Source organism: Myxine glutinosa, chromosome 1, assembly GCF_964187855.1.
Source record: "Myxine glutinosa chromosome 1, kmMyxGlut1.1, whole genome shotgun sequence".
Classification (NCBI taxonomy): domain Eukaryota; kingdom Metazoa; phylum Chordata; class Myxini; order Myxiniformes; family Myxinidae; genus Myxine; species Myxine glutinosa.
This window is the reverse complement of record NC_136261.1, coordinates 2,303,541-2,425,751: the sequence shown is the minus strand read 5'-3', so window position 1 is coordinate 2,425,751 and position 122,211 is coordinate 2,303,541. Positions and strand designations below refer to the sequence as shown.

General features: G+C 46.9%; 1 protein-coding gene across 3 annotated transcripts; it reads right to left on the bottom strand.

Annotated features, from left to right (window-relative positions):
* Positions 1 to 988: 988 nt before the first annotated feature.
* On the bottom strand, positions 989 to 113,746 carry LOC137418516 (uncharacterized). 3 transcript variants are annotated; one of them, XM_068103993.2, is made up of 7 exons: positions 113,217 to 113,709; positions 46,008 to 46,417; positions 30,416 to 31,732; positions 25,863 to 25,967; positions 5,307 to 5,344; positions 2,070 to 2,169; positions 989 to 1,956 (listed from the first exon to the last, which is right to left on the bottom strand). In XM_068103993.2, exons 2-7 carry the CDS (start codon positions 46,389 to 46,391, stop codon positions 1,804 to 1,806), a joined length of 2,097 nt encoding a protein of 698 aa, XP_067960094.2. In that variant the 5' UTR covers positions 46,392 to 46,417; positions 113,217 to 113,709; the 3' UTR covers positions 989 to 1,803. The 3 variants fall into 3 exon arrangements, with proteins under 3 accessions (XP_067960094.2, XP_067960695.2, XP_067960696.2); XM_068104594.2 differs by lacking the exon at positions 5,307 to 5,344; XM_068104595.2 differs by lacking the exons at positions 5,307 to 5,344; positions 25,863 to 25,967 and having other exon boundaries at positions 113,217 to 113,746.
* Positions 113,747 to 122,211: the final 8,465 nt, after the last annotated feature.

The following is a 122,211-nucleotide window of genomic DNA, read 5'->3' as shown; positions in this document are numbered from 1 at the left end:
TGCCCTGATGTTCTTTCTGGACAGCAAAGGTTTCCTCCTGGCACACCTCCCATGTAGATCAAATTTGTGCAGCCTCTTTCTAATGGTAGACTCGTGCACTTTGACATCAACAGTGGCAAGAGCTACCTGTAGGTCCCGTGATGACATTTTGGGGTTCTTAGAGACTTCTTTGAGCATCTTGCGGTCTGATCTCGGGCTGAACTTGTTGGGGCGGCCTGGCCTGAACGAATGGGCGGCCTGGTCGAATGATTGATTTCAAATTGTTTGGAGATCTTTTTAAATCCCTTCCCAGACTCATAGGCATCTATAACCTTCTTTCTGAAGGCCTCAGAGAGCTCTTTTGATCTAGGCATGGTGACGCCGTACACTTCAACAACAAAGAGCAAACCAAACTAAATGTCTGAGGTTTAAATAAGACAGGTTCCTCCAAGATCCTCTCTAACGATGTTCTAATCACTTGCACCTGAGCTGGTGCACCTGATTCTAATTTTAGGTGTTTGAAGTAGTGATAAATGTAGGGGTGTACTTATTTTCCACATGCGAAATTTGCATTTATGTTTATTTAAATTATACAATGGACAACAAAATGTAAACGTTTCATGATATTTGTTATATTATATCATCTTTAAATATCAATATTGTTGAAATGAAGAGCAAATAGCTGTATGTTGAAATATGTTGAAAAAGTCAAAACTTTACATGGGGTGTACTTACTTTTTCACGTGACTATGTTGATACATACATGTATAACAGAGGATATATAACAAGTCAAAAAATAACAATGGTAACAGTCTTCATCATCCAACCAACATGTGAACACAAAGGGAAATAAAAGGCATTCGCTGGTACAAAGAGGCCAAATCACCCACGCTCTCCTCCCTCCTCCCCTCCCCCCTTCACTCGCAACGCCACAATTTCCACCAATTCTCTAACAGTTTGAGAAATTGTGGAATGCTCCATTGAAAATCATTTTTCAATCTTAAAAATAGACTGAGATTGTAAATTTATTACAGGACTTGCTGCCAAGAAGAAGGAAAGTGAATAAATACAGGACTCATCCAAGAAGAGCATCCAAGTCCATCCAGTCTTCTGGAGCTCCACTTGAACCGAGCGAGTCCATAAACTCCGCACCAGCATCAAGACCCCCAAGGTCAAACGTGGTATCCTGTCCCACAAATCCCTGTGGTTGTCCATTACCATGGTACACAGGAGTTGTTGTCGGCATACCACCTGCTACTCCACCACTCAATGCAGACTGAGAAAGTCCACAAGATTGCCCCACGGCTATCGATTGCTGCTGAGCCTGTGATACAGGTCTTAATGGGTGATTGGACAGCACCGTTCGTGTGGCTAATTGATTGGTCGAAGCAGCCATTCGCTGCTGCAATGAAGAATTTGAAGGTTCTTGTTGAAGAGGGAGACGTCCTGAAAAGGAGGATCCTCCACCCACAGGAAAACATCCAATCATACTTCCTCCCACTCGACCAGCCCAACCTTGGGGTTGGACGTTGTGGTTACCGACACCTTGAGTCCCTCCCTCACGCCCCATCACCAATCGCTGCAGGGGAAGTTGCCCCACCCCTGACAACCGCCCAACTCCGCTGCTCACTGTTGAAGGTCCCTGGCTCTGTCTGTAACTTACTGCAGAACCTCCTCCAATTGATGATAAACTTGGCCCCATTCCTTGTTGGCCAATTCCCAAACCCATGGTTCCACTTTGGGAATTCACCGGATGCTGGAGGTACATTGAACCCCCAGCCAAAACTGAACGGCCCGGATTTCCAGCACGAAACATTCTCCCTCCTACACCAGCAGCGGCGTACATCGTTCCGCCTGAAGTGGGGGGCTGTAAGGATGGATCTGGAGAAGGTTGAGGAATGAGACTTTGTGGCTGAGCAGGAGTTGAAATGAGTCTGGCAGTGGCAGAAGGGAGGCCTGGGAGTGGATGCCGAGCTCCTGTTTAAAAAATACAAGGGGGGGAGGGGGGGGGGGATCAAGACAAATGGTCAGGTTCCAATGACAAGCTGTTTCGTCGTGGTGATCAGGGATTGTATAAATGATAAGATTACCTGGGTATTGTGATAGGTACACAGGTCGCGAGCCATCCTGATACTCTGGAGGAGGACGTGTAAGGTGCCTCCTGAGCTGCTCCTGCTGCAGCCTTTTCTCCTGAATGACAATAACAAGCCACAACCGATTATTTTGGGATTTTCAGTCATACCGACACCCCTATCAGGGGCCATGCATATATTTTAATATGTACAGCGCCTTCAGAAAGTGTTCACACCCCTTGACTTTTTCACATTTTGTTGTGTTACAGCCTGAATTTAAAATGGAATAAATTGAGATTTTTTTTTGTCACTGATCCACACATAGTACCCCATAATGTCAAAGTGGAATTCTTTTGTTTTTTTAGAAATTTTGACAAAATAAAAAAAAATGAAAACCTGAAATGTCTTGAGTCAATAGGTATTCAACCCCTTTGCTGTGACACTCCAAATTGATCTCAGGTGCATTCAATTTCCTTTGATCATCCTTGAGATGTCTCCACAACTTGATTGTAATCCACCTGTGGCCAATTCAATTGATTGGACATGATTTAGAAAGAAACACATTTCTATATGAGGTCCCACACACAGTAGACAGTGCATTTCAGAGCAGAAACTCCACCATAAAGTCCACAGAACTGTCCCTAGAACTCCGAGATAGAATTGTGAGGAGGCATAGATCTGGGGAAAGGTATGAAACAATTTCTAGAGTGTTGAAAGATCCCAAGAGCACAGTGAGTTCCATCATTAGGAAATGGAAAGAACAAGGAACTATCCAGACACTTCGTGGAGCTGGCCGTCCAACCAAACGGAGCAACCGGGCAAGAAGGACCTTGGTCAGGGAGGTGACCAAGAACCCAATAACCACTCTGACAGAACTACAGAGTTCCTTGGCTGAGATGGGAGAACCTGCCGGAAGGATAACAGTCTCTGCAGCACATCACAAGTCCAGGCTTTATGAGAGAGTAGCCAGATAGAAGCCACTCCTTAGAAAAAGGCACATGAGAGCACGCCTGAAGTTTGCAAAAAGGAACGTGAAAGACTGAGAGCATGAGGTAAAGGTTTCACCCTATCTTTTGCTCAAGGTCATCTGCCAGCATCCTGGAAATCAGCAAACATTACCGCTTTACCCAAAAAGGTGCAAAAACAGATCCTTGCAACTACAGACCAATCAGCCTGCTCCCAATTATCAGCAAAGTCATGGAATCCATCATTGCTTCGGATATGAAATCTTTCCTCTTCTCCAATGGCTTGATCTCTGATCATCAATTTGGTTTCAGACCAGGTCACTCTACTCTGGACATGCTGCTTCTGCTGTCTCAACAATGGATGGAGGTCCTCAATGCCAAACAGGAAATCAGAGCTGTCTCCCTTGACATATCACGTGCCTTCGATACGGTCTGGCACCCAGCTCTGCTCACCAAACTCTCCTCCTATGGTATCCATGGAAATCTCCATGCATGGCTTGCGGACTTCCTCTCTGGTCGTAGTCAACGTGTGGCCCTGAATGGATTTCTCTCATCTCCCCTTCCCGTTCAGGCTGGAGTTCCCCCAAGGCAGTGTGCTGGGCCCTGTGCTTTTTCTGGTCTTTATCAATGATCTCTCCGACTCTCTGGAAAATCCTCTGTATCTCTTTGCTGATGACTCCACTCTCTGCCGCTCCATTCCTCTTCACTCAGATCGGCAGTCTGCAGCCTCCTCACTCTCTGAAGACCTGGACAAAATCACAGACTGGTCAAACATGTGGAACATGTCTTTCAATCCTGACAAATCTCACACTCTTACTATGTCTCTCCGTAAAGATCGACTGGACAACCCTCCCATCTACTTTCTCAACAATCCTCTCCAAGAAGTTCTGTCGCTCAAGCTTTTGGGTCTCACCATCTGCCATGATCTTTCTTGGGAAAACCACATTTCCAAGCTGGCCTCCAAAGCCAGTCGCCGACTGGGCATCCTCCGTCGTGCGAAGTCCTTCCTAGGCACACCTGAGCTCCTCACCACATACAAGGCTTTCATCCGCAGCTCAATGGAATACTGTTCTCCCCTATGGGCTGGTGCTCCTGCCTCACACCTGGCTCGGCTTCACGCTGTTGAATCCAAAGCTTTCAGAATCATTGGAATCTCCCGCGATGAAGCTATCTCTGAGGGCCTTTCACTCACTCACCGCAGGCAGGTAGGTAGGTGGTCTTTCTGTCTTCTACCGACTCCTCTCCGGCCTTGCTCCCCCAGCTCTCTCTGTGCTCTGTCCCCCAAATATTCCTACAGGTCGCACAAGATCTGCCAGCCACCCTCTGATGGTTAAACTGCGGAAATCTCGGCTCTCTGCTCACCTTCACTCTTTCATTCCTCTTTTCTCCCGCCTCTGGAACAAACTCCCACACTCACTTCAATCACACTCCTCCCTCCAGGTCTTCAAAACAGCTGTTCACCACCATCTCTTATCTTCCCCCATCCAAAACCTTGATCTTTTCTACCCCCACTAATTCACCCCAGATCCACCTTGTTTGAAATTCCAACTTCTTTCCTGGAAGTCTTGGCAGTGTCCATATGTTTTATACCTCTCCCACCCCCTCCCCCCTTTCCCATGCCTTCCCCCCAAAGCCCTCTCCCTCCCACAGTTCTCTCGATGTCTCCATGTCTCTCGGTCCCTGCTCTCAAATGTTGTGTTTGTGTCCTTCCCCCTCTCTCCCCATCTTGTCTACCGCTCCCGATGTTATTTGTTTTGTGTGTCTGTTTGTCTTTCTGTGTGATTAATGTTCGCTCTTTCACGAGCCTCGATCTTGGATACAAAAAAAAAAAAAAAAAAAAAAAAAAGGTTTATGTGGTCTGATGAGATGAAAACAGAACTCTTTGGCCTGAATGCAAAGCGTTATATCTGGCGGAAACTGAGCACAGATCACCCATCGAACACCATCCCTACCGTGAAGCATGGTTGTGGCAGCATCATGCTATGGGGATGCTTTTCAGTGATAGGGATTGGGAGATTTGTAAGGATAGAAGGAACAATGAATGGAGCCAAATACAGGCAAATCCTTGAGGAGAACCTGCTTCAGAGTGCAAAAGACCTTAGACTGCGGCAAAGATAAATAAAAGGACAATGAGATTACGTTCCACAGGACAATGACCCCAAGTATTCAGCCAAAGCAACACCGGAATATCTTCTGAACAAGAACGTGAAAGACCTTGAGTGGCCCAGCCAAAGCCCAGACTTGAATCCCATTGATAAATATGTGGAAAGACTTGAATATTTCTGCTCACCGACACTCCCCATCCAACTTGACAGAGCTTGAGCAAATCTGCAAGGAAGAATGGGAGTAACTACCGCAATCCATATGTGCTAAGCTGATACAGACAAACCCAAGAACACTCGAAGCTGTAATCGCTACCAAAGGCTCTTCTACAAAGTATTAAATTAGGGGGTTGAATATTTATGGAAATTAGATATTTCTGTATTTCATTTTTGATTTTGTTATTATTTAAAATAAAAAAATTCCACTTTGGCATTATGGGGTATCATGTGTACATCAGTGACAAAAAAAAATCTCAGTTTAATCCATTTTAAATTCAGGCTGTAACAAAACAAAATGTGAAAAAAGTCAAGGGGTGTGAATACTTTCCAAAGGCGCTGCATATGTGAGTGGGGTGGGGTGAGCTATTTAATTGAGAGATTAAAAATGAGAGAAGGAAGGGCAGTAGGGTGGATAGGCGAGAGGATGAAGGGTAGGAGAGTGAGGGAGATGTGGCCAAACAGGTTGGGGGTAGACCAAGCGTGAGCAAGTCTTGTGCAAACCAGAGCAGATGACAACAACAACAACATGCATTTTAAGGCCATTTTCCCTGCTGGAGCGGGGGTTAGCCTTGCGGTCCCCATGACGATCTTCTCCATTTTGCCCTATTTTCTGCATCTCTCCTTGTTAACCCCCTTGCCCGCATTTCTTCTTCCACCATCTTTAGCCAAGTCTTTCTCGGTCTTCCCCGTCCTCTACTTCCTTCTACATTAATTTCCATCACTCTTCTCAACCAGTCACTTTCATCCTTCCTCAACACAGATGTTGACAGGGTGGGATTTTTGCCCACGAGTGGTCTTTAGAAAAGCTAAACAAAAGAAAACCTCCACTTCCCATCTCTAAACTGATGTAAATACACATACAAAAACAAATGCTGAGATTCTAAAATATTCTTGTTAAAAAAACGAATGCGCAGAGCTTGAGAAAAGAGCTTTATACAGTACCCTCCATAAGTATTGGATCAGTGAAGTAAAATTTGTTATTGCTATATAGGCTAGAAATTTGGATTCGAGATCAAAAGATGAATATGAGCAAAAGTGCAGGTCAGCTATTATTTATTGGTATTTCTCGGTATATATTTTACCATTGAACATACAAAGTGCTATTGTTCTACAATCACCAATTTTAGGTAAGCATAAGTAATGGAACAGATTAACTTAAAGTAAATTAAAGTTGTATAATAGTGAGTATTTGGTTACATCCTCCTTTACATGTAATAAATGCATTGAGCCTGTAACCAATCAATATCACTAAACCCTTGGTTTCTTATTTTGGGATTCTTTACCAAGCCTTTACTGCAACCATTTTCAGTTGTTGTTTGTTTTGGGGGTTTCTGACTTTCGTCTCCTCTTCAGGAAGTGATGCTCCATTGGATTTAAATCAGGAGACCGACTTGGCCAGTCTAAAACCTTCCACTTTTTTTTTACGCTGATGACCTCCTTGGTTGTGGTGGCCGTGTGTTTTGGGTCGTTGTCTTGCTGCATGGTGAAGCGTAGCACAATTAATTTGGACACATTTTCTTGTACATAGGTAGTCAAAATGTTTCTGTACACTTCCAAATTCATTCTGCTGCTGCCATCATTAGTTACATCATCAATAAAGATGAGTGAGCCACATCAAGGGAAAGCCATGCAGGCCCAAAGCATGACACTATCTCCACACATAAGGTAGTACACTTTGGATCATATGCAGCTCCTTCCGTTCTCCACACATTCATCTTTCCATCGCTTTGGTGAAGGTTTATCTTTGTTTCATCTGACAATAAACTTTGTTCCAGGACTCACTGGCTCACCTCTGTACTTCTTGGCAAATTCGAATCTGACCATTCTAGTTTTGGTGCTGATGAGAGAGGTTTGCATCATGCGGTGTAGGCTTTGTAATTCTGCTGTCGAAATCTTCTGCGAAAGGTAGATTGTGATACTTTCACCCCTGCACTCTGGAGGTAGTTGGTGATGCCACTGACCATTGTTTTGGGGTTTTTATTCACAGCTCCGATGATTTTTAGCTCACCTGGAACAAAGTTCAGGTGAGCTTACGTGATGGCGTGTCATCCTTCATCCGTCATCCGTCAGTCCGTCCATCCGTCCACACTTGAAACTTCTCCGAAACCGCTGATGGGATTGCGAGTAAATTTGGCAAAAATGATATTTGTTGTGTTGTGACTAAAGATTGTTCACGGCATTTAAAAAATTGGGATCTAAGGGGATCTACTGGGGGTCAAAGTGGATCTAGGTTTGACGCCCCAAAATAAGTATTTGTTTTTTCCTCTTTAACTACACACACTAATTAAAATGAAATTTTACCACAACCTTCATCACCCGTGATGTACAAAAGTTTGTTCACGGCATAAAAAAAAAAATCTGCCCCTTTAGGGGTCTTCGGGGGGTCAAAGTGGGTCCAGGTTTGACCCCCCCAAAATAGATATTTGCTTTCTTCTCTGAAATTACACACACGATTTCGCTGAAACTTAACCACAACCTTCATCACCCGTGATGTGCCAGCGTTTGTTCACGGCATTTAAAAAAAATCTGCCCCTTTAGGGGTCTTCGGGGGGTCAAAGTGGGTCCAGGTTTGACCCCCCAAAATAGATATTTGCTTTCTTCTCTGAAATTACACACAGGATTTTGATGAAACTTCACCACAACCCTTATCACACATGATTTACCAACGTTTGTTCACGGCATTAAAAAAACCTTCCCCTTTGGGGATCTACGGAGGGATTGCCCCCAAAAATAGGTATTTGCTTTCTTCTCAGAAACTACACATGCCATTCTGATGAAACCTGACCACAAACTTAATCACCCGTGTTGTAACAAAGTTTGTTCCTGGAAAAAAAAAAATCGGGGTCTATGGGGGGGGGTGAGGGGGGGCTTGCCCCCAAAATAGGTATTTGCTTTTTCTGAGAACCTATACATACAATTTCGATGAAACTTCACCACAACCTTCATCATCTGTGATGTACCAATGTTTGTTCAAGGCATTGGAAAAATTTGAGTCTAAGGAGGTACACAGGGTTTGGGGGGAGCATGGAGGGTCGGGGAGGGGGGCAGGCAGGAGGGCCCAAAATAGGTATTTTTTTTCTTGTTTGCTTAAAGTCTTATGATTATGTTAGTATGATTCTATATCTTTCAGCAACCATTGAAAGTGGTTTAAAATACCTTTAGTCGGTACAGTATACTGCTTATTCTGCCAGGTGAGCGCCAGGGGTATTGCCACTATGTTTCTGTCATCAACTGCAGTTATCATCAACTGCAGTTGCTTGGAAGCTGATATTTGGACACGATAGTGACCAAGTGATGTGGCTATAAAGGATATTTTTGGTTTACTGATTAATCAATTAACCATTTATTGATTAATCAATTAATTAATTATTCAATTTTTTCGATTAATAACTTATTTAATTAATTTTGAAAAAGTTACAGCTTTGGATGAAGCACTGGTGGTTTAGGTATGCTATTGGCCAATTGATTAAGAAAATATTTTATGATTATTTATTGATTTTACACTGCATAATGTCATTGCCGAGCACCGAAGGGGGCCCGGTGATGACGCGCACTGAAAGGGAGTACTCAGGTTTCACTCTGGTTGTTACTAGTGGAAATCGAAGATTTTTCAAGTATATTGGTTGGTCCTGTGTGTTATTATTTGGCAAAAAAAAAATAAAAAATTTGCAAGTATGATGATCACTCTGGTTTGTGTGTTTGTTTTTGTGTGTGTGTGTGTGTGTGTGTGTGTGTGTGTGTGTGTTTGTGTGTTTGTGTGTGTGACCCATTCCCCCATGTTTGTGTGTGTGTGTGACCCACTCCCCTGTGTGTGTGACCCACTCCCCCGTGTGTGTGTGTGTGTGTGTGTGTGTGTGTGTGTGTGTGTGTGTGTTTATTTGTCTGTCCGCTCACTAAAACTGATCTTCACGAAACTTCACCAAATGGTAGAGTTCGTGGTCTGACAAAATACTTTATATATTTTTGAGGTCAAAAGGTCAAAAGGCCAAAGGTCAACCACTATTTTTCGAATTTCTAAAATCCTCAATTTTCATCCGATTGACTTGAAATTTGAATATGATTTGCATATGTGGTCACTGAATTCAACCCCCAACTATTTTTGAGGTCAAAATCGGCCAAAAGGTCAACTTGGGGAAACCACATTTCCAAGCTTGCCTCCAAAGCCAGTCGCCGACTGGGCATCCTCCGTCGTGCGAAGTCCTTCCTAGGCACACCTGAGCTCCTCACCACATACAAGGCTTTCATCCGCAGCTCAATGGAATACTGTTCTCCCCTATGGGCTGGTGCACCTGCCTCACACCTGGCTCACCTTCACGCTATTGAATCCAAAGCTTTCAGAATCATTGGAATCTCCCGCGATGAAGCTATCTCTGAGGGCCTTTCACTCACTCACCGCAGGCAGGTAGGTGGTCTTTCTGTCTTCTACCGACTCCTCTCCGGCCTTGCTCCCCCAGCTCTCTCTGTGCTCTGTCCCCCAAATATTCCTACAGGTCGCACAAGATCTGCCAGCCACCCTCTGATGGTTAAACTGCCGAAATCTCGGCAATCTGCTCACCTTCACACTTTCATTCCTCTTTTCTCCCGCCTCTGGAACAAACTCCCACACTCACTTCAATCACACTCCTCCCTCCAGGTCTTTAAAACAGCTGTTCACCACCATCTCTTATCTTCCCCCATCCAAAACCTTGATCTTTTCTACCCCCACTAATTCACCCCAGATCCACCTTGTTTGAAATTCCAACTTCTTTCCTGGAAGTCCTGGCAGTGTCCATATGTTTTATACCTCTCCCACACACCCCCCCCCCCTTCCCATGCCTCCCCCCAAAGCCCTCTCCCTCCCACAGTTCTCTCGATGTCTCCATGTCTCTCGGTCCCTGCTCTCAAATGTTGTGTTTGTGTCCTTCCCCCTCTCTCCCCATCTTGTCTACTGCTCCCGATGTTATTTGTTTTATGTGTCTGTTTGTCTTTCTGTGTGATTAATGTTCGCTCTGTCACGAGCCTCGATCTTGTATACAAAAAAAACAAAAAAACACAAGCCAGATTTCTAAAATCCTCAATTTTCATCTGATTAATAATAATAATAATAATACATTTATTTTATACGAGCCGAAACCCGTGGAACATCCACGGAAGGGAGGATGTGGTGTATGGATAGTGTACCATTATGGATGGCATAGGGGATTTGCTTGTCCGAGTAATTCAGATTTTTCGAGTATGGCTGTACGTGATAAACAAAGAGCGCGGTTGGAAGAAATTATGGTAAACCCACCTGATGCGGTTAGCGTACACCGCGATCGACGACACCGGCACAAATGCATGCTCGGGATTGTCCACTCAGTGGACGGCTTGCTGTCGCCTTCGACTGTCCAATCAGCGGACGGCTTGCTTCGCCTTCACCCAGCAGACGCCAATAAGATGGCGTCGTATCGGCAGTTAATCGGATGCTTTTGGGCCCCAACGTCGGCTAATTCAGATTTTTCGGGTATGGCTGTACGTGATAAATAAAGAGCACGGTTCGTAGATCGTAAATCCATTAGTGCCGTGGGCATCGGGTCACTGGGTGCGGCGTAAAAGGGATAACAAAGTCGAGTCCTTACGCTATTATTATATAGATAGCGCTTTTCAAGAAGCCCAAAGGCGCTTTGACAGAGTACAAAAAACAAGTGCAAAAAGACAAAAATCAATAGGTAAATAATCAAAGCAAAAGGAAGGAGAAGGAGAAGAGATAGTCAGGCGTTAAATGCTGTGGGTTAAATGTTGAATGCAGTGTTGAACAGGTGGGTCTTGAGTGATGTTTTGAATGTGGTGAGTGAGGAGGAGTCTCTGATGGTGAGAGGTAGTGAGTTCCAGAGGGTGGGAGCAGCAATGGAGAAGGCCCTGTCCACCCAGGATCTGAATTTGGTCCGGATGGGGGGGGGGGGGGGGGGGTCAGGAGGTTGGTACCAGCAGAGCGGAGGTTGCGGGTGGGAGTGTGTCTGGAGAAGAAGTCAGTCAGGTAGGATGGGGCCAGGTTATGGAGGGCTTTGTAGGTCAAGAGGAGGATTTTGTACTGGATTCTCTGGGGGATGGGGAGCCAGTGAAGCTTATAAAGGACGGGGGTGATGTGGTCACGGGTCCGGGAATGGGTGAGTAGACGGGCAGCGGAGTTCTGAATGTATTGGAGTTTATTTGTGATCATTGAGGGTGAACCATAGAGGAGGCTGTTGCAGTAGTCCAGACGGGAGGTGATGAAGGCGTGGATGAGGGTTTCTGCAGCCGTGGAGGAGAGGGATGGACGGAGACGGGGGATGTTTTTCAGGTGAAAGAAGGCTGTCTTTGTGATCTGTTTAGTGTATTTGTCGAAGGAGAGGGTTTATTTTATTTTATTTTTATTTTTTTTTGTATATAAGGTCGAGGCTCGTGAAAGAGCGAACATTAATCACACAGAAAGACAAACCGACACAAAAAACATATAACATAGGGAGCGGTAGACAAGATGGGGAGAGAGGGGGAAGGACACAAACACAACATTTGAGAGCAGGGACCGAGAGACATGGAGACATCGAGAGATCTGAGAGAGGGCGAGGGCTTTGGGGGGGGGGGGGGGCGTGGGAAGGGGGCGGTGGGAGAGGTATAAAACATATGGACACTGCCAGGACTTCCAGGAAAGAAGTTGGAATTTCAAACAAGGTGGATCTGGGGTGAATTAGCGGGGGTAGAAAAGATCAAGGTTTTGGATGGGGGAAGATAAGAGATGGTGGTGAACAGCTGTTTTAAAGACCTGGAGGGAGGAGTGGGATTGAAGGGAGTGAGGGAGTTTGTTCCAGAGGCGGGAGAAAAGAGGAATGAAAGAGTGAAGGTGAGCAGAGAGCCGAGATTTCGGCAGTTTAACCATCAGAGGGTTGCTGGCAGATCTTGTGCGACCTGTAGGAATATTTGGGGGACAGAGCACAGAGAGAGCTGGGGGTGCAAGGCCGGAGAGGAGTCGGTAGAAGACAGAAAGACCACCTACCTGCCTGCGGTGAGTGAGTGAAAGGCCCTCAGAGATAGCTTCATCGCGGGAGATTCCAATAATTCTGAAAGCTTTGGTTTCAACAGCATGAAGCCGAGCTAGGTGTGAGGCAGGAGCACCGGCCCATAGGGGAGAACAGTATTCCATTGAGCTGCGGATGAAAGCCTTGTATGTGGTGAGGAGCTCAGGTGTGCCGAGGAAGGACTTCGCACGACGGAGGATGCCCAGTCGGCGACTGGCTTTGGAGGCCAGCTTGGAAATGTGGTTTTCCCAAGAAAGATCATGGCAGATAGTGAGACCCAAAATCTTGAGCGACAGAACTTCTTGGAGAGGATTGTTGAGAAAGTAGATGGGAGGGTTGTCCAGTCGATCTTTTCGGAGAGACATAGTAAGAGTGTGAGATTTGTCAGGATTGAAAGACATGTTCCACTTGTTTGACCAGTCTGTGATTTTGTCCAGGTCTTCAGAGAGTGAGGAGGCAGCAGACTGCCGATCTGAGGGAAGAGGAATGGAGCGGCAGAGAGTGGAGTCATCAGCAAAGAGATAGAGAGGATTTTCGAGAGAGTCAGAGAGATCATTGATGAAGACCAGAAAAAGCACGGGGCCCAGAACACTGCCTTGGGGAACTCCAGCCTGAACAGGAAGAGGAGATGAGAGAAACCCATTCAGGGCCACACGTTGACGACGACTAGAGAGGAAGTCCGCCAGCCATGCGTGGAGATTTCCATGGATACCAAAGGAGGAGAGTTTGGTGAGCAGAGCGGGGTGCCAGACCGTGTCGAAGGCACGTGATATGTCGAGGGAGACAGCTCTAATTTCCTGTTTGGCATTGAGGACCTCCATCCATTGTTGAGACAGCAGAAGCAGCATGTCCAGAGTAGAGTGACCTGGTCTGAAACCAAATTGATGATCAGAGATCAAGCCATTGGAGAAGAGGAAAGATTTCATATCCGAAGCAATGATGGATTCCATGACTTTGCTGATAATTGGGAGAAGGCTGATTGGTCTGTAGTTGCTAGGATCTGTTTTTGCACCTTTTTTGTGCAAAGCGGTGATGTTGGCTGATTTCCAAGCAGATGGCAGTTGACCTTGAGCAAAAGAGAGGGTGAAGAGAACAGAGAGAGGGTGAGATAGAGCAGCAGAGCAGGATTTTAGGACCCGTGGGCTGATGCCGTCGGGTCCAGTTGCAGAATCAGAGTCGAGGGTTGACAGAAACTTTTCCACCTTGTCAGGAGGAAAGGACACGGAGTCCAGGAGCAGCAGGGTACGACTGGGTATGGTGGGTACAGAGAGGGATGGGTTTGATGTCATCGGTTTGGTCAAAGATGATGTCATCAAAGATGATGATGATGATGTCATGTCATCGGTTTGGTCAAAGATGATGCCAAGATTCCGGATGTGAGGGGAGGTGGATACTGGGATACCGTCGATGTTGAGGGCGAAGTTATGGGTGGATTTGGTGAGCGTTTTGGGCCAATGATGATTATTTCAGATTTATCACAGTTTAGTTTGAGGAAGTTGATTTGAAGCCAGGATTTTATTTCAGTGATGCAGTTTGTCAGGATAGAGTGGGTGGCGGTGGAGATTGACTTGGTGGAGATGAAAAGCTGGATGTCATCGGCGAAGCAGTGGAATTGGAGACCATGACGGCGGATTAAGTGACCAAGGGGGGACAGGTACAGGATGAAGAGGAGGGGGCCGAGAACTGAACCTTGGGGGACACCTTGTGGGAGGGGAGCAGTGGGGGATTTGCAGTTATTGATGGAGATGAACTGGCATCTGTCAGAGAGGTATGATTTGATCCAAGAGAGGGCAGTGCCTGTAATGTTAAAGGTGGTTTCAAGTCGGGTGAGGAGGATGGTGTGATTGATGGTGTCAAAGGTGGCGCTGAGGTCGAGGAGGATGAGAATGTTGAGGTTTCCGGCGTCAGAGGAGAGGAGAAGGTCGTTGGTGATTTTGAGGAGAGCAGTTTCAGTACTGTGGTTGGAGCGGAATCCAGATTGGAATGTTTCATACAGGTTATTGGCAGAGAGGTGACGTTTGAGTTGAGTGGCTACAGCACGTTCCAAAACTTTTGACAGAAAGGGTAGGTTGGAGATGGGTCTGAAGTTGTTTAGGGTGTCAGGGTTTAGTCCAGGTTTTTTCAGAATGGGGGTAACAGCAGCAATTTTGAGGGATGGTGGGACGATGCCTGTAGACAGGGAGGAGTTTATTGTTGCAATGATAAGTGGAAAAAGAGCAGGAAGGGAGGCCTTGACAAAGCTGGAGGGGATGGGGTCAAGAGTGCAGGTAGCAGCTTTCATTCCTATGAGGAGTTCAGAGAGGTCAGTAGGGGAGACTGGGGAGAACTGAGACAGGGGTTGGCAGGATAAGGGGGGGCAGGTGGTTTGAGGGGGAGCGGGTGCGGTGGTGGTTAAGCTGTTGTAGATGTTGTCAATTTTGCTTTGGAAGAAAGAGAGGACGGAGATGCAGTTGTCTACTGTGAATGACTGGGTGGTGGTGTTCAGGGGGCTGAGGAGTTTGTTTATTGTAGAGAAGAGTGCTTTTGGGTTTCCAGAGCCAGAGTGGATAATTTGAGAGTAGTAGGCGGAGCGGGCGCAGGAGAGGGCACCTTTGTAGTGCTGTAGGTGGTCCTTGTAGGCTTGGGAGTGAATTGTGAGACCTGTTTTATTGCGGAGTCTTTCAAGTTGGCGAGCACGAGTTTTCATCAGGCGGAGTTCAGGGGTAAACCAGGGAGCAGAATGGGTGAAAGAAACTGTTTTGGTTTTTATAGGCGCAAGCTGGTCAAGGCAGGAGGAGAGAGTGTTGTTGTAGTAGTCAGTGTGGTTGTCGTAGTCAGTGAGGTCAGAAGAGGTGTGGAGGTCAACAAAGTGGACATTTTTTCAGAGAGGGTGGATGAGAATGAGGTTGGTGAAAGAGCGTTTAGCTTACGGAAGTTGATCGTGTGATAATGCCTTGGTGCTGGGGTGGGGATGTTGATGGTCATAGTGATGGCTAAGTGGTCAGAGAGGGTGAGGTCGGAGCCAGAGAGATGGTGCAAAATTAATTCAGTAGAGCAGACAAGGTCCAGAATGTGCCCATGGTTATGGGTAGGAAAGTTGACATGTTGAGTGAGGTTAAAGCAGGTGAGTAAATCAGTGAAGTCTGTGGTTATTGTGGAGTCAGTGGAGTCCATGTGGATATTGAAATCACCGAGGAGGAGGATTGAGGGGGAGAGGGAACAGAGCTGGGTCAGAAAGACTGATTGACTTTAAATTTGAAGAGGATTTGCATACCAGGTCACTGAATTCAACCACAAATTATTTTTGAAGTCATCATAGGCCAACAACTTATTTTAAGGATTTCGCAAGTATCGTGTAACTCACGACATATTTCTTGTTTTTGTTTGTTTGTTTGTTTGTCAGGGCGATATCTCAGCCATCCTTTGAGCTAAGAAGCTGAAATTTCAGCACAAAAGTGAGCAAGTACTTTGGCAAAAACGATATTTTTTTGTTTTTTGATTAATCAATGAATTGATTCGTTACTTAATTATTTTCGATGAATTATTTATTGTACACCGCTCCTTTCCTATGCCATCTCCAGGCGCTGCATAACGTCATTGCCGGGCACCGAAGGGGGCTCGGCAGTGACGCACGCTGAAAGGGAGTACTCAGTTTTCACTCTGGTTGTTGGTTGCACACCGCACCTTTACTATGCCATCTCCAGGCATTGCAAATCGTCACTGCCGGGCACCGAAGGGGGCTCGGCAGTGACGCACGCTGAAAGGGAGTACTCAGTTTTCACTCTGGTTGTTTGTTTGTTTTCTTGCTTTCTTGTTTGTTTGTTTGTTTGTCTGGGCGATATCTCAGCCATCCTTTGAGATAGGAAGCTGAAATTTCGGCACAATAGTGAGCAAGTCCTTTGTCAAAAACGGTATTTTTTGTTTTTTGATTGATCAATTAATTGAGGAGTTATTTAATTATTAGCGATTAAATAAGTACTTATTTAATGAATCAAATTTCGTTTCTCTTCTGACCATTAACTCAGGCACCTTTTGAGTTAGGAAGCTGATATTTGGACATGCCAATGACCAGGTGATTTGGCTGCAAAGGCTATTTTTGATTTATTAATTAACCAATTAATCAATTAATCGATTAATTATTTAATTATTCGACGGCTGACTAAATTTATTTATTTATTTTTAAGTTGCAGATTCTGATGAAATGGTGGTGGTTTATGTGTTCTATGACCGAATTGATTAATAATTTAATTTTATAATGATTATTATTTATTTATTTTCATTATTAATCATTTATTTATTTTCTTTCTCATTTGGCCAATATCTCAGGCACCTTTTGAGCTCGGAAGCTAATATTTGGACATGAGTGACCAAGTGATGTGGCTATCAAGGATATTGTACACCGCACCTTTCCTATGCCATCTCCAGGCCTTGCAAATCGTCATTGCTGGGCACCGAAGGGGGCTCGGCAGTGATGCACGCTGAAAGGGAGTACTCAGTTTTCACTCTGTTTGTTTGTTGTACACCGCTCCTTTCCAATGCCATCTCCAGGCATTGCAAATCGTCATTGCTGGGCACCGGAGGGGGCTCGGCAGTGACGCACGCTGAAAGAGAGTACTCAGTTTTCACTCTGGTTGTTTTCTTGTTTGTTTTCTTGTTTGTTTTCTTTCTTGTTTGTTTTCTTTCTTGTTTGTTTGTCCGGACAATATCTCAGCCATCCTTTGAGCTAGGAAGCTGAAATTTCGGCACAGTAATGAGCAAGTCTTTTGTCAAAAACAGTATTTTTTGTTTTTTCATTAATCAATTAATTGAGGAGTTATTTAATTATTAGCGATTAAATAAGGACTTATTTAATTAATTAAATTTCCTTTCTCTTCTGACCATTAACTCAGGCACCTTTTGAGTTAGGAAGCTGATATTTGGACATGCCAATGACCAGGTGATTTGGCTGCAAAGGCTATTATTGATTTATTAATTAATCAATTAATCGATTAATTATTTAATTATTCGATTAATGCCGATTTATTTTATTTTATTTTTTTTAGTTACAGATTCTGATGAAATGGTGGTGGTTTATGTATTCTCTGACCGAATTGATTAATAATTTAATTTTTTAATGATTATTATTTCTTTATTTTAATTATTAATCATTTATTTAATTTCTTTCTCATTTGGCCAATAGCTCAGGCATCTTTTGAGCTCGGAAGCTAATATTTGGACATGAGTGACCAAGTGATGTGGCTATCAAGGATATTTTTGATTTATTGATTGATCAAGTTATCAATTAATCAATTAATTATTCGATTAATTACTTTAAAAAAAAAATCAGTTCGATTCTGATGAAATGGTGGTGGTTTATGTGTTCTGTGACCGAATTGATTATTAATTACATTTTTTAATGATTATTATTTATTTATTTTCATTATTAATCATTTATTTATTTTCTTTCTCATTTGGCCAATATCTCAGGCACCTTTTGAGCTGGGAAGCTAATATTTGAACATGACAGTGACCAAGTGATGTGGCTATCAAGGATATTTTTGATTTATTGATTAATCATTTAATCGATTAATTAATTTATTGATTAATTATTGAATAATCAATTGTTTATTTAATTTTTTATTGATGAATTATTTAATTAAATTTCTAAAAGATAAATCTTCGGATGAAGCACGAGTGGTTTAGTTATGCTATTAGCCAATTGATTAAGAAAATATTTTGTGATAATCTTTTATTGATTTTAATTATACAATTAATCAATCAATTAGTGTTCACCTCTTCCTCCCAATGCAGCCTAAATGAGCTGCACTGCGGTATTTCCGGGGGCCAGAGGCCAGAGGCGCCCCGGCAATGCCGCGCTGGAGGATATTTAATTATTTGGCATGGGGGCGGTGCACTTTGAAGGTATCTGTACTTGTTTTCTTGTTTGTTTGTCCGAACGATATCTCAGCCATCCTTTGAGCTAGGAGGCTGAAATTTCGGCACAGTAGTTGAGAAAGTCCTTTGTCAAAAACTGTATTTTTTGTTTTTTGAATAATCAATTAATTGAGGAGTTATTTAATTATTAGCAATTAATTAAGTACTTATTTAATTAATCAAATTTCCTTTCTCTTCTGACCATTAACTCAGGCACCTTTTGAGTTAGGAAGCTGATATTTGGACATGCCAATGGCCAGGTGATTTGGCTGCAAAGGCTATTTTTGATTTATTAATTAATCAATTCTTCAATTAATCGATTATTTAATTATTCGATAAATGACAAAAAAAAAATTTTTTTTAACTTTCAGATTCTGATGAAATGGTGATGGTTTATGTGTTCTCTGACCGTATTGATTAATAATTTTTTTTTAATGATTATTATTTATTTATTTTCATTATTAATCATTTAATTATTTTCTTTCTCATTTTGCCAATATCTCAGGCACCTTTTGAGCTCGGAAGCTAATATTTGGACATGAGTGACCAAGTGATGTGGCTATCAAGGATATTTTTGATTTATTGATTAATCAATTAATCGATTAATTATTTAATTATTCGATTAATTACTTTAAAAAAAAAAAAATTCAGTTACAGATTCTGATGAAATGGTGGTGGTTTATGTGTTCTGTGGCCGAATTGATTCATAATTTAATTTTTTCAGAGTTATTATTTATTTATTTTCATTATTAATCATTTATTTATTTTCTTTCTCATTTGGCCAATATCTCAGGCACCTTTTGAGCTGGGAAGCTAATATTTGGACATGAGTGACCAAGTGATATGGCTATCAAGGATATTTTTATTTATTGATTAATCATTTAATCGATTAATTATTTATTGATTAATTGATTAATTATCTATTGATGAATAAATTAATTACTTAATTTTTTATTGATGCCTTATTTAATTAAATTTCTAAAAGATACATCTTCGGATGAAGCACGAGTCGTTTAGTTATGCTGTTAGCCAATTGATTAAGAAAATATTTTGTGATAGTCTTTTATTGATTTTAATTATACAATTAATCAATCAATTAGTGTACACCTCTCCCTCCCAATGCAGCCTAAATGAGCTGCACTGCGGTATTGCCGGGCGCCAGAGGCGCCCCGGCAATGCCGCGCTGTAGGATATTTAATTATTTGGCATGTGGGCGGTGTACTTTGAATGTATCTTTACTTATTTTCTTTCTTGTTTGTTTTCTTGCTTTCTTGGTTGTCCGGACGATATCTCAGCCATCCTTTGAGCTAGGAAGCTGAAATTTCGGCACAATAGTGAGCAAGTCCTTTTTCAAAAACATTATTTTTGGTTTTTTGATTAATCAATAAATTGAGGAGTTATTTAATTATTAGCGATTAATTAAGTGCTTATTTAATTAATCAAATTTCCTTTCTCTTCTGACCATTAACTCAGGCACCTTTTGAGTTAGGAAGCTGATATTTGGACATGCCAATGACCAGGTGATTTGGCTGCAAAGGCTATTTTTGATTTATTAATTAACCAATTAATCAATTAATCGATTAATTATTTAATTATTCGACTGCTGACTAAATATATTTATTTATTTTTAAGTTGCAGATTCTGATGAAATGGTGGCGGTTTATGTGTTCTGTGACCGAATTGATTAACAATTTAATTTTTTAATGATTATTATTTATTTATTTTCATTATTAATCATTTATTTATTTTCTTTCTCATTTGGCCAATATCTCAGGCACCTTTTGAGGTCAGAAAATAATATTTGGACATGACAGTGACCAAGTGATGTGGCTATCAAGGATATTTTTGATTTATTGATAAATCATTTAATCGATTAATTAATTTATTGATTAATTGATTAATTATTGAATAATCAAATGTTTATTTAATTTTTTATTGATGAATTATTTAATTAAATTTCTATAAGATACATCTTCGGATGAAGCACTCGTGGTTTAGTTATGCTATTAGCCCATTGATTAAGAAAATATTTTGTGATAATCTTTTATTGATTTTAATTATACAATTAATCAATCAATTAGTGTTCACCTCTCCCTCCCAATGCAGCCTAAATGAGCTGCACTGCGGTATTGCCGGGCGCCAGAGGCCAGAGGCGCCCCGGCAATGCCGCGCTGGAGGATATTTAATTATTTGGCATGGGGGCGGTGCACTTTGAAGGTATCTGTACTTGTTGTCCACCGCTCCTTTCCGATGCCATCTCCAGGCATTGCAAATCGTCATTGCTGGGCACCGAAGGGGGCTCGGCAGTGACGCGCGCTGAAAGAGAGTACTCAGTTTTCACTCTGGTTGTTTGTTTGTTTGTTTTCTTGTTTTCTTGTTTGTTTGTCCGGGCGATACCTCAGCCATCCTTTGAGCTAGGAAGCTGAAATTTCGGCACAATAGTGAGCAAGTCCTTTGTCAAAAACCGTATTTTTTGTTTTTTGATTAATCAATAAATTGAGGAGTTATTTAATTATTAGCGATTAATTAAGTACTTATTTAATTAATCAAATTTCCTTTCTCTTCTGTCCATTAACTCAGGCACCTTTTGAGTTAGGAAGCTGATATTTGGACATGCCAATGACCAGGTGATTTGGCTGCAAAGGCTATTTTTGATTTATTAATTAATCAATTAATCGATTAATTATTTAATTATTCGATTAATGCTAAAAAAAAAAAATTTTTTAAAGTTACAGATTCTGATGAAATAGTGGTAGTTTATGTGTTCTCTGACCAAATTGATTAATAATTTAATTTTTTATGATTATTATTTATTTATTTTCATTATTAATCATTTATTTATTTTCTTTCTCATTTGGCCAATATCTCAGGCACCTTTTGAGCTGGGAAGCTAATATTTGGACATGACAGTGACCAAGTGATGTGGCTATCAAGGATATTTTTGATTAATTGATTAATCATTTAATCGTTTCATTATTTATTGATTAATCGATGAATTACTTATTGATACATCAATTAATTATTTCATTTTTTATTAATGACTTATTTGATTAAATTTCTAAAAGATACATCTTTGGATGAAGCACGAGTGGTTTTGTTATGGTATTAGCCAATTGATTAAGAAAATATTTTGTGCTAATCTTTTATTGATTTTAATTATACAATTATTCAATCAATTAGTGTACACTTCTCCCTCCCAATGCAGCCTCTATGAGCTGCACTGCGGTATTGGCGGGCACCCCGGCAATGCCGCGCTGTAGGATATTTAATTATTTGGCATGGGGGCGGTGTACTTTGAATGTATGTGTACTTGTTTTCTTGTTTGTTTGTCCGGACGATATCTCAGCCATCCTTTGAGCTAGGAGGCTGAAATTTCGGCACAGTAGTTGAGAAAGTCCTTTGTCAAAAACTATGTTTTTTGGTTTTTGAATAATCAATTAATTGAGGAGTTATTTAATTATTAGCGATTAATTAAGTACTTATTTAATTAATCAAATTTCCTTTCTCTTCTGACCATTAACTCAGGCACCTTTTGAGTTAGGAAGCTGATATTTGGACATGCCAATGACCAGGTGATTTGGCTGCAAAGGCTATTTTTGATTTATTAATTAATCAATTCATCAATTAATCGATTAATTATTTAATTATTCGATAAATGACTAAATTTTTTTTTTTTTTTAGTTACAGATTCTGATGAAATGGTGGTGGTTTATGTGTTCTCTGACCGAATTGATTAATTATTTTTTTTGTTATGATTATTATTTATTTATTTTCATTATTAATCATTTAATTATTTTCTTTCTCATTTGGCCAATATCTCAGGCACCTTTTGAGCTCGGAAGCTAATATTTGGACATGAGTGACCACTGACCAAGTGATGTGGCTTTCAAGGATATTTTTGATTTATTGATTAATCAATTAATCGATTAATTATTTAATTATTCGATTAATTACAAAAAATAAATAAATTCTGTTGCAGATTCTGATGAAATGGTGGTGGTTTATGTGTTCTCTGACCGAATTGATTCATAATTTAATTTTTTTATGATTATTATTTATTTATTTTCATTATTAATCATTTATTTATTTTCTTTCTCATTTGGCCAATGTCTCAGGCACCTTTTGAGCTGGGAAGCTAATATTTGGACATGAGTGACCAAGTGATGTGGCTATCAAGGATATTTTTATTTATTGATTAATCATTTAATCGATTAATTATTTATTGATTAATTGATTAATTATTTATTGATGAATAAATTAATTTTTTTTTTTTTTTGATGCCTTATTTAATTAAATTTCTAAAAGATACATCTTCGGATGAAGCACTAGTCGTTTAGTTATGCTGTTAGCCAATTGATTAAGAAAATATTTTGTGATCGTCTTTTATTGATTTTAATTATACAATTAATCAATCAATTTGTGTGCACCTCTCCCTCCCAATGCAGCCTCCATGAGCTGCACTGCGGTATTGCCGGGCGCCGGAGGCACCCCGGCAATGCCGCGCTGTAGGATATTTAATTATTTGGCATGGGGGCGGTGTACTTTGAATGTATCTTTACTTGTTTGTTTGTTTGTCCGGGTGATATCTCAGCCATTCTTTGAGCTAGGAAGCTGAAATTTTGGCACAATAGTGAGCAAGTACTTTGTCAAAAACAGTATTTTTTGTTTTTTGATTAATCAGTTAATTGACGAGTTATTTAATTATTAGCGATTAATTAAGTACTTCTACATTTCCTTTCTCTTCTGGCCATTATCTCAGGCACCTTTTGAGTTCGGAAGCTGATATTTGGACATGCCAATGACCAAGTGATTTGGCTGTAAAAGATATTTTTGCTTTATTGATTAATCAATTGATTAGTTCTTTAATTATTAGCGATTAATTAAGTACTTATACATTTCCTTTCTCTTCTCGGCATTATCTCAGGCACCTTTTGAGTTAGGAAGCTGATATTTGGACATGCCAATGACCAAGTGATTTGGCTGCAAAGGTTAATTTTGATTTATTGATTAATCAATTAATCAATTAATCGATTAATTATTTAATTATTCGATTAATGACAGAAATTTTATTTTTTTAAGTTACAGATTCTGATGAAATGGTGGTGGTTTATGTGTTATATTTGCGAATTGATTAATTATTTAATTTTTTTAATGATTGTTTGTTTATTTTCGTTATTAATTATTTATTTATTTTATTTCTCATCTGGACAATATCTCAGGCACCTTTTGAGCTCGGAACCTGATATTTGGGCGTCACAGTGACCAAGTGATGTGGCCATAAAGGATATTTTTGATTAATCAATTAATTATTTAATTTTTTTGATTAATGACTTATTTCATTCATTCCGAAAAAGTTACAGCTTTAGATGAAGCACTGGTGGTTTAGGTATGCTATTCGCCAAATGATTAAGAAAATATTTTATGATTATTTATTGATTTTAATTATGCAATTAATCAATCTATTATTGTGCACCTCTCCCTCCCAATTCAGTCTCTATGAGCTGCACGATGGTATTGCCGGGCACCAAAGGCTGGAGGATATTTATTTATTTGGCATGGGGGTCGGTGTCCTTTGAAGGTATCTGTACTTGTTTCTATTTTTTTTTTTATCGGGTGCACCATGGAGGCACTTCATTCAATACCTTTCCCGAGACCATCGTGATTCACAGCACGTGACTTTTACTGGGACCATCATGATTCTCAGCACGTACTTTTACTGGGACCATCATGATTCTCAGCACGTACTTTTACTGGGACAATCATGATTCCCAGCACGTGACTTTTACTGGGACCATCATGATTCTCAGCACATACTTTTACCAGGACCATCATGATTCCCAGCACGTGACTTTTACTGGGACCATCGTGATTCTCAGCACGTGACTTTTACCGGGAGCATCGTGATTCCCAGCACATGACTTTTACCGGGACCATCGTGATTCTCAGCACGTGACTTTTTTACCGGGAGCATCGTGATTCCCAGCACGTGATTTTTACCGGGACCATCATTTAGCAAGGCTAACCCCTGCTCTAGCGGGGAAAATGGCCTTAAAACGATCATTCATTCATTCATTTTCATTCATTCATCATGATTCGCAGCACATGACTTTTACCGAGACCATCATGATTCTCAGCACGTGCTTTTTACCAGGACCATCGTGATTCCCACCTCGTGATTTTGGCTGGGCTTTATCTTTTCACGCAAGGCATGGAGTTTGATCCCCTTACAGAGCAAAATCAAATTATGACAAAAAATACTTTAAATGTAAAATTTCTGTCCTTATTTTATTGCTGTATATTGATCTTAGAAACATTGATCTTGTGAAAGATTCTGCTATCGAAAATCCTGAGAAATCCCACCGTCACCGTTCCCAAGAACTGGCGATCTCAGCCTCATGTGTGTGGTGCATTCTCACCTCTGAACTTAAGCTATACCCTTACATCATATCTGTAAGGCATAAACCAACTCTGAATGACAAGGCAAGACGAGTGATGATGTGTGATTGGTTCAGTGACCACATGGAAGGGTACCAAAATTGGATCACCTCCTTGTGGTTCAGTGACGAAGTACACTTCCATTTGAATGGGGCTATCAACAATCACAACAACATCTTCTGGGGTGATGAGCCTCCTGAGGAGGTGTCTGAGATGTCTCTCAAGGGCCCCAAGTGCACTTGATTCTGTGCGTTGAATGCCAGATGAGGTATGTGAGGACCATATTGGTTCGAGGACGCCAATGGTAAGAACAGTGACGATCAACGGTGAGCGGCACCGCGAGGACTTGCACCAATTCCACGCTGATCTCGCTCAACTACCGTCTCCAAACCAACTCAGACTTGCATGGTTCATGCAGGACGGTGCCCCACCGCACACTGCAGGTGAAACCATCGACTTGCTCCACCAGCCGTTTGGAAACGGTGCCATCAGCCTGGGCAAGAGTGGGTGCCCCACAGCCCGGATTTGAATCCATTGGATTTTATATTTTGGGGTGCTGCCGAAGGTCAAGTTTGCACCAACAAACCTCGAACCCTGGCTGTCCTGAAGCAGGAGGTGGAGGCCTACCCTCGGGCTACCACTCCAGCCACTTGTAGGCGAGTTATGGAGAATTTAGGAGTCAGGATCAAATCCTGGGTGAACAGAAGCCAAGCGCACATTGAAAATGTCAATTACAAGTAGAATGATGAGCGATTTGAAAATGGCGTGGTGGACGCCTTCCATCAATGTATCACCGAACTTACTACCTTTTGTAATTTCTCTACAATAAAACGTTCAAATGGTCCACTTTGCTGAAACATCTTGTCTGTACCTATATCCTGCAAGTATTTTGTTCAATTTCGTTTCTTAGCAAAATAATTACAGAGGTTCAAAACCAGGAATAGATAAATGGCCCACCCTGTGTAAAACAACAAGATGGGTTTCACAATACGGGCACAGTTCGATTACCTCAATGAGGAATTCCTGCTTGAGAACATTGAACGTACGTTCTACCCTGGTGCACAGGTAATTAGTATTAAAGGTGCTGTATTAATCTTGTGAATGAAGCCAGGTGAAGGGGGATGGTGGGTAACACGAGCCAATGACATTGTGCATAGCCCACGTGATGTCTCGCACCACACCGACCTGCCACTGCATCCTGTCTTGCTCTATCTTCTGTTTCAACAGGGTCGGCTGATCACCTAGGTAACCAGCTGGACCAGAACCCTGCACTCCCATAATGCTTTGTTCCTGCAAGAAAACATAAGTTGTGAAAGTTTTTCCCTCCATGTTCGTCAACTCTACCCCAGGATGTACTATTCACAGAGCAATTCATGCACTCATCCCATACTTCCCGATTTAAAAACCGAACAAACTTTGTGGGTCACCATGCTCCAAGCAACGAAGCACAGAGTTCAGTTGGGAATAAAAAAGGGTTGTAATGGGTTTTTGTAAGTTTGTGAGGAGTCAAGGGGAATAATACAATGTCTCTGTTATATATGAACCACTTTACTGGAATTTCCCAGTTTAAGTAAGGAAAGCACGTCATGCTCATGTGTCGGAAATAATTTGTTAATAATCGGTGCTCTCGACGACTGAAAGAGTGAATGGGCACTCTCGGTACTTACAACGTGGACATAACAACAAAATGGGCCTAAAATGCAAGGTTCGTGCTACTACGGGGAATTCCAATATGGAAGGAAGTTCGCAAAGATCACTCTCAGAAAGAAGGCTATTTCAGTAAATAAACACACAGAGGTCTAGGCTCATGGAAGAGATAGACAACAGAGGGTAACAAGTTCACAGAATGGCGGAGGATGAGGGAATAAGCAGATAGAAAGAATGCAAGACATTTCTGTAACACACCTCCCACCTGACCCTTCTCTGCAACTCACCTGCACATCACAAGGCAGTCAAGTGGTGGGAAGGCAAGAGGGGAAGTGTGGCGGGATCAGAGTACAAGACATAGGAGTGGTTATGGGAGGAAGCACGAGGCGACGATGGGCCACACTCTTGAAAGAATGGAGCGAAGAGAGCGAGACAGACGGTGAGTCCGTTTCAAGACAAGAAATAAATAAATAAATAACTTGAGGGGTGAAGGAATGTCTAAGGTGAGCATCCACCTTAGACTGGAGGATGGTAATCGGATATGATTTTCTGAAAGAAATGTGTGACCTTTGGAAGAAGGAAGGGGAGGGGAAGGAGTGGACCGAGACCAGAAGTGATGCGTTAGAGATCTGAGAGTCCAAACACCTGCCATGGTGGGCACAAAGGAGACCTGGGACTTTGCCTTCTGCCAATAGATGGTTGGATTTATGGACAGATATTGTGGTACCGCTGATAACAGGACCTACATTGATCTCTAGAGTTGAACTGGGTCTCCACGATAAAACAAAACCAGAAAGGGGAGAAAGCTCTTTTGATCATTTCACTTCCGGCTCCGGGTTCGCAGCACATGGACATACTGATCGGCGCCCGATTCTTCCACTTCACATTATCTAAGTTCCCTGGACCAGACACATTGTGGTTTACCAGTTTTATTTTAATTCACCTTTTGTTTGTCGTGTTTTTCATCAGTTATTCTGTCCCATCCGTATCTTGCCGTGTTGAATTGTCCAGTTCGTGTCCCGGCTAAAGTCAGGCCTACCAGTGATAGTCGGATTATGCTTTCCCTCTGTTTTCATGCCTTTTATCACTTTCACTCCGTTTTCACTCTACCATGGCTCTCTGTACTGACGACCATCTCACCCCCGGACATTCAAACATTCACAGGCAAGCAGGAACGTACCGAGTATACATTCAGATCCAATCCAATGCTCATCTGCAAATCCACAAAGACCTACTGAATCCTCCAACACTTCGATTGAAGTCACGGAAGCCTTTCTGGATTAGGGGACCTGCAGCGGCCAATACGAATGATTTGGAGTTGTGGCGGAAGCAATGAGAAAAGGCATCAGTCCGAAATGGCCAGCTAATTCAAGATCCCACAAAGGAGCCCCCCAGGCTCTGACCTACAGAGACGCCAGTGGAGTGGTCCTCACCGACTGCGAACTCGACATGCAAGGACCGCCCATTGTATGAATAAGTGGAAGCAAACTAAGAGCAAAGTGTGTACCTGTGGCCTTCAAGATCAGATAGTCCCACATGTTATACAGGACTATGTGCAGAGGAGACTCGGTGGGTCCTTTGCAGAACAACACTGGGCCACTGATGCTACGATCACATGGCTCTCATTATGACATATTAATTTATAATTGTCTAGAAAATCATATGAAAGAAGAAGACTCCTTTTTATCGCACGTATTGTTACTTCTGATCCCTCAGCTCAATCCATTTCCCCTCCTTGCGTAAAAATACAAACAACATATCTCTCCTTCTCCACTCAGAAAACTTCCCCAAAAAACCCAACAACAACATCGGAAGAGAATCCAAACTCTTATGTAAGTGCAGTCTCTCATTTCGCTTTCCCTTCTTCTTTTCAATATCCCCAAACTGAATCTTCACTGAATGAAATGTTTCACTTCCTTTAAAAGCTCTTCACTTCACCCATGAAGTCTGTTGCAGGTTATCCAGTTTGGGAATCCTGAGGCATCCATTTTGCAGAGGCTGTTTGTGTACATGACAACAATTTCCGCTTCACGTCCATTCATCGTGTCAAACCCCTTCATGTTATCACCATCACCCCCACCCCATCTGCTCCCCCCTCTTCCCATCCCTTCTCAGCTTCCGCGTCTTCCTGCCCCCTCGCAGTTCCCCCTCACCCCCCCCCCCCCCCCCCGACACAACTCCCGACTTCGCCCCTTCCCTTCCCCCCCCCCCCAACCCCCAGCACAACTCCTTACTTTGCCCCTACACCCCTCCCTCCCAGCTTCCCCCTGACCCGCACCCTCCCACCTTCACCGCACCTTCTCCTTGCTCCTTTCCACATCCCTACATTCTATCAGCAGATTTTCCTCCGTTGTTCACTCCAGACCAATTAGGTTGCATCCAATCATCAGCAAGGTCATGGAATCTGTCATTGCAGTCGATATGAAATCCTTCGTTTTCTCCAACAATCTCATCTCAGATCATCAATTTGGTTTCAGACCAAAAACAATTTGGACTCTACCTTGGAAGTGCTGCTTCTACACTCCCAACAATTGAGGGAGGCCCTCAATATCAGACATGAGATCAGGGCCATCTCCCTGATCATATATCGTGCTTTTGATGTAGTCCAACATCCAGTCTTGCTCTCCAAACTGTCTGCCTATGGCATTCAAAGCCAACTCCAGGTCCAGGGTCCCTCCAGGTCTTCAAAACAGCTGTTCACCACCATCTCTTATCTTCCCCCATCCAAAACCTTGATCTTTTCTACCCCCACTAATTCACCCCAGATCCACCTTGTTTGAAATTCCAACTTCTTTCCTGGAAGTCTTGGCAGTGTCTATATGTTTTATACCTCTCCCACCCCCCCCCCCCCTTCCCATGCCTCCCCCCCCAAAGCCCTCTCCCTCCCACAGTTCTCTCGATGTCTCTATGTCTCTCGGTCCCTGCTCTCACATGTTGTGTTTGTGTCCTTCCCCCTCTCTCCCCATCTTGTCTACCGCTCCCGATGTTATTTGTTTTGTGTGTCTGTTTGTCTTTCTGTGTGATTAATGTTCGCTCTTTCACGAGCCTCGATCTTGTATACAAAAAAAAAACAAAAAAACAAAAAAAAACAAACTCCACACAAGGCTGACTTCCTTCCTCTACTCTCGTCGCCAACATATGGCATTCAACGAAATCCTTTCATCTCCTCTCCCTGTCAAGGCTAGAATACCCCAAGGCAGTGTTCTGGGCCCAGTACTATTCCTGATCTTCATCAATGATCTCTCTGAGGAAGATCAGAAATAGTCTGCTTTTACAAACACTTGGAACATGTTTTTCAATCCTGACAAATCTCACACTTCCATTCTCTCTCTCCAAAAGGACCGTCTGGCAAACCCTTGCATCCACCTCCTTAACGGTCTTCTTGAGGAGGTTCAGCCAGTCAAACTCCAATCTGTGGACAGTTCCTTGGACTTCCTGGTAGAGTTTCCGCTCTGACATGCACTGTCACCTGTGGGACCTTGTATAGAAATGTGTTTCTTTCTAAATCATGTACAATCAATTGAATTGGTCACAGGTGGACTCAATCAAGTTGTAGAAACATCAAGGAAGATCAAAGGAAATTGGACGCACCTGAGATCAATTTGGAGTGTCAAAGCAAAGGGTTGAATATTCATTGATTCAAGATATTTCCGATTTTCATCGTTAATTGATTTGTAAAAAATTCTAAAAATGTAAAATTCCACTTTGACATTATGGGGTATTATGTGTAGATCAGTGACAGAAAATCTCAGTTTAATCAATTTTCAATTCAGGCTGTAACGCAACAAAATGCGAAACAAGTCAAGGGGTTTGAATACTTTCTGAAGACGCTGTGGCTACAGAGAAACTAACAAATTTTACAGTAACTAGCATACAGGACACCGGTCCCAATCATAAAAGGAAACACATTCACCTTGTCACAAACGAAATGATGTGTGACAAAGAAAACAACATTTTATACTCCCTGTTGAATCATAGTGTAGGGAAGTTATGTCAACAGGAACAGAAATATTATGCAATCCTGCACGGAGTAAGGCACGATTATCAAGATGACCTAGCTTCACGTATAAGTGTATACATTTCACGCTCACCTGTTGAGAAGCAGGCGGCAGAGACCGATAGACGCCCGCTCGTGGAACGGTGCATGAATGTCCCTGTAGTTGTTTGGGGTTCACGCAATGGCTCCTGAGTAGTTCGGCCTGTGCTCCAGGGAACACTCGGCCGTCTCCCGTTCCGGAAGCCTTCGTCCCATATCCCACAATGCCATGGGACTGCGTCAAAAGCGCTTGATTGGATGTGAGTGCAGGATCAAAATGTGACAGAGGTTTTGTGTTGTCCAGGGTCAATGCCGTTGCGATGACACCCTCAACCTCACTTCCTCTGCCCCCAGACCCGAGTACCCCTGCTGCCACGGAGACGGCTGGAAAATGAACAAAACCCGGTCCCTTGGACTGAGGACGTGGCAAAATTGCAGTTGTCACTGCTGTTGGAAAAGTTGAAACCGAGCTATGGGGCACCATGGGTGTCCAATGAGCTGCCTGTGGTGTGGCTAAGGCAACGGGCACCTTCACAGCCCTCTGTGGTTGTTGTTGGGGTTGCTGCTGTTGCAATACTGTCATGGTCTGCCGGGCTGGGGAAGACCGATCTGGACCAGAGCCTGGAAAACCTTGACCGTGACTCGTCCGTGCCTGCACTGGCCCTGAAGAGGGAGAGCGTAAAGGTGAGGCAAGGTGTGGGTCAAACACCGGAGACATCTCCCTTTTTGTCACAGGGCTGCATCTTGTTGCTGCACCTACTGTGGCATCACCAGGAGTCGAAGAAGGGCCTTGTGGCAGAGGCAGGGCTTGGGCCTCAGTGGTTGCCGAACTGTGTGGAGGAGGCACGCCTCCTCCCCCTGCGCCCAACATGCTGTCAAAGTCAATGCCGTTATCATCCAACCCCTGAGCCAGTTCATTAAGAAGGTCCTGCAGCTCTTTATCAAAGGCAAAGTCTTGGCCTGGCAGCATGTCCTCATCACATTGGGGTTCCTGTTTCATCGAGACCATGGCACTACCAATTACTCCCAATGTTTGTGCAACGCCTGGAGCACCTGCTGCACCTACCCCAGAGATCACCCCAGGACTCAACAGGCCCCCAATTCTCACAGACTCCAATGCACCAGCTCCCTCCTTCGCACTACTGCTCTCACTCCCAGGTTCTCCAAGTAAGAGGTGAGGTTTGATGTCAGGTGGTGGGCCATGGCCATTTCCATGGACGATGGTTTCATCAGCATCTGCACCACGAGGAATCTTTGCAGCTTGGTTGAAAGGGCTTGAATGACCAGAAAGACCATTGGGCCTTTCCGACGCTCCACTTAAAACTCCTGATCCACCACCCTCTTCCAGTTTTCGCTTCAGCTGGCCTTGGAGCTGGTGGAAAATGACGAGAAATTGCATATTGTTTTAGGATTGCTGTGAAGGTTTCTAAACGTGTGATGGGTAACAAAGCCCGGAAATTGGTGGAAGGACCAAATAGAAGTTTGTGCAGTTCAAAATTGCTACCAAGAAGAAGAACCACACCATGGTAATTAGGATTTATCACTGATACAGATTGGGGTTGTTAAACAATGGCAGTGAAAAAACAATGTACTCGATTATGATTGATGAATTGAATTTTCAAAATAAACGTTGAAACAAAAATCTGATTGATGAAACAAACGTGAGCATCAGATTGATAGATATGTGAGGTGGACAAATATGAGTAAGGGCCATTAAGCAGCCAAGTGACTAACAAACAGTTAACCCATTTAACTCGTACTAGTGCTGACTTCTTGATGGTTGAGTGAATGAGACTTACTTCCCTCAATTAAACAATCACAAGAAGAGTTTATGTTTGTTTGTTTTTTGTATACAAGATGGAGGCTCGGGAAAGAGCTAACATTGATTGCAAAAAGACAAACTAACACACAAAACATATGATAAAGGGAGCGGGAGAACAAGATTGAGAGCAGGGACATCGGGAGATCTGTGGGAGAGAGAGGGCTTGGGAGGAGGAGGAGTGGGAAGGGAGGGGAGAGGGGAGGGGTGGGGTGGGAGAGGTAAAAAAAACAAAACAAAAAAAACACATGGACACTGCTAGGACTTCCAGGAAAGAAGTCGGTATTTCAAAAAAGGGGATCTGGGGTGAATTAAGGGGGCATTATACCATTGAAGGCAAAAAAAAAAACATTTTTTTACAAATACACAAATGCATCAATTAAAATGTTTGTTTCCTAGTATTGTATATATGTACCAAGTTTGAACGTAAATGGACTTGTCATAGAGAAGATATAAGCTCCCCATTACACTGAACACAGTAAAAACAACACTGAATCACAGTAATGCACTTTTTGATAAAATGTCTTGATTGAAAATATGCAAAACTATATATACTGAAACGCAAAATAAACTTACCACCTTTGAAACCTTTAAATATCAACAATAACACTGCGTGTGGTAAATGTGTGAACTTATTTGTGGACAATAGTGTCCTCGCTGTCAGACAAAACGGTCACGGATGGTCACTTGAACCTTCAATGGTCACTTCATAGCACAGCTGTTGAACAGCCGTTTTGACTGTCAGTGATTAGCCAAGGGGTACGGGATGATTTTAATGAGCTGCACGTGATGTCTTGATATTGGCTTTAAAAAGGCCAGTGCAAAATGGGCATTTTGACCGAAAGATTTGACCATTTTGACCAACTTCAAAAAGACCGAAAACACAAAAGAAACTTACCACCTTTGAAACCTTTAAATATCAACAATAACACTGCGTATAGTAAATGTGTGAACTTATTTGTGGACAATAGTGTCCTCGCTGTCAGACAAAACGGTCACGGATGGTCACTTGAACCTTCAATGGTCACTTCATAGCACAGCTGTTGAACAGCCGTTTTGACTGTCAGTGATTAGCCAAGGGGTACGGGATGATTTTAATGAGCTGCACGTGATGTCTTGATATTGGCTTTAAAAAGGCCAGTGCAAAATGGGCATTTTGGCTGAAAAATTTGACCATTTTGACCATTTTGACCAACTTCAAAAAGACCGAAAACGCAAAAGAAATTTACCACTTGTTTGAAATGTAATAAAATTGTAACAGTTCAAAATAAAACAAACCAACAATTGCTAATTGAAACATTGGCATTTTATTGATGACATGTCAAGTTTTTGACCAAGATACACCATCTCATCAGTTTGTTCTACAGTACAGAACAGCACAGGGTGCAATGTCAGTCCCCTTTCAATAGCATGTATGGCCACCATTGTTTTGGATACAGGCAGTGCATCGTCGGCGTATACTGCCTACCAGTCTTTGGATGGATTGCTGCTGGATTCTGTCCCACTCAGTCCTCAATGTCTGAAGCAGCTCTGCCCGTGTCCTGGCCCTGCCAACTACGCGTCTCCCAAGCTCATCCCACAGGTGCTCTATGGGATTCAGGTCAGGGGAGAGCGCAGGCCACTGCATGGTGTTGATGTTCTCGCCTTGGAGAAATGCAGTGGTAAAGCGAGCAGCATGGGGACGAGCGTTGTCATGCTGAAAGGTTCTCAGTTCTGGGTGGTCTAGCAGGAATGGCAGCAGATGAGGTCACAGGATGTTATCCACATACCGCTGGGCGTTAAGATTCCCATCCACAACCACCAGTGGCGTCCTGTACCGGCCTGATATGGCTGCCCACACCATCACACTTGGGCCACCCCACCTGTTGGCTTGACGCACGCAACAATCGGCATATCGCTCGCCAGTTCTTCTCCAGACACACTCACGCCCATCAGGACTGTCCACACAGAACCTTGACTCATCGCTGAAAGCGACCTCGTTCCACTGCGCCAAGGTCCACCGCTGATGCTGCTGGCACCATCTCTGACGGTTGCGGCGATGGGCAACCGTCATCACGGGGCCTCTGTATGGTCTTCTGGCAGTCAGACCATAGTCATGCAGTCGTCTTCGTGCAGTATCATTGGAGATCCGTGGGTTTGCACGCCCCGGAGTTTCTGCCGCAGTGCGGGATGCTGGACGGAATCGATCCCGCAGGTGACTTCAGACCATCTGCCTGTCCTGCCTTGCAGTGGTGACTCTTGGCCTCCCTGATCGAGGTCTGTCATCTGCAGAGTTGTGGAGGGTGTCTCTGTCCACCAGGGCCGATATCGTCTGGTGTGAACAGCCAAGGCGACGTGCCACCTCACGGTAGCTCAGTCCACCTTGCAGCATGCCCAGGGCACGCTGCCGTTGATCCCTTGACAATCGTGGCATGTTGATTGAAATGCCCATTTTGCACTGGCCTTTTTAAAGCCAATATCAAGACATCACGTGCAGCTCATTAAAATCACCCCGTACCCCTTGGCTAATCACTGACAGTCAAAACGGCTGTTCAACAGCTGTGCTATGAAGTGACCATTGAAGGTTCAAGTGACCATCCGTGACCGTTTTGTCTGACAGTGAGGACACTATTGTCCACAAATAAGTTCACACATTTACTATACGCAGTGTTATTGTTGATATTTAAAGGTTTCAAAGGTGGTAAGTTTCTTTTGTGTTTTCGGTCTTTTTGAAGTTGGTCAAAATGGTCAAATTTTTCGGTCAAAATGCCCATTTTGCACTGGCCTTTTTAAAGCCAATATCAAGACATCACGTGCAGCTCATTAAAATCATCCCGTACCTCTTGGCTAATCACTGACAGTCAAAACGGCTGTTCAACAGCTGTGCTATGAAGTGACCATTGAAGGTTCAAGTGACCATCCGTGACCATTTTGTCTGACAGTGAGGACACTATTGTCCACAAATAAGTTCACACATTTACTACATGCAGTGTTATTGTTGATATTTAAAGGTTTCAAAGGTGGTAAGTTTCTTTTGCGTTTCAGTATATGTACATGTTGCTTGATATATGAACATTACATTGGTATACATTACATAGCATTATATTATGCATGGTTACCATGGTAACCAGATGCATACAAATGATGAATTACCACTTTACAGCTTATATCTTCTCTATGACAAGTCCATTTACGTTCAAACTTGGTACATATATACAATACTAGGAAACAAACATTTTAATTGATGCATTTGTATATTTGTAAAAAAATGTTTTTTTTTTGCCTTCAATGGTATAATGCCCCCTTAACGGGGGTAGAAAAGATCAAGGTTTTGGATGGGGGAAATAAGAGATGGTGGTGAACAGCTGTTTTAAAGACCTGGAGGGAGGAGTGGGATCACACATATCATCACACATATCATGTTACTGATATGATCAAGTTGATGATGCCATAACATGGATATCATACATAACATGGTTGTTGCCTAATCACCAAAGTTTGAGAGGTCAGCTGAGGGAGGTCTGTTGTCTCACCTCACGGATTGATCGGTTACCTGCCGAGAAGTTTTTACTGCTTCTTCTCCGGTCTAGCTTCCTCCACTTTCTCAACCCTCCGTCCATCCCACAGTTCCTCCAGGACCCACGTGTTGTTCCGATAAGCCCCTCCATGTCAAACCCCCAAACACAGGCGTATTGCACACAGCAACTATTTTGCTCCTCTTTTCTCCAGTTTGTGGAACCGCCTTCTGGAGACTATACAATCTGGGCTTCGATCAAGCAGAGCTCCACCATCTCGTGTCATCCCCATCCCTACCTACGATTCTTTCTACCCCCAGTAATCCTTTTTAACCCGAGGATACAATTTCTCAAGATAACCCCTATAATGCAATCGGGGGTCTTTTATGGCCTCAGACTATGCCTCTATAACTTTGTTATAAAAACTTTTTAACCCAAAATCTTTCATATATACTTCAAAGAAAGGGTAATACATACTCCTGTATGTGTGTGTGTTTTTTCTTTTTCTTTCAGGAACAGGGGAATTTTTTTTTTTTTTACCCCACCCCATTGCCATTGATTGCATTGTCTTTTTACCCCATTGCATTGTCTTTTTGGACCGGATTGTTTGTTTCACTGTAACTTTGTTATAAAAACGATTTTACACATGATCTTTCATATACGCTTCGAATGAAGGGTAATACAGTCACGTGAAAAAGTAAGTACACCTCATGTAAAGTTTTGACTTTTTCAACATATTTCAACATTCAGCTATTTGATGTTCATTTCAACAATATTGAAAGATAAAGGTGATATAATATAACAAATATCATGAAACATTTACATTTTGTAGTCCATTGTATAATTTAAATAAACATAACTGCAAATTTCGCATGTGGAAAAAGTAAGTACACCCTTGGCTCTAATAGGTGGTATTGCCCCCTTTGGCAGAAACAACCTCAAGTAGGCGTTTCTTATAACTGTCTACCAGTCTCTGACATCGACTGGGAGAAATTTTTGCCCACTCCTCCATGCAGAATTCTTTCAGCTGTGCGATGTTTGAGGGGTTTCTTGCATGCACAGCTCGTTTCAAATCCCCCCACAACATCTCGATGGGATTTAGATCCGGGCTTTGACTTGGCCATTCCAGAACCCTCCATTTCTTTCTTTTCAGCCATTCCTTGGTGGACTTACTGGTATGTTTAGGGTCATTGTCATGTTGCAAGGTCCACCTTCGGTTGAGCTTCAATTTTCCGACAGATGGCCTCACATTATCCTCAAGCACCCTCCGGTACAATGAAGAATTCATAGTGGATTCTATGATGGTGAGCTGCCCAGGCCCTGATGCAGCAAAGCTGTCCCAAACAATAATATTTCCACCACCATGCTTTACAGTTGGTATCAGGTTCTTGTGGGGAAATGCTGTCTTTGGTTTTCGCCAAACATATCTTCTGGTACTGTGGCCAAATAGCTCTATCTTTGACTCATCTGTCCAGAGCACATTGTTCCAGAAGTGCTGGTCTTTGCCGAGGTGTTCATTGGCAAACTTTAGTCTTGCCCTGATGTTCTTTCTGGACAGCAAAGGTTTCCTCCTGGCACACCTCCCATGTAGATCAAATTTGTGCAGCCTCTTTCTAATGGTAGACTCGTGCACTTTGACATCAACAGCTTCCATCACTGCTGACATCACTTCCGCTTCCGGTCCAGTATGAAGGGGACGCAGGCGTCACATGCTCGCCGCTTCTTCGACCAGGCCACCGTCAGTTGCTTGCTTTTTTGGTGGTCGTGCGGATTTCTTTGGCCATTGAGTCTGCCCTCTGCATAGCCCCGGCTCTGCTCCCTGCTTCGCCTGCCCGGCTCCTTCGCCTGCTCGCTGTTTCCTCGGGCACGCTCTCGTGGGTTGTGACCATCGCAGCGGTTTGGTGGCGGCTTCCCGCCGTGATCTAGACTTGTAGCGGCGGCGGTCGATTGCCGCTGCATTTGCCGCTTTGCTGTGATCAACCTTGGCCTCGTGATCGTCTCTTTGCTCCTGCCTGCCCTCTGCTTGGTCCCGGCTCTGCTCCTGGCTTCACCTACCTGGCTCCTTCGTTTCCTCGGGCCCGCTCCCGTGGGTTGGGACCATCGTTTCACCTCCTCAACCTTGGCCTCGTCTCGTCTCTCCGCTCCTGCCTGGCATGGCTCTGCGGTACTCCGCCGCAAGGCTCCTTCTGCTCAATACCCGCTCCACCCCATCATGCATCTCTGCCATCAAATCAAATGGACTCCTCCGATGACCCAGGTACATTCACCGTGGCTCCGGTCGTAAGTTTGTATATTTGCAATCAGGTCACTCCATCCCCGTCCTCTGGTCGGCTCAGCGCACTCCCACTCATCGTCCCAGCGCACCTGGTCACAGCAACGCACACGATCACACCTCCTGCCTACGAACCCTGGCTAAATCACCTGAATTCATCCCTGCTGTTCGAAACAACATCAAGCTCACCCTGTTCAACACCCGGTCCCTCAACAACAAATGCCTCATCCTGAACGAATACATCCTGGATAACAAACTTGACTTTCTCTGTCTCACCGAAACCTGGCAACAACCTCTGGACTACTACACACTCAACCTCACCACACCCAATGGATATTCCTACGTCAATAAACCACGCTCGGGGGGCCGAGGTGGTGGAATTGCCGTTATCCACCGTCAAGACATCAGGACCAGCCTCATCCCCATCGCCTCATCCTCATCATTTGAACACCTGGCTTTTAAACTCTCTGGTCGCACGCAGTCAGTCATGGCTGTCGTCTACCGCCCTCCCAAACCACACCCATCATTCCTGTCTGACTTCTCCTACTTTCTGACCCAGCTATGTTCCCTCTCCCCCTCAATCCTCCTCTTTGGTGATTTCAATATCCACATGGACTCCACTGACTCCACACTAACCACTGACTTCACTGATTTACTCACCTGCTTTAACCTCACTCAACATGTCGACTTTCCTACCCATATCCGTGGTCACATTTTGGACCTTGTCTGCTCCACTGGATTAAATTTGCACCATCTCTCTGGCTCCGACCTCACCCTCTCTGACCACTTAGCTATCACTATGACCATCAACATCCCCACCCCAACACCAAGACATTATCGCACTATCACCTTCCGTCAGCTAAACGCTCTTTCACCCACCTCATTCTCATCCACCCTCTCTGAAAAAATGTCCACTTCTCCCTTCGTTGACCTCCACACCCCTTCCGACCTCACTGACTACTACAACCACACTCTCTCCTCCTGCCTTGACCAGCTTGCGCCTGTAAAAACCAAAACAGTTTCTTTCACCCATTCTGCTCCCTGGTTTACCCCCGAACTCCGCCTGATGAAAACTCGTGCTCGCCAACTTGAAAGACTCCGCAATAAAACAGGTCTCACAGTTCACTCCCAAGCCTACAAGGACCACCTACAGCACTACAAAGATGCCCTCTCCCGCGCCCGCTCCGCCTGCTACTCTCAAATTATCCACTCTGGCTCCGGAAACCCAAAAGCACTCTTCTCGACAATAAACAAACTCCTCCGCCCCCTGAACACCACCACCCAGTCATTCACAGTAGACAACTGCATCTCCTTCCTCTCTTTCTTCCAAAGTAAAATTGACAACATCTACAACAGCTTGACCACCACCGCACCCGCTCCCCCTCCAACCACCTGCCCCCTCTTGTCCTGCCATCCCCTGTCTCGGTTCTCCCCAATCTCCCCTACTGACCTCTCTGAACTCCTCATAGGAATGAAAACTGCCACCTGCACTCTTGACCCCATCCCCTCCAGCTTTGTCAAGGCCTCCCTCCCTGCTCTCTCTCCACTTATCATTGCAACAATAAACTCCTCCCTGTCTACAGGCATCGTCCCACCTTCCCTCAAAATTGCTGCTGTTACCCCCATTATAAAAAAACCTGGTCTAAACCCTGACACCCGAAACAACTTCAGACCCATCTCCAACCTACCCTTTCTGTCAAAAGTTTTGGAACGCGCTGTAGCCACTCAACTCAAACATCACCTCTCTGCCAATAACCTGTATGAAACATTCCAATCCGGATTCCGCTCCAACCACAGTACTGAAACTGCTCTCCTCAAAATCACCAACGACCTTCTCCTCTCCTCTGATGCTGGCAACCTCAACATTCTCGTCCTCCTCGACCTCAGCGCTGCCTTTGACACCATCGATCACACCATCCTCCTCACCCGACTTGAATCCACCTTTAACGTTACCGGCACTGCCCTCTCTTGGATTAAATCATACCTCTCTGACAGACGCCAGTTCATCTACATCAATAACTGCAAATCCCCCACTGCTCCCCTCCCCCAAAGTGTCCCCCAAGGTTCAGTTCTTGGCCCCCTCCTCTTCATCCTTTACCTGTCCCCCCTCGGTCACTTGATCCGCCGTCATGGTCTCCAATTCCACTGCTGTGCCGATGACATCCAGCTTTTCATCTCCACCAAGTCCGTCTCCACCGACACCCACTCTATCCTGACAAACTGCATCACTGAAATAAAATCCTGGCTTCAAATCAACTTCCTCAAGCTTAACTGTGATAAATCTGAAATAATCATCATTGGCCCAAAAACGCTCACAAAATCCACCCATAACTTTGCCCTCAACATCGACGGTATCCCAGTATCCACCTCCCCTCACATCCGGAATCTTGGCGTCATCTTTGACCAAACCCTCTCCTTCGACAAATACACTAAACAGATCACAAAGTCAGCCTTCTTTCACCTGAAAAACATTGCCCGTCTCCGCTCATCCCTCTCCTCCACGGCTGCAGAAACCCTCATCCACGCCTTCATCACCTCCCTTCTGGACTACTGCAATAGCCTCCTCTATGGTTCACCCTCAAAAATCACCAATAAACTCCAATACATTCAGAACTCCGCTGCCCGTCTACTCACCCATTCCCGGACCCGTGACCACATCACCCCCGTCCTTTACAAGCTTCACTGGCTCCCCATCCCCCAGAGAATCCAGTACAAAATCCTCCTCTTGACATACAAAGCCCTCCATAACCTGGCCCCATCCTACCTGGCTGACCTCCTCTCCAGACACACTCCCACCCGCAACCTCCGCTCTGCTGGTACCAACCTCCTGACCCCCTCCATCCAGACCAAATTCAGATCCTGGGGGGACAGGGCCTTCTCCATCGCTGCTCCCACCCTCTGGAACTCACTACCTCACACCATCAGAGACTCCTCCTCACTCACCACATTCAAAACATCACTAAAGATCCACCTGTTCAACACTGCATTCAACATTCAACCCACAGCATTTAACCCCTGACTATCTCCTCTCCTTCTCCCTCCTTTTGCTTTAAATATTTCCCTATTGATTCTTGTCTTTTTGCAATTGTTGTTTTCATCTATTGTTATGCATTATGTTTTCCACTCTGTCAAAGCGCCTTTGGGCTTCTGGAAAAGCGCTATACAAAATAAATGAATTATTATTATTATTATTAACAGTGGCAAGAGCTACCTGTAGGTCCCGTGATGACATTCTGGGGTTCTTAGAGACTTATTTCAGCATCTTGCGGTCTGCTCTCGGGCTGAACTTGCTGGGGCGGCCTGGTGTGAACAAGTTGGCAGTTGTTTGGAATCTTCTCCACTTGTAGATGATCTTCTGGACAGTCGAATGATTGATTTCAAATTGTTTGGAGATCTTTTTAAATCCCTTCCCAGACTCGTAGGCATCTATAACCTTCTTTCTGAAGGCCTCAGAGAGCTCTTTTGATCTAGGCATGGTGACACCGCACACTTCAACAACAAAGAGCAAACCAAAGTAAATGTCTGAGGTTTAAATAAGACAGGTTCCTCCAAGATCCTCTCTAACGATGTTCTATTCATTTGCACCTGAGCTGGTGCACCTGATTCTAATTTTAGGTATTTGAAGTAGTGATAAATGTAGGGGTGTACTTACTTTTTCCACATGCAAAATTTGCATTTATGTTTATTTAAATTATACAATGGACTACAAAATGTAAATGTTTCATGATATTTGTTATATTATATCACCTTTATCTATCAATATTGTTGAAATGAAGATCAAATAGCTGTATGTTGAAATATGTTGAAAAAGTCAAAACTTTACATGGGGTGTACTTACTTTTTCACATGACTGTACATATTCCTGTTTGTGTGTTTTAGGTTTTTTTCATTTCAGGATCGGGGGATTTATTTTTTTTAAATATACACATAACTGTCCAAACATTGCCTGTTTAGGCCTTCGTCAACTTGCTCTTCCATGAGCATCGTGTGTACAAAAATAAAATGTCACCGCCAATTAGCCTTTGAACTTCCTCCAAACGACTATCATTATTAACCACTTTGCAACAAATATGGTCATTCATTACCTCCACCACCGGAAAAGGATGGAGGTCATGTTGTCACTACTGTTTGTCTGTTTGTTTGTCTGTGGTATCTCAAAGTTATGGATGGATTCGCATGAAACTTGGTGGACAGGTTGTATGCGTGACAAGGATGATTTGATTAGATTTTGGTGAAGATCCAGCCAGGGATACAATTTTTTTTTTTACAGTTTTTCTAAACTACGGATGAGTTATAACAAAACTTAGTGGATGAAAAAAAAACGATATATAGCACGATATCTTAAAAAGTTGCAGACGGGTTATGACAAAACCTTCCAGATGAAAAAACGATATGGAGCACGATAATTCAAAATATTACAGACAGGTTATAACAAATTTGGTGGATGAAAAAACGATAAATAGCACGATATTTCAAAGTTACAACCGGGTTATAACAAAACTTAGTGGATGAAAAAAAACGATATATAGCACGATATTTCAAAGTTGCAGATGGGTTATAACAAAAGTTGGTGGATGAAAAAACGATATATAGCACGATTTTTTATTTTTTTTTGTATACAAGATCGAGGCTCGTGAAAGCTAACATTAATCACACAAAAAGTCAAACCGACACATAAAACACAAAATAAGGGGAGCGGTAGACAAGATGGGGACAGAGGGGGAAGGACACAAACACAACATTTGAGAGCAGGGACATCGAGAGAACTGTGGGAGGGAGAGGGCTTGGGGGGAGGTGGGAGAGGTATAAAACATATGGACACTGCAAGGACTTCCACGAAAGAAGTTCGAATTTCAAAAAAGTGTATCTGGGGTGAATTAGCGGAGGTAGAAAAGATCAAGGTTTTGGATGGGGGAAGATAAGAGATGGTGGTGAACAGCTGTTTTAAAGACCTGGAGGAAGGAGTGGGATTGAAGGGAGTGGGGGAGTTTGTTCCAGAGGTGGGAGAAAAGGGGAAGGTGAGCAGAGAGCCTAGATTTTGGCAGTTTAACCATAAGAGGGTTGCTGGCAGACCTTGTGTGACCTGTAGGAATATTTGGGGGACAGAGCACAGAGAGAGCTGGGGGAGCAAGCCCAGAGAGGAGTCGGTAGAAGACAGAAAGACCACCAACCTGCCTGCGGTGAGTGAAAGGCCCTCGGAGTTAGCTTCATCGCAGGAGATTGCAATGATTCTGAGAAAAATTTAATAAAAGTTTTAAAGATACCTAGGAGACATGCTGAATGAAAAATTGAAAATTGAAAAAGATTGAAAATTTTGAAAAAAGGATTTGGGTGAGTTTGATTGAAAGATTGAAAAAGACTGAAAAAAAGAAAACGATTAAAAAAAAAAATTGAAAATTGAAAAATTTAAAAGATATTTAAAAGTTACAGACAGGTTATAACAAAACTTGGTGGATGAAAAAAACGATATACAGCACGATATTTCAAAGTTACAGACGGGTTATAACAAAACATGGTGGATGAAAAAACGATAACGAGCACGCTATTTCAAAGTTAGACGGGTTATAACAAAACTTGGTGGATGAAAAACGACATATAGCACGATATTTAAAAGTTACAGACAGGTTATAACAAAACATGGTGAATGAAAAAAAACGATATGGAGCACGATATCTTTAAAATGTTAGACGGGTTATGACAAAACATTCTGGATGAAAAAACGATATACAAACAACAACAACAGACATTGTAAGGCCATTTTCCCTGCTAGAGTGGGGGTTAGCCTTGGCAATCTTCCCATGGCAACATGGCAATTTCCCCATGGCAATCTTCTCCATTTTGCCCTATTTTCTGCATCTCCCTTGTTAACCCCCTTTGCCCGCATTTCTTCTTCCACCATCTTTAGCTAAGTCTTTCTCGGTCTTCCCCATCCTATACTTCCTTCTACATTCATTTGCATCACTCTTCTCACCCCGTCACTTTCATCCTTCCTCAACACATGACCAAACCATCTCAACCTGTTTCTCTTCACAGCTAAATAAAAGATATTTAAAAGTTACAGACAGGTTATAACAAAACTTGGTGGATGAAAAACGATGCACAGTATATCACAATATTTCAAAGTTACAGACGGGTTAAAACAAAACTTGGTGGATGACAAACGACATATAGCACAATATTTCGAAGTTAGAGGGGCTACAACAAAATCTGGTGGATGAAAAATGATAAATATCACGATATTTCAAAGTTACAGAAAGGCTTTCACAAAACTTGGTGGATAAAAAACGACATATAGCACAATATTTCAAAGTGACAGACGGGTTATAACAAAACTTGGTGGATGAAGAAACGATATAGAGCACAACATTTCAAAGTTACAGCCGAATATATGAATGAATGATCGTTTTAAGGCCATTTTCCCTGCTAGAGCGGGGGTTAGCCTTGCGAGCCCCATGACAATCATGGTTCCCTGTTTGAGGCAACGTTTTTATGGCCGGATGCCCTTCCTGACGCCAACCCTTGGTCACCTCTGACGATGCGCAGGGATACGGTGTACCTATTCTAAATCGGGGTACACACCGTGATCATTCATCCCAGCAAGCTGGTACTCAATTTGCCGACCTCGGAAGGATGACAGGCTGAGTCAACCCCCCTGGCGTTAATTCAGCGATCGACCGGGATTCGAACCCAGGATCCTAGGATCCCAAGCCAGCACCCTAACCGCTAAGCCAACACCAGGCTAGTTACAGACGGGTTAAAACAAAACTTGGTGGATGAAAAAACGACATAGCACGTGGATGACGTGGATTTCGGTTAAAGACGGGCTAACCCCCGCTCTAGCAGGGGAAAATGGCCTCAAAACAATCATTCATTCATTAATTTCAGTTAAAGACTGGTAATACAAAACTTGGTGGATGAAAAAAAGATAAATAGTACAATATTTCAGTTAAAGACGGGTAATACAAAACTTGGTGGATGAAAAACGACATATAGCACGATATTTCAAAGTTAGATGGATTATAAAAAACATGGTGGATGGAAAGAAAATCAACATATACACTACTCACAATAAGTTAGGGATATTGTGGGAGTGAATTTTTTTTTTTTATAGGGGTTAGGGTAAGGGTATTGAAATCAAGAATGCTGTGTTTTTTCCACACTCATTAATAACCATAGAATTAGGACCAACAACTTTTTTCAACATAATTAATACACAAAATCAACCACACCGAAGAACCTGCCAATATCCCTAACTTATTGTGAGTAGTGCAGCATGATATTTAAAATTTACAGACGGGTTATAACAAAACTTGGTCGATGAAAAACGATATATAGCAGAATATTTTCAAAGTTACAGATGGGCTATAACAAATCTTAGTAGATGAAAAACGATAAATAGCACAATATCTTAAAAAGTGATGGATGGGTTATAACAAAACTTGGTGGGTGAATTGGTTGGGTGAAGTCAACAAGCCGATTTGATTTTGATTCAGGTCTGGACCCAGATCCGGTCTATCAGTGGGATACAAAATGAAAACCTGACCATGTTCATGAATTTGACAGATCAACGATAACTGTTCCAGTGTTGGAAGCCATGTCATCAAGCTCGTTGCCCATGTCTCGGGCCATGTTCCCAAAAAGGGATAGAGTCGTTTTGGAGATACAGGGCCATATTTAATGGTCTTTTTATTTATTTATATTGGCATTACTCAATGTCGATGTCAAAGTAGAGCGTGTATATAAATCACGTGCAGGACAAAAACATTTGAAGACATTGATGTATTTGTATAGGAAGTACAAGGATATTAGCAGATGAAGGAAAATACATATAGGAAATGGGATTTGAACCCTCGTTCCCAGAATCGTGAGCAGATGGTTTAGATGGGAAACAAAACGAGCCAACCTGTTCAACATGGGACAGAGACGTCAATGACCATGGTATGACGTGCAGTGCTAATAATCCCCGCTTAGCTGGGCACAAAGAAAGGACGGTCATTTTGTGGCCTGCCTTAGAGATGGAAAGATATGAAGTTTGATATGAGCTTAAATAAAAAGGTCTTACCGCGATGAGTGTGAATGATCTTTGCTCGCCTGCCGGTGCGTCTGCTCCCTCTATTTTCCGCCCCGTTTCTTCCGCCTGTTGGTGCTGCTGCTGCTGCTTTAGCTTGTGAGTCTTCTTCGCCCTGCTCTCCAAGTAGCGTCTGTGCAGTGCCTGGCGCTCCTTGCCCTCAGTCTGCACCCGTTGCTGTTGTTGCTGCGCATACCGTGCCTCACACACAGCGTGGTGTCTCCGGCAGAGTTCGATCCGCTGACGCAGCCGCTCGACCACTGCCTGCTTGGCCCCGAGGTTGCCTACGGACGGCGGCGCTTGGACGGCGGCAGCAATGGCGCTAGCCGGGTTCCCGCCCGGGGCCATCGACGGGCCGGAAGCACTGAACTCTGCCATGGTGCACGGGCGAGGACAAGGAGAGCCTGGCAAAAGACAAATGGGCATAATGTTGAGACAGACGTTGGTGGATTATGTGACGATTGTGTGACAAACCTCGATGATGAACCTGTCTCAAAAAAAATTAAAAAGAAATAAAATAAAAACAAGAGAAAACACCAGATCAGAATGTTAACCATAGAAACAAAAGGGATGGCTAACATCCAGGCAATGCCAAGGACAAAGTTGGACAGAAAGCATGATTGGGGTCAAAAGGTAAAGATGTGTTACGCTCTCAGAGGGATGGATTAAATTCAGGTACTAGGTATGAAGGGTGGATTAAATTCAGGTACTAGGTATGGAGAGGAGAGGAGTGCATTCAATTCAGGTACTCAATATGGAGAGGAGAGGAGTGGATTCAATTCAGGTACTCAATATGGAGAGGAGAGGAGTGGATTCAATTCAGGTACTCGATATGGAGAGGAGAGGAGTGGATTCAATTCAGGTACTCGATATGGAGAGGGGTGGTTTAAATTCAAGTACTAGATAAAGAAAAGGGTGGATTAAATTCAGTTACTCGATATGGAGGGATGGATTAAATTCAGGTACTCGATATTGAAAATGGAGGATTCAATTCAGGTGCTCAATTTGGAGAGGGGTGGATTAAATTCAGGTATAAATATGGAGAGGGTGGATATAATTCAGGTACTAGATATTGAGAGGGTGGATTAAACACAGCCACTCGATATGGAGAGGGATGGATTAAATTCAGCTACTCGATATGGAGAGGGATGGATTACATTCAGGTACTAGATATGGAGAAAGATGTATTCAATTCAGATACTTTATACAACGCCTTCAGAAATTATTCACACCCCTTGAGTTTTTTCACATTTTGGTTCAGCCTGAATTTAAAATGGATTAAATTGAGATTTTTTTTGTCAATGATCTACACATAAAGCAATATAACATGTCACTGATTCCATAATATTGTTGCGGATATGAGGATTGCATTTTTTTGATTGTGTGTATTGTAGTGGGAAATGGTGATGAACATTGTTTGAATATGGCCCCTCCTGCCTCCAGAGTTGTGTAAAGGTAAAAAGGGCGTCTCGGTAGTTAATTCCATGAAACACCACATTGAAGGACCCGATAAAACCCTTGTTCAGTAGCTTATATCTTATTATGTGTTTTAGAGTATGTGTTTTTCCCCCTCTCTCCCCATCTTGTCTACCGCTCCCGATGTTATTTGTTTTATGTGTCTGTTTGTCTTTCTGTGTGATTAATGTTCGCTCTTTCACGAGCCTCGATCTTGGATACAAAAAAAAAAAAAAAAAAAAAAAAAAAAAAAGAGTAAGGCCTTGTCTTCCATTAGAATGACACTCCATTGCACCGAATCAATTAAGAATAGCTCCCCTTCAATCATTCCATTTCCCAGCCAAACTCTCCATCTGTGGGTAAAGCAGTTCACAAGCGTGGGGTGCACGCCCTCTCATTTCGCTGCTATAGTGAATATGTGCTCCATGCTCTGTTTGAACAGGAGGGGCGGGGTCGCCAGGGAGAGGCAAGCCCAGGGCGCGCCACGAAGGGTGTGCCGTCAGCCCCATGCCCAAATAAGGAAACAAGTCCGTGGCTCGCCACGAGGGGCGTGCCGTCGGCGCCATGCCCAAATAAGGAGACAAGCCCGTGGGATTACCATACAAGGTCACGAAACAGAGCACGGGGGGGGGAAGGGCGGTACCAAAACCGAGGGGGCGTGTCAGACCCGCGCTGAAGGTTTGAACAGAAGGGTGCGACGATCGCTGGGATAAGCTACACGAGAGATCGCAGACGAGCTGAGAAAGGAGAGGAGCTTTTACATGAGAGTCGCAAACAGGGTCCAAGAGAGAGCTGGGTTGTGAGGTCCAAGAGAGTTCAGAGTTGCACCGGAGTTGCGTGCGAGATACGAAAAGCCTTTGACAAAGAGCCGCTTCAACCAGCCCTGTTTCAACCAGCCGAGTGACCCTGCCGGCGTGCGCTGTAAAGCCGAATACAAGGAGCTGCCGGCGTGCGCTGTAAAGCCGAATACAAGGAGCTGCCGGCTCCTCGCTTCGCGCCCGGAGTGGACCCGCTCGCTGTGCCCTGTGATCCCACCTGCTCATCCCTCCAAACGATTCCTACCCTTCCATCCATTTGCGAACGTGAGTTTGTTTTGTTCGTGCTGTCCTGGGTAGGTAATTAAGTCCGTATAAGCTAGTAATTTTCACTGTGTCACCTGCGTTTTCATGTCACCTGTAAATAAACGTGACTGCTCTTTTTGCTTATGTGTGTGTAAATAATAATAAACCCCGTTACTCTTCTGTACGTCTTCTTCTTCTTCTTCCTCCTCTTTGCATTCGTCGTCTTAGTCTTTTCCCCATTGAATATCTGTGGCGCGATACGGCCAACGTTTGGGTGAATCGGGTTTAGTCGGGGAACAACTGTTCGGCCGCGGCGCCTCCGCTCGGCAAACAACATCCTTAACCGCGGACCGTAACAATATCAAAGTGGAATTTTTTTTTTTTATTATAACAAAATAATAACAAATCAAAGACAGAAATATCTAATTTACATAAGCATTCAACCCCCTGAGTCAATACTGCATAGAACCACCTTTGGCAGCGATTACAGCTTCAAGTCTTCTTGGGTATGTCTACAGCTTTGCACATCTGGATGTGGGGAGTTTCTCCCATTCTTCCTTGCAGATTTGCTCAAGCTCTATTAAGTTGGATATCGAGCGTCGGTGAACAGTAATCTTCAAATCTTTCCACAGATCTCAATGGGATTCAAGTCTGGGCTTTGCCTGGGCTATTCAAAACTTTCACGTTCTTGTTCTAAAGACATTCCAATGGATTGGGGCAATTGCTGTATACTTTGGCTGCATGCTTCGGGTCATTGTTCTGTTGGGACGTAAATCTTCGCCACAGTCTAAGGTCTTTTGCACTCTGAAGCAGGTTCTCCTCAAGCATTTGCCTGTATTTGGCTCCATTTCCCTCTATCGAATAGCGTCTATCCTTACAAATCTCCCAGGCCCTGCCACTGAAAGGCATCCCCATAACATGATGCTGCCACCACCATGCTTAATGGTATGGATGGTGTTAGATGGGTGATGAGCTGTGCTCAGTTTTCGCCAGATGTATCACTTTGCATTCCGGCCAAAGGCCCAGTTGCATAAACCATTCTTAAAGACTGATTTTAGGATTTACTGGTTAATGGGATTAACTTAAGTTTTTTTTTAAATCATTCCTTAAAGTTAAGGGAAATCCCCTGTCATTGGCTTTTCTTCACCAATGAGAAGCAAGCTTTCATAAGTTAGCTGGGTATTATACATTGTAAGAAAGGACACGATTCTTTGTTTGGGTTAACATCAGTTTAAACTCATTTGCAAACACCTATCGACCACGATTGTGGCCTGCCACACTTTATGGGTCAAGGAAAGATTGACCTTAAGGGAAATATTTTTTCCATAAGTGAAGGATTCCCTTAACGAAGTGCTACTCCATAAACAACCTTTTGGAAATTCTCAGGAAAGGATATCCTGAAGTTTAAGGAAATCCTTAGGAGCCATTGCTATGCTAGACAACCAATCAGATTAGACATAGGCCATTCGTCCAAAAGCAAGAACACGTAATTATAAATGACGCCTGATATATTGATGCATCCATGGTTGATATATTGCAACATACACACTTGTTATATTGATACATACACGCTTGTTATATTGATACATACACGCTTGTTATATTGATACATACACGCTTGTTATATTGCTACATACACACTTGTTATATTGATACATACACGCTTGTTATATTGATACATACACGCTTGTTATATTGATACATACACACTTGTTATATTGATACATACACACTTGTTATATTGATACATACACACTTGTTATATTGATACATACACACTTGTTATATTGATACATACACACTTGTTATATTGATACATACACACTTGTTATATTGATACATACACACTTGTTAAATTGATACATACACACTTGTTATATTGATACATATTGTTATGTCGGTGGGTAGAGGAATATGTAGATCCAGGTAGATCTGCATAGGTAGGTACTTGACTGTCGTGATAGGGAATCTACCTGTAATAAGTTCTGTTTAGCCGTATGTCGGAATAAGTTGTATATGTGTCCCTGCCATGAGGGGGCGGGGCATGCTAATTAGTACAGGGATTATGGGTAAAATTCCCTCATGTGTCGTTCCCTCTGTGAGCAACCCAGTGTCCATTATGGCAACGCACTCATATACATTAGATAGATCCATTAGTGCACACATTAATTAATTCCCCTCCACCACAAGAACACTTACAGGAAGAACAGGCAGGAAGCCAGATCGGGGCACCGCCAATGGGGCCGCAGCCAGCCACATCACCAGCTGGCATAGCAACAAACATCGGGCAAGGCAGGCAATAGCCACGCCCAGGAGAACGTGTGATTGGCTGGGATAAGAAGCTGGCCACTGATTGGTGAAAGGCAGGTGGAAGGAGCAGCACACTGATTGCCCACTGACCGTCGACACCTCGGCCAATCAGTGCGGAAGGCACGAACACTCGGCCAATCAGTGCGGAAGGCGCAAAACCACTACTTAGAAGCAGGTCGCTGATTAGAGGGTGAAGGGCCGGTGACGTCAGAAGGCGGGAAAGACCACGAAGAAGTGAGGGACTGGTTGGTGGAGGAGGAGAGCTGACGTCACACAACGGGTGACAAAACGACTCGCTCGCGGGCATTCTGGGTCATGTTCCCTGGTTTCTTCATGGTGCTCTTGGTGCTTGGGCTTGGTCTTGTCTTGGTGCTCTTGGTGCTAGTAGCGAGGCTTGGTGCTTGGTGCAAGGCTTGGCGCTACGAGCAAACGGGACCTTGCATGCGACCGATGAGCGGGCGAGCGAGGCGTGCCGCTGAGCAGACGAGACCGGGGCGAGCGGGTGGCTCGGGGCCTGGCAGCGGGCGAGCAGGGGCATGCCAACCGGAGCTGCGTCAGACGACGCGCTCAAACATCGACCCGACGCTACACTGCCAGACAGATAAGCTCACACTCACAAATACACGACGGGACATTTATTTTATTCATTCTCCCTTTGTCTCGTATTTGAAATCTGTGTGGGGACGTCCCAATTTAGAATTAGTTCTTCTGTAGCGTTTTTGTATTGGGTTCCGTAATAAATCTTTCTTTCTTGTACATTTTACCTCCCGTGTTCGTGTGAGATTAATTTGCAGGGTTGAAGACTGCCGGTGAGAACGCTACAGGTAAGAGCTCACCGCTTCTTCCTCTTCCGTCTTCCTCCCGTGCTTGCATAGTCAAATCCGTAATTGATCGTCACCTCCATTTAAGCCCGTTTGGCCATCCGCGAGCCCACAGTATTAACCGAGGGCATTCGTGCGACAAGTGGTAGTCAGGAGTGGGATTTGAACCCCCCGCGACAAGTGTTGTCAAGGAGTGGGATTTCAACCCTATTATAAAGTGGTGTCAGGAGTGTGGGATACGGGCCCGACGGACAAATTTTCTTTGTCCACGGGTGCGATCGACACAGTCGGGCGCACATTGCGCTCGGCATTCGGAAGAAAAATGGTTACAGTCGGAGGCGATTAAAATTGTAATAATCGATTGGTAAGCGAGACGCGAACGGCATGTCATTAAATTTAAATCGGTTCCCGAGGTAAAATCCGTGCGGGAAAGTGACCTTCTCTCGACGGAGGAGGGGTTGAACGATATGGAAGAAAGGGTGGAAGGGCGGATGGCCTTGGAAGTGGGTTGGAGGTAGTTAGGGTGGAGCATAGTGATTGAACTTCTCCCGCCGCAGAGACGGGTCCGAAAACTTAACAGGACGATGAATTTTTTGAAGGCTTTGGGTGAACGAATGGATGCCCATCATGAACGATGGATGGCTAAAATGGATGCTCGGAGTGAGCGATTGGAAAACAAAAATTGATGGACAAACGAATGAATTGAAGGTAGAACAAAAGAATGATTCACATGGGGCACAGGAGACGCCAAGGGTGGCCTCACCGTGCACAATGATTGGGTACAGGAGGCGCCGAAATTAAATACCCAGCAGGGGGAGTGTGTTGGCTCCGAGCTGGATTTGGACATTGGAGAGTTGGGAGATCGAGCCTCAGACAATTTGGTCCTCATAGCGAATGTGGAACAGCTGCAGGGAGGGGCAGAACAACCTGAGGGAGTTGTTACCTGCAGTTGCAGTTTGGCACTGGGGATGAAAATTTTTAAAGGAAAAATAAATTTAGATTTAAATGGGAATTTGATTTGGAGCAGCCTTGGTGGGAGTTGGTCCCCGGGCTGTGGAATGTGGACTAGGAGGGGTCATTGGGGATGGCCTCGGGGAAAATTTGCCCCTTTCAAAATTTGGTAATGCCGGCCAGCTGGGCTGGCAGGATTTGGACGTGGGGTCCAGCCATGGGTGTCGTGGTAGGACCTGTGCCCCACGGGGGGTCTGGTGGAGTGTGGCGTCCCTTGTCCATCGGTGCGCCGCGTGAGCGTGTGGCTCGGGCCGGCAGGGTCACCGGACCCTGGTGGGGGTTAAGGCCTCCAGGGGGTCCGAGGTGGTTCCTCACAGGCCTGGGATGGCGTATATTGAGGACCACTAGGGGGAGGTGTTGTGGGTCGCGCTTTGGTGGTGGCACCGCGGACGGCCAACTTGGGCCTGATGTGGTGACTGCCCGGGCATAGAGCCCGACACCCTCTCCCTGAGACACTGGGACAGCCAGCATGTGGTGACCTGCCATGCTGTGCTGGTCTATGGACACGGGTCGAACCGCATGGACAGGGATGGATTAAAGCCCACCGGACAACCATTGGGGCATCTGTGGAACATGATGGTGAGAATGATCTTCCACAGATGTTCCGTTATGATTTGTGGACTCTCGGTTTGGGAAGAGAGCCATGGGATTTGATGAATCGGGAATGTGTAACGAGCCGAGCACATGGGTCATGCTCGGCTGGCATGTGTATGGAGAAGCATCCTTCTTTGGTGAAATTAGTGAAATGTGAAAAATGTTTGGCATGGGTAATCTGAGGGTTAGATGCAAATTTAAAGGTGAATTTTGAAATGTCATGGTGGTCACTGACATCAGTGGCACCATTATTGATCCAGGTGTGTAAGACCAAAGTGTTGGAGGCTGGGATAAAATTCATAGGGTAGCAGGACACAGCCTTCAACTGGTTACGGGGGCGACTGCACCAATATTTGGGACACAGGGTTATGGGGATGTAGTTGGATAGACATTGGGTGAACGTGGTGCTATGAGTGTCCGAGGTGTGTGGACCGTGTCTTCTGGGTGAGTCTCCTGGTGGAGCATGGCTGTCGACTGGACCTTGGCATGGTCACTGTGGGTGGGCACTGGGGGCTGCAGTTGTGTGGACTGGGGGATGAGGGCGGCGTAGGCGACGTGAGGGGAATGCCACGCACTGCGACCGTCTCCCCCAGGGCCGAGGTTGTGTGAGTGAGTGTAGTTGGCAGCATGTGCTCACCACATTGGCCAGCTGGGGCTGGTGCAGCCGTGTTGCTCGCAGGGAGGGGGGGGGGGGGCGAAGGATGGATGGTGGGTCACACCGTTATGGACACTCATGGGCCGTGTTGGCGTTTCGACTGCTCAGCTTGTCCCGATGACCCTTGGACGGTGGAGGTGCGAAGCTGTCGTGGCCACATGTAGTTGTTTAGAAGAGTTCACCGTTGGATGTGGATCCACATACCTGCCAGTATAGTGGGGACAAAAGTGAAATTTGGAGAAATTTGATTGGTCCAATGATAAATTTTGGGATTGTGAGGGTGGATAGCACTTTGGACCTGACCAACCGGCAATTACCTGCACATCAAGGTAGAGGTAAGGCCTTGATGGTTACTGTCCCAGGCTTCAGGACTTGCTTACGGAAATTGGGGACAGGTAATTTGGAGTAGGGGGTGGGTGAGAGTGATGACATGGCCGGTGAGGCGGTTGGAATGTGTGCCACAGTGTCTTGTGGGTGGCGTTTGTTTATGTGTCGAGGTTTGGTGTTTTTTTTGTAGTCGTGAAGAATGGAAACTGAGAATGAGTGATGATTATTGTGTTTTGAGATGTACTGTGATTCAAATATGAAATGTGAATGGGGATGGGGATTTCACATGACGCAGGCCATGGCAACTTGTTGCAACATCTGCTCTTGCAATGTGTTGGAGAATTGAATGGCAGCGGGGGAGGAAATGTGTTTTGGGGATGTTGTGGGTGGGGAAGGTGGGTGTGCCCGCAGGTACAGTTCAAGCTCTGAGGAGCGATGCCTGCGGCCCCCCTCTGCGGCAATTACCCCTGGCAGCCAGTGGTATCTAGAAATTCGAGCTCGTCGGTGGAGGGTCTGTTTGGGCGCCCTGGGGTAAGAGAGACTCCTGGCGACCCGTGTAACTGCGCTGAAGCAGGAGGCCACAGAGCCTGGTGTGTGGAGACACCCACCGGAGGGGTAACGGCAGAAAGGGCTGTTTGACTGTCATGGGGCCAAGAGGTAAAGGGGGGGGGGAGGGGGGGAATTAATTTGTAAGTCAAGAGACTTGTTTTTGGACTGCGGGCACCACAGCCTGAAGCGCCCCCACCATCTTACTTGTGCGGGACCTCCCGGCTGCCGAGTAGAAATGAACGCACACACGAATATGACATCTATGCCATGGTCCTGCAGGGGGGTGAAATAAGTGCTTGGTAATGATTTTGTGTTTAAGGATTTTTGGAATGTGTATGAGTGGTTAAGGGTTTGTGTTGTATGAATGAGGGCGAAATCCACCGAGACATGTCACTCATCTGTAACATCAGGACAGGGCACGCAGAAATTTAGGGGTGCATTGGGATGGCCCCACAGGTAAGGTTGCCTCTTGTGGCATCCACCGGGGGACGCGGTCTGTAGCCTGGGGTTGTACAAATGTTTTATTAGAGTTTTGAATTTTTGAAGTTTTGGTTAAGGTTAAGGTTTGAGGTTAAGTAGGTTTTGCGTGTTGTTTGTTTCCTCCCACCACAGGAGCGGCCAATGAATTATAATCATTGTAAATATTTGACTACATGATTGCTTAAGGGGTTAGCATGTTAAGGAGAACAGGTAGGTAGCTCCGGCTCACTTGCCACAGCCCTCCTTATTTATTGCATAGGTTAATTAAGTGTGAGGGAAAGGTGTATGCTGCATGTGTGAGAAGTGTTATGATTTATGGGAGCGAGACATGGGTAATGAACGTAGAGCAGCAACGAAGGTTGGAAAGGGTGGAAATGCGAATGGTTCGACGGATGTGCGGAGTATCGTTGAGAGAGAGGAAGACAAATGATGAATTGCGAAAGATGATGGGAATAGAGCCTGTGATTGATGCTGTGAAGAGGAACAGGTTGAGATGGTTTGGTCATGTGTTGAGGAAGGATGAAAGTGACTGGTTGAGAAGAGTGATGGAAATGAATGTAGAAGGAAGTAGAAGACGGGGAAGACCGAGAAAGACTTGGCTAAAGATGGTGGAAGAAGAAATGCGGGCAAGGGGGTTAACAAGGAGAGATGCAGAAAATAGGGCAAAATGGAGAAGATTGTCATGGGGACCGCAAGGCTAACCCCCGCTCTAGCAGGGAAAATGGCCTTTAAAATGCATGTTGTTGTTGTTGTTGTTGTTGTTGTTAATTAAGTGTGAGACAGTAAGTGCTTGCTAAGACTGGAATGGTAGCGCCTGCAGTGAACCGAGCAGGGGCTACGGTTCCAGGGGGGTGGGGGAGCTGTGTTATGTCGGTGGGTAGAGGAATATCTAGATCCAGCTAGATCTGCATAGGTTGGTGCTCGACTGTCGTGATAGGGAATCTATCTGTAATAAGTTCTATGTTTAGCCGTATGTCGGAATAAGTTGTATCTGTGTCCCTGCCACGAGGGGGTGGGGCATGCTAATGAGTACAGGGATTATGGGTAAAGTTCCTTCGTTGGTCGTTCCCTCTGTGAGCAACCCAGTGTCCCTCATGGCAACGCACTCATATACATTAGATAGATCCATTAGTGCACACATTAATTAATTCCCCTCCGCCACAATAAGACTTACAGGAAGAACAGGCAGGAAGCCAGATCGGGGCACTGCCAATGGGGCCGCAGCCAGCCACATCACCAGCTGGCAGAGCAACAAACATCGGGCAAGGCAGGCAATAGCCACGCCCAGGAGAACGTGTGATTGGCTGGGATAAGAAGCTGGCCACTGATTGGTGGAAAGGAAGGTGGAAGGAGCGGCACACTGATTGGCCACCGACCGTCGACACCTCGGCCAATCAGTGCGGAAGGCGCGAACACTCGGCCAATCAGTGCGGAAGGCGCAAAACCACGACTTAGAAGCAGGTCGCTGATTAGAGGGCAAGGGCCGGTGACGTCAGAAGGCGGGAAAGACCACGAAGAAGTGAGGGACTGGTTGGTGGAGGAGGGGTGCTGACGTCACACCACGGGTGACAAAACCACTCTCTCATGGGCATTCTGGGTCATCTTCCCTGGTTTCTTCGTGGTGCTCTTGGTGCTTGGAGCGAGGCTTGGTGCTGCGAGCAAACGGGACCTCGCGTGCGAGCGACGAGCGGGGCGTGCTGCTGAGCAGACGGGACCGGGGCGAGTGGGTGGCTCGGGGCCTGGCAGCGGGCTAGCAGGGGGCACATCGAGGCCTTTCTTCGCGCCAACCGGAGCTGCGTCGGACAACGCGCTCGAACATCGACCCGGCGCTACACTGCCAGACAGATAAGCTCGCACTCACAAATACACGACGGGACCTTTATTTTATTCATTCTCCCTTTGTCTCCTATTTGAAATCTGTGTGGGGACGTCCCAATTTAGAATCAGTTATTCTGTCGCATTTCTTTGTATCGAGTTCCGTAATAAATCTTTCTTTCTTGCACATTTTACCTCCTGTGTTCGTGTGAGATTAATTTGCAGGGTTGAAGACTGCCGGTGAGATCGCTACAGGTAAGAGCTCGCCGCTTCTTCCTCTTCCGTCTGCGGTCCCATGCTTGCATAGTCAAAATCCGTAATTGATCGTTGCCTCCATTTAAGTCCGTTTGGCCATCCGCGAGCCCACAGTATGAACCGAGGGCATTCGCACGACAATACAGACTTGATATATTGATGCATACACACTTGTTATATTGATACATACACACTTGTTATATTGATACATACACGCTTGTTATATTGATACATACACACTTGTTATATTGATACATACACGCTTGTTATATTGACACATACACACTTGTTATATTGATACATACACGCTTGTTATATTGATACATACACGCTTGTTATATTGACACATACACACTTGTTATATTGACACACACACACTTGTTATATTGACACATACACACTTGTTATATTGACACATACACACTTGTTATATTGCTACATACATGCTTGTTATATTGACACATACACACTTGTTATATTGACACATACACACTTGTTATATTGATACATACACACTTGTTATATTGATACATACACACTTGTTATATTGATACATACATGCTTGTTATATTGATACATACACGCTTGTTATATTGATACATACACACTTGTTATATTGATACATACACACTTGTTATATTGATACATACACACTTGTTATATTGATACATACACACTTGTTATATTGATACATACACACTTGTTATATTGACACATACACACTTGTTATATTGATACATACACACTTGTTATATTGATACATACATGCTTGTTATATTGACACATACACACTTGTTATATTGACACATACACACTTGTTATATTGATACATACACACTTGTTATATTGATACATACATGCTTGTTATATTGACACATACACACTTGTTATATTGATACATACACACTTGTTCTATTGCCACATACACACTTGTTATATTGACACATACACACTTGTTATATTGCCACATACGCACTTGTTATATTGACACATACACACTTGTTATATTGAAACATACACACTTGTTATATTGCTACATACATGCTTGTTATATTGATACATACATGCTTGTTATATTGCTAATGTGTATATTGCATTATATTGCAAATACAATGTATACGATTCAATAGCTAATACGTTAATTGCTCGTGTGCCTCGGACTTGTGTGAATCGATTTCAATACAGCCTCACTTCTGTGAACGAGGTCTTGGATGAATTCCATGACAACGTCGGACAGTAAAATAGATGGAGAGGGTGAGATTGAGGTCAGACAGTAAAATAGTTGGACAGGGATGGATTGAGGTCAGACAGTAAAATAGATGGAGAGGGCTAGATTGAGGTCAGACAGTAAAATAGATGGACAGGGATGGATTGAGGTCAGACAGTAAAATAGTTGGACAGGGATGGATTGAGGTCAGACAGTAAAATAGATGGAGAGGGCTAGATTGAGGTCAGACAGTAAAAGAGATGGAGAGGGCTAGATTGAGGTCAGACAGTAAAATAGATGGCCAGGGATGGATTGAGGTCAGACAGTAAAATATATGGAGAGGGCTAGATTGAGGTCAGACAGTAAAATAGATGGAGAGGGCTAGATTGAGGTGAGACAGTAAAATATATGGAGAGGGCTAGATTGAGGTGAGACAGTAAAATAGATGGAGAGGGATAGATTGAGGTCAGACAGTAAAATATATGGAGAGGGCAAGATTGAGGTGAGACAGTAAAATATATGGAGAGGACTAGATTGAGGTCAGACAGTAAAATAGATGGACAGGGATGGATTGAGGTCAGACAGTAAAATAGTTGGACAGGGATGGATTGAGGTCAGACAGTAAAATATATGGAGAGGACTAGATTGAGGTCAGACAGTAAAATATATGGAGAGGACTAGATTGAGGTCAGACAGTAAAATAGATGGACAGGGATGGATTGAGGTCAGACAGTAAAATATATGGAGAGGGCGAGATTGAGGTCAGACAGTAAAATAGATGGAGAGGGATAGATTGAGGTGAGACAGTAAAATATATGGAGAGGGCTAGATTGATGTCAGACAGTAAAATAGATGGAGAGGGCTAGATTGAGGTGAGGCAGTAAAATAGATGGAGAGGGCTAGATTGATGTCAGACAGTAAAATATATGGAGTGGGCGAGATTGAGGTCAGACAGTAAAATAGATGGACAGGGATGGATTGAGGTCAGACAGTAAAATAGATGGACAGGGATGGATTGAGGTCAGACAGTAAAATAGTTGGACAGGGATGGATTGAGGTCAGACAGTAAAATAGATGGAGAGGACAAGATTGATGTCAGACAGTAAAATAGATGGAGAGGGCGAGATTGAGGTCAGACAGTAAAATAGATGGACAGGGATGGATTGAGGTCAGACAGTAAAATAGATGGAGAGGACAAGATTGATGTCAGACAGTAAAATAGATGGAGAGGGCGAGATTGAGGTCAGACAGTAAAATAGATGGACAGGGATGGATTGAGGTCAGACAGTAAAATAGTTGGACAGGGATGGATTGAGGTCAGACAGTAAAATAGATGGAGAGGGCTAGATTGAGGTCAGACAGTAAAATATATGGAGAGGGCTAGATTGAAGTCAGACAGTAAAATAGATGGAGAGGGTTAGATTGAGGTCAGACAGTAAAATATATGGAGAGGGCTAGATTGAAGTCAGACAGTAAAATATATGGAGAGGGTTAGATTGAAGTCAGACAGTAAAATATATGGAGTGGGCTAGATTGAAGTCAGACAGTAAAATAGATGGAGAGGGATAGATTGAGGTCAGACAGTAAAATATATGGAGTGGGCTAGATTGAAGTCAGACAGTAAAATATATGGAGAGGGCTAGATTGTAGTCAGACAGTAAAATAGATGGAGAGGGATAGATTGAGGTCAGACAGTACAATATATGGAGTGGGCTAGATTGAGGTCAGACAGTAAAATAGATGGAGAGGGATAGATTGAGGTCAGACAGTAAAATATATGGAGTGGGCTAGATTGAGGTCAGACAGTAAAATAGATGGAGAGGGATAGATTGAGGTCAGACAGTAAAATATATGGAGTGGGCTAGATTGAAGTCAGACAGTAAAATATATGGAGAGGGCTAGATTGAAGTCAGACAGTAAAATAGATGGAGAGGGATAAATTGAGGTCAGACAGTAAAATATATGGAGTGGGCTAGATTGAGGTCAGACAGTAAAATAGATGGAGAGGGATAGATTGAGGTCAGACAGTAAAATAGATGGAGAGGGATAGATTGAGGTCAGACAGTAAAATAGATGGAGAGGGATAGATTGAGGTCAGACAGTAAAATAGATGGAGAGGGATAGATTGAGGTCAGACAGTAAAATATATGGAGTGGGCTAGATTGAAGTCAGACAGTAAAATATATGGAGTGGGCTAGATTGAAGTCAGACAGTAAAATATATCGAGAGGGATAGATTGAGGTCAGACAGTAAAATATATGGAGTGGGCTAGATTGAAGTCAGACAGTTAAATAGATGGAGAGGGATAGATTGAGGTCAGACAGTAAAATATATGGAGAGGGCTAGATTGAGGTCAGACAGTAAAATAGATGGAGAGGACTAGATTGAGGTCAGACAGTAAAATATATGGAGTGGGCTAGATTGAAGTCAGACAGTAAAATATGTGGAGAGGGCTAGATTGAAGTCAGACAGTAAAATAGATGGACAGGGATAGATTGAGGTCAGACAGTAAAATATATGGAGTGGGCTAGATTGAGGTCAGACAGTAAAATAGATGGAGAGGGATAGATTGAGGTCAGACAGTAAAATATATGGAGTGGGCTAGATTGAGGTCAGACAGTAAAATAGATGGAGAGGGATAGATTGAGGTCAGACAGTAAAATATATGGAGTGGGCTAGATTGAGGTCAGACAGTAAAATAGATGGAGAGGGATAGATTGAGGTCAGACAGTAAAATAGATGGAGAGGGATAGATTGAGGTCAGACAGTAAAATATATGGAGAGGGCTAGATTGAGGTCAGACAGTAAAATATATGGAGTGGGCTAGATTGAGGTCAGACAGTAAAATAGATGGAGAGGGATAGATTGAGGTCAGACAGTAAAATATATGGAGAGGGCTAGATTGAAGTCAGACAGTAAAATAGATGGAGAGGGATAGATTGAGGTCAGACAGTAAAATATATGGAGTGGGCTAGATTGAGGTCAGACAGTAAAATAGATGGAGAGGGATAGATTGAGGTCAGACAGTAAAATATATGGAGAGGGCTAGATTGAGGTCAGACAGTAAAATAGATGGAGAGGGATAGATTGAGGTCAGACAGTAAAATATATGGAGAGGGCTAGATTGAGGTCAGACAGTAAAATAGATGGAGAGGGATAGATTGAGGTCAGACAGTAAAATATATGGAGAGGACTAGATTGAGGTCAGACAGTAAAATATATGGAGTGGGCTAGATTGAAGTTAGACAGTAAAATAGATGGAGAGGGCGAGATTGAGGTCAGACAGTAAAATAGATGGAGAGGGCTAGATTGAGGTGAGACAGTAAAATATATGGAGAGGGCTAGATTTAGGTCAGACAGTAAAACAGATGGAGAGGGATAGATTGAGGTCAGACAGTAAAATATATGGAGTGGGCTAGATCGAGGTCAGACAGTAAAATATATGGAGTGGGCTAGATTGAGGTCAGACAGTAAAATAGATGGAGAGGGCGAGATTGAGGTCAGACAGTAAAATAGATGGAGAGGGCTAGATTGAGGTCAGACAGTAAAATAGATGGAGAGGGTTAGATAGAGGTCAGACAGTAAAATAGATGGAGAGGGCGAGATTGAGGTCAGACAGTAAAATATATGGAGTGGGCTAGATTGAAGTCAGACAGTAAAATAGATGGAGAGGGCGAGATTGAGGTCAGACAGTAAAATATATGGAGTGGGCTAGATTGAGGTCAGACAGTAAAATAGATGGAGAGGGTTAGATAGAGGTCAGACAGTAAAATAGATGGAGAGGGTGAGATTGAGGTCAGACAGTAAAATATATGGAGTGGGCTAGATTGAGGTCAGACAGTAAAATATATGGAGAGGGCTAGATTGAGGTCAGACAGTAAAATAGATGGAGAGGGCTAGATTGAAGTCAGACAGTAAAATAGATGGAGAGGGATAGATTGAGGTCAGACAGTAAAATATATGGAGAGGGCTAGATTGAGGTCAGACAGTAAAATAGATGGAGAGGGATAGATTGAGGTCAGACAGTAAAATATATGGAGAGGGCTAGATTGAGGTCAGACAGTAAAACAGATGGAGAGGGCTAGATTGAAGTCAGACAGTAAAATAGATGGAGAGGGCTAGATTGAGGTCAGACAGTAAAACAGATGGAGAGGGCTAGATTGAAGTCAGACAGTAAAATAGATGGAGAGGGCTAGATTGAGGTCAGACAGTAAAATAGATGGAGAGGGCTAGATTGAGGTCAGACAGTAAAACAGATGGAGAGGGCTAGATTGAAGTCAGACAGTAAAATAGATGGAGAGGGCTAGATTGAGGTCAGACAGTAAAACAGATGGAGAGGGCTAGATTGAAGTCAGACAGTAAAACAGATGGAGAGGGCTAGATTGAAGTCAGACAGTAAAATAGATGGAGAGGGCTAGATTGAGGTCAGACAGTAAAATAGATGGAGAGGGCTAGATTGAGGTCAGACAGTAAAACAGATGGAGAGGGCTAGATTGAAGTCAGACAGTAAAATAGATGGAGAGGGCTAGATTGAGGTCAGACAGTAAAACAGATGGAGAGGGCTAGATTGAAGTCAGACAGTAAAACAGATGGAGAGGGCTAGATTGAAGTCAGACAGTAAAATAGATGGAGAGGGCTAGATTGAGGTCAGACAGTAAAATATATCGAGAGGGATAGATTGAGGTCAGACAGTAAAATATATGGAGTGGGCTAGATTGAAGTCAGACAGTTAAATAGATGGAGAGGGATAGATTGAGGTCAGACAGTAAAATATATGGAGAGGGCTAGATTGAGGTCATACAGTAAAATAGATGGAGAGGGCTAGATTGAAGTCAGACAGTAAAACAGATGGAGAGGGCTAGATTGAAGTCAGACAGTAAAATAGATGGAGAGGGCTAGATTGAGGTCAGACAGTAAAATATATCGAGAGGGATAGATTGAGGTCAGACAGTAAAATATATGGAGTGGGCTAGATTGAAGTCAGACAGTTAAATAGATGGAGAGGCATAGATTGAGGTCAGACAGTAAAATATATGGAGAGGGCTAGATTGAGGTCAGACAGTAAAATAGATGGAGAGGACTAGATTGAGGTCAGACAGTAAAATATATGGAGAGGGTTAGATTGAAGTCAGACAGTAAAATATATGGAGTGGGCTAGATTGAAGTCAGACAGTAAAATATGTGGAGAGGGCTAGATTGAAGTCAGACAGTAAAATAGATGGAGAGGGATAGATTGAGGTCAGACAGTAAAATATATGGAGTGGGCTAGATTGAGGTCAGACAGTAAAATAGATGGAGAGGGATAGATTGAGGTCAGACAGTAAAATATATGGAGTGGGCTAGATTGAGGTCAGACAGTAAAATAGATGGAGAGGGATAGATTGAGGTCAGACAGTAAAATATATGGAGTGGGCTAGATTGAGGTCAGACAGTAAAATAGATGGAGAGGGATAGATTGAGGTCAGACAGTAAAATATATGGAGTGGGCTAGATTGAGGTCAGACAGTAAAATAGATGGAGAGGGATAGATTGAGGTCAGACAGTAAAATATATGGAGAGGGCTAGATTGAAGTCAGACAGTAAAATAGATGGAGAGGGATAGATTGAGGTCAGACAGTAAAATATATGGAGTGGGCTAGATTGAGGTCAGACAGTAAAATAGATGGAGAGGGATAGATTGAGGTCAGACAGTAAAATATATGGAGAGGGCTAGATTGAGGTCAGACAGTAAAATAGATGGAGAGGGATAGATTGAGGTCAGACAGTAAAATATATGGAGAGGGCTAGATTGAGGTCAGACAGTAAAATAGATGGAGAGGGATAGATTGAGGTCAGACAGTAAAATATATGGAGAGGACTAGATTGAGGTCAGACAGTAAAATATATGGAGTGGGCTAGATTGAAGTTAGACAGTAAAATAGATGGAGAGGGCGAGATTGAGGTCAGACAGTAAAATAGATGGAGAGGGCTAGATTGAGGTGAGACAGTAAAATATATGGAGAGGGCTAGATTTAGGTCAGACAGTAAAACAGATGGAGAGGGATAGATTGAGGTCAGACAGTAAAATATATGGAGTGGGCTAGATTGAGGTCAGACAGTAAAATAGATGGAGAGGGCGAGATTGAGGTCAGACAGTAAAATAGATGGAGAGGGCTAGATTGAGGTCAGACAGTAAAATAGATGGAGAGGGTTAGATAGAGGTCAGACAGTAAAATAGATGGAGAGGGCGAGATTGAAGTCAGACAGTAAAATAGATGGAGAGGGCGAGATTGAGGTCAGACAGTAAAATATATGGAGTGGGCTAGATTGAGGTCAGACAGTAAAATAGATGGAGAGGGTTAGATAGAGGTCAGACAGTAAAATATATGGAGTGGGCTAGATTGAGGTCAGACAGTAAAATATATGGAGTGGGCTAGATTGAAGTCAGACAGTAAAATAGATGGAGAGGGCGAGATTGAGGTCAGACAGTAAAATATATGGAGTGGGCTAGATTGAGGTCAGACAGTAAAATAGATGGAGAGGGTTAGATAGAGGTCAGACAGTAAAATAGATGGAGAGGGTGAGATTGAGGTCAGACAGTAAAATATATGGAGTGGGCTAGATTGAGGTCAGACAGTAAAATATATGGAGAGGGCTAGATTGAGGTCAGACAGTAAAATATATGGAGAGGGCTAGATTGAGGTCAGACAGTAAAATAGATGGAGAGGGCTAGATTGAAGTCAGACAGTAAAATAGATGGAGAGGGATAGATTGAGGTCAGACAGTAAAATATATGGAGTGGGCTAGATTGAGGTCAGACAGTAAAATAGATGGAGAGGGATAGATTGAGGTCAGACAGTAAAATATATGGAGAGGGCTAGATTGAGGTCAGACAGTAAAATAGATGGAGAGGGATAGATTGAGGTCAGACAGTAAAATATATGGAGAGGGCTAGATTGAGGTCAGACAGTAAAACAGATGGAGAGGGCTAGATTGAAGTCAGACAGTAAAATAGATGGAGAGGGCTAGATTGAGGTCAGACAGTAAAACAGATGGAGAGGGCTAGATTGAAGTCAGACAGTAAAATAGATGGAGAGGGCTAGATTGAGGTCAGACAGTAAAATAGATGGAGAGGGCTAGATTGAGGTCAGACAGTAAAACAGATGGAGAGGGCTAGATTGAAGTCAGACAGTAAAATAGATGGAGAGGGCTAGATTGAGGTCAGACAGTAAAATAGATGGAGAGGGCTAGATTGAAGTCAGACAGTAAAACAGATGGAGAGGGCTAGATTGAAGTCAGACAGTAAAATAGATGGAGAGGGCTAGATTGAGGTCAGACAGTAAAACAGATGGAGAGGGCTAGATTGAAGTCAGACAGTAAAATATAACGAGAGGGATAGATTGAGGTCAGACAGTAAAATATATGGAGTGGGCTAGATTGAAGTCAGACAGTTAAATAGATGGAGAGGGATAGATTGAGGTCAGACAGTAAAATATATGGAGAGGGCTAGATTGAGGTCAGACAGTAAAATAGATGGAGAGGGCTAGATTGAAGTCAGACAGTAAAACAGATGGAGAGGGCTAGATTGAAGTCAGACAGTAAAATAGATGGAGAGGGCTAGATTGAGGTCAGACAGTAAAATAGATGGAGAGGGATAGATTGAGGTCAGACAGTAAAATATATGGAGTGGGCTAGATTGAGGTCAGACAGTAAAATAGATGGAGAGGGATAGATTGAGGTCAGACAGTAAAATATATGGAGTGGGCTAGATTGATGTCAGACAGTAAAATAGATGGAGAGGGATAGATTGAGGTCAGACAGTAAAATATATGGAGTGGGCTAGATTGAGGTCAGACAGTAAAATAGATGGAGAGGGATAGATTGAGGTCAGACAGTAAAATATATGGAGTGGGCTAGATTGAGGTCAGACAGTAAAATAGATGGAGAGGGATAGATTGAGGTCAGACAGTAAAATATATGGAGTGGGCTAGATTGAAGTCAGACAGTAAAATATGTGGAGAGGGCTAGATTGAAGTCAGACAGTAAAATAGATGGAGAGGGATAGATTGAGGTCAGACAGTAAAATATATGGAGTGGGCTAGATTGAAGTCAGACAGTTAAATAGATGGAGAGGGATAGATGTGAGGTCAGACAGTAAAATATATGGAGAGGGCTAGATTGAGGTCAGACAGTAAAATAGATGGAGAGGACTAGATTGAGGTCAGACAGTAAAATATATGGAGAGGGTTAGATTGAAGTCAGACAGTAAAATATATGGAGTGGGCTAGATTGAAGTCAGACAGTAAAATATGTGGAGAGGGCTAGATTGAAGTCAGACAGTAAAATAGATGGAGAGGGATAGATTGAGGTCAGACAGTAAAATATATGGAGTGGGCTAGATTGAGGTCAGACAGTAAAATAGATGGAGAGGGATAGATTGAGGTCAGACAGTAAAATATATGGAGTGGGCTAGATTGAGGTCAGACAGTAAAATAGATGGAGAGGGATAGATTGAGGTCAGACAGTAAAATATATGGAGTGGGCTAGATTGAGGTCAGACAGTAAAATAGATGGAGAGGGATAGATTGAGGTCAGACAGTAAAATATATGGAGTGGGCTAGATTGAGGTCAGACAGTAAAATAGATGGAGAGGGATAGATTGAGGTCAGACAGTAAAATATATGGAGAGGGCTAGATTGAAGTCAGACAGTAAAATAGATGGAGAGGGATAGATTGAGGTCAGACAGTAAAATAGATGGAGAGGGTGAGATTGAGGTCAGACAGTAAAATAGATGGAGAGGGCTAGATTGAGGTCAGACAGTAAAATAGATGGAGAGGGTTAGATAGAGGTCAGACAGTAAAATAGATGGAGAGGGCGAGATTGAGGTCAGACAGTAAAATATATGGAGTGGGCTAGATTGAAGTCAGACAGTAAAATAGATGGAGAGGGTGAGATTGAGGTCAGACAGTAAAATATATGGAGTGGGCTAGATTGAGGTCAGACAGTAAAATAGATGGAGAGGGTTAGATAGAGGTCAGACAGTAAAATAGATGGAGAGGGTGAGATTGAGGTCAGACAGTAAAATATATGGAGTGGGCTAGATTGAGGTCAGACAGTAAAATATATGGAGAGGGCTAGATTGAGGTCAGACAGTAAAATATATGGAGAGGGCTAGATTGAGGTCAGACAGTAAAATAGATGGAGAGGGCTAGATTGAAGTCAGACAGTAAAATAGATGGAGAGGGATAGATTGAGGTCAGACAGTAAAATATATGGAGTGGGCTAGATTGAGGTCAGACAGTAAAATAGATGGAGAGGGATAGATTGAGGTCAGACAGTAAAATATATGGAGAGGGCTAGATTGAGGTCAGACAGTAAAATAGATGGAGAGGGATAGATTGAGGTCAGACAGTAAAATATATGGAGAGGGCTAGATTGAGGTCAGACAGTAAAACAGATGGAGAGGGCTAGATTGAAGTCAGACAGTAAAATAGATGGAGAGGGCTAGATTGAGGTCAGATAGTAAAACAGATGGAGAGGGCTAGATTGAAGTCAGACAGTAAAATAGATGGAGAGGGCTAGATTGAGGTCAGACAGTAAAATAGATGGAGAGGGCTAGATTGAGGTCAGACAGTAAAATAGATGGAGAGGGCTAGATTGAGGTCAGACAGTAAAACAGATGGAGAGGGCTAGATTGAAGTCAGACAGTAAAACAGATGGAGAGGGCTAGATTGAGGTCAGACAGTAAAATAGATGGAGAGGGATAGATTGAGGTCAGACAGTAAAATATATGGAGTGGGCTAGATTGAGGTCAGACAGTAAAATAGATGGAGAGGGATAGATTGAGGTCAGACAGTAAAATATATGGAGTGGGCTAGATTGAGGTCAGACAGTAAAATAGATGGAGAGGGATAGATTGAGGTCAGACAGTAAAATATATGGAGAGGGCTAGATTGAAGTCAGACAGTAAAATAGATGGAGAGGGATAGATTGAGGTCAGACAGTAAAATAGATGGAGAGGGTGAGATTGAGGTCAGACAGTAAAATAGATGGAGAGGGCTAGATTGAGGTCAGACAGTAAAATAGATGGAGAGGGTTAGATAGAGGTCAGACAGTAAAATAGATGGAGAGGGCGAGATTGAGGTCAGACAGTAAAATATATGGAGTGGGCTAGATTGAAGTCAGACAGTAAAATAGATGGAGAGGGTGAGATTGAGGTCAGACAGTAAAATATATGGAGTGGGCTAGATTGAGGTCAGACAGTAAAATAGATGGAGAGGGTTAGATAGAGGTCAGACAGTAAAATAGATGGAGAGGGTGAGATTGAGGTCAGACAGTAAAATATATGGAGTGGGCTAGATTGAGGTCAGACAGTAAAATATATGGAGAGGGCTAGATTGAGGTCAGACAGTAAAATATATGGAGAGGGCTAGATTGAGGTCAGACAGTAAAATAGATGGAGAGGGCTAGATTGAAGTCAGACAGTAAAATAGATGGAGAGGGATAGATTGAGGTCAGACAGTAAAATATATGGAGTGGGCTAGATTGAGGTCAGACAGTAAAATAGATGGAGAGGGATAGATTGAGGTCAGACAGTAAAATATATGGAGAGGGCTAGATTGAGGTCAGATAGTAAAACAGATGGAGAGGGCTAGATTGAAGTCAGACAGTAAAATAGATGGAGAGGGCTAGATTGAGGTCAGACAGTAAAATAGATGGAGAGGGCTAGATTGAGGTCAGACAGTAAAATAGATGGAGAGGGCTAGATTGAGGTCAGACAGTAAAACAGATGGAGAGGGCTAGATTGAAGTCAGACAGTAAAACAGATGGAGAGGGCTAGATTGAGGTCAGACAGTAAAATAGATGGAGAGGGCTAGATTGAAGTCAGACAGTAAAATAGATGGAGAGGGCTAGATTGAGGTCAGACAGTAAAATAGATGGAGAGGGCTAGATTGAAGTCAGACAGTAAAATAGATGGAGAGGGCTAGATTGAGGTCAGACAGTAAAATAGATGGAGAGGGCTAGATTGAGGTCAGACAGTAAAATAGATGGAGAGGGCTAGATTGAAGTCAGACAGTAAAATAGATGGAGAGGGCTAGATTGAAGTCAGACAGTAAAATAGATGGAGAGGGATAGATTGAGGTCAGACAGTAAAACAGATGGAGAGGGCTAGATTGAAGTCAGACAGTAAAATAGATGGAGAGGGCTAGATTGAGGTCAGACAGTAAAATAGATGGAGAGGGCTAGATTGAAGTCAGACAGTAAAATAGATGGAGAGGGCTAGATTGAGGTCAGACAGTAAAATAGATGGAGAGGGCTAGATTGAGGTCAGACAGTAAAACAGATGGAGAGGGCTAGATTGAAGTCAGACAGTAAAATAGATGGAGAGGGCTAGATTGAGGTCAGACAGTAAAATAGATGGAGAGGGCTAGATTGAAGTCAGACAGTAAAATAGATGGAGAGGGCTAGATTGAGGTCAGACAGTAAAATAGATGGAGAGGGCTAGATTGAGGTCAGACAGTAAAACAGATGGAGAGGGCTAGATTGAAGTCAGACAGTAAAACAGATGGAGAGGGCTAGATTGAGGTCAGACAGTAAAACAGATGGAGAGGGCTAGATTGAAGTCAGACAGTAAAACAGATGGAGAGGGCTAGATTGAAGTCAGACAGTAAAATAGATGGAGAGGGCTAGATTGAGGTCAGACAGTAAAACAGATGGAGAGGGCTAGATTGAAGTCAGACAGTAAAATAGATGGAGAGGGATAGATTGAGGTCAGACAGTAAAATATATGGAGTGGGCTAGATTGAGGTCAGACAGTAAAATAGATGGAGAGGATAGATTGAGGTCAGACAGTAAAATATATGGAGAGGGCTAGATTGAGGTCAGACAGTAAAATAGATGGAGAGGGATAGATTGAGGTCAGACAGTAAAATATATGGAGAGGGCCAGATTGAGGTCAGACAGTAAAATAGATGGAGAGGGATAGATTGAGGTCAGACAGTAAAATATATGGAGAGGACTAGATTGAGGTCAGACAGTAAAATATATGGAGTGGGCTAGATTGAAGTTAGACAGTAAAATAGATGGAGAGGGCGAGATTGAGGTCAGACAGTAAAATAGATGGAGAGGGCTAGATTGAGGTGAGACAGTAAAATATATGGAGAGGGCTAGATTTAGGTCAGACAGTAAAACAGATGGAGAGGGATAGATTGAGGTCAGACAGTAAAACAGATGGAGAGGGCTAGATTGAAGTCAGACAGTAAAATAGATGGAGAGGGTTAGATTGAGGTCAGACAGTAAAATAGATGGAGAGGGCTAGATTGAGGTCAGACAGTAAAACAGATGGAGAGGGCTAGATTGAAGTCAGACAGTAAAATAGATGGAGAGGCTTAGATTGAGGTCAGACAGTAAAATAGATGGAGAGGGTTAGATTGAGGTCAGACAGTAAAATAGATGGAGAGGGCTAGATTGAAGTCAGACAGTAAAATAGATGGAGAGGGTTAGATTGAGGTCAGACAGTAAAATATATGGAGTGGGCTAGATTGAAGTCAGACAGTAAAATAGATGGAGAGGGATAGATTGAGGTCAGACAGTAAAATATATGGAGAGGGCTAGATTTAGGTCAGACAGTAAAATAGATGGAGAGGGCTAGATTGAGGTGAGACAGTAAAATACATGGAGAGGGCTAGATTGAAGTCAGACAGTAAAATAGATGGAGAGGGTTAGATTGAGGTCAGACAGTAAAATAGATGGAGAGGGCTAGATTGAGGTCAGACAGTAAAATAGATGGAGAGGGTTAGATAGAGGTCAGACAGTAAAATAGATGGAGAGGGCGAGATTGAGGTCAGACAGTAAAATATATGGAGTGGGCTAGATTGAAGTCAGACAGTAAAATAGATGGAGAGGGCGAGATTGAGGTCAGACAGTAAAATATATGGAGTGGGCTCGCTTGAGGTCAGACAGTAAAATAGATGGAGAGGGTTAGATAGAGGTCAGACAGTAAAATATATGGAGTGGGCTAGATTGAGGTCAGACAGTAAAATATATGGAGAGGGCTAGATTGAGGTCAGACAGTAAAATAGATGGAGAGGGATAGATTGAGGTCAGACAGTAAAATATATGGAGAGGGCTAGATTGAGGTCAGACAGTAAAATAGATGGAGTGGGCTAGATTGAGGTCAGACAGTAAAATATATGGAGTGGGCTAGATTGAGGTCAGACAGTAAAATATATGGAGAGGGCTAGATTGAGATCAGACAGTAAAATATATGGAGAGGGCTAGATTGAGGTCAGACAGTAAAATAGATGGAGAGGGATAGATTGAGGTCAGACAGTAAAATATATGGAGAGGGCTAGATTGAAGTCAGACAGTAAAATAGATGGAGAGGGCTAGATTGAGGTCAGACAGTAAAACAGATGGAGAGGGATAGATTGAGGTCAGACAGTAAAATATATGGAGAGGGCCAGATTGAGGTCAGACAGTAAAATAGATGGAGAGGGATAGATTGAGGTCAGACAGTAAAATATATGGAGAGGACTAGATTGAGGTCAGACAGTAAAATATATGGAGTGGGCTAGATTGAAGTTAGACAGTAAAATAGATGGAGAGGGCGAGATTGAGGTCAGACAGTAAAATAGATGGAGAGGGCTAGATTGAGGTGAGACAGTAAAATATATGGAGAGGGCTAGATTTAGGTCAGACAGTAAAACAGATGGAGAGGGATAGATTGAGGTCAGACAGTAAAACAGATGGAGAGGGCTAGATTGAAGTCAGACAGTAAAATAGATGGAGAGGGTTAGATTGAGGTCAGACAGTAAAATAGATGGAGAGGGCTAGATTGAGGTCAGACAGTAAAACAGATGGAGAGGGATAGATTGAGGTGAGACAGTAAAATATATGGAGAGGGCTAGATTGAAGTCAGACAGTAAAATAGATGGAGAGGGTTAGATTGAGGTCAGACAGTAAAATAGATGGAGAGGGTTAGATTGAGGTCAGACAGTAAAATAGATGGAGAGGGCTAGATTGAAGTCAGACAGTAAAATAGATGGAGAGGGTTAGATTGAGGTCAGACAGTAAAATATATGGAGTGGGCTAGATTGAAGTCAGACAGTAAAATAGATGGAGAGGGATAGATTGAGGTCAGACAGTAAAATATATGGAGAGGGCTAGATTGAAGTCAGACAGTAAAATAGATGGAGAGGGCTAGATTGAGGTGAGACAGTAAAATATATGGAGAGGGCTAGATTTAGGTCAGACAGTAAAACAGATGGAGAGGGCTAGATTGAAGTCAGACAGGAAAATAGATGGAGAGGGCTAGATTGAGGTCAGACAGTAAAATAGATGGAGAGGGTTAGATAGAGGTCAGACAGTAAAATAGATGGAGAGGGCGAGATTGAGGTCAGACAGTAAAATATATGGAGTGGGCTAGATTGACGTCAGACAGTAAAATAGATGGAGAGGGTTAGATAGAGGTCAGACAGTAAAATAGATGGAGAGGGTGAGATTGAGGTCAGACAGTAAAATATATGGAGTGGGCTAGATTGAGGTCAGACAGTAAAATATATGGAGAGGGCTAGATTGAGGTCAGACAGTAAAATATATGGAGAGGGCTAGATTGAGGTCAGACAGTAAAATAGATGGAGAGGGCTAGATTGAGGTGAGACAGTAAAATATATGGAGGGCTAGATTTAGGTCAGACAGTAAAACAGATGGAGAGGGCTAGATTGAAGTCAGACAGTAAAATAGATGGAGAGGGATAGATTGAGGTCAGACAGTAAAATATATGGAGTGGGCTAGATTGAGGTCAGACAGTAAAATATATGGAGTGGGCTAGATTGAGGTCAGACAGGAAAATAGATGGAGAGGGCTAGATTGAGGTCAGACAGTAAAATATATGGAGTGGGCTAGATTGAGGTCAGACAGGAAAATAGATGGAGAGGGCTAGATTGAGGTCAGACAGTAAAATAGATGGAGAGGGTTAGATAGAGGTCAGACAGTAAAATAGATGGAGTGGGCGAGATTGAGGTCAGACAGTAAAATATATGGAGTGGGCTAGATTGACGTCAGACAGTAAAATAGATGGAGAGGGTTAGATAGAGGTCAGACAGTAAAATAGATGGAGAGGGTGAGATTGAGGTCAGACAGTAAAATATATGGAGTGGGCTAGATTGAGGTCAGACAGTAAAATATATGGAGAGGGCTAGATTGAGGTCAGACAGTAAAATATATGGAGAGGGCTAGATTGAGGTCAGACAGTAAAATAGATGGAGAGGGTTAGATAGAGGTCAGACAGTAAAATAGATGGAGAGGGCTAGATTGAGGTCAGACAGTAAAATATATGGAGTGGGCTAGATTGAGGTCAGCCAGTAAAATATATGGAGTGGGCTAGATTGAGGTCAGACAGTAAAATAGATGGAGAGGAATAGATTGAGGTCAGACAGTAAAATAGATGGAGAGGGCTAGATTGAAGTCAGACAGTAAAATAGATGGAGAGGGTTAGATTGAGGTCAGACAGTAAAATAGATGGAGAGGGCGAGATTGAGGTCAGACAGTAAAATAGATGGAGAGGGATATATTGAGGTCAGACAGTAAAATAGATGGAGAGGGTGAGATTGAGGTCAGACAGTAAAATAGATGGAGAGGGTTAGATTGAGGTCAGACAGTAAAATAGATGGAGAGGGCGAGATTGAGGTCAGACAGTAAAATAGATGGAGAGGGATAGATTGAGGTCAGACAGTAAAATAGATGGAGAGGGCTAGATTGAAGTCAGACAGTAAAATAGATGGAGAGGGTTAGATTGAGGTCAGACAGTAAAATAGATGGAGAGGGCGAGATTGAGGTCAGACAGTAAAATAGATGGAGAGGGATAGATTGAGGTCAGACAGTAAAATATATGGAGAGGGCGAGATTGAGGTCAGACAGTAAAATATATGGAGAGGGCGAGATTGAGGTCAGACAGTAAAATATATGGAGAGGGTGAGATTGAGGTCAGACAGTAAAATAGATGGAGAGGGCTAGATTGAGGTAAGACAGTAAAATAGATGGAGAGGGATAGATTGAGGTCAGACAGTAAAATAGATGGAGAGGGATAGATTGAGGTAAGACAGTAAAATATATGGAGAGGGCTAGATTGAGGTCAGACAGTAAAATATATGGAGAGGGCTAGATTTAGGTGAGACAGTAAAATATATGGAGAGGGCTAGATTGAGGTCAGACAGTAAAATATATGGAGAGGGCTAGATTGAGGTGAGACAGTAAAATAGATGGAGAGGGATAGTTTGTGGTTAGACGGTAGGAGAGTTGGACAGGGATGGGTTGAGTTTAGACAGTAGGAGAGTTGGACAGGGATGGGTTGAGGTTAGACAGTGGGAGAGTTGGACAGGGATGTGTTGTGGTTAGACAGTAGGAGAGTTGCACAGGGATGCGTTGTGGTTAGACAGTAGGAGATTTGGACAGGGATGTGTTGTGGTTTGACAGCAGGAGTGTTGGACAGGGATGTGTTGTGGTTAGACAGGAGGAGAGTTGGACAAGGATGCGTTGTGGCTCGACAGTTGGAGAGTTGGACAGGGCTGTGTTGAGGTTGGACAGTAGGAGAGTTGGACAGGGATAGTTTGTGGTCAGACATTAGTAGAGTTGGACAGGGATGTGTTGTGGTTAGACAGTAGGAGAGTTGGACAGGGATGGGTTGAGGTTAGACAGTGGGAGAGTTGGAGAGGGATGTGTTGTGGTTAGACAGTAGGAGAGTTGGACAGGGATGGGTTGAGGTTAGACAGTAGGAGAGTTGGAGAGGGACGGGTTGAGGATAGACAGTAGGAGAGTTGGACAGCGATGGGTTGAGGTTAGACAGTAGGAGAGTTGGAGAGGGAGGTGTTGTGGTTAGACAGTAGGAGAGTTGGAGAGGGCTGTGGTGAGGTTAGACAGTAGGAGAGTTGGACAGGGATGGGTTGAGGTTAGACAGTAGGAGAGTTGGACAGGGATGGGTTGAGGTTAGACAGTAGGAGAGTTGGACAGGGATGGGTTGAGGTGAGAGTGTAGGAGAGTTGGAGAGGGATGGGTTGAGGTTAGACTGTAGGAGAGTTGGACAGGGACGGGTTGAGGATAGACAGTAGGAGAGTTGGACAGGGATGGGTTGAGGTTGGACAGTAGGAGAGTTGGAGAGGGATGGGTTGAGGTTAGACAGTAGGAGAGTTGGACAGGGATGGGTTGATGTTAGACAGTAGGAGAGTTGGAGAGGGATGGGTTGAGGTTGGACAGTAGGAGAGTTGGACAGGGATGGGTTGAGGTTAGACAGTAGGAGAGTTGGACAGGGATGGGTTGAGGTTAGACAGTAGGAGAGTTGGACAGGGATGGGTTGAGGTTAGACAGTAGGAGAGTTGGAGAGGGATGTGTTGTGGTTAGACAGTAGGAGAGTTGGACAGGGATGGGTTGAGGATAGACAGTAGGAGAGTTGGACAGGGATGGGTTGAGGTTAGACAGTAGGAGAGTTGGACAGGGATGGGTTGAGGTTGGACAGTAGGAGAGTTGGACAGGGATGGGTTGAGGTTAGACAGTAGGAGAGTTGGAGGGGGCTGTGTTGAGGTTAGACAGTAGGAGAGTTGGAGAGGGATGTGTTGTGGTTAGACAGTAGGAGAGTTGGAAGGGATGGGTTGAGGTTAGACAGTAGGAGAGTTGGACAGGGATGGGTTGAGGTTAGACTGTAGGAGAGTTGGCCAGGGATGGGTTGACGTTAGACAGTAGGAGAGTTGGACAGGGATGGGTTGAGGTTAGACAGAAGGAGAGTTGGACAGGGATGTGTTGTAGTTAGACAGTAGGAGAGTTGGACAGGGATGGGTTGAGATTAGACAGTCGGAGAGTTGGACAGGGATGGGTTGAGGTTAGACAGTAAGAGAGTTGGATAGGGATGGGTTGAGGTTAGACAGTAGGAGAGTTGGACAGGAATGTGTTGAGGTTAGGCAGTAGAAGAGTTGGAGAGGGATGTGTTGTGGTTAGACAGTAGGAGAGTTGGACAGGGATGAGTTGAGGTTAGACAGTAGGAGAGTTGGACAGGGATGTGTTGTGGTTAGACAGTAAAAGAGTTGGAGAGGGATGTGTTGTGGTTAGACAGTAAGAGAGTTGGAGAGGGAGGTGTTGAGGTTAGACAGTAGGAGAGTTGGACAGGGATGGGTTGAGGTTAGACAGTGGGAGAGTTGGACAGGGATGTGTTGTGGTTAGACAGTAGGAGAGTTGGACAGGGATGGGTTGAGGTTAGACAGTGGGAGAGTTGGAGAGGGATGTGTTGAGGTTAGACAGTAGGAGAGTTGGAGAGGGATGGGTTGAGGTTAGACAGTAGGAGAGTTGGACAGGGATGGGTTGAGTATAGACAGTAGGAGAGTTGGACAGGGATGGGTTGAGGTTAGACAGTAGGAGAGTTGGACAGGGATGTGTTGTGGTTTGACAGCAGGAGTGTTGGACAGGGATGTGTTGTGGTTAGACAGGAGGAGAGTTGGACAAGGATGCGTTGTGGCTCGACAGTTGGAGAGTTGGACAGGGCTGTGTTGAGGTTGGACAGTAGGAGAGTTGGACAGGGATAGTTTGTGGTCAGACATTAGTAGAGTTGGACAGGGATGTGTTGTGGTTAGACAGTAGGAGAGTTGGACAGGGATGGGTTGAGGTTAGACAGTGGGAGAGTTGGAGAGGGATGTGTTGTGGTTAGACAGTAGGAGAGTTGGACAGGGATGGGTTGAGGTTAGACAGTAGGAGAGTTGAACAGGGACGGGTTGAGGATAGACAGTAGGAGAGTTGGAGAGGGCTGTGGTGAGGTTAGACAGTAGGAGAGTTGGAAGGGATGGGTTGAGGTTAGACAGTAGGAGAGTTGGACAGGGATGGGTTGAGGTTAGACAGTAGGAGAGTTGGAGAGGGAAGTGTTGAGGTTAGACAGTAGGAGAGTTGGAGAGGGATGGGTTGAGGTTAGACAGTAGGAGAGTTGGACAGGGATGGGTTGAGGATAGACAGTAGGAGAGTTGGACAGGGATGGGTTGAGGTTAGACTGTAGGAGAGTTGGACAGGGACGGGTTGTGGTTTGACAGCAGGAGTGTTGGACAGGGATGTGTTGTGGTTAGACAGGAGGAGAGTTGGACAAGGATGCGTTGTGGCTCGACAGTTGGAGAGTTGGACAGGGCTGTGTTGAGGTTGGACAGTAGGAGAGTTGGACAGGGATGGGTTGAGGTTGGACAGTAGGAGAGTTGGACAGGGATGGGTTGAGGTTCGACAGTAGGAGAGTTGGACAGGGATGGGTTGAGGTTAGACAGTAGGAGAGTTGGACAGGGATGGGTTGAGGTTAGACAGTAGGAGAGTTGGAGAGGGATGGGTTGAGGTTAGACAGTAGGAGAGTTGGACAGGGATGGGTTGAGGTTAGACAGTAGGAGAGTTGAACAGGGATGGGTTGAGGTTAGACAGTAGGAGAGTTGGACAGGGATGGGTTGAGGTTAGACAGTAGGAGAGTTGGACAGGGATGGGTTGAGGTAAGACAGTAGGAGAGTTGGACAGGGATGGGTTGAGGTTAGACTGTAGGAGAGTTGGAGAGGGCTGTGTTGAGGTTAGACAGTAGGAGAGTTGGAGAGGGCTGTGTTGTGGTTAGACAGTAGGAGAGTTGGACAGGGACGGGTTGAGGATAGACAGTAGTAGAGTTGGACAGGGATGGGTTGAGGTTCGACAGTAGGAGAGTTGGAGAGGGATGGGTTGAGGTTAGACAGTAGGAGAGTTGGACAGGGATGGGTTGAGGTTAGACAGTAGGAGAGTTGGACAGGGATGGGTTGATGTTAGACAGTAGGAGAGTTGGACAGGGATGGGTTGAGGATCGACAGTAGGAGAGTTGGACAGGGATGGGTTGAGGTTAGACAGTAGGAGAGTTGGACAGGGATGGGTTGAGGTTAGACAGTAGGAGAGTTGGACAGGGATGGGTTGAGGTTAGACAGTCGGAGAGTTGGACAGGGATGGGTTGAGGTTAGACAGTAGGAGAGTTGGAGAGGGATGTGTTGAGGTTAGACAGTAGGAGAGTTGGATCGGGATGGGTTGTGGTTAGACAGTAGGAGAGTTGGATAGGGATGTGTTGTGGTTAGACAGGAGAGTTGGACAGGGATGGGTTGAGGATAGACAGTAGGAGAGTTGGACAGGGATGGGTTGAGGTTAGACAGTAGGAGAGTTGGACAGGGATGGGTTGAGGTTGGAGAGTAGGAGAGTTGGAGAGGGATGTGTTGTGGTTAGACAGTTGGAGAGTTGGACAGGGATGGGTTGAGGTTAGACTGTAGGAGAGTTGGACAGGGATGGGTTGACGTTAGACAGTAGGAGAGTTGGACAGGGATGGGTTGAGGTTAGACAGAAGGAGAGTTGGACAGGGATGTGTTGTAGTTAGACAATAGGAGAGTTGGAGAGGGATGGGTTGAGATTAGACAGTCGGAGAGTTGGACAGGGATGGGTTGAGGTTAGACAGTAAGAGAGTTGGATAGGGATGGGTTGAGGTTTGACAGTAGGAGAGTTGGACAGGAATGTGTTGAGGTTAGACAGTAGAAGAGTTGGAGAGGGATGTGTTGTGGTTAGACAGTAGGAGAGTTGGACAGGGATGAGTTGAGGTTAGACAGTAGGAGAGTTGGACAGGGATGTGTTGTGGTTAGACAGTAAGAGAGTTGGAGAGGGAGGTGTTGAGGTTAGACAGTAGGAGAGTTGGACAGGGATGGGTTGAGGTTAGACAGTGGGAGAGTTGGACAGGAATGTGTTGAGGTTAGACAGTAGAAGAGTTGGAGAGGGATGTGTTGTGGTTAGACAGTAGGAGAGTTGGACAGGGATGAGTTGAGATTAGACAGTAGGAGAGTTGGACAGGGATGGGTTGAGGTTAGACAGTAGGAGAGTTGGACAGGGATGTGTTGTGGTTGGACAGTAAGAGAGTTGGAGAGGGATGTGTTGTGGTTAGACAGTAAGAGAGTTGGAGAGGGCTGTGTTGAGGTTAGACAGTAGGAGAGTTGGACAGGGATGAGTTGAGATTAGACAGTAGGAGAGTTGGACAGGGATGGGTTGAGGTTAGACAGTAGGAGAGTTGGACAGGGATGTGTTGTGGTCAGACAGTAGGAGAGTTGGAGAGGACTGTGTTGAGGTTAGACAGTAGGAGAGTTGGACAGGGATGGGTTGAGGTTCGACAGTCGGAGAGTTGGATAGGGACGTGTTGTGGTTAGACTGTCGGAGAGTAGGACAGGGGTGGGTTGAGCATAGACAGTAGGAGAGTTGGACAGGGATGGGTTGAGGTTAGACAGTATGAGAGTTGGACAGGGATGGGTTGAAGTTAGACAGTAGGAGAGTTGGAGAGGGATGTGTTGAGGTTAGACAGTAGGAGAGTTGGAGAGGGATGTGTTGTGGTTAGACAGTAGGAGAGTTGGAGAGGGATGGGTTGAGGTTAGACAGTAGGAGAGTTGGACAGGGATGGGTTGAGGTTAGACAGTAGGAGAGTTGCACAGGGATGGGTTGAGGTTAGACAATAGGAGAGTTGGACAGGGATGGGTTGAGGATAGACAGTAGGAGAGTTGGACAGGGATGGGTTGAGGTTAGACAGTAGGAGAGTTGGAGAGGGAAGTGTTGAGGTTAGACAGTAGGAGAGTTGGAGAGGGATGGGTTGAGGTTAGACAGTAGGAGAGTTGGACAGGGATGGGTTGAGGATAGACAGTAGGAGAGTTGGACAGGGATGGGTTGAGGTTAGACAGTAGGAGAGATGGACAGGGATGTGTTGTGGTTTGACAGCAGGAGTGTTGGACAGGGATGTGTTGTGGTTAGACAGGAGGAGAGTTGGACAAGGATGCGTTGTGGCTCGACAGTTGGAGAGTTGGACAGGGCTGTGTTGAGGTTGGACAGTAGGAGAGTTGGACAGGGATAGTTTGTGGTCAGACATTAGTAGAGTTGGACAGGGATGTGTTGTGGTTAGACAGTAGGAGAGTTGGACAGGGATGGGTTGAGGTTAGACAGTGGGAGAGTTGGAGAGGGATGTGTTGTGGTTAGACAGTAGGAGAGTTGGACAGGGATGGGTTGAGGTTAGACAGTAGGAGAGTTGAACAGGGACGGGTTGAGGATAGACAGTAGGAGAGTTGAACAGGGATGGGTTGAGGTTAGACAGTAGGAGAGTTGAACAGGGACGGGTTGAGGATAGACAGTAGGAGAGTTGGACAGGGATGGGTTGAGGTTAGACAGTAGGAGAGTTGGACAGGGATGGGTTGAGGTTAGACAGTAGGAGAGTTGGACAGGGATGGGTTGAGGTTAGACAGTAGGAGAGTTGGACAGGGACGGGTTGAGGATAGACAGTAGGAGAGTTGAACAGGGATGGGTTGAAGTTTGACAGTAGGAGAGTTGGAGAGGGCTGTGGTGAGGTTAGACAGTAGGAGAGTTGGACAGGGATGGGTTGAGGTTAGACAGTAGGAGAGTTGGACAGGGATGGGTTGAGGTTAGACAGTAGGAGAGTTGGACAGGGATGGGTTGAGGTTAGACTGTAGGAGAGTTGGACAGGGACGGGTTGAGGATCGACAGTAGGAGAGTTGGACAGGGATGGGTTGAGGTTAGACAGTAGGAGAGTTGGACAGGGACGGGTTGAGGATAGACAGTAGGAGAGTTGGACAGGGATGGGTTGAGGTTAGACAGTAGGAGAGTTGGAGAGGGATGGGTTGAGGTTAGACAGTAGGAGAGTTGGAGGGATGGGTTGAGGTTAGACTGTAGGAGAGTTGGACAGGGACGGGTTGAGGATAGACAGTAGGAGAGTTGGACAGGGATGGGTTGAGGTTGGACAGTAGGAGAGTTGGAGAGGGATGGGTTGAGGTTAAACAGTAGGAGAGTTGGACAGGGATGAGTTGAGGTTAGACAGTAGGAGAGTTGGACAGGGATGTGTTGTGGTTAGACAGTAAGAGAGTTGGACAGGGATGTGTTGTGGTTAGACAGTAAGAGAGTTGGAGAGGGAGGTGTTGAGGTTAGACAGTAAGAGAGTTGGAGAGGGCTGTGTTGAGGTTAGACAGTAGGAGAGTTGGACAGGGATGAGTTGAGGTTAGACAGTAGGAGAGTTGGACAGGGATGGGTTGAGGTTAGACAGTAGGAGAGTTGGACAGGGATGTGTTGTGGTCAGACAGTAGGAGAGTTGGAGAGGACTGTGTTGAGGTTAGACAGTAGGAGAGTTGGACAGGGATGGGTTGAGGTTCGACAGTCGGAGAGTTGGATAGGGACGTGTTGTGGTTAGACTGTCGGAGAGTCGGACAGGGGTGGGTTGAGCATAGACAGTAGGAGAGTTGGACAGGGATGGGTTGAGGTTAGACAGTATGAGAGTTGGACAGGGATGGGTTGAAGTTAGACAGTAGGAGAGTTGGAGAGGGATGTGTTGAGGTTAGACAGTAGGAGAGTTGGAGAGGGATGTGTTGTGGTTAGACAGTAGGAGAGTTGGAGAGGGATGGGTTGAGGTTAGACAGTAGGAGAGTTGGACAGGGATGGGTTGAGGTTAGACAGTAGGAGAGTTGCACAGGGATGGGTTGAGGTTAGACAGTAGGAGTGTTGGACAGGGATGGGTTGAGGATAGACAGTAGGAGAGTTGGACAGGGATGTGTTGAGGTTAGACAGTAGGAGAGTTGGAGAGGGATGGGTTGAGGTTAGACAGTAGGAGAGTTGGACAGGGATGGGTTGAGGATAGACAGTAGGAGAGTTGGACAGGGATGGGTTGAGGTTAGACAGTAGGAGAGTTGGACAGGGATGTGTTGTGGTTTGACAGCAGGAGTGTTGGACAGGGATGTGTTGTGGTTAGACAGGAGGAGAGTTGGAGAGGGAGGTGTTGAGGTTAGACAGTAGGAGAGTTGGACAGGGATGTGTTGAGGTTAGACAGTAGGAGAGTTGGAGAGGGATGTGTTGTGGTTAGACAGTAGGAGAGTTGGACAGGGATGAGTTGAGGTTAGACAGTAGGAGAGTTGGACAGGGATGGGTTGAGGTTCGACAGTCGGAGAGTTGGATTGGGACGTGTTGTGGTTAGACTGTCGGAGAGTAGGACAGGGGTGGGTTGAGCATAGACAGTAGGAGAGTTGGACAGGGATGAGTTGAGATTAGACAGTAGGAGAGTTGGACAGGGATGGGTTGAGGTTAGACAGTAGGAGAGTTGGACAGGGATGTGTTGTGGTCAGACAGTAGGAGAGTTGGAGAGGACTGTGTTGAGGTTAGACAGTAGGAGAGTTGGACAGGGATGGGTTGAGGTTCGACAGTCGGAGAGTTGGATAGGGACGTGTTGTGGTTAGACTGTCGGAGAGTAGGACAGGGGTGGGTTGAGCATAGACAGTAGGAGAGTTGGACAGGGATGGGTTGAGGTTAGACAGTATGAGAGTTGGACAGGGATGGGTTGAAGTTAGACAGTAGGAGAGTTGGAGAGGGATGTGTTGAGGTTAGACAGTAGGAGAGTTGGAGAGGGATGTGTTGTGGTTAGACAGTAGGAGAGTTGGAGAGGGATGGGTTGAGGTTAGACAGTAGGAGAGTTGGACAGGGATGGGTTGAGGTTAGACAGTAGGAGAGTTGCACAGGGATGGGTTGAGGTTAGACAAAAGGAGAGTTGGACAGGGATGGGTTGAGGATAGACAGTAGGAGAGTTGGACAGGGATGGGTTGAGGTTAGACAGTAGGAGAGATGGAGAGGGAAGTGTTGAGGTTAGACAGTAGGAGAGTTGGAGAGGGATGGGTTGAGGTTAGACAGTAGGAGAGTTGGACAGGGATGGGTTGAGGATAGACAGTAGGAGAGTTGGACAGGGATGGGTTGAGGTTAGACAGTAGGAGAGATGGACAGGGATGTGTTGTGGTTTGACAGCAGGAGTGTTGGACAGGGATGTGTTGTGGTTAGACAGGAGGAGAGTTGGACAAGGATGCGTTGTGGCTCGACAGTTGGAGAGTTGGACAGGGCTGTGTTGAGGTTGGACAGTAGGAGAGTTGGACAGGGATAGTTTGTGGTCAGACATTAGTAGAGTTGGACAGGGATGTGTTGTGGTTAGACAGTAGGAGAGTTGGACAGGGATGGGTTGAGGTTAGACAGTGGGAGAGTTGGAGAGGGATGTGTTGTGGTTAGACAGTAGGAGAGTTGGACAGGGATGGGTTGAGGTTAGACAGTAGGAGAGTTGAACAGGGACGGGTTGAGGATAGACAGTAGGAGAGTTGAACAGGGATGGGTTGAGGTTAGACAGTAGGAGAGTTGAACAGGGACGGGTTGAGGATAGACAGTAGGAGAGTTGGACAGGGATGGGTTGAGGTTAGACAGTAGGAGAGTTGGACAGGGATGGGTTGAGGTTAGACAGTAGGAGAGTTGGACAGGGATGGGTTGAGGTTAGACAGTAGGAGAGTTGGACAGGGACGGGTTGAGGATAGACAGTAGGAGAGTTGAACAGGGATGGGTTGAAGTTTGACAGTAGGAGAGTTGGAGAGGGCTGTGGTGAGGTTAGACAGTAGGAGAGTTGGACAGGGATGGGTTGAGGTTAGACAGTAGGAGAGTTGGACAGGGATGGGTTGAGGTTAGACAGTAGGAGAGTTGGACAGGGATGGGTTGAGGTTAGACTGTAGGAGAGTTGGACAGGGACGGGTTGAGGATCGACAGTAGGAGAGTTGGACAGGGATGGGTTGAGGTTAGACAGTAGGAGAGTTGGACAGGGACGGGTTGAGGATAGACAGTAGGAGAGTTGGACAGGGATGGGTTGAGGTTAGACAGTAGGAGAGTTGGAGAGGGATGGGTTGAGGTTAGACAGTAGGAGAGTTGGAGGGATGGGTTGAGGTTAGACTGTAGGAGAGTTGGACAGGGACGGGTTGAGGATAGACAGTAGGAGAGTTGGACAGGGATGGGTTGAGGTTGGACAGTAGGAGAGTTGGAGAGGGATGGGTTGAGGTTAAACAGTAGGAGAGTTGGACAGGGATGAGTTGAGGTTAGACAGTAGGAGAGTTGGACAGGGATGTGTTGTGGTTAGACAGTAAGAGAGTTGGAGAGGGATGTGTTGTGGTTAGACAGTAAGAGAGTTGGAGAGGGAGGTGTTGAGGTTAGACAGTAAGAGAGTTGGAGAGGGCTGTGTTGAGGTTAGACAGTAGGAGAGTTGGACAGGGATGAGTTGAGGTTAGACAGTAGGAGAGTTGGACAGGGATGGGTTGAGGTTAGACAGTAGGAGAGTTGGACAGGGATGTGTTGTGGTCAGACAGTAGGAGAGTTGGAGAGGACTGTGTTGAGGTTAGACAGTAGGAGAGTTGGACAGGGATGGGTTGAGGTTCGACAGTCGGAGAGTTGGATAGGGACGTGTTGTGGTTAGACTGTCGGAGAGTCGGACAGGGGTGGGTTGAGCATAGACAGTAGGAGAGTTGGACAGGGATGGGTTGAGGTTAGACAGTATGAGAGTTGGACAGGGATGGGTTGAAGTTAGACAGTAGGAGAGTTGGAGAGGGATGTGTTGAGGTTAGACAGTAGGAGAGTTGGAGAGGGATGTGTTGTGGTTAGACAGTAGGAGAGTTGGAGAGGGATGGGTTGAGGTTAGACAGTAGGAGAGTTGGACAGGGATGGGTTGAGGTTAGACAGTAGGAGAGTTGCACAGGGATGGGTTGAGGTTAGACAGTAGGAGAGTTGGACAGGGATGGGTTGAGGATAGACAGTAGGAGAGTTGGACAGGGATGTGTTGAGGTTAGACAGTAGGAGAGTTGGAGAGGGATGGGTTGAGGTTAGACAGTAGGAGAGTTGGACAGGGATGGGTTGAGGATAGACAGTAGGAGAGTTGGACAGGGATGGGTTGAGGTTAGACAGTAGGAGAGTTGGACAGGGATGTGTTGTGGTTTGACAGCAGGAGTGTTGGACAGGGATGTGTTGTGGTTAGACAGGAGGAGAGTTGGAGAGGGAGGTGTTGAGGTTAGACAGTAGGAGAGTTGGACAGGGATGTGTTGAGGTTAGACAGTAGGAGAGTTGGAGAGGGATGTGTTGTGGTTAGACAGTAGGAGAGTTGGACAGGGATGAGTTGAGGTTAGACAGTAGGAGAGTTGGACAGGGATGGGTTGAGGTTAGACAGTAGGAGAGATGGACAGGGATGTGTTGTGGTTCGACAGTAGGAGAGTTGGAGAGGGAAGTGTTGAGGTTAGACAGTAGGAGAGTTGGACAGGGATGGGTTGAGGTTCGACAGTCGGAGAGTTGGATTGGGACGTGTTGTGGTTAGACTGTCGGAGAGTTGGACAGGGGTGGGTTGAGCATAGACAGTAGGAGAGTTGGACAGGGATGGGTTGAGGTTAGACAGTATGAGAGTTGGACAGGGATGGGTTGAAGTTAGACAGTAGGAGAGTTGGAGAGGGATGTGTTGAGGTTAGACAGTAGGAGAGTTGGAGAGGGCTGTGTTGAGGTTAGACAGTAGGAGAGTTGGCGAGGGATGTGTTGTGGTTAGACAGTAGGAGAGTTGGAGAGGGATGGGTTGAGGTTAGACAGTAGGAGAGTTGGACAGTAATGTGTTGAGGTTAGACAGTAGAAGAGTTGGAGAGGGATGTGTTGTGGTTAGACAATAGGAGAGTTGGACAGGGATGAGTTGAGGTTAGACAGTAGGAGAGTTGGACAGGGATTTGTTGTAGTTAGACAGTAAGAGAGTTGGAGAGGGATGTGTTGTGGTTAGACAGTAAGAGAGTTGGAGAGGGTGGTGTTGAGGTTAGACAGTAGGAGAGTTGGACAGGGATGAGTTGAGGTTAGACAGTAGGAGAGTTGGACAGGGATGGGTTGAGGTTAGACAGTAGGAGAGTTGGACAGGGATGTGTTGTGGTCAGACAGTAGGAGAGTTGGAGAGTTGGAGAGGGCTGTGTTGTGGTTAGACTGTAGGAGAGTTGGAGAGGGGTGTGTTGAGGTTAGACAGTGGGAGAGTTGGACAGGGATGGGTTGAGGTTAGACTGTAGGAGAGTTGGAGAGGGTTGTGTTGAGGTTAGACAGTGGGAGAGTTGGACAGGTGTGTTGAGGTTAGACAGTGGGAGAGTTGGAGAGGGCTGTGTTGAGGTTAGACAGGAGGAGAGTTGGACAGGGATGGGTTGAGGTTAGACAGGAGGAGAGTTGGACATGGATGGGTTGAGGTTAGACAGTAGGAGAGTTGGACAGGGATGGGTTGAGGTTAGACAGTAGGAGCATTGGACAGGGATGGGTTGTGGTTAGACAGTAGGAGAGTTGGAGAGGGATGGGTTTAGGTTCGACAGTAGGAGAGTTGGACAGGGATGGGTTGAGGTTAGACAGTAGGAGCATTGGACAGGGTTGTGTTGAGGTGAGACAGTGGGAGAGTTGGAGAGGGCTGTGTTGAGGTTAGACAGGAGGAGAGTTGGACAGGGATGGGTTGAGGTTCGACAGTAGGAGAGTTGGAGAGGGATGTGTTGTGGTTCGACAGTAGGAGATTTGGACAGGGATGTGTTATGGTTCAACAGGAGGAATGTTGGACAGGGATGTGTTGTGGTTAGACAGGAGGACAGTTGGACAGGGATAGTTTGTGGTTCGACAGTAGGAGAGTTGGACAGGGATGGTTTGTGGTTAGACAGTAGAAGAGTTGGACATGGATGGTTTGTGGTTCGACAATAGCAGAGTTGGACATGGATGGGTTGAGGTTAGACTGTATGACAGTTGGACAGGGACGGGTTGAGGATCGACAGTAGGAGAGTTGGACAGGGATGGGTTGAGGATAGACAGTAGGAGAGTTGGACAGGGATGGGTTGAGGTTAGACAGTAGGAGAGTTGGACAGGGATGGGTTGAGGTTGGACAGGAGGAGAGTTGGACAGGGATGGGTTGAGGTTAGACAGTAGGAGAGTTGGAGAGGGCTGTGTTGAGGTTAGACAGTAGGAGAGTTGGAGAGGGATGTGTTGTGGTTAGACAGTTGGAGAGTTGGACAGGGATGGGTTGAGGTTAGACTGTAGGAGAGTTCGACAGGGATGGGTTGACGTTAGACAGTAGGAGAGTTGGACAGGGATGGGTTGAGGTTAGACAGAAGGAGAGTTGGACAGGGATGTGTTGTAGTTAGACAGTAGGAGAGTTGGACAGGGATGGGTTGAGATTAGACAGTCGGAGAGTTGGACAGGGATGGGTTGAGGTTAGACAGTAAGAGAGTTGGATAGGGATGGGTTGAGGTTAGACAGTAGGAGAGTTGGACAGGAATGTGTTGAGGTTAGACAGTAGAAGAGTTGGAGAGGGATGTGTTGTGGTTAGACAGTAGGAGAGTTGGACAGGGATGAGTTGAGGTTAGACAGTAGGAGAGTTGGACATGGATGTGTTGTGGTTAGACAGTAAGAGAGTTGGAGAGGAATGTGTTGTGGTTAGACAGTAAGAGAGTTGGAGAGGGAGGTGTTGAGGTTAGACAGTAGGAGAGTTGGACAGGGATGTGTTGAGGTTAGACAGTAGGAGAGTTGGAGAGGGCTGTGGTGAGGTTAGACAGTAGGAGAGTTGGACAGGGATGGGTTGAGGTTAGACAGTAGGAGAGTTGGACAGGGATGGGTTGAGGTTAGACAGTAGGAGAGTTGGACAGGGATGGGTTGAGGTTAGACTGTAGGAGAGTTGGACAGGGACGGGTTGAGGTTAGACAATAGGAGTTGGAGAGGAATGAGTTGAGGTTAGACAGTAGGAGAGTTGGAGAGGGATGAGTTGAGATTAGACTGTAGGAGAGTTGGACAGGGATGTGTTGTGGTTAGACAGTAGGAGAGTTGGACAGGGATGTGTTGCGGTTAGACAGTAAGAGAGTTGGAGAGGGATGTGTTGTGGTTAGACTGTAGGAGAGTTGGACAGGGATGTGTTGTGGTTAGACAGTAGGAGAGTTGGACAGGGATGTGTTGCGGTTAGACAGTAAGAGAGTTGGAGAGGGATGTGTTGTGGTTAGACAGTAAGAGAGTTGGAGAGGGTTGTGTTGAGGTTAGACAGTAAGAGAGTTGGAGAGGGATGTGTTGTGGTTAGACAGCAGGAGAGTTGGAGAGGGGTGGGTTTACGTTAGACAGTAAGAGAGTTGGAGAGGGCTGTGTTGAGGTTCGACAGTAGGAGAGTTGGAGAGGGCTGTGTTGTGGTTAGACAGTAGGAGAGTTGGACAGGGATGGGTTGAGGTTCGACAGTAGAAGAGTTGGACAGGGATGGGTTGAGGTTCGACAGTAGGAGAGTTGGACAGGGATGGGTTGAGGTTAGACAGTAGGAGAGTTGGACAGGGATGGGTTGAGGTTAGACTGTAGGAGAGTTGGACAGGGATGGGTTGAGGATCGACAGTAGGAGAGTTGGACAGGGATGGGTTGAGATTAGACAGTAGGAGAGTTGGACAGGGACGGGTTGAGGTTAGACAGAAGGAGAGTTGGACAGGGATGGGTTGAGGTTAGACAGTCGGAGAGTTGGACAGGGATGGGTTGAGGTTCGACAGTAGGAGAGTTGGAGAGGGATGTGTTGAGGTTAGACAGTAGGAGAGTTGGATCGGGATGTGTTGTGGTTAGACAGTAGGAGAGTTGGATAGGGATGTGTTGTGGTTAGACAGTAAGAGTTGGACAGGGATGGGTTGAGGATAGACAGTAGGAGAGTTGGACAGGGATGGGTTGAGGTTAGACAGTAGGAGAGTTGGACAGGGATGGGTTGAGGTTGGACAGTAGGAGAGTTGGACAGGGATGGGTTGAGGTTAGACAGTAGGAGAGTTGGAGAGGGCTGTGTTGAGGTTAGACAGTAGGAGAGTTGGAGAGGGATGTGTTGTGGTTAGACAGTTGGAGAGTTGGACAGGGATGGGTTGAGGTTAGACTGTAGGAGAGTTGGACAGGGATGGGTTGACGTTAGACAGTAGGAGAGTTGGACAGGGATGGGTTGAGGTTAGACAGAAGGAGAGTTGGACAGGGATGTGTTGTAGTTAGACAGAAGGAGAGTTGGACAGGGATGGGTTGAGATTAGACAGTCGGAGAGTTGGACAGGGATGGGTTGAGGTGAGACAGTAAGAGAGTTGGATAGGGATGAGTTGAGGTTAGACAGTAGGAGAGTTGGACAGGGATGTGTTGTGGTTAGACAGTAAGAGAGTTGGAGAGGGATGTGTTGTGGTTAGACAGTAAGAGAGTTGGAGAGGGAGGTGTTGAGGTTAGACAGTAGGAGAGTTGGACAGGGATGGGTTGAGGTTAGACAGTGGGAGAGTTAGACAGGAATGTGTTGAGGTTAGACAGTAGAAGAGTTGGACAGGGATGGGTTGAGGTTAGACAGTGGGAGAGTTAGACAGGAATGTGTTGAGGTTAGACAGTAGGAGAGTTGGACAGGGATGGGTTGAGGTTAGACAGTGGGAGAGTTAGACAGGAATGTGTTGAGGTTAGACAGTAGAAGAGTTGGACAGGGATGGTTTGTGGTTAGACAGTAGGAGAGTTGGACAGGGATGGTTTGTGGTTAGACAGTAGAAGAGTTGGACATGGATGGTTTGTGGTTCGACAATAGCAGAGTTGGACATGGATGGGTTGAGGTTAGACTGTATGACAGTTGGACAGGGACGGGTTGAGGATCGACAGTAGGAGAGTTGGACAGGGATGGGTTGAGGATAGACAGTAGGAGAGTTGGACAGGGATGGGTTGAGGTTAGACAGTAGGAGAGTTGGACAGGGATGGGTTGAGGTTGGACAGGAGGAGAGTTGGACAGGGATGGGTTGAGGTTAGACAGTAGGAGAGTTGGAGAGGGCTGTGTTGAGGTTAGACAGTAGGAGAGTTGGAGAGGGATGTGTTGTGGTTAGACAGTTGGAGAGTTGGACAGGGATGGGTTGAGGTTAGACTGTAGGAGAGTTCGACAGGGATGGGTTGACATTAGACAGTAGGAGAGTTGGACAGGGATGGGTTGAGGTTAGACAGAAGGAGAGTTGGACAGGGATGTGTTGTAGTTAGACAGTAGGAGAGTTGGACAGGGATGGGTTGAGATTAGACAGTCGGAGAGTTGGACAGGGATGGGTTGAGGTTAGACAGTAAGAGAGTTGGATAGGGATGGGTTGAGGTTAGACAGTAGGAGAGTTGGACAGGAATGTGTTGAGGTTAGACAGTAGAAGAGTTGGAGAGGGATGTGTTGTGGTTAGACAGTAGGAGAGTTGGACAGGGATGAGTTGAGGTTAGACAGTAGGAGAGTTGGACATGGATGTGTTGTGGTTAGACAGTAAGAGAGTTGGAGAGGAATGTGTTGTGGTTCGACAGTAAGAGAGTTGGAGAGGGAGGTGTTGAGGTTAGACAGTAGGAGAGTTGGACAGGGATGTGTTGAGGTTAGACAGTAGGAGAGTTGGAGAGGGATGTGTTGTGGTTAGACAGTAGGAGAGTTGGACAGGGATGAGTTGAGGTTAGACAGTAGGAGAGTTGGACAGGGATGGGTTGAGGTTAGACAGTAGGAGAGATGGACAGGGATGTGTTGTGGTTCGACAGTAGGAGAGTTGGAGAGGGAAGTGTTGAGGTTAGACAGTAGGAGAGTTGGACAGGGATGGGTTGAGGTTCGACAGTCGGAGAGTTGGATTGGGACGTGTTGTGGTTAGACTGTCGGAGAGTAGGACAGGGGTGGGTTGAGCATAGACAGTAGGAGAGTTGGACAGGGATGGGTTGAGGTTAGACAGTATGAGAGTTGGACAGGGATGGGTTGAAGTTAGACAGTAGGAGAGTTGGAGAGGGATGTGTTGAGGTTAGACAGTAGGAGAGTTGGAGAGGGCTGTGTTGAGGTTAGACAGTAGGAGAGTTGGCGAGGGATGTGTTGTGGTTAGACAGTAGGAGAGTTGGAGAGGGATGGGTTGAGGTTAGACAGTAGGAGAGTTGGACAGGAATGTGTTGAGGTTAGACAGTAGAAGAGTTGGAGAGGGATGTGTTGTGGTTAGACAATAGGAGAGTTGGACAGGGATGAGTTGAGGTTAGACAGTAGGAGAGTTGGACAGGGATTTGTTGTAGTTAGACAGTAAGAGAGTTGGAGAGGGATGTGTTGTGGTTAGACAGTAAGAGAGTTGGAGAGGGCGGTGTTGAGGTTAGACAGTAGGAGAGTTGGACAGGGATGAGTTGAGGTTAGACAGTAGGAGAGTTGGACAGGGATGGGTTGAGGTTAGACAGTAGGAGAGTTGGACAGGGATGTGTTGTGGTCAGACAGTAGGAGAGTTGGAGAGGGCTGTGTTGTGGTTAGACTGTAGGAGAGTTGGAGAGGGGTGTGTTGAGGTTAGACAGTGGGAGAGTTGGACAGGGATGGGTTGAGGTTAGACTGTAGGAGAGTTGGAGAGGGTTGTGTTGAGGTTAGACAGTGGGAGAGTTGGACAGGTGTGTTGAGGTTAGACAGTGGGAGAGTTGGAGAGGGCTGTGTTGAGGTTAGACAGGAGGAGAGTTGGACAGGGATGGGTTGAGGTTAGACAGTAGGAGAGTTGGACATGGATGGGTTGAGGTTAGACAGTAGGAGAGTTGGACAGGGATGGGTTGAGGTTAGACAGTAGGAGCATTGGACAGGGATGGGTTGTGGTTAGACAGTAGGAGAGTTGGAGAGGGATGGGTTTAGGTTCGACAGTAGGAGAGTTGGACAGGCATGGGTTGGGGTTAGACAGTAGGAGAGTTGGAGAGGGCTGTGTTGTGGTTAGACTGTAGGAGAGTTGGAGAGGGGTGTGTTGAGGTTAGACAGTGGGAGAGTTGGACAGGGATGGGTTGAGGTTAGACTGTAGGAGAGTTGGAGAGGGTTGTGTTGAGGTGAGACAGTGGGAGAGTTGGAGAGGGCTGTGTTGAGGTTAGACAGGAGGAGAGTTGGACAGGGATGGGTTGAGGTTCGACAGTAGGAGAGTTGGAGAGGGATGTGTTGTGGTTCGACAGTAGGAGATTTGGACAGGGATGTGTTATGGTTCAACAGGAGGAATGTTGGACAGGGATGTGTTGTGGTTAGACAGGAGGACAGTTGGACAGGGATAGTTTGTGGTTCGACAGTAGGAGAGTTGGACAGGGATGGTTTGTGGTTAGACAGTAGAAGAGTTGGACATGGATGGTTTGTGGTTCGACAATAGCATTGTTGGACATGGATGGGTTGAGGTTAGACTGTATGACAGTTGGACAGGGACGGGTTGAGGATCGACAGTAGGAGAGTTGGACAGGGATGGGTTGAGGATAGACAGTAGGAGAGTTGGACAGGGATGGGTTGAGGTTAGACAGTAGGAGAGTTGGACAGGGATGGGTTGAGGTTGGACAGGAGGAGAGTTGGACAGGGATGGGTTGAGGTTAGACAGTAGGAGAGTTGGAGAGGGCTGTGTTGAGGTTAGACAGTAGGAGAGTTGGAGAGGGATGTGTTGTGGTTAGACAGTTGGAGAGTTGGACAGGGATGGGTTGAGGTTAGACTGTAGGAGAGTTCGACAGGGATGGGTTGACGTTAGACAGTAGGAGAGTTGGACAGGGATGGGTTGAGGTTAGACAGAAGGAGAGTTGGACAGGGATGTGTTGTAGTTAGACAGTAGGAGAGTTGGACAGGGATGGGTTGAGATTAGACAGTCGGAGAGTTGGACAGGGATGGGTTGAGGTTAGACAGTAAGAGAGTTGGATAGGGATGGGTTGAGGTTAGACAGTAGGAGAGTTGGACAGGAATGTGTTGAGGTTAGACAGTAGAAGAGTTGGAGAGGGATGTGTTGTGGTTAGACAGTAGGAGAGTTGGACAGGGATGAGTTGAGGTTAGACAGTAGGAGAGTTGGACATGGATGTGTTGTGGTTAGACAGTAAGAGAGTTGGAGAGGAATGTGTTGTGGTTAGACAGTAAGAGAGTTGGAGAGGGAGGTGTTGAGGTTAGACAGTAGGAGAGTTGGACAGGGATGTGTTGAGGTTAGACAGTAGGAGAGTTGGAGAGGGATGTGTTGTGGTTAGACAGTAGGAGAGTTGGACAGGGATGAGTTGAGGTTAGACAGTAGGAGAGTTGGACAGGGATGGGTTGAGGTTAGACAGTAGGAGAGATGGACAGGGATGTGTTGTGGTTCGACAGTAGGAGAGTTGGAGAGGGAAGTGTTGAGGTTAGACAGTAGGAGAGTTGGACAGGGATGGGTTGAGGTTCGACAGTCGGAGAGTTGGATTGGGACGTGTTGTGGTTAGACTGTCGGAGAGTAGGACAGGGGTGGGTTGAGCATAGACAGTAGGAGAGTTGGACAGGGATGGGTTGAGGTTAGACAGTATGAGAGTTGGACAGGGATGGGTTGAAGTTAGACAGTAGGAGAGTTGGAGAGGGATGTGTTGAGGTTAGACAGTAGGAGAGTTGGAGAGGGCTGTGTTGAGGTTAGACAGTAGGAGAGTTGGCGAGGGATGTGTTGTGGTTAGACAGTAGGAGAGTTGGAGAGGGATGGGTTGAGGTTAGACAGTAGGAGAGTTGGACAGGAATGTGTTGAGGTTAGACAGTAGAAGAGTTGGAGAGGGATGTGTTGTGGTTAGACAATAGGAGAGTTGGACAGGGATGAGTTGAGGTTAGACAGTAGGAGAGTTGGACAGGGATTTGTTGTAGTTAGACAGTAAGAGAGTTGGAGAGGGATGTGTTGTGGTTAGACAGTAAGAGAGTTGGAGAGGGCGGTGTTGAGGTTAGACAGTAGGAGAGTTGGACAGGGATGAGTTGAGGTTAGACAGTAGGAGAGTTGGACAGGGATGGGTTGAGGTTAGACAGTAGGAGAGTTGGACAGGGATGTGTTGTGGTCAGACAGTAGGAGAGTTGGAGAGGACTGTGTTGAGGTTAGACAGTAGGAGAGTTGGACAGGGATGGGTTGAGGTTAGACAGTAGGAGAGTTGGAGAGGGATGGGTTGAGGTTAGACAGTAGGAGAGTTGGACAGGGATGGGTTGAGGTTAGACAGTAGGAGAGTTGAACAGGGATGGGTTGAGGTTAGACAGTAGGAGAGTTGGAGAGGGATGGGTTGAGGTTAGACAGTAGGAGAGTTGGACAGGGATGGGTTGAGGTTAGACAGTAGGAGAGTTGGACAGGGATGGGTTGAGGTTAGACAGAAGGAGAGTTGGACAGGGATGGGTTGAGGTTAGACAGTAGGAGAGTTGGACAGGGATGGGTTGAGGTTAGACTGTAGGAGAGTTGGAGAGGGCTGTGTTGAGGTTAGACAGTAGGAGAGTTGGAGAGGGCTGTGTTGTGGTTAGACAGTAGGAGAGTTGGACAGGGACGGGTTGAGGATAGACAGTAGAAGAGTTGGACAGGGATGGGTTGAGGTTCGACAGTAGGAGAGTTGGAGAGGGATGGGTTGAGGTTAGACAGTAGGAGAGTTGGACAGGGATGGGTTGAGGTTAGACAGTAGGAGAGTTGGACAGGGATGGGTTGATGTTAGACAGTAGGAGAGTTGGACAGGGATGGGTTGAGGATCGACAGTAGGAGAGTTGGACAGGGATGGGTTGAGGTTAGACAGTAGGAGAGTTGGACAGGGATGGGTTGAGGTTAGACAGTAGGAGAGTTGGACAGGGATGGGTTGAGGTTAGACAGTCGGAGAGTTGGACAGGGATGGGTTGAGGTTAGACAGTAGGAGAGTTGGAGAGGGATGTGTTGAGGTTAGACAGTAGGAGAGTTGGATCGGGATGGGTTGTGGTTAGACAGTAAGAGAGTTGGAGAGGGAGGTGTTGAGGTTAGACAGTAGGAGAGTTGGACAGGGATGGGTTGAGGTTAGACAGTGGGAGAGTTGGACAGGAATGTGTTGAGGTTAGACAGTAGAAGAGTTGGAGAGGGATGTGTTGTGGTTAGACAGTAGGAGAGTTGGACAGGGATGTGTTGTGGTTAGACAGTAAGAGAGTTGGTGAGGGATGTGTTGTGGTTAGACAGTAAGAGAGTTGGAGAGGGCTGTGTTGAGGTTAGACAGTAGGAGAGTTGGACAGGGATGAGTTGAGATTAGACAGTAGGAGAGTTGGACAGGGATGGGTTGAGGTTAGACAGTAGGAGAGTTGGACAGGGATGTGTTGTGGTCAGACAGTAGGAGAGTTGGAGAGGACTGTGTTGAGGTTAGACAGTAGGAGAGTTGGACAGAGATGGGTTGAGGATCGACAGTAGGAGAGTTGGACAGGGATGGGTTGAGGTTAGACAGTAGGAGAGTTGGACAGGGATGGGTTGAGGTTAGACAGTAGGAGAGTTGGAGAGGGATGTGTTGTGGTTAGACAGTAGGAGAGTTGGACAGGGATGAGTTGAGGTTAGACAGTAGGAGAGTTGGACAGGGATGTGTTGTGGTTAGACAGTAAGAGAGTTGGAGAGGGATGTGTTGTGGTTAGACAGTAAGAGAGTTGGAGAGGGAGGTGTTGAGGTTAGACAGTAGGAGAGTTGGACAGGGATGGGTTGAGGTTAGACAGTGGGAGAGTTGGACAGGAATGTGTTGAGGTTAGACAGTAGAAGAGTTGGAGAGGGATGTGTTGTGGTTAGACAGTAGGAGAGTTGGACAGGGATGTGTTGTGGTTAGACAGTAAGAGAGTTGGAGAGGGATGTGTTGTGGTTAGACAGTAAGAGAGTTGGAGAGGGCTGTGTTGAGGTTAGACAGTAGGAGAGTTGGACAGGGATGAGTTGAGATTAGACAGTAGGAGAGTTGGACAGGGATGGGTTGAGGTTAGACAGTAGGAGAGTTGGACAGGGATGTGTTGTGGTCAGACAGTAGGAGAGTTGGAGAGGACTGTGTTGAGGTTAGACAGTAGGAGAGTTGGACAGAGATGGGTTGAGGTTCGACAGTCGGAGAGTTGGATAGGGACGTGTTGTGGTTAGACTGTCGGAGAGTAGGACAGGGGTGGGTTGAGCATAGACAGTAGGAGAGTTGGAGAGGGATGTGTTGAGGTTAGACAGTAGGAGAGTTGGAGAGGGATGTGTTGTGGTTAGACAGTAGGAGAGTTGGAGAGGGATGGGTTGAGGTTAGACAGTAGGAGAGTTGGACAGGGATGGGTTGAGGTTAGACAGTAGGAGAGTTGCACAGGGATGGGTTGAGGTTAGACAAGAGGAGAGTTGGACAGGGATGGGTTGAGGATAGACAGTAGGAGAGTTGGACAGGGATGGGTTGAGGTTAGACAGTAGGAGAGTTGGAGAGGGAAGTGTTGAGGTTAGACAGTAGGAGAGTTGGAGAGGGATGGGTTGAGGTTAGACAGTAGGAGAGTTGGACAGGGATGGGTTGAGGATAGACAGTAGGAGAGTTGGACAGGGATGGGTTGAGGTTAGACAGTAGGAGAGTTGCACAGGGATGTGTTGTGGTTTGACAGCAGGAGTGTTGGACAGGGATGTGTTGTGGTTAGACAGGAGGAGAGTTGGACAAGGATGCGTTGTGGCTCGACAGTTGGAGAGTTGGACAGGGCTGTGTTGAGGTTGGACAGTAGGAGAGTTGGACAGGGATAGTTTGTGGTCAGACATTAGTAGAGTTGGACAGGGATGTGTTGTGGTTAGACAGTAGGAGAGTTGGACAGGGATGGGTTGAGGTTAGACAGTGGGAGAGTTGGAGAGGGATGTGTTGTGGTTAGACAGTAGGAGAGTTGGACAGGGATGGGTTGAGGTTAGACAGTAGGAGAGTTGAACAGGGATGGGTTGTGGTTAGACAGTAGGAGAGTTGAACAGGGCTGTGGTGAGGTTCGACAGTAGGAGAGTTGGAGAGGGATGTGTTGTGGTTCGACAGTAGGAGATTTGGACAGGGATGTGTTATGGTTCAACAGGAGGAATGTTGGACAGGGATGTGTTGTGGTTAGACAGGAGGACAGTTGGACAGGGATAGTTTGTGGTTCGACAGTAGGAGAGTTGGACAGGGATGGTTTGTGGTTAGACAGTAGAAGAGTTGGACATGGATGGTTTGTGGTTCGACAATAGCAGAGTTGGACATGGATGGGTTGAGGTTAGACTGTATGACAGTTGGACAGGGACGGGTTGAGGATCGACAGTAGGAGAGTTGGACAGGGATGGGTTGAGGATAGACAGTAGGAGAGTTGGACAGGGATGGGTTGAGGTTAGACAGTAGGAGAGTTGGACAGGGATGGGTTGAGGTTGGACAGGAGGAGAGTTGGACAGGGATGGGTTGAGGTTAGACAGTAGGAGAGTTGGAGAGGGCTGTGTTGAGGTTAGACAGTAGGAGAGTTGGACAGGGATGGGTTGAGGTTAGACTGTAGGAGAGTTCGACAGGGATGGGTTGATGTTAGACAGTAGGAGAGTTGGACAGGGATGGGTTGAGGTTAGACAGAAGGAGAGTTGGACAGGGATGTGTTGTAGTTAGACAGTAGGAGAGTTGGACAGGGATGGGTTGAGATTAGACAGTCGGAGAGTTGGACAGGGATGGGTTGAGGTTAGACAGTAAGAGAGTTGGATAGGGATGGGTTGAGGTTAGACAGTAGGAGAGTTGGACAGGAATGTGTTGAGGTTAGACAGTAGAAGAGTTGGAGAGGGATGTGTTGTGGTTAGACAGTAGGAGAGTTGGACAGGGATGAGTTGAGGTTAGACAGTAGGAGAGTTGGACATGGATGTGTTGTGGTTAGACAGTAAGAGAGTTGGAGAGGAATGTGTTGTGGTTAGACAGTAAGAGAGTTGGAGAGGGAGGTGTTGAGGTTAGACAGTAGGAGAGTTGGACAGGGATGTGTTGAGGTTAGACAGTAGGAGAGTTGGAGAGGGATGTGTTGTGGTTAGACAGTAGGAGAGTTGGACAGGGATGAGTTGAGGTTAGACAGTAGGAGAGTTGGACAGGGATGGGTTGAGGTTAGACAGTAGGAGAGATGGACAGGGATGTGTTGTGGTTCGACAGTAGGAGAGTTGGAGAGGGAAGTGTTGAGGTTAGACAGTAGGAGAGTTGGACAGGGATGGGTTGAGGTTCGACAGTCGGAGAGTTGGATTGGGACGTGTTGTGGTTAGACTGTCGGAGAGTAGGACAGGGGTGGGTTGAGCATAGACAGTAGGAGAGTTGGACAGGGATGGGTTGAGGTTAGACAGTATGAGAGTTGGACAGGGATGGGTTGAAGTTAGACAGTAGGAGAGTTGGAGAGGGATGTGTTGAGGTTAGACAGTAGGAGAGTTGGAGAGGGCTGTGTTGAGGTTAGACAGTAGGAGAGTTGGCGAGGGATGTGTTGTGGTTAGACAGTAGGAGAGTTGGAGAGGGATGGGTTGAGGTTAGACAGTAGGAGAGTTGGACAGGAATGTGTTGAGGTTAGACAGTAGAAGAGTTGGAGAGGGATGTGTTGTGGTTAGACAATAGGAGAGTTGGACAGGGATGAGTTGAGGTTAGACAGTAGGAGAGTTGGACAGGGATTTGTTGTAGTTAGACAGTAAGAGAGTTGGAGAGGGATGTGTTGTGGTTAGACAGTAAGAGAGTTGGAGAGGGCGGTGTTGAGGTTAGACAGTAGGAGAGTTGGACAGCGATGAGTTGAGGTTAGACAGTAGGAGAGTTGGACAGGGATGGGTTGAGGTTAGACAGTAGGAGAGTTGGACAGGGATGTGTTGTGGTCAGACAGTAGGAGAGTTGGAGAGGACTGTGTTGAGGTTAGACAGTAGGAGAGTTGGACAGGGATGGGTTGAGGTTAGACAGTAGGAGAGTTGGAGAGGGATGGGTTGAGGTTAGACAGTAGGAGAGTTGGACAGGGATGGGTTGAGGTTAGACAGTAGGAGAGTTGAACAGGGATGGGTTGAGGTTAGACAGTAGGAGAGTTGGAGAGGGATGGGTTGAGGTTAGACAGTAGGAGAGTTGGACAGGGATGGGTTGAGGTTAGACAGTAGGAGAGTTGGACAGGGATGGGTTGAGGTTAGACAGAAGGAGAGTTGGACAGGGATGGGTTGAGGTTAGACAGTAGGAGAGTTGGACAGGGATGGGTTGAGGTTAGACTGTAGGAGAGTTGGAGAGGGCTGTGTTGAGGTTAGACAGTAGGAGAGTTGGAGAGGGCTGTGTTGTGGTTAGACAGTAGGAGAGTTGGACAGGGACGGGTTGAGGATAGACAGTAGAAGAGTTGGACAGGGATGGGTTGAGGTTCGACAGTAGGAGAGTTGGAGAGGGATGGGTTGAGGTTAGACAGTAGGAGAGTTGGACAGGGATGGGTTGAGGTTAGACAGTAGGAGAGTTGGACAGGGATGGGTTGATGTTAGACAGTAGGAGAGTTGGACAGGGATGGGTTGAGGATCGACAGTAGGAGAGTTGGACAGGGATGGGTTGAGGTTAGACAGTAGGAGAGTTGGACAGGGATGGGTTGAGGTTAGACAGTAGGAGAGTTGGACAGGGATGGGTTGAGGTTAGACAGTCGGAGAGTTGGACAGGGATGGGTTGAGGTTAGACAGTAGGAGAGTTGGAGAGGGATGTGTTGAGGTTAGACAGTAGGAGAGTTGGATCGGGATGGGTTGTGGTTAGACAGTAGGAGAGTTGGATAGGGATGTGTTGTGGTTAGACAGGAGAGTTGGACAGGGATGGGTTGAGGATAGACAGTAGGAGAGTTGGACAGGGATGGGTTGAGGTTAGACAGTAAGAGAGTTGGATAGGGATGGGTTGAGGTTTGACAGTAGGAGAGTTGGACAGGAATGTGTTGAGGTTAGACAGTAGAAGAGTTGGAGAGGGATGTGTTGTGGTTAGACAGTAGGAGAGTTGGACAGGGATGAGTTGAGGTTAGACAGTAGGAGAGTTGGACAGGGATGTGTTGTGGTTAGACAGGAAGAGAGTTGGAGAGGGATGTGTTGTGGTTAGACAGTAAGAGAGTTGGAGAGGGAGGTGTTGAGGTTAGACAGTAGGAGAGTTGGACAGGGATGGGTTGAGGTTAGACAGTGGGAGAGTTGGACAGGAATGTGTTGAGGTTAGACAGTAGAAGAGTTGGAGAGGGATGTGTTGTGGTTAGACAGTAGGAGAGTTGGACAGGGATGTGTTGTGGTTAGACAGTAAGAGAGTTGGAGAGGGATGTGTTGTGGTTAGACAGTAAGAGAGTTGGAGAGGGCTGTGTTGAGGTTAGACAGTAGGAGAGTTGGACAGGGATGAGTTGAGATTAGACAGTAGGAGAGTTGGACAGGGATGGGTTGAGGTTAGACAGTAGGAGAGTTGGACAGGGATGTGTTGTGGTCAGACAGTAGGAGAGTTGGAGAGGACTGTGTTGAGGTTAGACAGTAGGAGAGTTGGACAGGGATGGGTTGAGGTTCGACAGTCGGAGAGTTGGATAGGGACGTGTTGTGGTTAGACTGTCGGAGAGTAGGACAGGGGTGGGTTGAGCATAGACAGTAGGAGAGTTGGACAGGGATGGGTTGAGGTTAGACAGTATGAGAGTTGGACAGGGATGGGTTGAAGTTAGACAGTAGGAGAGTTGGAGAGGGATGTGTTGAGGTTAGACAGTAGGAGAGTTGGAGAGGGATGTGTTGTGGTTAGACAGTAGGAGAGTTGGAGAGGGATGGGTTGAGGTTAGACAGTAGGAGAGTTGGACAGGGATGGGTTGAGGTTAGACAGTAGGAGAGTTGCACAGGGATGGGTTGAGGTTAGACAATAGGAGAGTTGGACAGGGATGGGTTGAGGATACACAGTAGGAGAGTTGGACAGGGATGGGTTGAGGTTAGACAGTAGGAGAGTTGGAGAGGGAAGTGTTGAGGTTAGACAGTAGGAGAGTTGGAGAGGGATGGGTTGAGGTTAGACAGTAGGAGAGTTGGACAGGGATGGGTTGAGGATAGACAGTAGGAGAGTTGGACAGGGATGGGTTGAGGTTAGACAGTAGGAGAGTTGGACAGGGATGGGTTGAGGATAGACAGTAGGAGAGTTGGACAGGGATGAGTTGAGGTTAGACAGTAGGAGAGTTGCACAGGGATGTGTTGTGGTTTGACAGCAGGAGTGTTGGACAGGGATGTGTTGTGGTTAGACAGGAGGAGAGTTGGACAAGGATGCGTTGTGGCTCGACAGTTGGAGAGTTGGACAGGGCTGTGTTGAGGTTGGACAGTAGGAGAGTTGGACAGGGATAGTTTGTGGTCAGACATTAGTAGAGTTGGACAGGGATGTGTTGTGGTTAGACAGTAGGAGAGTTGGACAGGGATGGGTTGAGGTTAGACAGTGGGAGAGTTGGAGAGGGATGTGTTGTGGTTAGACAGTAGGAGAGTTGGACAGGGATGGGTTGAGGTTAGACAGTAGGAGAGTTTAACAGGGATGGGTTGTGGTTAGACAGTAGGAGAGTTGAACAGGGCTGTGGTGAGGTTAGACAGTAGGAGAGTTGAACAGGGATGGGTTGAGGTTAGACAGTAGGAGGGTTGAACAGGGACGGGTTGAGGATAGACAGTAGGAGAGTTGGACAGGGATGGGTTGAGGTTAGACAGTAGGAGAGTTGGACAGGGATGGGTTGAGGTTAGACAGTAGGAGAGTTGGACAGGGACGGGTTGAGGATAGACAGTAGGAGAGTTGAACAGGGACGGGTTGAGGATAGACAGTAGGAGAGTTGAACAGGGATGGGTTGAAGTTAGACAGTAGGAGAGTTGGAGAGGGCTGTGGTGAGGTTAGACAGTAGGAGAGTTGGACAGGGATGGGTTGAGGTTAGACAGTAGGAGAGTTGGACAGGGATGGGTTGAGGTTAGACAGTAGGAGAGTTGGACAGGGATGGGTTGAGGTTAGACTGTAGGAGAGTTGGACAGGGACGGGTTGAGGATCGACAGTAGGAGAGTTGGACAGGGATGGGTTGAGGTTAGACAGTAGGAGAGTTGGACAGGGACGGGTTGAGGATAGACAGTAGGAGAGTTGGACAGGGATGGGTTGAGGTTAGACAGTAGGAGAGTTGGAGAGGGATGGGTTGAGGTTAGACAGTAGGAGAGTTGGAGAGGGATGGGTTGAGGTTAGACTGTAGGAGAGTTGGACAGGGACGGGTTGAGGATAGACAGTAGGAGAGTTGGACAGGGATGGGTTGAGGTTGGACAGTAGGAGAGTTGGAGAGGGATGGGTTGAGGTTAAACAGTAGGAGAGTTGGACAGGGATGAGTTGAGGTTAGACAGTAGGAGAGTTGGACAGGGATGTGTTGTGGTTAGACAGTAAGAGAGTTGGAGAGGGATGTGTTGTGGTTAGACAGTAAGAGAGTTGGAGAGGGAGGTGTTGAGGTTAGACAGTAAGAGAGTTGGAGAGGGCTGTGTTGAGGTTAGACAGTAGGAGAGTTGGACAGGGATGAGTTGAGGTTAGACAGTAGGAGAGTTGGACAGGGATGGGTTGAGGTTAGACAGTAGGAGAGTTGGACAGGGATGTGTTGTGGTCAGACAGTAGGAGAGTTGGAGAGGACTGTGTTGAGGTTAGACAGTAGGAGAGTTGGACAGGGATGGGTTGAGGTTCGACAGTCGGAGAGTTGGATAGGGACGTGTTGTGGTTAGACTGTCGGAGAGTAGGACAGGGGTGGGTTGAGCATAGACAGTAGGAGAGTTGGACAGGGATGGGTTGAGGTTAGACAGTATGAGAGTTGGACAGGGATGGGTTGAAGTTAGACAGTAGGAGAGTTGGAGAGGGATGTGTTGAGGTTAGACAGTAGGAGAGTTGGAGAGGGATGTGTTGTGGTTAGACAGTAGGAGAGTTGGAGAGGGATGGGTTGAGGTTAGACAGTAGGAGAGTTGGACAGGGATGGGTTGAGGTTAGACAGTAGGAGAGTTGCACAGGGATGGGTTGAGGTTAGACAGTAGGAGAGTTGGACAGGGATGGGTTGAGGATAGACAGTAGGAGAGTTGGACAGGGATGGGTTGAGGTTAGACAGTAGGAGAGTTGGAGAGGGAAGTGTTGAGGTTAGACAGTAGGAGAGTTGGAGAGGGATGGGTTGAGGTTAGACAGGAGGAGAGTTGGACAGGGATGGGTTGAGGATAGACAGTAGGAGAGTTGGACAGGGATGGGTTGAGGTTAGACAGTAGGATAGTTGGACAGGGATGTGTTGTGGTTTGACAGCAGGAGTGTTGGACAGGGATGTGTTGTGGTTAGACAGGAGGAGAGTTGGACAAGGATGCGTTGTGGCTCGACAGTTGGAGAGTTGGACAGGGCTGTGTTGAGGTTGGACAGTAGGAGAGTTGGACAGGGATAGTTTGTGGTCAGACATTAGTAGAGTTGGACAGGCATGTGTTGTGGTTAGACAGTAGGAGAGTTGGACAGGGATGGGTTGAGGTTAGACAGTGGGAGAGTTGGAGAGGGATGTGTTGTGGTTAGACAGTAGGAGAGTTGGACAGGGATGGGTTGAGGTTAGACAGTGGGAGAGTTGAACAGGGACGGGTTGAGGATAGACAGTAGGAGAGTTGGACAGGGATGGGTTGAGGTTAGACAGTAGGAGAGTTGGAGAGGGAGGTGTTGTGGTTAGACAGTAGGAGAGTTGGAGAGGGCTGTGGTGAGGTTAGACAGTAGGAGAGTTGGACAGGGATGGGTTGAGGTTAGACAGTAGGAGAGTTGGACAGGGATGGGTTGAGGTTAGACAGTAGGAGAGTTGGAGAGGGCTGTGGTGAGGTTAGACAGTAGGAGAGTTGGACAGGGATGGGTTGAGGTTAGACAGTAGGAGAGTTGGACAGGGATGGGTTGAGGTTAGACAGTAGGAGAGTTGGACAGGGATGGGTTGAGGTTAGACTGTAGGAGAGTTGGACAGGGACGGGTTGAGGATCGACAGTAGGAGAGTTGGACAGGGATGGGTTGAGGTTAGACAGTAGGAGAGTTGGACAGGGACGGGTTGAGGATAGACAGTAGGAGAGTTGGACAGGGATGGGTTGAGGTTAGACAGTAGGAGAGTTGGAGAGGGATGGGTTGAGGTTAGACTGTAGGAGAGTTGGACAGGGACGGGTTGAGGATAGACAGTAGGAGAGTTGGACAGGGATGGGTTGAGGTTAGACAGTAGGAGAGTTGGAGAGGGATGGGTTGAGGTTAGACAGTAGGAGAGTTGCACAGGGATGGGTTGAGGTTAGACAGTAGGAGAGTTGGAGAGGGCTGTGTTGAGGTTAGACAGTAGGAGAGTTGGAGAGGCCTGTGTTGAGGTTCGACAGTAGGAGAGTTGGAGAGGGATGAGTTGAGGTTAGACAATAGGAGAGTTGGAGAGGGATGTGTTGAGGTTAGACAGTAGGAGAGTTTGAGAGGGATGAGTTGAGGTTAGACAATAGGAGAGTTGGAGAGGGATGAGTTGAGGTTAGACAATAGGAGTTGGAGAGGAATGAGTTGAGGTTAGACAGTAGGAGAGTTGGAGAGAGATGAGTTGAGATTAGACTGTAGGAGAGTTGGACAGGGATGTGTTGTGGTTAGACAGTAGGAGAGTTGGACAGGGATGTGTTGCGGTTAGACAGTAAGAGAGTTGGAGAGGGATGTGTTGTGGTTAGACAGTAAGAGAGTTGGAGAGGGTTGTGTTGAGGTTAGACAGTAAGAGAGTTGGAGAGGGATGTGTTGTGGTTAGACAGCAGGAGAGTTGGAGAGGGGTGGGTTTACGTTAGACAGTAAGAGAGTTGGAGAGGGCTGTGTTGAGGTTCGACAGTAGGAGATTTGGAGAGGGCTGTGTTGTGGTTAGACAGTAGGAGAGTTGGACAGGGATGGGTTGAGGTTCGACAGTAGAAGAGTTGGACAGGGATGGGTTGAGGTTCGACAGTAGGAGAGTTGGACAGGGATGGGTTGAGGTTAGACAGTAGGAGAGTTGGACAGGGATGGGTTGAGGTTAGACTGTAGGAGAGTTGGACAGGGATGGGTTGAGGATCGACAGTAGGAGAGTTGGACAGGGATGGGTTGAGATTAGACAGTAGGAGAGTTGGACAGGGACGGGTTGAGGTTAGACAGAAGGAGAGTTGGACAGGGATGGGTTGAGGTTAGACAGTAGGAGAGTTGGACAGGAATGTGTTGAGGTTAGACAGTAGAAGAGTTGGAGAGGGATGTGTTGTGGTTAGACAGTAGGAGAGTTGGACAGGGATGAGTTGAGGTTAGACAGTAGGAGAGTTGGACAGGGATTTGTTGTAGTTAGACAGTAAGAGAGTTGGAGAGGGATGTGTTGTGGTTAGACAGTAAGAGAGTTGGAGAGGGCGGTGTTGAGGTTAGACAGTAGGAGAGTTGGACAGGGATGAGTTGAGGTTAGACAGTAGGAGAGTTGGACAGGGATGGGTTGAGGTTAGACAGTAGGAGAGTTGGACAGGGACGGGTTGAGGATCGACAGTAGGAGAGTTGGACAGGGATGGGTTGAGGTTAGACAGTAGGAGAGTTGGACAGGGACGGGTTGAGGATAGACAGTAGGAGAGTTGGACAGGGATGGATTGAGGTTAGACAGTAGGAGAGTTGGAGAGGGATGGGTTGAGGTTAGACTGTAGGAGAGTTGGACAGGGACGGGTTGAGGATAGACAGTAGGAGAGTTGGACAGGGATGGGTTGAGGTTAGACAGTAGGAGAGTTGGAGAGGGATGGGTTGAGGTTAGACAGTAGGAGAGTTGGACAGGGATGGGTTGAGGTTAGACAGTAGGAGAGTTGGAGAGGGCTGTGTTGAGGTTAGACAGTAGGAGAGTTGGAGAGGCCTGTGTTGAGGTTCGACAGTAGGAGAGTTGGAGAGGGATGAGTTGAGGTTAGACAATAGGAGAGTTGGAGAGGGATGGGTTGAGGTTAGACAGTAGGAGAGTTGGACAGGGATGGGTTGAGGTTCGACAGTCGGAGAGTTGGATAGGGACGTGTTGTGGTTAGACTGTCGGAGAGTAGGACAGGGATGAGTTGAGGTTAGACAGTAGGAGAGTTGGACAGGGATGGGTTGAGGTTAGACAGTAGGAGAGTTGGACAGGGATGTGTTGTGGTCAGACAGTAGGAGAGTTGGAGAGGGATGTGTTGAGGTTAGACAGTAGGAGAGTTGGAGAGGGCTGTGTTGAGGTTAGACAGTAGGAGAGTTGGCGAGGGATGTGTTGTGGTTAGACAGTAGGAGAGTTGGACAGGGATGAGTTGAGGTTAGACAGTAGGAGAGTTGGACAGGGATGGGTTGAGGTTAGACAGTAGGAGAGTTGGACAGGAATGTGTTGAGGTTAGACAGTAGAAGAGTTGGAGAGGGATGTGTTGTGGTTAGACAGTAGGAGAGTTGGACAGGGATGAGTTGAGGTTAGACAGTAGGAGAGTTGGACAGGGATTTGTTGTAGTTAGACAGCAAGAGAGTTGGAGAGGGATGTGTTGTGGTTAGACAGTAAGAGAGTTGGAGAGGAATGTGTTGTGATTAGACAGTAAGAGAGTTGGAGAGGGAGGTGTTGAGGTTAGACAGTAGGAGAGTTGGACAGGGATGTGTTGAGGTTAGACAGTAGGAGAGTTGGAGAGGGCTGTGTTGTGGTTAGGCAGTAGGAGAGTTGGACAGGGATGAGTTGAGGTTAGACAGTAGGAGAGTTGGACAGGGATGGGTTGAGGTTAGACAGTAGGAGAGATGGACAGGGATGTGTTGTGGTTCGACAGTAGGAGAGTTGGAGAGGGAAGTGTTGAGGTGAGACAGTAGGAGAGTTGGACAGGGATGGGTTGAGGTTCGACAGTCGGAGAGTTGGATAGGGACGTGTTGTGGTTGGACTGTCGGAGAGTAGGACAGGGATGAGTTGAGGTTAGACAGTAGGAGAGTTGGACAGGGATGGGTTGAGGTTAGACAGTAGGAGAGTTGGAGAGGGCTGTGTTGAGGTTAGACAGTAGGAGAGTTGGCGAGGGATGTGTTGTGGTTAGACAGTAGGAGAGTTGGACAGGGATGAGTTGAGGTTAGACAGTAGGAGAGTTGGACAGGGATTTGTTGTAGTTAGACAGCAAGAGAGTTGGAGAGGGCTGTGTTGAGGTTGGACAGTAGGAGAGTTGGCGAGGGATGTGTTGTGGTTAGACAGTAGGAGAGTTGGAGAGGGATGGGTTGAGGTTAGACAGTAGGAGAGTTGGACAGGAATGTGTTGAGGTTAGACAGTAGAAGAGTTGGAGAGGGATGTGTTGTGGTTAGACAGTAGGAGAGTTGGACAGGGATGAGTTGAGGTTAGACAGTAGGAGAGTTGGACAGGGATTTGTTGTAGTTAGACAGTAAGAGAGTTGGAGAGGGCGGTGTTGAGGTTAGACAGTAGGAGAGTTGGACAGGGATGAGTTGAGGTTAGACAGTAGGAGAGTTGGACAGGGATGGGTTGAGGTTAGACAGTAGGAGAGTTGGACAGGGATGTGTTGGGGTCAGACAGTAGGAGAGTTGGAGAGGACTGTGTTGAGGTTAGACAGTAGGAGAGTTGGACAGGGATGGGTTGAGGTTCGACAGTCGGAGAGTTGGATAGGGACGTGTTGTGGTTAGACTGTCGGAGAGTAGGACAGGGGTGGGTTGAGGTTAGACAGTATGAGAGTTGGACAGGGATGGGTTGAAGTTAGACAGTATGAGAGTTGGACAGGGATGGGTTGAAGTTGGAGAGTTGGAGAGGGCTGTGTTGAGGTTAGACAGTAGGAGAGTTGGAGAGGGCTGTGTTGAGGTTAGACAGTAGGAGAGTTGGAGAGGGATGGGTTGAGGTTAGACAGTAGGAGAGTTGGACAGGGATGGGTTGAGGTTAGACAGTAGGAGAGTTGCAGAGGGATGGGTTGAGGTTAGACAGTAGGAGAGTTGGACAGGGATGGGTTGAGGATAGACAGTAGGAGAGTTGGACAGGGATGGGTTGAGGTTAGACAGTAGGAGAGTTGGAGAGGGAAGTGTTGAGGTTAGACAGTAGGAGAGTTGGAGAGGGATGGGTTGAGGTTAGACAGTAGGAGAGTTGGACAGGGATGGGTTGAGGATAGACAGTAGGAGAGTTGGACAGGGATGGGTTGAGGTTAGACAGTAGGAGAGTTGGAGAGGGATGGGTTGAGGTTAGACAGCAGGAGAGTTGGAGAGGGATGTGTTGTGGTTAGACAGTTGGAGAGTTGGACAGGGATGGGTTGATGTTAGACAGTAGGAGAGTTGGACAGGGATGTGTTGTGGTTAGACAGTAGGAGGGTTGGACATGGATGTGTTGTGGTTCGACATTAGGAGAGTTGGACATGAATGGGTTGAGGTTAGACAGTCGAGTTGGAGAGGGGTGTGTTGAGGTTAGACAGTCGGAGAGTTGGAGCGGGATGAGCTGAGGTTAGACAGTAGGAGAGTTGGACAGGGATGGGTTGAGGTTAGACAGTCGGAGAGTTGGAGAGGGATGTGTTGTGGTTAGACAGTCGGAGAGTTGGACAGGGATGGGTTGAGGTTAGACTGTAGGAGAGTTGGAGAGGGTTGTGTTGAGGTTAGACAGTGGGAGAGTTGGACAGGTGTGTTGAGGTTAGACAGTGGGAGAGTTGGAGAGGGCTGTGTTAAGGTTAGACAGGAGGAGAGTTGGACAGGGATGGGTTGAGGTTAGACAGTAGGAGAGTTGGACATGGATGGGTTGAGGTTAGACAGTAGGAGAGTTGGAGATGGATGGGTTTAGGTTCGACAGTAGGAGAGTTGGACAGGGATGTGTTGTGGTCAGACAGTAGGAGAGTTGGAGAGGACTGTGTTGAGGTTAGACAGTAGGAGAGTTGGACAGGGATGGGTTGAGGTTCGACAGTCGGAGAGTTGGATAGGGACGTGTTGTGGTTAGACTGTCGGAGAGTAGGACAGGGGTGGGTTGAGGTTAGACAGTATGAGAGTTGGACAGGGATGGGTTGAAGTTAGACAGTATGAGAGTTGGACAGGGATGGGTTGAAGTTAGACAGTAGGAGAGTTGGAGAGGGCTGTGTTGAGGTTAGACAGTAGGAGAGTTGGAGAGGGATGGGTTTAGGTTCGACAGTAGGAGAGTTGGACAGGGATGGGTTGGGGTTAGACAGTAGGAGAGTTGGAGAGGGCTGTGTTGTGGTTAGACTGTAGGAGAGTTGGAGAGGGGTGTGTTGAGGTTAGACAGTGGGAGAGTTGGACAGGGATGGGTTGAGGTTAGACTGTAGAGGGTTGTGTTGAGGTTAGACAGTGGGAGAGTTGGACAGGGTTGTGTTGAGGTTAGACAGTGGGAGAGTTGGAGAGGGCTGTGTTGAGGTTAGACAGGAGGAGAGTTGGACAGGGATGGGTTGAGGTTCGACAGTAGGAGAGTTGGAGAGGGATGTGTTGTGGTTAGACAGGAGAGTTGGACAGGGATGGGTTGAGGTTAGACAGTGGGAGAGTTGGACAGGGATGTGTTGTGGTTCGACAGTAGGAGAGTTGCACAGGGATGCATTGTGGTAAGACAGGAGAGTTGGACAGGGATGTGTTGTGGTTAGACAGTAGGAGATTTGGACAGGGATGTGTTATGGTTCGACAGGAGGAATGTTGGACAGGGATGTGTTGTGGTTAGACAGGAGGAGAGTTGGACAGGGATGTGTTGTGGTTAGACAGTAGGAGAGTTGGACAGGGCTGTGTTGAGGTTAGACAGTAGGACAGTTGGACAGGGATAGTTTGTGGTTCGACAGTAGGAGATTTGGACAGGGATGGTTTGTGGTTAGACAGTAGAAGAGTTGGACATGGATGGTTTGTGGTTCGACAATAGCAGAGTTGGACATGGATGGGTTGTGGTTAGACAGTAGAAGAGTTGGACAGGGATGGGTTGTGGTTAGACAGTGGGAGAGTTGGACAGGGATGTGTTGTGGTCAGACAGTAGTAGAGTTGGACATGGATGGGTTGAGGTTAGACAGTAGGAGAGTTGGACAGGGATGTGTTGTGGTTAGACAGTAGGAGAGTTGCACAGAGATGTGTTGTGGTTAGACAGGAGGAGAGTTGGACAGGGATGTGTTGTGGTTGGACAGTAGGAGAGTTGGACAGGGATGTGTTGTGGTTAGACAGTAGGAGGGTTGGACATGGATGTGTTGTGGTTAGACAGTAGGAGATTTGGACATGGATGGGTTGAGGTCAGACAGAAGGAGAGTTGGACAGGGATGGGTTGAGGTTGGACAGTAGGAGTTGGACAGGGATGGGTTGAGGTTAGACAGTAGGAGAGTTGGACAGGGATGTGTTGTGGTGAGACAGTAGGAGAGTTGGAGAGGGATGGGTTTAGGTTAGACAGTAGGAGAGTTGGACAGGGATGGGTTGAGGTTGGACAGTAGGAGTTGGACAGGGATGGGTTGAGGTTAGACAGTAGGAGAGTTGGACAGGGATGTGTTGTGGTTAGACAGGAGAGTTGGACATGGATGGGTTGAGGTCAGACAGTAGGAGAGTTGGACAGGGATGGGTTGAGGTTGGACAGTAGGAGTTTGACAGGGATGGGTTGAGGTTAGACAGTAGGAGAGTTGGACAGGGATGTGTTGTGGTGAGACAGTAGGAGAGTTGGAGAGGGATGGGTTTAGGTTAGACAGTAGGAGAGTTGGACAGGGATGGGTTGAGGTTAGACAGTCGTAGAGTTGGAGAGGGATGTGTTGTGGTTAGACAGTAGGAGAGTTGGAGAGGGATGTGTTGTGGTTAGACAGTAGGAGAGTTGGAGAGGGATGTGTTGTGGTTAGACAGTAGGAGAGTTGGACAGAGATGGGTTGAGGTTAGACAGTAGGAGAGTTGGAGAGGGTTGTGTTGAGGTTAGACAGGAGAGTTGGAGAGGGATGTGTTGAAGTTAGACAGTAGGAGAGTTGGAGAGGGATGTGTTGAGGTTAGACAGTAGGAGAGTTGGACAGGGATGGGTTGAGGTTAGACAGTAGGAGACTTGGAGAGGGCTGTGTTGTGGTTAGACTGTAGGAGAGTTGGAGAGGGCTGTGTTGAGGTTAGACAGTGGGAGAGTTGGACAGGGATGGGTTGAGGTTAGACAGTAGGAGAGTTGGAGAGGGATGTGTTGTGGTTAGACAGTAGGAGAGTTGGAGAGGGATGTATTGTGGTTAGACAGTTGGAGAGTTGGACAGGGATGGGTTGAGGTTAGACAGTTGGAGAGTTGGAGAGGGCTGTGTTGAGGTTAGACAGTAGGAGAGTTGGAGAGGGCTGTGTTGAGGTTAGACAGTGGGAGAGTTGGAGAGGGATGTGTTGTGGTTAGACAGTGGGAGAGTTGGAGAGGGATGTGTTGTGGTTAGACAGTAGGAGAGTTGGAGAGGGATGTGTTGTGGTTAGACAGTAGGAGAGTTGGACAGGGATGGGTTGAGGTTGGACAGTCGGAGAGTTGGACAGGGATGGGTTGAGGTTAGACAGTAGGAGAGTTGGACAGGGCTGTGTTGAGGTTAGACAGTAGGAGAGTTGGACAGGGATGGGTTGAGGTTGGACAGTCGGAGAGTTGGACAGGGATGGGTTGAGGTTAGACACTAGGAGAGTTGGAGAGGGCTGTGTTGAGGTTAGACAGTAGGAGAGTTGGACAGGGACGGGTTGAGGTTAGACAGTAGGAGAGTTGGAGAGGGATGTGTTGTGGTTAGACAGTTGGAGAGTTGGACAGGGATGGGTTGAGGTTAGACTGTAGGAGAGTTGGACAGGGATGGGTTGAGGTTAGACAGTAGGAGAGTTGGACAGGGATGGGTTGAGGTTAGACAGTAGGAGAGTTGGACAGGGATTTGTTGTAGTTTGACAGTAGGAGAGTTGGACAGGGATGTGTTGCGGTTAGACAGTAGGAGAGTTGGACCATGATGTGTTGTGGTTAGACAAAAGGAGAGTTGGACAGGGATGGGTTGAGGTTAGACAGTAGGAGAGTTGGACAGGGATGGGTTGAGATTAGACAGTCGGAGAGTTGGACAGGGATGGGTTGAGGTTAGACAGTAAGAGAGTTGGACAGGGATGGGTTGAGGTTAGACAGTAGGAGAGTTGGACAGGAATGGGTTGTGGTTAGACAGTAGGAGGGATGGACAGGGATGTGTTGTGGTCAGACAGTAGTAGAGTTGGACATGGATGGGTTGAGGTTAGACAGCAAGTGAGTTGGACAGGGATGTGTTGTGGTCAGACAGGAGGAGAGTTGGACAGGGATGTGTTGTGGTTAGACAGTAGGAGATTTGGACAGGGATGTGTTGTGATTCGACATTAGGAGAGTTGGACATGGATGGGTTGAGGTTAGACAGGAGGAGAGTTGGACAGGGATGGGTTGAGGTTGGACAGTAGGAGAGTTGGACAGGGATGGGTTGAGGTTAGACAGTAGGAGAGTTGGACAGAGATGTGTTGTGGTGAGACAGTAGGAGAGTTGGAGAGGGGTGGGTTTAGGTTAGACAGTAGGAGGGTTGGACATGGATGTGTTGTGGTTAGACAGGAGAGTTGGACAGGGATGGGTTGAGGTTAGACAGTAGGAGAGTTGGACAGGGATGGGTTGTGGTTAGACAGTAGAAGAGTTGGACAGGGATGGGTTGTGGTTAGACGGTAGGAGAGTTGGACAGGGATGGGTTGAGGTTAGACAGTAGGAGAGTTGGACAGGGATGGGTTGTGGTTAGACAGTAGAAGAGTTGGACAGGGATGTGTTGTGCTTGTGGTTAGACAGTAGGAGAGTTGGACAGGGATGGGTTGAGGTTAGACGGTAGAAGATTTGGACAGGGATGGGTTGAGGTTAGACAGTAGGAGAGTTGGACAGGGATGGGTTGTGGTTAGACAGTAGAAGAGTTGGACAGGGATGGGTTGAGGTTAGACAGTAGGAGAGTTGGACAGGGATGTGTTGAGGTTAGACAGTAGGAGAGTTGGACAGGGATGGGTTGTGGTTAGACAGTAGAAGAGTTGGACAGGGATGGGTTGAGGTTAGACAGTAGGAGAGTTGGACAGGGATGGGTTGTGGTTAGACAGTAGAAGAGTTGGACAGGGATGGGTTGAGGTTAGACAGTAGGAGAGTTGGACAGGGATGTGTTGAGGTTAGACAGTTGGAGAGTTGGACAGGGATTGCCAATATCCCGACAAAAGTATGAAACATTTTTAAGAAAGATAACATTTGTTTGACTCTAAATTACAAATAGAAACATCTTTGGACAACTGCAAAAAAAAAGCGTCGGTCAGACACGGGATGTACAAACCGCTGGTTCCGCCGGTCGCTCCAGCCTCGCAGCAGCGAAGTCCACAAACGGGACCGAGGAAAGGAAAGTGCAAGAATCGGAGTTTTGTCCTGGGACAGACACAGTGGTTTCGTACGTACGGAGACGGCTAACAAATGACAGTCTCAGTTCGTCGATGGACGTCCCGTCCAAAGAACGCGGCCGCCGGCAGCATCACAAGACCGGGTCCAGGTCCGAGTCCCAATGTGGACACGGGTCGGAGTCCCCGATCGGCCGCGTCCAGCGCACTACTTTCCGACACAATAGCAGCGGGTGTGACGGCTCGCCGTTCCCTTCAAGAGAACCACCACCGTCATTGGCCCTGACATACACCGATCACCACTGCTCAGGTCCAACCTGGACTGCCGGTGAGACCCGGAGTCTGCGTTGAGAGACGCGGACTTTTGACCAACTGTGTGGTGTCTGCGGAAGGCGCGTCACACCCAAGCTGCGCGGAGTGATACAGGCGATCGATGAGGCTCCTGCATAGTGAATCTTTCTTTGTCGCACCTTCGTTCATTTCCTCAATCGCACTAATTGGATTTCGTTCAATGAATCGCACATTAATTGTGCATTTCCTAAATTACTAATTATTAATACGTTTACTGAATCGCACATTAATCGGTCCTTTCGTCAATCGCACGAATAATTCATTCGTTTACCGAATCGCACATCAATTGTACATTTCTTCAATCACACTTATTCATTCGTTTGCTGAATCGCACTTTAATCATTCCTTCACTCAATCGCACCAATTATTCATTCATTTACTGCATTGCACATGAATGGTGCATTAATTTTCTTCAATGACAAATTATTAATACGTTTACTGAATCGCACATTAATCGTTCCTTTGAAGTGCGGTGCTATGCGCACGACTTGTTTTGCCAGTAAGGGAAGCAACAACGTATGTAACCAAAAGCGTCTTTATTCGTAAGCTCAAACAATAGCACTGCCGTGCTCGGGGCTGTGAGCCCCGTGTATATCCCGAGGCGACGCCTACCCCTCGGGCGTGGCCGACACCCTCTTGGTGCGCGGAATGATGTCATCGCGCCAGCGAGCCATCGTGTCCGCCACACGCGCCCCCCCCCATAATTCCCGCGCACCTGAAGCGTCAGTTTGCGGGGCAAACGGATGACCCGGCCGAAGCGCCCTTTGGCGGCTGGCGGCGTCTGGGATGCCGGGATGCCACCGGCTGCCCCTGGGATGGGTGTGGGACCGGGGGGCGGCGTGCCGGCGGGGTTGGGCGGTGCCGGGGGTCCGCCCGCCGGGGGGCGGCCCCGACGCGGGGGCTGAGCCACTGGCGGGGGGTGGTCCACGTCGAGGTGGGCCGGTTTGAGGCGGTCCACGGAAACGCGGTCAGGAGTACCGCCGATGTCCAGGGTGAAGTGCTTCGCCCCGGTCTCCAGCACGCGGAAGGGCCCGTCGTACGGGGGCCACAGCGGTGTCCGGTGGGCGTCGTGTCGGACGAACACGTACTCCGCCGTGCGAAGCTCTGGGGTGACGTGCGTTGGCGGGCACCCGTGGTGCGCCGTCAGCACCGGGGCGAACCTCTGGGCGGTCTCCTGCAGTGCGGAGCACTGCTGCGCCGCGGACCATGGTGCCGTGGAGTCGGGGAGGAACTCGCCCGGCACCCGCAGCGGTTGTAAGAAGACCAACTCCGCCGCAGATGCGCGCAGGTCGTCCTTTGGCACCGTCCGGAGGCCCAGCAGGACCCAGGGGAGCCTGTCGATCCAGCCGCCGTCGCGGAGGGTGCCCCGGAGCGCGGCCTTGAAGGAGCGGTGGAAACGCTCGCACAGGCCGTTGGCCTGGGGGTGATAGGCCGTGGTACGGTGCAGCTGGACACCGAGCCCCCGCACGACCGCCCCCCAGAGCTCTGAGGTGAACTGGGGGCCGCGGTCGGACAAGATGTCCGAGGGGGTGCCGAACCGGGCAACCCAGGTGGCGATGAACGCCTGCGCGACGTCCGCCGCCGTGGTCGCCGCCAAAGGCACGGCCTCCAGCCACCGGGTGGTGCGGTCCACCATGGTGAGGACGTGGGTGAAACCCCGCGAGGGGGGCAGAGGTTCCACCAAGTCCACGTGAACGTGGTCGAACCGACGTTCGGGCACCGTAAACGGGGCCAACGGGGCCTGGGTGTCGCGGTGCACCTTCGCACGCTGGCACGTGAGGCACGTCCTGGTCCAATCGCGGACGACCTTCCGGAGGCCATGCCAGATGAACTTGTCGGCGACCAGCCTCTGGGAGGCCTTCGTGCCCGGGTGGGACAGGCCGTGGATGGCGTCAAAAACCCTGCGGACACGATGGGGGAGGCCGCCCGAGGGAGACGTCACACAAGAGGGCCATGCCCGTGCCGTCGAACGGCACCTCAGTGACGCGGAGGCCCGTGACGGCAGTCCACAAGGCCTGGACGTCGGGGTCGGTGGTCTGGTCCGCCGCCATCCGGGCATAGTCGATGCCGAGGTGGACCGCGTGGGCGACGGACCGGGAAAGGCAATCCGCCACCGGGTTGTCCTTCCCCGCGACGTGCCGGATGTCCATTGTGTACTCGGACACGGCCGAGAGGTGACGCTGCTGCCGGGCTGACCACGGCTCGGCGACCTTGGCCATCGCGAAGACCAGGGGCTTGTGGTCGACGAAGGCCGTGAACGAACGGCCCTCGAGCAGATGGCGAAAGTGCCTGACCGCCAGGTGAAGCCCGAGCAACTCGCGGTCGAAGGTACTGTACCAGCGTTCGTGCAGGCGAAACTGCTGGCTGAAAAACGCCAGCGGTTGCCAAGCTCCACGCACCCATTGCTCGTGCACCGCGCCCACCGCGTAGTCTGACGCGTCGGTGGTGAGGGCGATCGGTGCATCGGGCGCCGGGTGCACGAGCATGGTGGCGTTAACCAAGGCGAGCTTCACGCCCGCAAACGCCGCGTCCATCTGCTTGGTCCAAACGACGTCACCTTTGCCCGGCTTCCCCCGGAGGGCCTCGTGCAGGGGGCGCAGGAGCTGGGCGACGCGGGGCAGGAACCGATGGTAAAAGTTCACCATGCCCAGCAACTCCTGGAGCCCCCTGATCGTGCGGGGGCGCAGAAACCCCTTGACCGCCTCCACCTTTGCTGGTAAGGGGATGGCCCCGTGCCTGGTGACGCGGTGCCCCAAAAAGTCTATCTCGGCGACGCCGAACCGGCACTTGGCGGGGTTCACCATCAGGCCATGCTGGCCCAGGCGTTCGAAGAGCGCGCGGAGATGGCGGAGGTGCTCTTCACGGGACGCGCTTGCGACGAGGATGTCGTCCAGGTAGACATAGACGAAATCCAGGTCGCGCAAGACGCTGTCCATCAGACGTTGGAACGCCTGAGCCGCATTCTTCAAACTGAAGGGCATCCGAAGGAACTCAAAGAGGCCTAATGGCGTAATGACGGCCGTCTTCGGGATGTCCTCCGGCCTGATGGGGACCTGGTGGTAGCCGCGTATGAGGTCCACCTTAGAGAAGCAGGACATTTTCGCCAACCGGGCGGAAAAGTCTTGGATGTGAGGGACCGGGTAACTGTCGGGGGTGGTGGCATCGTTGAGGCGGCGGTAGTCCCCGCACGGCCGCCATCCCCCGCCAGGCTTCGGCACGATGTGTAGCGGCGACGCCCAAGCACTCTTGGAGCGCCGCACGATGCCCAGCCGCTCCAGCGTAGCGAACTCCGCTCTCGCCACCGCGAGCTTCGTCGGTTCGAGGCGGCGGGCCCGGGCGTAGACCGGTGGCCCGACGGTGCGTATGTGATGTTCCACACCGTGCTTTACGGCCACCGCCGAGAAGGTGGGCCGTGTGAGGGCCGGGAATCTGGCGAGGAGGCGGGTGAACTCATCCGCTGCCGGAAGCGTACAAACCAACCTCGCCGGGACCGAACCGCTCAGCAAGCCGCTTGGCGAGCCATTCGGTGAGCCGCTCAGTGAGCCGCTCAATGAGCTGCTCAGCGCGCAAGCAAGCGAGCTGAACGTTTCGGCCTGGACGAGGCGTCTGTTCTTCACGTCTACCAACAACCCGTTTGCACAGAGGAAGTCCGCACCGAGCAATGCCATGGGCACTCCGGCGGTTACGAACGACCACTTGAAGCGTTGCCCTCCGAACCGCAGGGAGCGGCAGCGCTTCCCGAACGTGCGCATGGGTGTTCCGTTGGCTGCAAGCAACGCGGGGCCCTGGCCCGCGGTTCGCTTGTCGGACGTAGAGGCAGGGATAACGCTCACCTGTGCACCTGTGTCGCATAGGAAGCGGCGCCCGGACAAGGTGTCCGTTATAAAAAGAAGGCTGCCGGAAAGGCCGATGCTCAAAGCTGCTATCGAGCGTCGGCCCGGGCGTTTCCCGACTTGCCGAACGAGCACGGCGGGCAACACTTCTTTGCCTTGTGGCCGAACCTGACGTGGAAATGGCACCAGGCTTGTGGCGGGTGTGGTGGAGGCCGCGGCTTTCGCGGTGGTGGTGGGCGGGGCGTGGCAGCGGCCACGAGGTGTGCATCAGCCTCGGGATCCGCGAGGTGTGGTGCATCAGCATCAGCCCCGGGCTCCGCGACGGCCGCACCGAAACTCGCCCGCGTGTCACACGCCGCAAAAGACTTGTCGGCTTCGACGGCCAGCGCGCGGGGTTCCTTTATTTTGGAACCGGCCAACGCGAGGCGTACCTGGGCCGGTAGCTGGCGTAAAAAGAGTGCCCGGAATAAAAAATCCGGTGCTTTGTCCCCCAGTAGCGACATCATGTTGTCCATTCGGACCGATGGTCGCGTGTCGCCGAGTTCAGGAAGGTCCAGGAGACGGTCCGCCCGTTCGTCCTCTGTGAGGCCGAACGTGGCGATGAGGCGACGCTTGAGCGCCTCGTACCTGTGGTCGGCCGGTGGGTTCCGCAGGACGGACACGACTCGGGCGGCTGTGCCGGGCCCGAGGGCGGCGATGACGTGGAAATAGCGCGTCTCATCCGCCGTTATGCCACGAAGCTGGAACTGGGCCTCAGCCTGCATGAACCATACCTCAGCCTGAGCCTCCCAAAACTCAGAGAGTTTCACCGCTACCGCGTTGCTGCTTGTCATGGCGCGTTCTGTTGGTCAGCGCCGGCTGACCTAGTCGGAAGTCACCAGTGAAGTGCGGTGCTATGTGCACGACTTGTTTTGCCAATAAGGGAAGCAACAACGTATGTAACCAAAAGCGTCTTTATTCGAAAGCTCAAACTATAGCACTGCCGTGTTCGGGGCTGTGAGCCCCGTGTATATCCCGAGGCCACGCCTACCCATCGGGCGTGGCCGACACCCTCTTGGTGCGCGGAATGATGTCATCGCGCCAGCGAGCCATCGTGTCCGCCACACCTTCCCCCAATAACACAAATTGTTCATTCGTTTACTGAATCACACATTAATCGTTCCTTCCCTCAATAACACTAATTGTTCATTCGTTTACTGAATCGCACATTAATCGTTCCTTCCCTCAATAACACAAAATGTTCATTCGTTTACTGAATCGCACATTAATCGTTCCTTTCCTCAATAACACAAATTGTTCATTCGTTTACTGAATCGCACATTAATGGTGCATTTCTTCAATCGCAAATTATTCATTCGTATGCTGAATCGCATGTTAATCGTTCATTTCCTCAATAACACAAATTGTTCATTCGTTTACTGAATTGCACACATTAATCATTCCTTTACTCAATCATTCCAATTATTCATTCATTTCCTGAATCGCGCATTAATTGTGCATTTCTTCAATCGTAAATTATTCATTCGTTTTGTAGCGGTTACTGGAAGCATTACACAATCCCCTTGCACCGGCCGATGACGTAACCGCCGGGCGGTCACTTGCCCGGGCTCGTCCGGACTTGCCCGGACTTGCCTTGCCCGGGCGGACACTTGGTTTGCATACCACGCCCGTTGAGAGGCGTGGCTTACCGATTTGCATACCACGCCCCGCCTGAGAGGCATGGCTTTTGTGTGGTGATCTTTGGTTATAAATTGCCGCCCGTTCTATCGGGCTTTTCAGTGCTTTTGAGTTGAGCTAGAAATAAATATCTCAGTGAAACTTCATTCCTGGTGTCGTCCATTTTGTCCGGCTTTATCGTGAGAGCATAGCTCCACAATTGGTGACCCCTTTTCAAGAACACGGCGATGGAGTCATCTGTAGCTTTGAAGCTCCCTGGCTTTTGGGAATCGCACGCAGCCGTCTGGTTCGCCCAAGCGGATTCTCAATTCGCCCTGAGGAACATTACGGAGGACATGACGCGCTACCACCATGTGGTCTCCGCGCTCAACGCCTCCACTGCCGCCCGGGTCCTGAGCTTCCTACAGAACCCGCCGAACGCCGATAAATACGGCGCGCTCAAAGGCCTACTCCTCGGTGCATTTGGACTCACGGAGACCGAACGCGCACGACAACTGCTCGACCTCCCGGAGCTGGGTGAGGCCCGTCCATCCAAACGCATGGACCAGATGCTTGCTCTACTCGGCGACCACAGCCCAGATTTCCTCTTCCGCGAGCTGTTCCTCCGGCAGCTACCCGGGCAGGTATGGTTAGCTTTGGCTAATTCGCCCATCACGGACCCTCGCGCCCTGGCCAAGGAGGCCGATAAATTTTTCTCGGCCAGGCGAGACATCGGAGCAGCCGCCTGGAACCCTGGGCCGACCGAGGCAATGCCCGCACCACGACCGGCGCCACCACCGGCCGAGTTAGCGCCACTGGCGGCGGCGGCCGCTGCGACGCCCTGTCGACCGAACCCGACGCGACCGCCGGAGCCTCCACCAGAGCGGACCATGTGCTACTACCACGCCAGGTTCGGGCAGAAGGCCAGAACGTGCCGCCCACCGTGCACTTTCGGCAGGTCGGGAAACGACCAGGCCGGCGCTCGCTTCCTGCCATGAGCGTCAGCCATTCAGGCAGCCTTCTGTTTATTACGGACACAGTGTCCGGGCGGCGTTTTTTGTGCGACACCGGCCCTCAGCTGACCGTGATACCCGCCTCGGTGCAGGACAAACAGGCCGCGCTTTGCGGCCCCGCCTTCGTCGCCGCAAACGGCTCCTCCATCCGCACCTTCGGTTTGCGCAGCGTCGCATTCTGCTTCGGGGGCCAGCGCTTCAGGTGGGACTTCATCACGGCGAACGTACCCATGGCCTTGCTGGGTGCAGATTTTCTTTGCGCACATGGGCTTTTGGTTGACGTCAAACGGCGTCGGCTCATCAACGAGGAGACCTTCAGCTCGCTCGCTTGCTCATTGAGCGGCTCCGCACCAACCAAGCTAGCCTGCGCTCTCCTGGCCGCGGACGATTTCACCCGCCTACTCGCCGAGTTTCCCGCCCTCACGCAGCCGACGTTTTCGGCCGTCGCCGTCAAAAACGGCGTCGAACACCACATCCCGGACACAGGTCCACCGGTCTACGCCAGGGCTCGTCGCCTCGACCCGGCCAAACTCGTCGTGGCGAAGGCGGAATTCGACGCGCTGGAGCGATTGGGCATTGTGCGGCGCTCGAATAGCGCGTGGGCCTCGCCCCTGCACATCGTGCCCAAACCGTGTGGCGGATGGCGACCATGCGGCGATAACCGCCATCTCAACGACGCCACCACCCCCGACCGGTACCCGATACCACATATACAGGACTTTTCCGCCCGTTTGGTGGGGCGGGTGATCTTTTCCAAGGTCGACCTCATTCGGGGCTACCACCAGGTACCGGTCCGGCCGGCCGACGTGCCGAAGACGGCGGTAATTACACCTTTTGGCCTCTTCGAGTTCCTTTGCATGCCGCTCGGCCTTAAGAACACGGCCCAGGCCTTCCAACGGCTGATGCACAGCGTGCTGCGCGACCTCACCTTCCTTTTTGTCTACTTGGACGACATTCTCGTCGCCAGCACTTACCGGGCGGAGCACCTCATCCACCTGCGCACGCTTTTTGAGCACCTCGGCCAGCACGACCTCATCATCAACCCGGCGAAATGCCAGTTTGGCGTAACGGCCGTCGACTTCCTGGGGCACCGCATCACGAAGCGCGGGGCCGTTCCGCTGCCGACCAAGGTGGAGGCAGTCACAAGTTTTCCGCGGCCCCGCTCCATCAAGGCCCTACAGGAATTTTTGGGAATGGTAAATTTCTCCCAACGGTTCGTGCCTCGCGCCGCCCAACTCATGCGCCCCCTGTACGAAGCCCTCCGGGGCAGGCCGGCCAAGCACGACGTTGCCTGGACCAAAGAGATGGACGAGGCGTTCATGGGCGCTAAGCTGGCCCTCGCCAACGCGACCATGCTGGCGCACCCGGCGCTCGACGCACCCATCGCCCTCACCACGGACGCTTCCGACTACGCGGTGGGCGCCGTGCATGAACAGTGGGTGAACGGGGCTTGGCAACCGCTGGCCTTCTTCAGCTGACAGCTTCGCCCTAACGAGCGCAAGTATAGCGCTTTTGACAGCGAGCTCCTCGGCCTTTACCTGGCCGTTCGCCACTTCCGCCATCTTTTAGAGGGCCGCCCGTTCACGGCGTTTGTGGACCACAAACCCCTGGTCTTCGCCATGGCCAAGGTTGCAGAGCCGTGGTCAGCCCGCCAGCAGCGCCACCTCTACGCCGTGTCCGAATTTACGACGGACATCCGGCATGTCGTGGGCAAGGACAACGCTGTGGCCGATTGCCTCTCCCGGTCCGGCGCGAACGCCGTCCACCTCGGTGTGGACTTCGCCCGCATGGTGGCCGACCAGACCGCCGACCCCACGGTGCAAGCCCTCCGGACAGCGGACACAGGCCTGCGGTTGGCCGACGTCCCCTTCGAGGACACAGGCACAGTTCTCCTGTGCGATGTTTCCCTGGGCCAACCTCGCCCCATCGTGCCCACCGGATGGCAGCGGCACATTTTTGACGCCCTCCACGGCCTTTCCCACCCAGGCCGGAAAGCATCGCAGAAGCTCGTGGCGGCGAAATTCGTCTGGCACGGGCTCCGTAAGGACGTCCGTGACTGGGCCAACGCCTGTGTCGCCTGCCAG

Coding starts and splice junctions, on each gene's coding strand:
- LOC137418516 (XM_068104594.2), bottom strand. CDS start 46,391: ATGGCAGAGTTCAGTGCTTCCGGCCCGTCGATGGCCCCGGGCGGGAAC. Junction 2,170..25,862: donor AAGACAGGATGCAGTGGCAG/GTCGGTGTGGTG, acceptor ATTGTCATTCAG/GAGAAAAGGCTGCAGCAGGA. Junction 1,957..2,069: donor GTACCTATCACAATACCCAG/GTAATCTTATCA, acceptor TTTTTTAAACAG/GAGCTCGGCATCCACTCCCA.